Below are 144179 nucleotides of genomic sequence, written 5' to 3' on the forward strand. Positions count from 1 at the left end.
TTAATCAGTGTCTTCTGAAGCGATCCAGTCAGTTTTGGGTGAAAACAGACCAAAATGTAATTACTTATTTCACTCTAAATCTTGACAGCAGTCTCCTTGGTTATCATGATTTCAAGCTCGATTACACTTCCTATAGCACCATCTAGCACTCTGCGCATGCATGCGCAAGCACTAGGAAGTGTAAACGAGCTTGAAATCATGATTGTGCCTAGAGACTGCAATGGCAAAATGTACAGTGAAAAAGGAGTTATATTTTGGTCTGTTTTCACCCAAAACCAATCGGATCGCTTCAGAAGACATAGATTAAACTACTGGAGTCATATGGATTACTTATATGCTGCCTTCATGTGATATTTGGACCTTCAGAGTTCTGGCCACCATTCACTTGCATTGTATGGACCTACAGAGCTGAAATATTTTTCTAAAAATCTGCATTTGTGTTCTTCAGAAGAAAGTCATACACATCTGAGATGGCATGAGGGTGAGTAAATGATGAGAGAATTTTAATTGTTGGGTTAACTCTCCCATTAAAAGGTCATATGTGAACAATATGGTAAAACAGCTCTGGCACTTTCACGCAGTGATAAGTTGTAAGTACCATTACTGGAAAAGTTCAGTTTTGATGCTGTGTGTGAACAAAGCCATAAGATCAATGGGTTGAGCCCGTTCAAGGTCACATGTTGACGTAAAAATTCTGCTAGAAATTAAACTCTTTGTAAAATATAACAAAATACACAAAATGATGTAACATAAATACAATACCTTAAAAAATAGTTTGCATTGGTTTTAAAATTTCAGTCTGTTACTGCACCGTATAGGCTAGTCTACAGTACCTTTTCATGTCAGTGACATGTAAACAACTGCTAAAAGTATTCCAGAATGTCCAAATCTGTTAAAATTGCTAAACTCAAATATTAAACTAAATTACAATAAATAATAGTAACATCACAGGGCTCTACGCTAACAGTTTTGTTTAGGAGCACTCATGCCCCTAAGTGAAAACTTTTAGCGGCACAGTCAAAACTTAAAGGAATAGTTCACCCAAAAATGAAAATTCCCTCATCATTTACTCACCCTCAAGCCATCCCAGATGTGAATGACTTTCTTTCATCTGCTGAACACAAATTATGATTTTTAGAAGAATATTTCAGCTCTGTAGGTCCATACAATGCAAGTGAATGGTGGCCAATATTTTGAAGCTCCAAAATCCACATAAAGGGAGCATAAAATTAATAGGAGGGTAAATCATGAGAGAATTTTCATTTTTGGGTTAACTGACCTTTAAAGTGGCACAGTCAGAGTTCAGTTTTTTATGTGTAAGTGTTAATATATCACAACAGAGCATACATATACACAAGCAGGCATTAAAAATTACTACAGAATTCATAAAAGATTCTTGACACCTTCTCTGATAAATTATTATTTTTTTTTAATTCACCTTACAGGCAGCACCAAACATCATCAGTCTTGATGGATCGCGAGATATCCGTGGTCGTGAGAAATGCAAAACATAACGCAAAAGTATAATGACGGATAAAAATAATATGATGAATGTAATACACTGATATATTGAAACACACTTATTTAAATTTTTATAATGAAATTTTACATATACACTACCGGTCAAAAGTTTTGAAACACTTAACTGAAATGTTTCACACGATTTAAAAAAATGTTTGATCTGAAGGCGTATGCTTAAATGTTTGAAATTTGTTTTGTAGACAAAAATATAATTGTGCCACCATATTAATTTATTTCATTATAAAACTAAAATTTAATTGAAAAAAAAAGTTTTTGAAATTGATGTCTTAGACAAATAATAAAAAAAGCAGCCAATAAGTGCCCAACATAGAATAATACTGTTTAAAAAGCATGCCAGGGTGATACCTCAAGAAGTTGGTTGAGAAAATGTCAAGAGTACATGTCTGCAAATTCTAGGCAAAGGGTGACTACTTTGAAGATGCTAAAATATAACACAGTTTTGATTTATTTTGGATTTTGTTTAGTCACAACATAATTCCCATAGTTCCATTTATGTTATTCCATAGTTTTGATGACTTTACTATTATTCTAAATGTGAAAAAATTATAATAAAGAATGAGTTTCAAAACTTTTGAGCGGTAGTGTATATTTATATTGTCATTATTCAAAAAACTGTCTGTCATTTTGACAGAGAAAAACAAGCAAGAAACTCCCCTTAAACCATCTTTACATGGTATATCTTCACTCTTTCTAGGCCTACAGTATGTGTGCGCATAAAAGAGAGAGAGAGGAGAGCACTTGCAGCCATGTGTGAGAGTGAGAAAAAAAGCGCCTTTAATGCAAAAGTAATTAAAATGCCACTTTGTTATTGAGGCAAGATGCATAAGGAAGTTATTATTCTGATGGTAGGCCGCAATAATAAGTTCCTAACTTTGGGTGTTAGATCAGCTGTCACTCGCACCGGTGCGGCCAAATAATTGTTCACATTCGCACATAGTAATTTTCACTCGCAAATCGCTCGCACTGCAGAGCCCAGCATTATAAAGAATTAAAAAATTAAATATAGCTGCAAGCAGCAATTATAGGGTCAAGCACAACCAGACTGATCTCACAATGAAATTGGAAACAGTAGGTTGACTTTCTTTTTACTTAAATCGATCTGTGCTTACCGAAATTCGAAACACTGACCCCAGTGGCCAAAGTGTAGTTGGGCGTGTGTGCAAGTGTGAGCTCCATTTTCCTTTTTTAATGTCCATGGAAAGGTGCTAAAAGCGAGTCATGAAGCGAGTTGTTTTTAGCTTTATAGGCTGTAATACAGTGAAGAGGAACCATCCCAACACTCAAACCTAAACCTAACCATCACTGGGTAGTGCAAATAAAATGTTAGGGGGAAAAATGCAACCTCTGAATCATGCTTGTCACTAATTATTTGAACACAATTACTTACTGGATTCAACACGGGATCTGTGTCGATGAGGCTCCATTCACATCAGGTATACCTCATCATCCGAGGCTCATAAAGTTGCGCCTCTCCTCTCTCCAGCCCACTCCAGTTGTGAGTCTGGCTGAAGGATGGCCCTCAGAGGCTGGGCGACGATAATGAGAGGGAGGGGTGGATCGTTCCGCCACAATGTTTGTTAAATTAAACTGAAACAGGAGCGCTTTGCGGTCACTTACAAAATCCTTGTTTATGTGTTTGGGTAGTTTGGTGCAAACCTTCGCAGACAGCACATGCATTACATTCACAGTGCCTAAGAAGCAGTTAACCTTCACATGCTGTTCAGGAGCTGCTCCAACTGAGGAGCGGCTTACCGTACGTTTCCACTGGCGTGGAAAAACTCAGCTGAGTACAGCTCACTACACTAGACAGCTACCGCTAAGGGGCATGTTTGTAATATGCAAAGCCAGTGTGTATTGTCTATCATTGTTTTCAGTACATGAGCAATAATATAATTTTATATTACACAATTACAGTGGGAAAGATGCAAGCTTCATTTCCAAATGCCCACAATGTACAAACAGTGTTGAATTATTACACATTTGCTAACCCAGCCTCAGTATTGCCACAACGAATGCGTGCAGTCATCATTTGAATGTCTGTTAGAAGTCCGAATTAAACATAAAGATGTGATTTTAGCAGTGAATACAGCAGAAATTCCAGCATTTTCATAGATTTTGAAGCACTTCTGACAGACGCCACTGCTTTCAGCTCACGGTGATTGGCTCGCGCCCTGCGTTTTCCGCTTCTCATTTGCATGAAGCTGAAAATTCGGAACTTTTTCGATACCCTCGACCACCATCAACACTTTCTCCTATCCACTGTCAATCCCACAATCAACCTCGAGAGTGTGGCGCTCGCCTCCATAGGAATGAATTGAAAACACTCACCTTCGCTCACAACACGCCACTTGTAACGTACGGTGACCCAGGCTTAAAGCCCCATTGACTACCTGCCTGCTCTAAATATTGGATTGTTTAATACATGTGCTATGTGCACATTTATTTTACATTAAAAATGAATAATAATAACAATAAAAATGTGAGTGAGAAGCAAATTACAACTATTGTACACACCACACAAATCAAATTCAAAGGTCTTTCTTCAGTGTTCTGTGCAAATAAAGATTTCAGAGTTTAACCGGATGCCATGAAAAGCCACAAGAAAGTTAAGAAATTATGACAGAAATATATTACAATTGTATTCTAAGAATAGAAATAACCTGATGATGTCAGTAGATTAAAAATTTATTGTGATCAATCTTATTGTTTCTAGTTAGTACAACTAATCTACCATGACTGAATGTTGAATTCTGAATGTTGAATATTCCCTCTAAATACAGTATTTTTATATACAAATGTAATACATTCAGTTTTACTGCGTTACTTTTATCTTTTAATATATAAAACAAAATATAATATGTAATTATATAATATTTAATAATATTGATACCAAAGATCAATAAAATAAGTTTTACTGAACACAGACACCTGTACTCATGCTGCTTATTAGTTTTAATAGCATTAAACGTGTTTAATTAATTTTCTAAGTTAATATGTAGAGCTAATTTTACATTAAATATAGCCCTAATAATAATTATAATCAATAATTTATTTTTAAAGTGGGCTGGGTTTCACAAACAACACACAGTGTGAATGCAAAATGGACTGAGACCCCATAACAGGTCAAGTGGACCAAAAAGAGATCTGAGCCTACATTCAAGGTCACAGAATGGGTTTATTTATTTATTTACACTTGGGTCCTTTTTAAAAGAACCAAACTCAGACCACTTTAAGTGGACCAATAAGTGGACAGAGTGGAAAAAGGACCCAGTTCTCTTTGCGTTCACACTGTCTGTGACCTTGAAAGTGGGCTCAGATCTCTTTTTGGTCCACTTGACCCGTTACGGTGTCTCAGTCCATTTTGTATTCACACTGTGTTGTTTTTATGGAAACCAGGCCACTTTTTAAAAGACAAAATTGATGATGATGATTATTAAAATGGTTATATTAAATATTAACAGTATAATTACCTCTACATTTTAACTTGTGAGATTATTAAATGTGTTTAATACCCTTAAAATGAATAATCAGCGTGAGTACAGGTGTCTTTGTTCAGTAAAACATTTTATTGATTTTCTGCATCAAAAGATAACTATTAAATAGTATAAATGTATAACATCTTGTTTTTATGCTTTAAGAAGGAAGAGCAATGCATTAAACCGAATGCATTTTATTTTTAAATAAATAATACTGTATTTAGAGGCAACATTCAATAAATTAATTCATGGTAGATAGTCGTATTACCAACAAAAAAATACGATCAATCATGGTTTTATCAATTGACAGCCCTGGGTTACTTCCATTCATTGAAAAATTGTAATATATTCCTAATCTCTTCACACATCATGCACCATTCCAATGCACTCTGGTCAAACCCTCAAGTCTTCATTTGCACAGAACACTGAAGAAAGATTTTTGAGTTTGTTTTGTGAGGAGTTTAAATAGTTTTCATCAGCAACTCTCAGTATTCTTTTTCATCTCCATAGAAAAAGAATACGCGTCTCATCGCGTCTCTTCTCTGCACATCATCATTACTGGTGTACGGTAGCCTGTCAGGGCCAAACATGTTTGGTATTACGCAAATAGGAAATTCAAGTGAGCCAGGAGCGCTTTGTGTTCACAATGCACGTTATTAGCGAAGCGAACCACAGGCTGCAAGCAAACCGTACTCAGACCACCTCCTGAGATGGTCTCAGTTCGGTATGCTTTAAAGGGGTCTGAGATCATTTGGAGTGTTCATATATGGGCCAAAAATCCCACGAACTGTGCTCAGTCCCCTGAAATGCACCAAGTGTGAAAACGCCCTGAGTCCGCTTTTTGGTGCAGCTCTGTAGGTCCTCACAATGCAAGTGAATGGTGACCAGAACTCAGATGGTCCAACAAGCACATAAAGGCATCATAAAAGTAATCCATATGGCTCCTCCATTGGTTAAATCCATGTCTTCAGAAGCAATATGATAGGTGAGAAACGGATCAATATTTAAGTCCCTGAAGCTAGTGGCTGTTGGGCAACTTTTGACGCAACTAGTATCACAGTTTCTTTGCCTTCCCATATCTTGAACAACACTTCATGTAGCAAGCTGACGGGGGCAATGCATATTTATGTTTTGCAGGCAATCTGCTATGCAACAAAAACAAAAATCACCTGTGGGAGCTGTGCAGTGATACAAAAATAGTAGCTAAATGAAAAGGTCATAGCTGTGCTTTATAATGACTAAAGAATAGCTTCTGACCAATCGGCATCCAGGATCAGAACTATCTGTTTTATAAGAACTATTAAAAGAGCATTTATAAATAGATGCTGGGCCACTTTTCTTTTCTTTCATTTTATATTTATTATTTTTTAAATGAATTTTGACAATTTTATATTTTTATTGTAGACTTGAAGGAACTGAAAGAAGAAAGTGAAGTGGGGGAGAAACATCAGTATCAGAAACCTCATAATTTCACAGCTGGAGAAAAATCCATTGGCCTCTCACAGACTGCAAATAATTTTTCACAAGAAACAGGAGCCAAAAATTCTTTCACTTGCCCTCAGTGTGGAAAGAGTTTCAGCAAGAAAGGCAACCTTGATAGGCACATGAGAATTCACACTGGAGAGAAGCCTTTTACATGCCCTCAGTGTGGAAAGAGTTTCAGGAGTAAAGGAACCCTTAATCTACACATTAGAATTCACACCGGAGAGAAGCCTTTTACGTGCCATCAGTGTGGAAAGAGTTTCAGCAGTAAAGGAATTGTTGAAGTGCACATGAGAATTCACACTGGAGAGAAGCCTTTTACATGCCATCAGTGTGGAAAAAGTTTCCGCTTTAGGGAAAACCTTCGTAAGCACATCAAAATTCACACTGGAGAGAAGCCTTTCATGTGCCATCAATGTGGGAAGAGATTCAGATCTCAAGGAATGCTTGGTGTGCACATGAGAATTCACACTGGAGAGAAGCCTTTCACATGCCCTCAGTGTGAAAGGAGTTTCCGCTTTAGAGAAAACCTTCATAAGCACATCAGAATTCACACTGGAGAGAAGCCTTTTATGTGCCTTCAGTGTGGGAAGAAATTCAGATCTCAAGGAGAACTTGAAATGCACATGAGAATTCACACTGGAGACAAGCCTTTTACATGCTCTCAATGTGGAAAGAGTTTCTGCAGTAAAGGTAGCCTTGGTAAGCACATGATAATTCACACTGGAGAGAAGCCTTTCACCTGCTCTCAGTGTGGAAAGAGTTTCAGATCTAAAGAAAACCATGATGGGCACATGAAAATTCACACTGGAGAGAGACCTTTTACATGCATGCAGTGTGGGAAGGGTTACTCACGTATTGGAGACCTTAATAGGCACATGAAAGTTCACGCTGCAGCAAACCCTTTCACCTGCCCTCAGTGTGGAAAAAGTTTTACAGAGAAAACAACTTTTACAAGTCACATGAGAATTCACACTGGAGAGAAGCCTTTTACATGCGATTGGTGTGGGACGAGTTTCAGACGTAAAGGAGAACTTCGCTTGCACATCAGAATTCACACTGGAGAGAAACCTTATGCATGCCATCATTGTGGAAAGAGTTTCATAACTAAATGGCAACTTAAAACTCACATTAGAATTCACAGTGGAGAGAAGCCTTTTACATGCCTCCAGTGTGGAAAGAGTTTTAGATATAAAGAAACCTTTAATATGCACATGAAAATTCACACTGGAGAGAACCTTTTTACATGCCTCCAGTGTGGGAAATGTTTCGCACGTAAAAGCAACTTTAATACTCACCTGAGAATTCACGCTGGAAAGAAGCCTTTCTCATGCCATCAGTGTGGGAAGATCTTCAGACATGCAAGCAGTATCAAAACTCATCCTTGTTCTCACTCTGAAGAAAAGTCAATTAACAGTGATCAGAGTGGTACAAATTTTACTTCTGCATCAGCCCTAAAGACACATCTGAAAATTCACGATAATGAGGAGCGTTCCTTGTGTTCTCATGAAGAAAAGAGTTTTAAAGAGCAGCAGAAAAAACATATTTCTGGGAGAGCTCATGTTTGCTTAGATTGCGGGAAGGCCTTTTCTAGAAAAACTAATTTGGAACGGCACAAAAGAATCCATACTGGTGAAAGACCATTCAAGTGTTTAATATGTGGAAAGAGTTTCACTCATTCAGAAAGGCTGAAAATACACAATAGCGTGCATACTGGAGTGAAGCTATACCACTGCACTTCATGTGGAAATGGTTTCAACCAATCATATACTTTAAAGATTCATAGAAAAAAACATTGCCCAAAGTTGCAAAGTAAGCAGACTGTAAATGTAAATGATGTGTCATTAATATGAAATTAGAGGGAAAAAAACAGCATTTTATCTAAAGAGCAATAATCTAAGAGGGTAATTTGCTACACTGCATTACCTGTAGTGATCAAGGAGTCATCAATGTGACATTTCTAGTCATTAAACCAAATTAATAGTAAACAAAGGATTGAATTTGAGTTTTAAAAAGCAACCTCTGTGTCCGTGACTTTAATATAGCAAATAGAGTTTTACTTTGTTTTGTTTTTTGTTTGTTTGTTTCATATTTTCTTGATGTTTACTCATTTTGCTATATTTTTAAATAATTTTTACTTATACATTTTCATAATATATTCTTTTGGGCAGTTCCAGCATTTTGAACGTGACATTTGCAGTGAAAACCTGAAATTACATTAATATATAAAGTACTCATTGCCAGTATATCAAATCATTTCTATGTATGATCATAGACCCCTGCAGATAGAGTCCAGACATGATAAAAGTTTCAGTTTGGACAAATCTTTATTTATTTATTTTTTATTTTTATCAGGAAATGAACTTGCCTTACAGACGTGATATATTTTTAGAGACTTTATAAAAACTCTGAATAGAATAAGACTGTGAATAGAAATGCACAATCCAGAAATAATTATGTTTATCATTTAACAATTAAAATCGCAAAGTTTGTCAACAAGATCCCTTCCCAAATATTGGTAAAAGATGCAGAAAGCTTGAAATATGTAACAGAGGAAAGCAATAGTCAGCTATCTCAGTATCATCATGATAAAAAACACAAAAAAAACAAGCGGGTGGATGTTTGATTCTCTCATTGATTTTCATTTGATTTGACATGAAGTGCCCATAACTGTCACGTCTGTAACACATTATTATGAGGGTTTAAAGTAAAGAAGGGATACCATTTGTTCATCATACTTAACATTAACAAAAGTAAGCTGTACAGAAAGTATCCACTGATTTTAATCAAAATAGTTTGAGTGATATAACCTTACCTCTAAAACATTACGGACGTGACAACATAAATGTGGTGCTTATAATTTTGAAAAGAAGCACGGTGCATTAGTAGTAGAGCTGGGAATTGTCACAGACCTCCCGATTTGATATTCCAATGACATTTCCAAGTCGATTTGATATGTATCACGATATTGCGATTCTGTAAGTATTGTGATTTGATGTTTTGATATAAAAACTTAATAAAAAGAAACTTTAACTCCTTTTTCTCAGAAAGAAATGTCTATTGAAGAACAGTAGTAGCTGAAATGACAATTGTTTCACTCTGCAATACACAGGGTTGGGAGGGTTACTTTTGAAATGTATTCCACTACAGACTACAGAATACATGCTGTAAAATGTAATTTGTAACGTATTCCGTTAGATTACTCAAGGTCAGTAATGTATTCTAAATACTTTGGATTACTTCTTCAGCACTGGTAGATTTTTTCACTTGTTTTGACAATAAAAACTCTGCCAGTACAGTAAGACAAAATACACATGTTAAAAATACATTCTCTGAAGAACCTAAATATCTTATGCAGTGTTGTTTCTAAAACAAGATCAAATTGATCTTGTTTTAAGGAATTTTAGATATTTTTACAGGAATACAATACAAAAATTATCAAGAATACAGTTTTTCCCCTAATATCAAAGGTCTTACTAGAAAAAAGAAATTATGATCCAACGTGAATTTTCTTGATAAAAAAAATATGATCGTGCCTGGTAACGTGCATGTAAAATGGCTAGAAATAGCATTTTAGCTTAGTGTAAAGCTGACAATTTACACAAGGTTTATTTCTATTTCTTCTGCTCTAAACTTACTTCAGACTTACTTACTGTCTGCTCGTATGAATGTAACACATCATAAGAAAGTGTTTCACTGCTGTTCAAATGCACTTTGGATCGCATCATTTATATGTATAAATGTTTTCCATCTGAAAGGACTAAATATTAAATGAAACAAATGACAATAAAATGCAAAGTAATCTCTTCAGTAATCAGAATACTTTTTGAATGTAACTGTATCCTAATTACTAATGATTTAAATTGTAACTGTAGTGGAAAATATGTAATCCCATTACATGTATTCCGTTACTCCCCAACCTTGGCAATATATAATTTGCAGGTAAAAGGTAGGGATGTGCAAAACTATCAATTTAAAACTACCAATGGACCAGTCAGTGTGTTGTCTGAGCTAAGCGACTAGTTAGTGCAAAGGAACCCATGTATAAGGCTGCATTATGTCCATTTGTATTCAACAAATAAATATATACAATATATCATTTTAACTTATCAAACTAATTTTGTTATTTTAGAATATAAAATATAACATTAATTACCACAGGCTAATACTGTTATCATAATGATAACTTTGGAGTAATTCATGGAGGCTAAAGAGTAAACTTGTTCAAGAACCATTTCTGGAGCTGCAGTGAATTATGACACACATGACACCTGTAGTCACAATGTCGTTGCATGTTATTTGCATATGCATCCGGAGATAGACTGAGCTCCTGTGCAGCATTCTCATAGACAACACTATTCTAAAAAACTGCTCCCAGATGACTGACAGAGGGAAATAAAGTCACCAATGGCACTTGTTCCGGTGCGCGCGTGGGCGCCAAAGCGCAAATGAACTTCTGAACAAATAAGCAAGTCAGACATGCATTTCTTTCGTCTGTTCTTCAAAATATAATCACGTGTGTTTCTTCAAGCACACGTCTTTGTGTCTAGCGGCATTTCTTGTAGACAGTGGCGGGTAAATGTGAGAAATTACCCGCCACTGCGCATGAATACCCTGGCTTTATTATAAAGATTGCAGCGGCGCGACATGTAGTTTACTGCATCCAACAGTTTGACATCTGCACAATGACTCCTGACAAATACTCTCCACAATACCTCTCAAATAAACTTTTGGATTATGCATAATAACAGCAACATTGATCACAACAGAGGATTTTGTCATCCGACAGTAAACAAACGGCACTTTGATGGCTGTAGCAGCGGTGCATTAAAGGACTAAACGTAAAGAATTAGAGATAAGAATTATCATAGAGAAAACCTTGTTAATGTGGAACTCTGCACATATAGCTTCCTATATTTATCTATTAATCATTGTAGCATTAAGATAAACATGTTTTTTTATTATTACATAAAATAAAGGAATTTCATCAGGGAGACGATTTTAAAATCGTTTGGCTCAAGAACCGCGATTTGTAACAGAATCGATAACCCCCCCACCCCCCAATTAGTAGACAAATAATACTAATACTTAAAAAAAAATAAAAAATACACAGTAGATAACATATGGTCTCCTGTCGAAAACAAGTCATTTGGATGGAAGTATTCTGGATATAGAAGAAAGACAAGAAGAAAGATATGTTTATCACTGTAAACATAATTATGTAATTTCAATCATATTAATAATATGCAATGAAAGCACTTGTGCTGATTATAGACTCTTAATAACGTGTTTTTAAGCTTCAAAAGATTGCGACCCTCGCCCTTTGCCTCACAATGGTTTGACCCCATCCCCCAGGGTCTGTCCTTGGTGGTTGACCTCCAGTAAGTAGTTCAAACAAAGGATATGTCAGACATTTCTTTACTTCAACCACGCAATACAATGAAACACATTTATAAACGTCACCTGTTTTAATTTTCACTGCATTGAATTACAGGTCACAGTTACAGTTAGCTGACGTTTGCTAGCTAGCTACAGTAACATCAACCAGTGTTTGCAGCTGTTTGAATTTGATTCAATGAGAGAAGCTAGCAATGCAATGTAGTGTTCCTTAGCTGGCAAGGTAACAGAGTGTTTGTGTCTACCGTCTGAAAGGCACTCAATGCACGTAGCTAACGTGAGGTTAAGACAATCAATCGCACCATAGCGATTTTGTTTTATGTTGGCAGGGTTCACACACACAATAGCTGAATTTGCAGAGCTAGTGAGCAAACCGATGGAGCAAACTAAAGCAAACATTAGCTAGCTAGCACCTATTCCATTTATGTGGCATCATCAAAGATGGAATCTTTGCTATCGTCAGTTTATTCCAAGACCAGCATGCAGCTGTAGTGCTTCGATGTCCCTGTGATAATGTTAGCAATAAACTTAACTCCAAACTGAACAAAACTACACCTTCTACCAATGTCTTAAATATATTTAATAGTCTTGTTGCAAAAGCTAAATTGTCGCTGGGGGATTTTGAAGCACCTGTGTGCCGATCTTGGAGTAAACTGATGATAGCAAAGATTATAGCAAACACCACAGAAACGGAATTGGTGCTCACTAGCTCTGCAAATTCAGCTATTGTGGGAAGCCAGCCAATATAAAACGAAAACATAAACTATGTTAATATTACAAAAGGTTGCAGCTTACGTTGTGTGAATGGTGAAATCATACAGCTGTCAACCCTTGTCACTGCAATCCGTCTCACATTTGCTAGCTGACTAGCTAGCTACCTGGTAGTGCGAAGCCGATAATAGATGATTGGACAATGCCATGGATGCCACTCTCAACTTAAACTGGTGATGGACCCCTGTTTGAGAACCCATGGTGTATAGTATGATATTTGATCTTTTGTTTAGTAGTTTTTAGTACATGACAGTACACTTACTAATTACTAGTTATTTTATTTAAAATTGCATACTTTGTGTGACATACTTGTCTATAGCTCTTGTTTGAAGAGTTGAGACACTGACTGATCAATAAGTATTTTTGAAGGATATTTTTGTTGATTTATTTGGGTGTAGTTCTTTTGCTTTTAGAACTGTACGTATTTTGAGCTTTTTGTTCTTGTAAAGCTATTGTAGTTGACTCAGGCCAGTGGCACATATTTAATGACTATGTAAATGTATCAGAAAAGTAAAATTAAAAAGGTCAATTCAATACTGAGACCAACTTTGTGATGGTTCTCAAAGGAGATTCTTTTAGATGAGATCGCACCATGCTCATTGTATTTACGAAAACTGCACCCATACACAGTGTACAGTACCATTGCCATCTACTGGCCTTTCTTGGTATTGCTGATTGTAAATACAAATTCCTGCAAACAAACTGAACTGATAAGGAACACTGCTATAACTATTATTAGTAGTAGTATTATAATGATTTATACATTTGAACCAGTTGGGACAACCCTTCAGTTAACTACCTATCAATTATCCAGTAGTAGTAATTATGGTTCCTCAATATACATTTAACATATTACAACATAGGCTGTGTGTTACAGCACTACTTTTGGTGTCCCCCTCAGGAATTGCTCTTGAGAAAATGTCATGTTATTGTCCCCTCCAAAGCTGATAGCAAATTTTCGCCATTGCAGACAGACAAAACCCATTTGACTCATGTCATTAACAAAGAATGCCAGTATGATTCCAAATACTCTGGAAATACAATGACAAAAGATGTCACTGGTTACCTCATTCAACAAGCCATCCAATGACTGATTTTTTTAATTATTATGTTTTTTTTTTTTTTTTTTATACAGTTAAAGTACTTTATTGTTGTGGATGTCCCAATGTGGATACAGTATTTACACTTCAGAGAGCATAATAACATTTTCAAATTATTTACCTTATGCACCATTACAGGTCAGCTCACCCTAAAGCTCTATCCAATGTACCCTCTCATATTGTCCAGTGCCCTTGCTGCTGCTGGAGGACTGCTGTAATCATATACCGTATCTCTTCCATTCTAGTTACTTCTGTAACTACCATTGCTTTCCTCTGCTTTCTGGAGGCAGCTGACCACAGTTTGGGAGGTTCTTCCAACAATCTCTTGATACTTCAGATTTGAAACTGCCTGGTTTACAACCTCCTCTGCCTTCCAAGAGTGGACTTTTCAGACCTGGGCATGACCACCTCTCACAGTCAATTCCCATAGCTCTAAGACTAGCCTGGACTTCTCCTGCTTGAAGCCCAGGATGATGGACTTTAGTGGCAGCTGTAAGGCATTACTTTCAAACAGTGCGACATCTGTAAGACAATACGGCAAACCCAGACACTTCCTGATGTAACTGTTAGCCTTGCTATCCATCTTTGCCACTTACGTTGCAGTGATCTCACACATTTTTAGCAGCCACATCAGGTGATGGTAAAGTGTAAACTGGTAACACCAGACCTTAAATTTGCCTGGGAGATGACAATGATCTATCTTATCCAGGCCCTTTTTCAGCTGTTTCAGGACAAACCCTCCCATGTGTTTGTCTGAAAGATCTGCAGGGTATTCACTCCCTAAATGTTGAAAAGGCTGCTCTACCAGCACCAGAATTCTTTCCCCATCCACCTCAAACGATATCTGGTAATTTCTTAATTCCCTTAAGAATAGAAAAGCTATGCGATTTTGCCAGCTTAATCTTCATCTTCATCTTGGCCAATTCCAGCAGCTCTTCCAGGCTTTTCAAGTGTCGGTTTGTACATGCAGCTGTCTCAAGGATGCTTGTGATGTCATCCATATAGCTGCGCAGAGTTGGCAATCTCACCCCAGACTGCACGGATTCCTCTGGCCATCTGTTTTGCCCCAAACAGGGTAACCCCAAATATGTCTGAATAGGTTGGGAGAGATATAACATCCCATCCCTATTCCTTTTTTCAGCTGCTGCCAACCAGTTTAAGAATCCTACGTTGTATTACATATCTTTAGGTCCCTGTAGTAACTGTCTACCAAACTCTTAATACTCCCTAGTACATGGAAAAACTCCAGTGCATGGCTGACAAGCTGGTGTGTAACCAATTCATATTCATTTGCCAGGTCCAGCCACACTGTGTGGAAGTATTTTTTGTCTCTCTTGGCAGACTGGATCTACTCCCAAATTATTAACACACAGAAAATACTTCACACACCCAGGGTCCCTGGAGCACCTGCCTTCTGGCAGCATGTGTCTATGGATCCATTCTTTAGGAGGTAATCAGACATCCTCCTAGCTACCACTGATAAAAGATCTTTCCCTCCACATTCAGTAGAGCAAAACACCTAACCTGACTAATATTGGTTGATTCCTGTTCCTTGGGTATAAAGATGGCCACTGCCCTTTGCTACTCCAAGGGTATGCACTGCTTCTTCCAGGCAACTCTCAGAAGTCTCCACAACAGTAATGTGTGGCACATTTTATACTGCCAATAAAATATCCCATTAGGTCCTGGGGCTCAAGTTGCCCTGGCTCATTCTACCACCTGCCTGATCTCACTCACTCAGGCAGAGCTAAATAAAATTCCACTACTGGCCCCGCTGGCCGTGGGACATATCCGGAGAAGCCAATCGATCTGTGTTTATGGGGATCACCAAGTTGCTGTTTCATGTGGTCCTTTAGTTCCTCCTCCACCATCACCAGCTTTGCACTCCTGTTCTCCTCCAGGAGGTTTCTGGCAGACCTTGATGAACTTTGCCTTCTCATGCGCCTTCCTTTTCCGCTGTCGAATTCTCTCTGCCCTCCTCAATACCGCTAACCTAGCCCTTATGCCATCCCACAACACCTTCAAGCCCTTCTGCTCATACTCCTCTCTCCTCCATGCCCTGTGAAGTTGCCTCTGCTCTTTAATCAGCTGGAATATCTCCTCCTCTCTCCTACCCATTACCCTGTGACCACTTTTCCGCACTAATACTTCATAAAATCTACCTATACATTCTTGTCACTAAACATTTTAAGTTTGGCCTCCAACCTTCCACTAAGTGAGGCAGTGCCAGCAAAACCTAATAAGCAAGAGAACAGGCTGCATGGGGCCACACGACCAACAGGAGGCCCCCTACCACTGGGTCAGTGCAGCCAAATAATTATTTGCATTAATTGTCCATTGCACTGGCCACACAGCCTGGCTATATGCACACCAATAGTCCAATGGAACCGGTCAAAAGGTCAAGGTCAATTTATTTTCTAAAGCACATTTAAAAAACAACGAGAGTATACCAAAGTGCTGTACAAGTACAATTAAAAGTCTGGGGCCAATTACAGAGAGTACACAATCTCCTTTGGACCATGAGCATGGTATATGCAGGAGAAGTTTATCCAAAGATCTGAGAGTCCTGAAGGAATGATGACGGATAAGGAGGTCTGATAGGTAAGGTGGGGCTAAGCCATTTATGGATTTAAAAACAAATAATAAGACCTCTTCCTAGTGCCAGTCAGTAACCTTGCGGCTGCATTTTGGACTAACTGCAGGTGATGTAGAGTAGCATGATTAAGACCAGTGTTAAGGGCATTACAATAATCGAGCCAAGATGAGATGAAAGCATGAATAACTACTGTATCTCCAAGACTTTAAAAGAAAAAAAGCTATGTTTTACCACAGCACTTATTTGTTTTTCAGAATTTAGGGCAGAGTCAAAGATCACCCCAAGGTGTTTGGCAGTGGGGTGTACATTTGACGATAGAGATGCCAAATTGCTTGTGGTGTCAGAGACAGCACTTGGGGTGTCGAAAACTACTATTTCTGTCTTGCTCCCAGCTGAGCTGCTAAGCTGGAGAACGTTTCTTGCCATCCAGCATTTAATGTCCTCTAGGCAATTTATAATGGAAGAAAAATAATTTACATCAGAAGGAAATACAACTGTGTATCATCAGCGTAACAATGATATCAAATGTTGTACTTCTTAAAAACAGAACCCAAAGGAAGTATGTATAGAGAGAATAAGACTGGGCCCAGAATAATACCTTGTGGTACCCCACATTTGAAATGTGCAGAAGGAGAGGAAGTGTTCCCAATCCTAACACTCAGTCCTAAACAACTAAAAAAATATAATATAATCATTAAAGAAAAGGCATAAAGACATAAGTATGTAAATTTGACGAGTACACGTCTAAGAATTGGTGTGGCGACATTGGTATGGCAGTGGGGGAGATCCAAGTTCGAGTTCTTATTTTACCAGTTTTATTCTTCTCCCCATATCCATCACATGTAAGCAAAGACAGACAGTGGCTGAGTGAGTTATTTATTTTAAATAAAAATGAAAAAAGGTGTAAATAAAATGTCTAAAGGGAGTGTGATATAACTACAATTAAACTCAATGTCCTTGCGATGATCTGAGGGCTCTGTGAAGGTTGGGCAGCACAGAGAAGGGTTTGGTTTAGATGGGGAGTGGCAGCATGGGGAGGTAGGGGAGGTCGGCCGCTTGCGTGCCTTTCCTGGTCTGGACACTTAGATGGTGGCTATCTTCAGCAGCTCGGCATCTCATGGGCTGTCAGAGAGTGAGGGTCGTAATGTGCACACGGGGAAGAGGTATGGACTCTCTACAGCCGCGCTCGACAATTAAAGACAGGAGTGATGCGACACCATTATGCGACAAATCAGGTGCATTTTTTCCCGCTGCCAGATATGTATTTAAAAGGTTAGTTCACCCAAAAATGAAAATTCTCTCATTATTTACTCACCCTCATGCCATCCCAGATGTGTATGACTTTCTTCCTCAGCAGAACACAAATGAAGATTTTTAGAAGAATATCTCAGCTCAGTAGGTACATACAATGCAAGTGGATGATGAACAGCACTTTAAAGCCCCAAAAAGCACAGACAGTCATAGTAAAAGTAATCCATTTGACTCCAGTGGTTAAATTAATGTCTTCCAATGCGATATGATTGCTTTGAGTGAGAAACAGATCTTTTTCTGATTCTACACGGAATGAAATATGGCACACACGTTATAAAAAAGCTGATATTGTCAGTCAAAGAAATTTATATTTTTTTTAGTATATTTTTTTGAAAAGGGACTCAAATGGACTTGGGGATAAGTCCGAGTCCACACTTGTTTGAGTCCAAGTCAATACCAACTCCAAATGCTCACGAGTCCATTAAAAGACCAAGGCCATGAAAATATGGTCTTGGACTCTGAGTCCGGTCTCGAGTACTACAACACAAGTCATGATAGTACAGCTGAAGTCATTAAACCTCATTTTTGAACCACTCCACAGATTTCATATTAGCAAACTAAAGTTTTGGCAAGTCGATTAGGACAATTTTTCCAACAATTGTTTACAGGCAGATTGTTTCACTTTTAATTCACAATATCACAATTCCAGTGGGTCAGAAGTTTACATACACACTAAGTTAACTGTGCCTTTAAGCAGCTTGGAAAATTCCAAAAAATTATGTCAAGCCTTTAGGCAATTAGCCAATTAGCTTCTGATAGGAGGCGTACTGAATTGGAGGTGTACCTATGGATGTATTTTAAAGCCTACTTTCAAACTCAGTGCCTCTTTGCTTGACATCATGGGAAAATCAAAATAAATCAGCCAAGACCTCAGAAAAAAAAATTGTGGACCTCCACAAGTCTGGTTCATCCTTGGGAGCAACTTCCAAATGCCTGAAGGTACCACGTTCATCTGTACAAACAATAGTACGCAAGTATAAACACCATGGGACCACGCAGCCATCATACCACTCAGGAAGGAGATGCATTCTGTCTCCTAGAGCTGAACGTAGTTTGGAGCGGAAAGTGAAAACAATCCCAGAACAACAGCAAAGGACCTTGTGAAGATGCTGGAGGAAACAGGTAGACAAGTATCTATATCCACAGTAAAACGAGTCCTATATCGAAATAACCTGAAAGGCTGCTCTGCAAGGAAGAAGCCACTGCTCCAAAACCACCATAAAAAGACAGACTACAGAATGCAAGTGCACATGGGGGCAAAGATCTTACTTTTGGAGAAATGTCCTCTGGTCTAATAAAACAAAAAATGATCTGTTTTGCCATTATGACCATCATTATGTTTGGAGGAAAAAGGGTGAGGCTTGCAAGCCAAAGAACACCATCCCAACCGTGAAGCATGGGGGTGGCAGCATCATGTCGTGGTGGTGCTTTGCTGCAGGAGGGACTGGTGCACTTCACAAAATTGATGGCATCATGAGGATGGAAATTTATGTGGATATATTGAAGCAATATCCCAAGACATCAGCCAGGAAGTTAAAGCTTGGTCGCAAATGGGTCTTCCAAATGGACAATAACCCCAAACATACCTCCAAAGTTGTGGCAAAATGGTTTAATGGACTTATGAGCTTGACGCAAGTCTTCCTCAAGAAAACACTGGGGAAGCATGATCTGCTCCACCCTATTCCAGTCCTTGTCGCTGGACACTCCAGAGGTCATGACTTACACATCAACAACACTCCATCATGCCGATAAACCCCCTCTGCTACACCTGAACCTTCTGTCCAAAAATCTGCTGTTTCCCTAAGAGATGCCAACCCAGGATCCTGTTTCTGGGCCTCGATAACAGCATCCCGGCTAAACTGCTTACAGCCCCGCTCACCAAATAGGTGAGAAAACAAGGTATCACCTAACTGCAAGGCACCAATAGTGAGCAGACTACAGTCAACACAATAGTCCACTCGCGCTACTCATTTCAAAGTTAATGCACACTGCACTGTCCTGTCTGTAATTTGTTCTGTGCCCCACAACTCCATCTCGTGCACATCTGAGTTACATACATATGTGCTCCGAGTTCGGGTTCCGTCTGCTAAGCGTGCACTGAGCATGTCATTTTTAAAGTATTTCAGATTCACTTTAATTTCACTATTGCATAATTCCAGATATATGCTTGGCTGCAACAAGTTAGTAAACAAATACAAACAATAAACCCCATGGCACCGGGAATTTTTGGACAGAGGATTTGATGAGGAGCACACATTATTCAGCTGTTGTGAATTCAGCTACACACAAACTCTTCATGCAGATGTCACCAAAATAAAGACTTGATGGTTTATAACTAGTTTTAAGTGGATCGCATAGCAATGCCCCGTGAAAGCTAAGAATTTACTACAGAAATGTATTACTACTGTATACTAAGAAGAATGATAATGATAATATTAATCAATATATTATAATAATATTACAAATTATAATAATACAATAATATACTATTCAAGTTTTCTGGGTTCCTAAAAATAATGATGATAAATAGTGGGCTGAGATCTTAATTTATCTTTGTTCACTGATTTTTTTTTATTTATTTTTTTTATGTGTTTGTTTGTGGCTGAAGTGAAAAAGGTCTCAGTTTGGTTCTTTTAAAAAGGACTCAAGTATGAACCCTTTAAGAGTGGCCTCCAAGAAAAGTCTGAGAACTGGGCAAAACTTTAAAAAAAATTAACAAAAAAACATTTTTTGTTTATCAAATCACTGTAACAGTTCAGGAAAGGAGGATGTGGAAACCAGAGTAACAAACAACAAAACTTTAATCAAACAGAGCATCAAACTGAAAACACAGCAACATAAACACACACACAGAGTGTCTCTTTCTCTCACTGGTGTCTGGCATGCTCTTAAATCCATCTCCAACTCTCACTGCAATGACAAACAGCTGTTAGAGACAATCATTGCCAGGTGATGATCCTTACCATTCTCATCTCGCTCTTCATCACAAGACGGCGCTCAACCATGCCCCCACCACCTCAAACGTGTTCATGTAAACAAAACAAGCAAATAAAACAAGAAACACAATATACTTTCTATAAACAGCAATGGAGCCCAACTCTTATAAAAAAAAAAAAAAATCTAGAGTTCTGGCAAACTAGCCTTGCCTCAGATTTGCCATTCATTATTTTCACATGCAAATGAGCTTCTGATTGTGACTGCAAATGTTTGCCAGATGTTTGCAGCTCTTCACCGGTAGTGGTGAACCTGCAGCTAACCTTTGGCAACAATGGACAATTTTCCACAAAGCTCATTTGCATGTGAAAATGACCAGTGGGGAATTTGGCAGCAAATTTGCCATGAACCCTCAATTTTTGTAAGGGAAGTCACAATATAGAGTGATCATGTGGATCAGCAGAAGTGTAATTCACCAGACAGTCCAAACAGAATGAGTGCAAGTGGATAGATAAAATGTCCAAACAAGAGGTCCCTGCTGGACTGATGAAACAAACCGCTACTACCTGCAGCTCTCATGGCACAGCACACAGATAAACAGCACAACACCAAGCGCGAGCACAAGGCGGTGTTCAACCTGCAGAGAGCTTGCGAGTTGCAGCTGTCTGGTCACAGTCCAGTGAGCAATAACATTCAAAAATTTATTTGGATTAACCTGGAAGGCTAATTCACCATGGTTTCCCTCTGGAATTACCAATGGGATTTTATAATGTTAGTTTTGGATTCATGAGAAAAATAAGGTCTGTGTTAAACAGGGTTTGAAATTAACACCTGCCAACCTGACAAATGTGGGTAAAAATCATCAGTTGTCAATCAGTGAAATTGACCCTGTATTCAGATGGTCCCTTACCACATCCTTCAAAGTTTTAGCAATAAATGCTTTTTGAGTTATTAATAATAAAAAGTGTATATCCTTTCTTATCCACCTTTTTCCTGACTTCTCCATGGGCGGCGCCATTACGGCGAGCTACATCCTCTTGGATGCTCTGCACTTCAGCTTAGTTATTGTTATTGTACGCTAGAGCTAGACAAACGTTACTGGTGTTGCCGATCATCGGAGGCTCTTGAGGAATATGTGCTGTTAGAGGATGTTATAACAACTACAGGTGGCTTAAAAAATTACTGGACCTTAAAAAGCATCTGGTCTGATTCAGATTCCCAGATTTGTCCATTTTCATATTGAAGTGCTTTCTATAATCATCATCATCATACATTGTGTGTGCAACAAGAAACCCAGTGAAATCTAGCGCATTTTTAAATGTGAATTATCCCTCTGCATGCTGAATGTCTGTCTCTCTCTCTCTCTCTTTTACATGCACACACACATACAGGGCATGTGCAGAAAGCGTAAGAGCCCAGTGTAGTAACTTTACCATGTAAATGTGTGTGATAGTGTACTTATTTATTCAGCGATTTGTGTCGAAAGCGTCCATACACAGATTTTAGTGAGAAAGGGATTTACGTTAAGTAAACAGGGAGTGTTCCATCGTTTTTGACTGTCGTTAGTGATTATTTCAATGCTTGATTATGTGAATAAGTTGCGAACCGGAAGTCTGTAGCATCTGCGTTGGGAGTACACGCTAAGCATAATGGGTAATTTCGCCGACTATGAAAATCATGGATATGCTGGGAACTTTTCTGACCCATGACTTATAAAAAAAATATTTTCTTTGATTATTTATCTTATTTATGTGTACATCTGTATTGGTTTGTATGTATGTATGTATGTGTATATATATATATATATATATATATATATATATATATATATATATATATATATATATATATATTGTTTTTTTGTTTTTTTCCTTCACCTGTACTTCTTGTCTTTATAACTCAGTGATTGTATTCATACATTGTTGGATCTGTGTAATTTTGTACATCTTATTGAATATTTATATTGAACCTGTTTTTCAAAAAAAAAAAAAAAAGCAGCACAATATGTGGACTTTTCAGATGGTCCCTTGCCCACTGTATACAATTCTTTCCAATTTATTTAATTGTTAAATTAATTATCTGGAACGATTTTGTGACACCATCTGACCAGCTTACGGGACAAATCGCGTCCCATATTGATTAGATACGGGACGCATCATTTCATATTTAAATAAGGGATGATCCAGTATGAGCGAAGTGTGGATGCAGAAAATCGTGAGTTCATCGGGAGAAATTGTAAATCGTGTGTACAGCGGGAGGAGGGGTGGAAAATCGGGAGTGTTGGCAGGCATGGTGGCCACTGGCCAGTGAGCTAAAAAGTTCAATTCAAACCCTGGTTGTAAACATTTAAGATACTTGGATGTTATTTTCTATTGTGATTTTTTGTTCTCTGTGAATTTTGAAGCCGGCGTGTTTTTTTTTTTTTTTTTTAAGTATTTTGCTTTAATGTAACTTCAAAATTCATGTTTAAGATATGACTGTGTCTAATTTTTATAGTAGAACAAAACGTCCACGTGTCTTCACGTAATGTTTACCACAGACCTTATTTTACTTATAAATCCAAAACTGCAATTATAAAACCCATAGGAAAATCAAAAGGGAACCAGTGGCAACGCCTACAAACTGACGTCACACATACATGGCGGCCGGGGAGATACACAGTTAGCCTTATAGTAAACGTTAACCTTTAAACAAATAAAAACAGAAAGTAGTCGAGATTCATACATTACAGATAATTTCTAGTATTGCTCTTCTGTTTCTGTATACGTCATCTACCGAGGCTCGAGCAACATAACCCTTTGTCGCAATCAGGACATATAAAGCAGGAACATCAGACAATGGAAATCAGCTTTACAAGACAATCTAACAACGCGGTACCTATATTTACTGTATAGTAGATGTGTGCGAGTGTCAGATCTATAAATGCCGATTATATTCTCACCCTCGTAAACGCTCCATCCGTCAGAAACCTCACAGAAGAGGAAGAGGAAAAATCCTCCTAAACGTGACGAAGACGCGCTTCCAAACAAGCAGGAATAACTCCATGTGTAGCAGATGAAATCCGTGTTACGCAGTATTGACAAGATGTTTATTAAAGGGTTCATTCAAGTTTATAAAGATTTTATTAAATGGGAAAGTAAAGACATGGGTTGTGCAAATGCACGCAGCATTAAAATTGAAGATACAGCAGAACAAGGAGGTTGGTATCTATTTTTTTATTCTTTTTTTTTATTGACTGTTCATGAGGAATTCTAGGAAACAAAGTTTCAGGAAGTTCACTAGATTTGGTGGCTGAAGAAATGAAACAACAGAAGCTGTGAAATAACCATGTCCTCCAGTAAATAATGAAGATATATACAGCTCTGGAAAAAATTAAGAGACCACTGCAAAATTATCAGTTTCTCTGGATTTACTATTTATAGGTATGTGTTTGAGTATAAGTAACATTTTTGTTTTTTTCCTTAAAGTACTGACAACATTTCTCCCAAATTCCAAATAAAAATATTGTAATTTTGAGCATTTATTTGCAGAGAATAACAACTGGTCAAAAAAACAAATAAAAAAAATAAAATAAAAGATGCAGTGTTTTCAGACCTTGAATAATGCAAAGAAAACAAGTTCATATTCATTTTTAAACAACACAATACTAATGTTTTAACTTAGGAAGAGTTCAGAAATCAATATTTGGTGGAATAACCCTGATTTTCAATCACAGCTTTTGTGCGTCTTGGCATGCTATCTGTCAGTCTTTCACATTGCTGTTGGGTGACTTTCTGCCACTGCTGGCACAAAAATGCAAGCAGCTCGGATTTGTTTGATGGCTTATGGCCATCCATCTTCCTCTTGATCACATTCCAGAGGTTTTCAATGGGTTTCATGTCTGGAGATTGGGCTGGCCATGACAGGGTCTATCCGGTGGTCCTCCATCCACACCTTGGTTGACCTGGCTGTGTGGCATGGAGCATTGTCCTGCTGGTAAAACCAATCCTCAGAGTTGGGGAACATTGTTAGAGCAGAAGGAATCAAGTCTTCTTCCAGGATGTCCTTGTACGTGGCTTGATTAATGCGTCCTTCACAAAGATGAATCTGCCCGATTTCAGCCTTGCTGAAGCACCCCCAAATCATCACCGATCCTCCACCTGGTCGTCTAATCGTTAGACAGAGACCTGGAGAGGCCTTCAAACCACAGTGTCTTGCACCCACTGTGAAATTTGGTGGAGGATCGGAGATGATCTGGGGGTGCTTCAGCAAGGCTGGAATCGGGCAGATTCGTCTTTGTGAAGGACACATGAATCAAGCCACGTACAAGGATATCCTGGAGGAAAACTTGCTTCCTTATGCTCTGACAATGTTCCCCAACTCTGAAGATTGGTTTTTCCACCAGGACAATGCTCCATACCACACAGCCAGGTCAATCAAGGTGTGGATGGAGGATCACCAGATCAAGACCCTGTCATGGCCAGCCCAATCTCCAGACCTGAACCCCATTGAAAACCTCTGGAATGTGATCAAGAGGAAGATGGATGGCCACAAGCCATCAAACAAAGCCGAGCTCTTGAATTTTTGTGCCAGGAGTGGCATAAAGTCACCCAAGAGCAATGTGAAACACTGGTAGAGACACATGAAAGCTGTGATTGAAAATCCGGGTTATTCCACCAATATTGATTTCTGAACTCTTCTAATTTAAAACTTTAGTATTGTGTTGTTTAAAAAAGGAATATGAACTTGTTTTCTTTGCATTATTCAAGGTCTAAAAACATGGCATCTTTTTTGTTATTTTGACCAGTTGTTATTTTCTGCTCAAAATTACAATATTTTTATTTGGAATTTGGGAGAAATGTTGTCAGTACTTTATAGAATAAAATAAAAATGATAATTTTACTCAAACACATACTTATAAATAGTAAATCTAGAGAAACTGATAATTTTGCAGTGGTCTCTTAATTTTTTCCAGAGCTGTATGTTAATGTCAACAAATTGGGGGTTATTCAGAAAGCTGTTTTAAAAACAATTCCGTTCGGTGGCGCCAGTGGTGCAGAAATTACTCTTCAGCTTTAAATAATTACATGCGACTTGTGGCTTTCTGAAGACATACATTATGGTTTGGTGAGAAACATAATCTAGCTTGTGCTTGGGGTTAAGAGGTTGTATTTAACATGCTTAGTGAAAAAAAGAGGAAAGTATCTTTTAAAAATACCTTTTAAATGACCTTCACTGAATTACATGAAAAAATACTTGAGAGATTTGCAAGTTTAATTAAGCAAAAATTACTGCAAAAAAATGAAATACTTATCGAGTGTTTGTGTCTTGTTTTCCATTTAAATATCTAAAACAATTAATAAAACAATATGCATTTAACTAAAAGGAACATAATGTAAAAGATATTTAGACTTGTTTTCAGAGAATTATTTTTGAATGTATATGTATACAGGTGCATCTCAATAAATTAGAATGTCGTGGAAAAGTTCATTTATTTCAGTAATTCAACTCAAATTGTGAAACTCGTGTATTAAATAAATTCAGTGCACACAGACTGAAGTAGTTTAAGTCTTTGGTTCTTTTAATTGTGATGATTTTGGCTCACATTTAACAAAAACCCACCAATTCACTATCTCAAAAAATTAGAATATGGTGACATGCCAATCAGCTAATCAACTCAAAACACCTGCAAAGGTTTCCTGAGCCTTCAAAATGGTCTCTCAGTTTGGTTCACTAGGCTGCACAATCATGGGGAAGACTGCTGATCTGACAGTTGTCCAGAAGACAATCATTGACACCCTTCACAAGAAGGGTAAGCCACAAACATTCATTGCCAGAGAAGCTGGCTGTTCACAGAGTGCTGTATCCAAGCATGTTAACAGAAAGTTGAGTGGAAGGAAAAAGTGTGGAAGAAAAAGATGCACAACCAACCAGCCTTATGATTGTCAAGCAAAGTCGATTCAAGAATTTGGGTGAACTTCACAAGGAATGGACTGAGGCTGGGGTCAAGGCATCAAGAGCCACCACACACAGACGTGTCAAGGAATTTGGCTACAGTTGTCGTATTCCTCTTGTTAAGCCACTCCTGAACCACAGACAATGTCAGAGGCGTCTTACCTGGGCTAAGGAGAAGAAGAACTGGACTGTTGCCCAGTGGTCCAAAGTCCTCTTTTCAGATGAGAGCAAGTTTCGTATTTCATTTGGAAACCAAGGTCCTAGAGTCTGGAGGAAGGGTGGAGAAGCTCATAGCCCAAGTTGCTTGAAGTCCAGTGTTAAGTTTCCACAGTCTGTGATGATTTGGGGTGCAATGTCATCTGTTGGTGTTGGTCCATTGTGTTTTTTGAAAACCAAAGTCACTGCACCTGTTTACCAAGAAATTTTGGAGCACTTCATGCTTCCTTCTGCTGACCAGCTTTTTAAAGATGCTGATTTCATTTTCCAGCAGGATTTGGCACTTGCCCACACTGCCAAAAGCACCAAAAGTTGGTTAAATGACCATGGTGTTGGTGTGCTTGACTGGCCAGCAAACTCACCAGACCTGAACCCCATAGAGAATCTATGGGGTATTGTCAAGAGGAAAATGAGAAACAAGAGACCAAAAAATGCAGATGAGCTGAAGGCCACTGTCAAAGAAACCTGGGCTTCCATACCATCTCAGCAGTGCCACAAACTGATCACCACCATGCCATGCCGAATTGAGGCAGTAATTAAAGCAAAAGGAGCCCCTACCAAGTATTGAGTACATATACAGTAAATGAACATACTTTCCAGAAGGCCAATAATTCACTAAAAATGTTTTTTTTATTGGTCTTATGATGTATTCTAATTTTTTGAGATAGTGAATTGCTGGGTTTTTGTTAAATGTGAGCCAAAATCATCACAATTAAAAGAACCAAAGACTTAAACTACTTCAGTCTGTGTGCATTGAATTTATTTAATACACGAGTTTCACAATTTGAGTTGAATTACTTAAATAAATGAACTTTTCCACGACATTCTAATTTATTGAGATGCACCTGTATAGTTATGCGTTTGTGTATTTTTTTCACTTTAACTTGTTTATGCTTCTGCTAGTGCAGCAAGACAAAATACACTTACATATATCTAATATTATTTTCAACATTCTCTGAAAACAAATTTTAATATATGTTATTCGACAACAAAAATTGAAATTTTTTATTGTTGACATTGTCCATCATGTCGACTAATCGTTTCAGTCCTACACGAGAGCAGCAGTTCCCGCAGACCACACTCATGAGATGGGGCGTATAAACGATAATTTGCATTGCTGTTTCTATAACTGGTACACCCCAGCAAGTGGAGTGGTGGTGGTGAAGTGGACTAATGCACTGAACTGGTAAGCAGAAGGTTGTTGGTTCAATCCCCACAGCCGCCACCATTTTGACCTTGAGCAAGGCACTTAACTCCAGGTTGCTCCTGGGGGATTGTCCCTGTAATAAGGGCACTGTACGTCGCCTTGGATAAAAGCGTCTGCCAAATGCATAAATGTAAATGTAGAACACAGCTGCACACACACCAATAAACCAAACTCACAAAACATGCTGTGTTGTGTTCTCTGTTGTGAATATCTCTGTGGTGTTCCAGTTGTAGCAACAACAAAGTGAGTTTTTGCTTGACCATCCCATCTTGCCAGCAGGCAATGAAGGCTTTCACTAATAACAAAGTAGATTTTTTTTTCTCAACGAACCTTTTCGTATGCCTTCAGAACAAGCCAGGAATTCAACCGACACTGGAATGGAATGTCTGTCATACATATAGAGATGCTGATTTAAGAAACATTTGGAGTAGTCTCTTAATTTTTTCCAGAGCTGTATGTATATATATATATATATATATATATATATATATATATATATATATATATATTAGGGCTGTCAAATTATTAAAATATTTAATTGCATAATTTTTTTTTATTTTTTTTGTAAATCGTGATTAATCGCAATATATTTATAAACATGAGTGGACAAAATATACTTCATCCAGATGTATTTTTCAGTCATCCACACAAAACCTACCCCACCAACAGAGTTGAACAAAAGAAAATTAACACAAATCAATTCCAATTATGTACAAAATATGGTAGTTGTAAGTGTATTATGATAGGATTTAATCGCTTCTTTTTATGGAGTTTTGAAGGCCATAATCTTTCCAGGAGCACAGGGTAATTAAATAGCCCTGGTCACGTGACTATTTGCACCACTCATGCAAAAATGCTGCACTGTCATTTACAATTGACATTTACAATTGAAAACTCCTTTTAGACCCCGGTCATAATTGTAACAGGTGGGATTAAATGGGTTAATGACAGTGTAGATTACCTGCAGGGTTCCAGCAATGTCTCCAACTTCTGCATTGACTGGTGCACTATCAAGCAGAGACACTGTGATAGAACCTTGGAGAACTGAGACTGCAGCAGGGTTTCTGTTGGCCAGTAATCAGTTCCGGTGCTCCCTGTATGCATATTAAGCAGTCTACGTAGGGCACTTACTCCCTAGGGGGGCACCAGAAACTCCACCGGCTGCCTTTACTGGCACGTTTTTCAAAGACCTGGTAGCAGTAGCGGAGCACAGATGATCGCCTCGCACTCATACTTTCACTTCGCGCTTCGCAACTTTCGCCTCGTGCTCGCACTGCGCCTCGCAGCTTTTGCCTTGTGTGTGAATTGACTCGCTTCTCATGAACTGCGGTTTATTCAAAGGGTCATATTACGCGTTAATGGCATTAAAAAAAATTTGTGCCGTTAAACGAAATTTTTATAACTTCGACAGCACATAGATAGATAGATAGATAGATAGATAGATAGATAGATAGATTTTTCGGTTGATGAATATTTCTTCATGCTGTGTTGGTGCAATGAAACAAGCGCGCATCCCATCTACTGTATCAACTACACTGGTGAGCCCCGTGATGGCCGTGAATGTCGTCTTTTTTCTCTGAAGTGAGCGCGCATCCACAATAAAATATACATTATGAATTGTCGGACGATGTGCGGTCAGGAGATGGAATATGATGGATGATTCTGCTAACAGATAGGGCTGGGCAATATGTCTTAAAAAATAATGTCTCAATATTTTTCAGCCTATTGACGATATTCGATATACAGTATATCTCGATAATTATGTACTGTATTTGCTTTAAAATGGCTCAGAAGTTGTTGTTTTTTTATCAGAGGAACCATAATTTCGTCCAAACAGCCAAAAGACATTAAATAAAAATCTAATAATTAGTTTTTCATTAAACACAAGGGAGAATGAAATTCAATCATTTTCATTGATATGCACTTTATATTTATATTTCATACACAGTGATACATAGTAGCTTAATAAAAAGCATTATTTACCTTCAAATGTTTTTACTAATACATTTTTGTGAATGAACAATGTGTGCAAAGCTACTTCACTGATTTATTTTTGAAACCCCAGTTGAACATTGCATAATACTAAATTATTACTGTGGGACAAGTCAGGATGATTATTATAATATAATGGTGAATTATCATTATACTGATTATTAGATTTGCGTTATACAAAAGTAATATATTTCTGTCCTGTTTACTTCATCTTCACCTGGGGGCTTTTATTTTGACACCGAAATTGCTGTCGTATTTACTTGAACTTCACAAGTTGTTTTTATTTCAACACAGAAAAGATTTCCTGAAATGCTGTAATCTCCTTTTCTGTTATTCTGTGCCGCATTTGTAGATTTGTATAATAACTTGTAACTGTTACTAATGTTTGGAATTGCGCATTATTTTGATTTCACAGTGCACGTGAACTGATCTGACAGCACCGCAATGCGTGCACACAGATCAGCGCGTCAACCAGTTTGTTCTGAATCACACATAGACCATGTTTATCTGTCTTTAAATCACAGCCTTTTGTGGATTAATAATCACATATGACCAACTTGCCATTTTGATGTTATTTTGTTTAATTGTGCAGCCCTGAAGGATCGTGAAATTAGTATACTGATGCGCTCTTTCTGAAACTTAATGGCCAAATGAAAGCACATTAAAATCATTGTGATATTTACGATATTGGTCAATTTTACTTTGTCAGCAAAATTATCTAGATTATATCGTTAATATTCTATATTCTACACCGATATGCGCCAATATGAAAACTTTTTTTCAGAACAAATAATGCAGAAAACAATGCTTTTGAATTGGTGTCATTACGTAGTTTGTCCAGCAGAGTGTGCTCCGACTCCATTGTTTACAGAGCTGAGCTGACGGTGGCTCTGCAGACATGGCGGAGTTCAGCGGTGTCATCACGTTAATTTGTTAACTAGTCTGTAAAATACATACTGGAAACTTAATAAACAATGACCCCATCATTTTCCCTTTTCAATATAACTAATATAACGTTAACCTTGTCCCTGACAACCATGTCACTCATGTCTGTTTGTTGTTAGCCAGCTATAGTTTGTCAGTGTAGTCTGTAATGTAGCAGACTGAAAGGTAAACATCAGAGCATCTTTTTGCAGCTCAGCAGACAATGGTGCGGTGGTGGATTTTGTCTGTTGAGTGTCGATTTCATGCTATGTTATTACCTAATTGGTGAGACACAGTGCTGGAAAGTAAAATAAACAACATCCGTCTTTTACTCTCCGTGACAACGAGCTTATAGCTAACTAGCTAATCACGTAGCTACTTTCATTGTTTTCAGCTGAGTGGAAGCTAATGAGTAAACATGTATTCAACAAACTGTTTTGTATAGGATTCACAGTTTGGTACCCCCTTCAACTGAAGAATTCCAGTCGTGTCATTTATAAAATGTAATATTTAAAAGTCTGGTTTTCCACTGTTGAAAGTTTCCCCTGAACTTGTATAGCAGAATACAGTGTAACACCACTGCCGCTGTTTATCTTGACTCGGCAGTATTAATATAGTCAGCATTTGACTGATACTAAACAGTAATACTGATGTTTATTTAGCTGTTTATTTTATTTTTATTTATTCTTTATTTTAATGGTCAGCATTTGACTGATACTAAACATACAGTACTGATGTTTATTTAGCTATTTATTTTATTCTTTATTTTAATGGTCAGCATTTGACTGATACTAAACTGTAATACTGATGTTTATTTAACCATTTGTTTTATTTATTCTTCATTTTAATGGTCAGCATTTGACTGATACTAAACAGTAATACTGATGTTTATTTAACCATTTGTTTTATTTATTCTTTATTTTTATGGTCAGCATTTGACTGATACTAAACATACAGTACTGATGTTTATTAAGCTATTTATTGTATCGCATTTTTATTTATTCTTTATTTTCTCAGTGTTCATTTCTAGAATTTGTTGACAGTGTATAATAATAATGTAAAATATTCTTTGATAAAATATTTAAGAAAGCAGCCTTCTGACTACCTTTGCATAGTCATATCAGGGCAAAATCGGTGAAAAACCACATAGAAAAGGTCTGTTTTCATTCCAGCTCAAAAATTTCATATATCAGCCACCATATTGGTAATCGGTGAATTTTCCCTCTCTAAAATTGGTATCGGTCTCAAAAATCCCATATCGGTCAGGCTCTACTACTGACAGTTGACAGAAATTTCCAATTCATCCGAGTTTCACTTTGCCTGTGGCCAGAGAGCGCAAAGTTGTCACACTGCAATTCAGATGATACCTTTATAATATTATTATATTTATAATATAATATTATATTTATAATGTTATATTTAGTGGTCGGCCGATATATCACCGAGGCCGATAAATCGGCCAATATTTAGACTTTTTTAATTATCACATCAGCTGATAAATATTCCCGTTTGGCCGTTTTTTTTCTTGAGGGTGCAGAAAATTGCCTGCTTGCAAGTGAAGCGACTGAGATTTGTAAACGACCAGTCATGGTCGTTTTGTTGTTATGTGCCATTGTGTTACTACAGTTGAAGTCAGAAGTTTACATACATCATAGCCAAATACATTTAAACTCAGTTTTTCATAATTCCTGACATTTAATTGTAGAAAACTTTTCCTGTCTTAGGTCAGTTAGGATCACTATTTTAAGAATGTGAAATGTCAGAATAATAGTAGAGATAATGATTTATTTCAGCTTTTATTTCTTTCATCACATTCCCAGTGGGTAAGAAGTTCACATACACTTTGTTAGTATTTGGTAGCATTGCCTTTAAATTGTTTAACTTGGGTCAAACCTTTTGCGTAGCCTTACACAAGCTTCTCACAATAAGTTGCTGGAATTTTGGCCCATTCCTCCAGACAAAACTGGTGTAACTGAGTCAGGTTTACAGGCCCCCTTGCTCGCACACGCTTATTCAGTTCTGCCCACAAATGTTCTATCGGACTGAGGTCAGGGCTTTGTGATGGCCACTCCCATACCTTGACTTTGTTGTCCTTAAACCATTTTGCTACAACTTTGGAGGTATGCTTGGGGTTATTGTCCATTTGGAAGACCCATTTGCGACTGAGCTTTAACTTCCTGGATGATGTCATGGGATGTTGCTTCAATATATCCACATAATTTTCCATCCTCATGATGCCATCTATTTTGTGAAGTGCACCAGTCCCTCCTGCAGCAAAGCACCACCACGACATGATGCTGCCACACCCATGCTTCACGGTTGGGATGGTGTTCTTCGGCTTGCAAGCCTCACCCTTTTTCCTCCAAACATAAAGATGGTCATAATGGCAAAACGGATAAATTTTTGTTTTATTAGACCAGAGGACATTTCTCCAAAAGTAATGCCCCCATGTGCACTTGCAAACTGTAGTCTGGCTTTATTATGGCAGTTTTGGAGCAGTGGCATCTTCCTTGCTGAGCAGCCTTTCAGGTTATTTCGATATAGGACTCGTTTTACTGTGGATATAGATACTTGTCTACCTGTTTCCTCCAGCATCTTCACAAGGTCCTTTGCTGTTGTTCTGGGATTGATTTGCACTTTTCGCACCAAACTATGTTCAGCTCTAGGAGACAGAATACATCTCCTTCCTATGATGGCTGCGTGGTCCCATGGTGTTTATACTTGCGTACTATTGTTTGTACAGATGAACGTCAGGATGAACCAGACTTGTGGAGGTCCACAATTTTTTTTCTGAAGTCTTGGCTGATTTCTTTTGATTTTCCCATGATGTCAATCAAAGAGGCACTGAGTTTGAAGGTAGGCCTTAAAATACATCCATAGGTACACCTCCAATTCAGTACGCCTCCTATCAGAAGCTAATTGCCTAAAGGCTAGACATAATTTTTTGGAATTTTCCAAGCTGCTTAAAGGCACAGTTAACTTAGTGTGTATGTAAACTTCTGACCCACTGGAATTGTGATATTGTGAATTAAAAGTGAAACAATCTGCCTGTAAACAATTGTTGGAAAAATTACTTGTGTCATGCACAAAGTAGATGTCCTAAACGACTTGCCAAAACTATAGTTTGCTTAAATGAAATCTGTGGAGTGGTTAAAAAATGAGGTTTAATGACTTCAACCTAAGTGTATGTAAACTTCTGACTTCAACTGTACAATAATAGATTAGGGATGGGCAGATCGATACTAAAGTATCGATACTTCCGATACTGATGTGGTATCAAGAATATCGATCCTCACATAACAATATTGATTCTGAATTATTTTTTTTAACAAGTGATCTTATTATTTAGAATACATGAATATTAATGCATCTCATAAGCTGCGAAGTGAAAAAAAATAAAATATATTAGTGAATTGTTGCATGGCACCGGAACTATTTTTTTCTTCCACTCATCTTGAAGCACAGAAATGCTAAAATACACTAGCAGTTAGACAGCACTCACCCTTTCAGTCATAGCGCTTGTTCGAAGAGAGAGCAGTGCTTTCCTGAGGTGATGACAGAAAAACAGCATCTGGAGTTATTCACACTAAGTAATGACAAACCTAGACGTGACATGTATTATAATGGGCTTGTGTGACCATTTTTACAGGTTTATTTAAATTCAGAGTTGTTAAAACTTTAATAATGATCTGTAATCCTCGTTAATAAATGGTACCCTTATGAAAACTTACCATGGATTTACTGTAGTAATATTGTGTTAACCATAACTGTAGTAACCACGACTGTAGTAACCATAGTTTTACTACAGCATTACTGTAATATCCATATGGTAACTTGGTTTTAGTAATAGTAACCATATAATAATATCTATGGTTAATTTTAAGGTTTTATATGTGGCTTATTCAAACTCATTTTAAAGGGTAAACAAAGCAGCCTAACAATTTTCTGTTTAGGCCCATAAATATATACATTTCTTTTAAGTAATAATAAAGTTACTCATTTTATCCCAAAAATTCGTAAAAATTCAATTCAGCAGAGGTATCGTATTGAGTGATGATTATGAATTTGAGCTAATAATGTTAAAGTGCTCACCTGTTTCAGTCTCCCTCTCTCTCCTCAACAGTTCCCTATAACTTTTAACTGTCTTGTCTAATGATAAAAAGGCAAATATCAATAAAACTAATATCATATACCGTCTGCAAATATGTGCATATCTCGTTTAAACAGATGTAATTCACAAAACTTCAGCAGATCCAGCATCCTGTGGAGTGCTCATTTATTTACCTCTAAAGCACGTGTTCTAACAGTCACTCCTCTACAGTTCCCTGTCACCTCTAACTATCTTTTCTAATGATTTTGACAAATATCAATAAACTTGTATTTTATACCGTTTGCAAATATGCAGATATCTCATTTAAACAAAACATTTACAAACCTCATGAAAATCCAGCGTTTTCTTCCCGTCGAGCGTTCATCTAATATCTTCCTTCCTCAGGAGGACTTCTAAGATGTCTTGGGTTTAGGAGCTACATTTAGCATTAAAATGCTTCATGAATTACTCTTAGATGGAGATTTTACGAGTCCTAAGTTAGGAGTGACACGCTCTTAATTTTTAAGAGTTGCTCCTAAATTTCCATGTTAGGAACTACTTTTTGCCATAAGATTTTTTGTGAATATGGGCCCGGAATTATACTTTTGCGTCTTTTTAAATCTTCAAGAGAATTTGTGTCAATACCCAGCATTAAAGGTATAGTTCACCCAAAAATGAAAATTATCTTATTTACTCACCCTCATGCCATCCCAGAGGTATATGACTTTCATTCTTCAGCAGAACACAAAGATTTTTAGAAGAAAATCTCAGCCCTGTAGGTCCATACAATGCAAGTGAATGGTGATCAGACCTTTGTAACTCCAAACATCACATAAAGGAAACATACAAGTAATCCATAAAACTCCACTGGTTAAATCCATATCTTCAGAAGCGATATAATAGGTGTGGGTGAGAAACAGATCAAAATTTAACTCTGAATCTCCACTTTAACTTTTATATCTGAAAACCACATGTGGTTCCTGTTTAGTTTCACTTTTACATCTGAAAGTGAAAGTGGCAATTTAGAGTAAAAAATTATATAAATATTGTTCTGTTTCTCACCCACACCTATTATATTGCTTCTGAAGATATGAATTTAAACACTGGAGTCATATGGATTACTTGTATGTTTCCTTTATTTGATTTTTGGAGCTACAAAGGTCTGATCACCATTCACTAACATTGTATGGACCAACAGAGCTGAGATATTTTTCTAAAAATCTTCTTTTGTGTTCTGCTGAAGAAAGTCATACACATCTGGGATGGCATGAGGGTGAGTACATGATAAGATAATTGTCATTTTTGAGATATGAAAGGATTGTCAGAAAATTCTAATTTTCTTGACAATAAACCGTTTTTAGTACCATTAAACAAAATATAAAACGAAATTGAAAAAATCATATTTCATACACTAGGCTTTAAAGATAATTATCCTTCTGAGGCCCAGCAATTCATTTTTGTATAAGCCATTTGTTATTTAAGTTTTTCTTAGCCCATGCCTGCTACAGAGGTAAATCTTGGGGTATTATCAGAAATACCAAATGTTTGAGAGTTTGGCCATGACAACTTCGTATCCTTGGTCTATAAATATGGATTGAAATGTTTCACAGTTCAATTCAACACATCAAATACAATATGAATAATAATAAAAAAACAAACAAACAATTTTTATTATATGTATTTTATGCACCAAACACTATAGGGAAATTGTAAAACTTTTTTCCCTGTGTCTCAAGAACTTGTGGTACGATGACATCATCATAGCTTGTAATCAAAAGTAATGAGATCTTTATAATGGCAGAACAGGCTGCATATATGAAAATACACCGAAATATAAGTTCACACTTTAAATATATCTTATAAAAAGTATATGTCCGAATTTTCAAAGCTCTACGTTGTTTTGTTTGTTTTTTGTGGTGGGCATGAATGGAATGTAATGGTGATTGAGCGATACCTCAAAAGACTGTTGTATCATATTTGATTAATCTAATTTCAACATGTTTTTTCAATAAAATAATATACAAAATTTTAACCAAGCATAAGTTGCTTATATTCAGCAAATACTTAAAATATCAGTAACAATATAATCATTAAAGTCACTTTTACTTTCTTAAAATAAGCTGTCATTTATCCTAACGTAAGAGTAATTTTTGCATAAGTTTTTCACCATTTTAACAAGATCGATATAAACATTGAAACCACTTACTTAACAAATAACTACAAGATGGTGCCATTAACGTGAAACTTAACATACGTTTTTTGCTTTTCATCTCGAACAGAGAGTGAGACAGGAGCCATCAAACGTTGTGTATCATATTTAATGCATACAGCATTATAGGGTTAATAGGGATGTCAGTAGATCAAAATAATTAACCACAATTAAACTCATGATTTTTGAATTAATTTAGAATATGTCACAAAGGTTAGCTACAAAATTTATTATATTGCTTGAGTTACTTTCCCTACCGGTTGGTGTTAACTTTAAGGCCACCTGCTGAGACAAAGTGAGATTGGGCTAGAAACACCATAGCTAAATGGTTGAAATGTCTGGCTCCTACCGGTTTCTACTGAGAGAAAAGATAAATGTGAAGATTATGCAGATTTTTGCCCTTCGGATGGACTGGTTTTGATTTTACTGAATAAATTGTTTTGTTCCCACTAATTTGGTCTGTTTTAGTCACATGTTTCATGGCTCATATGGCCCGGTTTTGTTTTTGTCGTTGAATAAACATCATAACAGTCAATATTGTCTTTTCATTTTGAACATCAGGGATATTTAAAAATTAATTGTTTGGTATTAAACTAAATGATCGTAACCTTGAATTGCAAGCATCTAAAAGATTTGATAGCATTTACATGAGCAAGACATATTTGTGAACCACAAGAAAATATAATTTACAAATAGATAGTGGGTCACGTTAATTTCCTTTCATGTTTCTTTATTTCTTTTTCTTTTTAATGAATTTTGACTTATATTTTTATTTCAGATGTGATGGAATTGAAAGAGGAAAGTAAAGAACTGAATGAAGTGGAGGAGAAAAATAATTATCGGGATCCACATTTTACAACTAGAGATTTTTCTTTTAGCTGCTCACAGACAGAAATGTATTCCTCGCAAAATACAACAGGAGCCAGAAATTATTTCACCTGCCCTCAGTGTGATAAGATTTTCAAGAGGAAAGTAAACCTCAAGGTGCACATTAGAATTCACACTGGAGACAAGTCTTTTACGTGCTCTCAATGTGGAAAGAGTTTCTGCAGTAAAGGAAGCCTGGGTAAGCACATGATAATTCACACTGGAGAGAAGCCATTCACCTGCTCTCACTGTGGGAAGAAATTCAGATATCAAGGAGAACTTGGAATGCACATGAGAATTCACACTGGAGACAAGCCTTTTAAATGCTCTCAATGTGGAAAGAGTTTCTGCAGTAAAGGAAGCCTGGGTAAGCACATGATAATTCACACTGGAGAGAAGCCTTTCACCTGCTGTCAGTGTGGAAAGACTTTCAATACTAAAGGCAGCCATGATGTGCACATGAAAATTCACACTGGAGAGAAACGTTTTACATGCATGCAGTGTAGGAGGAGTTTCCCATATCAAGCATACCTTAAAAGGCACATGAGAACTCACACTGGAGAGAAGCCTTTCACCTGCCCTCAGTGTAGAAAATGTTTTACAGAGAAAACAACCTTTACAAATCACATGCGAATTCACACTGGAGAGAAGCCGTTTAGATGCAATCTGTGTTGGACGAGTTTCAGATGTAAACAGGGACTTACCATGCACATGAGAACTCACACTGGAGAGAAGCCTTTTACATGCTCTCAATGTGGAAAGAGTTTCTGCAGGAAAGGAAGCCTTGGTAAGCACATGATAATTCATACTGGAGAGAAGCCTTTCACCTGCTCTCAGTGTGGAAAGAGTTTCAATACTAAAGGCAGCCATGATGTGCACATGAAAATTCACACTGGAGAGAGACCTTTTACATGCATGGAGTGCGGGAAGAGTTTCCCTTATCAAGCACCCCTTAAAAGGCACATGAGAACTCACACTGGAGAGAAGCCTTTCACCTGCCCTGACTGTAGAAAAAGTTTTACAGAGAAAACAACCTTAACAAGTCACATGCGAATTCACACTGGAGAGAAGCCATTTAGATGCAGTCGGTGTTGGATGAGTTTCAGACGTAAACATGGACTTACCATGCACATGAGAACTCACACTGGAGAGAAGCCTTATGTATGCAATCAGTGTGAAAAGAGTTTCATAACTAAATATCATCTTGAAAATCACATGAGAGTTCACACTGGAGAGAAACCATTTACATGCATCCAGTGTGGAAAGAGTTTCAAAACTAAATGGCATCTTTGTATTCACATTAGAATTCACACTGGAGAGAAGCCTTACACATGCCTCCAGTGTGGGAACAGTTTTGCACGTAAAAACAGCTTTAAGACTCACATGAGATTTCACACTGGAGAAAACCTTTTCAGGTGTCATCAGTGTGACACACATTTTACTTCTGCAACAGCCCTAAAAATGCACCTGAAAATTCATGAAAATGAGAGGCAGTACTTGAGTTCTCCTGCAGGAAAGCATTTTAAAAAGAAGCAGAAAAAACATGCTGCTGTGAGAGCTCACGTTTGCTTAGACTGTGGAAAGGCCTTTTCTAGAAAAACTAATTTGGAACAGCACCAAAGGATCCATACAGGTGAAAGAACATTCAGTGCAAGTGCTTAATATGTGGAAAGAGTTTCACATGTTCCGGAATCCTGAAAGTACACGAGCGTGGATACTGGAGTGAGGCCATGCACTTCATGTGGAAAGAGTTTCAACCAATCCTATACTCTAAAGATTCATAGAAAGGATTATTATTATTATAGTTTTCATTGATATGAAATTCAGAAGAAAAAAAGATGGCATTTTTCACTAAAAAGCAGTAATAATCTAAGAGGGTAATTTGCTATATTGCATTACCTGTAGTAATCAATGAGCTTTAATTGAGCATGTTTACATGGAGGTTCTTACACCGATTATGCTTAATAAGAAGACAACATGTGTGATCATGTAAACGCATGTAAAACGACTTTATCAGGGTAAGGTCATGAACGGTTTAAGAATAAACCAATCGACATGGGTAGATTTTTGCCTATTATCCTGATGTTGCATTGCATATAAACTCCTTAACTGGCATGAGAACAACGTGATTATTTCAAATCTCATGTAATCTGATTTTGGGGAATAACTAATACCTTATTGGTGCACATGTAAACAAGCTCGGTGTAAGGGTTTGTAGGACGTTTGTAGTGGTTTAATCAAACGTGTTAAACAAAGGATCTAATTTGAGTTTTTAAAAGCAAGCTGTGTGTCTGCGACTTAGAGGGAGCAGATACACATATGTTTTACTTCATTTTTTTATTACTTTCATATTTTATTAATGTTAACTAAAATCCATTAATTTTTACTTAATACTTATCATATTAAATTCTTTTACTACTACTGTTTAATCTTATGTTGTATGCTGCATTGTCTTCATAAATTAGAGATATGGAAATGTGTTCATTTCAAGTTCTTTAATGTCACCGGATGATGTTGAAATACAGTAATTTTTCATTGTCTTTCCTTGGTATAATAACATTTGTTGAATTTGTGCCAGTCAGACAAAGTCACCATTGAAAAAGACACAACTAAGATTATTCAATAAACTGCACATTTTACCACTACTTTGTCTCCTGCCTATTCCCCCGATTCTTCTTGCCTTTCATTTGGTGTAGAGTTAAAACAACAAGGTTTTGACTGTTTTGGTATGTTGTTGCTTTGAAAAGCATTTTATTTTTGTAGGAATTCTTTTACGGTTGGGAGTAACAATACAAAGTGATGTTGTCACCAACTATTGTTTATTTTTATCTGTTATTCTCACAAGTTTATTTTCATCTATGTCTTTTCTGTTCAGTGTCCATGATAAAGTTTCATGGTGCTAACAATATCATGTATTCTCAAGTGTATCCATTCTAACTCGTTTTTTTTTTTTTTTTTTTTTTTAAATATCCCCTTTTTCTTCCCAATTTGGAATGCCTAGTTCCCACTACTTAGTAGGTCCTCGTGTTGGCGCGTTTACTCACCTCAATACAGGTGGCGGAGGACAAGTCCCAGTTGCCTCCGCTTCTGAGACCGTCAATCCGCGCATCTTATCTTGTGGCTCATTGTACGACACCACGGAGACTCCCAGCATGTGGAGGCTCATGCTACTCTCCCAAGATCCACACACAACTTACCACATGCCCCATTGAGAGCGAGAACCACTAATCACAACCATGAGGATGTTACTCCACGTGACTCTACCCTCCCTAGCAACCGGGCCAATTTGGTTACTTAGGAGACCTGGCTGGAGTCACTCAGCACACCCTGGATTCGAAATCACGACTCCAAGGGTGGGAGTCAGCATCAATACTCGCTGAGCTACCCAGGCCCCTTGAACTCCTTTTCATAAAAAAAAAAAAAAAAAAAAAAGGCATTATAGAGGTAAATAAACCACTTATTAGCACAAAAGATTGAACATCATAAGGTCACACTCACTATGCTACATAAGTGATAAATGCAATAAAAAGTGGTGGGGGTAGGGAAGAAGCATGATATATACTGTAATTGTTGGCAATCATGGCTCAGAAAAGACCTCATAACAATTAACATATGTCTTACATTTTTGGTTATTAATTACTCTAAATGCATTTATCAAATTATCTATTTCTCATGGGACTTCTGCAAGGTGAGTCTACAATTGCAGTGGCAGATGCTTTGGTAACTTTTAGACAAAAAAAAAATAATAATAATAATATATATATATATATACATTATTCACAATTTCTATAGAACGCCGTATATGTTTTAAACACCATTATCTGTAACTTGTATGAGTAGACATGACAATATAATTAATATTTTCAAAAATGTTACTTTAGTGAGAGAGAGAGAGAGTAAAGCACCTGAATCTAACAAGGGTATGTTATTGCTTTGAAATGCTGTTTATTTGTATGCTTTTCTTTTATGGATGGGACATTAGAATAGCAATAAGTGTTGTTGTGCTGTCTGTCTGAGTAAAAGCACCATGATACTGTTTTACAGTGCTCACGTGTTATAGTGTGATGTGCAGGGCTGGGGAGTAAGGGAATACATGTAACGGGAATACGTATTTAAAATACAAAATATAAGTAACTGTATTCCACTACAGTTACAATTTAAATCATTGGTAATTAGAATACAGTTACATTCAAAAAGTATTTTGATTACTGAAGAGATTACTTTGCATTTTATTGTCATTTGTTTCATTTAATATTTAGTCCTTTCAGATGGAAAACATTTATACATATAAATGATGCGATCCAAAGTGCATTTGAACAGCGGTGAAACACTTTCTTATGATGTGTTACATTCATACAAGCAGACAGAGAAGTAAGTTTGAAGTAAGTTTGGAGCAGAAGAAATAGAAATAAACTTGTGTAAATTGTCAGCTTTACGCTAAGCTAAAATGCTATTTCTAGCCATTTTACATGCACGTTACCAGACACGATCATATTTTTTTATCAAGAAAATTCACGCTGGATCATAATTTCTTTTTTTCTAGTAAGACCTTTGATATTAGGGCAAAAATCATATTCTGGATAATATTTTTTTTATTGTTTTCCTGTAAAAATATCTAAAAATCCTTAAAACAAGATCAATTTGATTTATCTTGTTTAGAAACAACACTGCATAAGATATTTATGTTTTTCAGAGAATGTATTTTTAACATGTGTATTTTGTCTTACTGTACTGGCAGAGTTTTTATAGTCAAAACAAGTGAAAAAATCTACCAGTGCTGAAGAAGTAATCCAAAGTATTTAGAATACGTTACTGACACACACATGTTCAAGCCAAATTTACGCCCTTGTGCAGACTACAAACTTGTCATGAACCTTTCTTTGCACCTCTGCATCAGAAATCTGATAGGATTTATTGGTATTTATCTGGTATTATTATGAATTATAATGAGTAGTCAACTAGCCAGTGACGCTTGTAAGATTTGAGTGAATGCAGACAATATTCATTAAATGCAAATGAACAAAATTTTAATCTGAATAGCTATACACTATGACAGGGGTACTCAAAGGTCCGGTCTCTACATTTTCTTCCCAGCAAAGGTCCGGATAACAATATGTAGCTTACATGGTGTCAGTAGTTATATGGCTAGGAAATTATGTATCTTTTTTATTTATTTATTTATTTATTATAGTTTTTATAACTTGCCACGTTGGCAGAAATATTACTTTGTAAAAAAAAAAAAAAAAAAACATTATTTATATATATATATATATATATATATATATATATATATATATATATATATATATATATATATATATATATATATATATATATTCCTAAACAGTCAAGATAGTCTCTTCAAAACTGGGCAGGGATGAGGACATTGGGGGCCAGAGACAGCCAAAGTAGTGGGGTCTGAGAGATCTTTTCTAGCAAAATATTAAACTATTTCATCAAGAGTTCATCAGTCAAGGGCACTTGGATATGAATATTAAAAGATAAGGTCAACAGATCGTTTTGAAGCTGAATGACAGCAGTACAGTTTTTGTGTTTAAATACACAAGAGGCCTTTTGACAGATAAAAAAACATTGTATGGGGGTTCAGGGATATCCCCTGAGAGAACTTTATAAAAATGTAAAAGTCTGAATGGACCATTTTTATATTTTCCTTAAAGTGAGAATCTATTAATAACAAACAGACAATATACATAACAACAGTGATGCATTAAAATACTGTTTGCATAGTAAGTGTAAATAGGCTTTCCAAGCCATCCATGATGAAATCTAATTTTCACAAAATTAGAACAAAAATCTGTTTGTTTATTATGAAAGGCTTGTAACATGCTGATTAATAAAGCTAAATTTAGACGTAAACACACACACACAAAACGTTATAGTCTAAAGGTACCACGTTAACGTATTTGATGTTAAAATAACCACACTTGCAACTCGTACGTACAGTAAATTAGCTTTATGCGGCGCCTTATGTCTATACCGGGGAGAGAGACAACGCACGCATAGCGGGAATAATGCAGTACAGATTCCCACTAAAGCAGCGCTGAAAGCGCTTTATTCCCACTCTGCGCGCATACACATATGCTTATACAATCACTTAGCCAGGTGTCAGATAACTAGCACAAAGATTTAGAGCTCGGTCCGGACTGAAATGTCCTTCAGTCGCCTATTGAGTACCCCTGCACTATGAGATAACAATGTTAAATGTCAATTAAAGTTACTTATAACTTAAATAAAAGTGTGTGGAAAACACCACAGTGGTCAGAGTGCTGCTGTAGTACCTGTGGTTTATTGGAGTGAATCATTTGTGTGAGTGAGTAATTTTCTGACATTCACTTATATTATTTACTAATTACCTATTTAAAATGCCAATTAAAGTCTGCTGGAGACAAACACATGTTTATTTATGTGCTTCCACATCTCTAATCATTTTGTCACTGAATTAACAGTTTTCTTTTAGTTTCTTTTCTTCAGTTGACTGGTGAAAAACAGGTCTGAACGTTTTGCTTAATTTGTAGCACAAAGAACAGACTCAAATTCTTTGCTAAAAAGAAAAGAAAAGAAATTTCAGTGGGAGATTTCTGTTTATTTCCCCTGCTCTGGAAATGAATGGGTCACTATGGTAACTGGGATTTGTTTTCCACAGGTTAAACCAACATTATGTGTTGCCGAATATGTATGAAGTCACATAAACATGGCAGCACCGGGGAGAAGATAAACAGCACGGTACCCATTTTTAGCATGTGGTAAATGTATGCGAGTTTCAGTTTGGTAAATGTCGGTTATATTCACATCCTCATAAACCCTCCATCCTTCAGTAACCTCACAGAAGAGGATGAGGAATAATCCTAAACGTAATGAAGACATGCTTCCAAACAAGCAGGAATAACTTCATGTGTAGCTACTGAAATCTGTGAATATACAAGTCGTTTAAGGGTGAAGAAACACCGACTGGATTATGACCTTTACAGTGCATCATGAGAGTGGGTGGTCACTCTGAGGCACGTTCCGCAGGCTTTGTTGCCCGCGGTTCTCTGATTGGTGAAGCTTTCTTTGCTGGATCATGGGTAATGTAGTTGTTTACCATGAATTTCACTATTAAACACTATTTTAAACAACAAAGTTGTAATAACGCAGACTGATGGCTTCAATGGAAGCATATACCATCATTGAAGTATTTTGCTGCAATGCAGCTTCAAAATTCATGTTTAAGATATGACTGTGTGTAATTTATATAGTAGAAAAAAACGTCCACGTGTCTTCACGTAATGTTTACCACAGACCTTATTTTACTCATAAATCCAAAACTGCAATTATAAAACCCATAGGAAAGTCCAAAGGGAACCAATGGCAACGCCTACAAACTGACGTCACGGCTTATCCCTTTTGTGTGACGTCACACATACATGGCGGCTCCTGGGGAGATACACAGTTAGCCTAATGGTAAACGTTAACTTTTAAACAAATAAAAGCAGAAAGTAGTCGAGATTCATACATTACAGATAATTTCTAGTATTGCTCTTCTGTTTCTGTATACGTCATCTACCGAGGCTCGAGCAACATAACCCTTTGTCGCAATCAGGACATATAAAGCAGGAACATCAGACAATGGAAATCAGCTTTACAAGACAATCTAACAACGCGGTACCTATATTTACTGTATAGTAGATGTGTGCGAGTGTCAGATCTATAAATGCCGATTATATTCTCATCCTCGTAAACGCTCCATCCGTCAGAAACCTCACAGAAGAGGAAGAGGAAAAATCCTCCTAAACGTGACGAAGACGCGCTTCCAAACAAGCAGGAATAACTCCATGTGTAGCAGATGAAATCCGTGTTACGCAGTATTGACAAGATGTTTATTAAAGGGTTCATTCAAGTTTATAAAGATTTTATTAAATGGGAAAGTAAAGACATGGGTTGTGCAAAAGCACGCAGCAATAAAATTGAAGATACAGCAGAACAAGGAGGTTGGTATCTATTTTTTTATTCTTTATTTATTGACTGTTCATGAGGAATTCTAGGAAACAAAGTTTCAGGAAGTTCACTAGATTTGTTGCTGCGCCAGTGGTGCAGAAGTTACTCTTCAGCTTTAAATAAATAAATGCGACTTGTGCCTTTCTGAAGGCATACATTATGATTTGGTGAGAAACAGCAAAATCTAATTTATTATTTAGTGAAAGTTTTGACCGGCTGTTGCTCTCATGTGCACGTTCATGAGAGTGCACGAGAGTCTGCAACTAATTAAACTATTTAAAACTATTTTGATAATCCACGAATCCTACAGTTATTAGAATGATTAATCGACTATTTGGCCGATTATTGCAGTGATAAATCATGAACTTTTTATCGACAATTCAGGTTATGCCTGGAGTTAAGAGGCTGTATTTAACGTAGTAGTAACGTAGTAGTAAAATTTTATTTCAGTGGAGTTTTCTAAAAAAACGTGGGCATTTTTAACAAGTTACTGAACATAAAAAAAAAAAAAAAAACATACATCTCTGTAAGATACAATATATTTATATATGCAATATGAAAATACAGAATACAATCTAAAATACTTGATAGTGTTCAAGTTTAATTCAGTGAAAACAAATCATTGCAAAAAATAACATTATTATCGAGTGTTTGTGTCTTGTTTTCCATTTAGTAAACAAACAGCAGAAAAAAGCTGAAAAAACATCAGCACCAAATACTGAAAAAAACTTCTATATCCAAGTAGCTTTGGTGCGTAAACTCAAAAAATTTAATATAATCCAAGGAGAGAGAAGGCTGTGTCAATGTCCATATAAAAAATATTCAGGAATTTATTAAGAGGCCACAAAGTGCAAAAAGTGTTCAGTGCAGATATTTTTCTATTTAAAAATATCTAAAACAATTAATAAAACAATATGCATTTAACTAAAAGGAACATACTGTAAAATATATTTAGACTTGTTTTCAGAGAAAATATCATGAAAATGTATATATTTACGTGTGTTTGTGTATTTTAGGGCCCAAGCACTGAAAGTGCGGAGGCCCTATTGTTCTTCTAAAGATTCTTCTTCTTTTCAAGGTTTTCGGTACTTAATATGTGTGAAGACTCTTGAAAGTTTGCACACACATCAGAGTCGTCAGCCATAAGGGCTAGGCAAAGTTGCAGGGTGGGCGTGCAGGGGGGGCTCTGTAGCACCACCTAGAAGATGGGCATGTTCGTGGGGCTCTGTAGCACATACCTTTTGAGCTACAGTCACCAAACTTTGTACACATATAGATCTCATCAAGCCGGACAACTTTTGTGCTGACAGTCATAAGTTCTGCCCAACAGGAAGTTGGCCATTTCGGATTGTTTGAAAAATGCATGCTCTGGAATTTGAAATACTTCTCCTAGGGATTTCATGTTACAGGTACCAAATGTGGGAGACATCATGCCAAGACATTACTGATGCTAAATTTATTTTTTATATATCGGACGGTGTTGCCATGGCAACATGACAAATTAACATAAAAAAATGGGACACAGGACGTGTCTCCTATCTTCATGTGTGCATCGTGTGATTTACATCAAAATTGAGCTATATGTTTGGCCTTGCGGGCTGATCACTTTGATGTGACTATTGTGGGTCACGGTCGTAGCGCCATCAACTGGGGGAAGAAAGTGTGGCACATTAAACAGACCTTGAAATATCCCTCTTATGTTTACCTTAATTGCTAAATTTATTTTTAGAATAATGTCAAGACAGTGCAGATTTAAAATTCTGAAATGATTCTTGATATCTTAAATAGTGTTGCCATGGCAACTCATTAAACGTCATTATTCCTTTTTATGTATATTCACATGTTTTTGAGGTATTTGGCATGCTTGAATTTTCATGATATTTTGCACACACATCAGAGTTGTCAGCCATTAGGCTTCGGCAAAAGTTAATTTACGGGCGTGGCTGGGGAGCTCTGTAGCGCCACCTTTTGACAAAAGTGGTGGGGTCCGTTTCTTCTACAGTCACCAAACTTGCTACATATATTGTCCTCATCAACAACTTTCAAAATTAGTCATTAGCTCTGCCCAACAGGAAGTTGGCCATTTTCGATTGAATGTGCATTTTTTGAAAATTGCAGGCCCTGACATTTTTAATACTCCATCTAGGGGATTCATGTGAATGTCACCAAATTTAGGCAATATTATGCCAAGACATTGAAGATACTAAATTGGATTTTTAAACGGATTTTTGATATATCGAACGGTGTCACCATGGCAAGGCAATAAATTAAGGGCAAAAATGTGAAACGGGAAGTTCCTTATAACTTCTGTGTGCATTGTATGATTATGATGAAAAGTCAGCTCTATATATGGTAATGGGGGCTGATCACATTTATGCGGCAATTATGGGCCACGGCCATAGCGCCACCAACTGGCAGCAAGAAGTAAGGCAATTTTAACAGACATTGAAATAGCCCTCTTATGTTTACATGAATTGCTCTGTAAGGGGGAGGCCACCCAAAGGCCCAAGGACGGCATCCAATGGCGTGGCTGAAGGTCTCCTGCGCATTCTGTCTTATCGTGTGCATTAAGTTTGTTATTTCGTTCCGATTGATTTCGGTCCTGTTTATTTTATCTGACTCCAATTATAAAAGTTTCCAAGGATATATTAATGTTCCAATCTTAATTATTATCATTAAATTTGGTTTAACATTTGATCATCGTATTTAACTCTTTATTTTATGTTGTACTCATTCATTCGGATTCCTATGTCGCTTAGAAAGTCTCGCGCCGGCCGTGTACACGGATCTCACGATCACAAAGACGCCAGTCTTGGCCATTAGACAGAGGTAATTGACTAAATACTATTTAGATGGCTGCTCATGCTTGCTCTTATCTAAAAGTATTTTGTTTAGTCCAATTAGTAGACACTTACAGTAACATTATTTCTACTCAGAGGTCATGACTGCTAAAATGTACAAAGATAGACCAACAATACCTAAGTTAAAATAGCTATATATAATCATGCCATAGTTTCCTATGTACACTTAGGTAGAAAAATATTACAATAACCAGAGGTTTAGAGTTCACCCTATTTAGGTTGGTCGATCAACTTCATGTTGTCCTAAACGGAAATTCCATATCAAGCCTGTACTCTCTAAGTACACTTGAACTAATGCCAGTTTGTTAGTCTGAGCTCTAATGTACCCCATGCTCCACTCAGAACTGAGCTTTAGTCTGCTACTAACCTGATCGTAGATTTGCGGAAACATGGATTTAACGTAATCTACTAAAGACAATAATTTCAGAGTAAATCTGAATAAACTCAAATGTAACAATTTATTTACCAGGTAAAATAATACATTCATCAATTCCAATTAGACAATAATAAGTCAAATTCAAACATTTATCAAAACATAAGAGATAAGAATTGCATACCTGGTAGAGAAAACTACACACAGCAATTGTGCGGGAGATCTTACTACAGATTCCCTGTCTCCTTTGCCATTTCTCCTTAAGTACCAAACAATTCTATTGTTATTTCAGATGTGTTTGTTTGATGTTATTCAGGATTTGGTTTACAATTTAGGGGGTTGTAAGTAGACCTTTGAAACTTGTAATTGAGTAGGTCGTTTGATGTTTACAAAGAATACACCTAATCTGCATAAAGCATATGGTTCCTGTGAGAGACCTGGAGGGGCATGCCCCAGATAGAATACAGTATTTTACTAAGTTCTTAAATCTTGTGATTTGACCTTGCTGAAAGGGAATGAGACCATTTTACCAGTTGCACTGAGACCTCTTGAATGATACCAAACATGTTTGATCAGAAAACTTTTTATATTACACAACAGGATAAGCCATAACTTAGTTTTTGGTGACTCTAAAGTGTCCTGAGGTGTGAGGTATGGAAGAGAGGAAGTAGATGTGAGTGAGATTTGTGTTTTATGGTCCTTACTCAGTAGGGTGTGTTGTCTCAGGTGGAGCTGCTCTTCTGTGTGAGAGTTTTATGACATTGGCTCTCGCAGAGTTATTTGACATTTACCGGAAATGGTGCCTTTTGGGTGTAGACATCCTGGTGCCAGCCTTACAGCTCCAAAATTCTTTACAATAATGTTGACACTGCTGATGTAAAATTGTAAAGGGATATTTGATATCTTAAATACTGTTGCCATTGCAGTGCAAGTGAAATTGTGAAAGTGAAAGCAGTTTTTAAAGTGAAATAAAAAAAGCTTTAGAAGTTTAAGTTTATTGAAATGAAAATGTACTGCACAAACGTTTTATTTTTTATATAAATAAAATGTAATAAAAATATCAACTGGAATGTAAAAATACTAGAAAATCAAAGCCAGTTCTGTTCTAAATTTTAGGACGAGTGGCACTGTGCTCAGACACAGTACCAGAAATGTCCAATAGGGGACAGCCAAGCTCCATTGGTGAATGATTCCCAAAAGACCAACTCAGCAGGAATTGGCCTTAAACACAATATGAATTTGAGAACAATAAAACAAAAAGATCATTTATACGAAAGCTTGTTCTAAGGACAGGACAAGTCTTTTTCATATAATGCCATAAAGGTGGGACAGTAGATATAAATTTAGGGATCTAAACAAAACTAATGTTAGAAAGACTTCTCAAGCCACATGTGAAGTGACAATATTTTATTGCACAACCTTATATAAGACATTTACAAGATTAGAAATATTATAATAACTTCTAAAATAACTGGTTACAATGTAGGGCTAGGTGGTATATTGACTTTTTAAGGTATATCGATATATTTTCAAACGAGATATAGGATGAGACAATACCGTTTGTATTGATATAGTTTGATGCTGCATTACACAACCCGTTTCTTCCGTAAAGCCGTCCCAGTGTTTGCATCCCTCCAATCTCAAATTCTCTGTGCAACTCTCCCTTTATATCTGTCGTTAGCTGCTTTTGCATTATTTTTATATTGAAAAGTGCCTGTTCTCATAGACATGGAGCTCTCTCTCTCCCATGCACGCACACAAACACACAGAATGAGTGATGCCACGTACAGTCATAAAGTTGCTAACGCCTGTCTGTGGCAGTGGGGGCGTGGTCAAGCATCTCTCCGGAGAGAGAGAAAGTGATAAGGGTGCTTACACCTGAGCTAGATTATGTCTAACACCTGTCTCTAATTTCAGTGAGCACGGGGAGAGCGGCATAAAAGAGCCACACCGCCAGCAGACAGGAGAGAGAGACTGGCACAAGGAAGGCCACGGTGCTACAAGCTATTGTGATGATTATGTAATGAAGTTAAAGTGTTTAAGTAAATATTTGCCTGTGAAGCTATTGAGTTTGTGAAACTGTAAGCATCAGGGTGGATAAATTAAACACCTACCTGAACCGGGAAACCTCGCTTCTCGCCTCCTCCTTTCCACTGAAAAGTGTTACACTGTCCTACTGTGTTTGTTTTGCCGCTATATCCAAAAGAAAGAAGCGATTGTACTATTTACCGCAGGAATTATGAAATAACTGCTATTTTAAAATGTACAATTATGTCTAATATATAGTCGCCAAAAGGCTTTATCCACGTTTTGATTATGAATTACAGTGACGTTCTGACCTATAAATTTCTTCTCCGCAGATCCATGAAGTATTCTCATGGTTTTTATAGGGATATTATTTGGTTCGTTGGTCCATTGGGTCGGTTTGCATTCTCATCACAAGCGAACTGCTCCAGAGTTAGTTTGCAATCGGTCTGAGACAACCTCGTTCAGGAGGTCTCGGACAGATTGTTTTGGTGTGGATCTGAGTGCTAATGCCGTGTTCATATATGCCTAAATGAACCGAGGTAGAAAACGCGCCGGGGCCGGATTCATGAAACGTTCTTAAGAAGAAATTTCTTAATTACTATTTTCTTCTTAATTTGTAACTTAAGAAAAAAGTTAAGAATATTTTGTATTCCTGAATAAACTTCTTAAGAAAGTTCTTATCTTTGTACTTAAGATTGTTCTTAAGAAAAAACTTAAGAGGTCACGTGACGCCATGCGAGGTTCGGACGTGTGAACGGCGAGCTCTGCGCACTTTGCTAGTTTTAATACTTTTCATGTCATAAACCGGTGAGATTTGATACATCCTGATCCTTAACTGTTCTATGAAGACAATATGTCAAAGAATTCAAAATCCTCAGGCTCTGGAGACATTAAAAGACACTTACGTGCTCAAGCTGAAGCCCCTGAGCGGCAAGCCGTAAGCCCGGGACTCAATTTGGCCAGTGAGGTGAAAGAGATTTAGCGTCAACTGTTGAACATGTCGGTGATGCTGATGAAGGTCATTGCTGACTTGGAGGATCTTGCTGTAATACGTTGATCGATCACTGCAATGGAGACGAAATTCACTGATATGGTTACATTTCTGGATGGGTTCTTTCTGAGTCTGCTCCACATAACAGGCCATAAGCTGGAAATCGAGCAAGCTCAAAGGGTCCCGGCTTGGTGAGCCGCTGAGGAAGACAGGCCCTGATCAATTCTGGCCAAATTTCTGAGATCATCCGATAAAGATCTCGTGGTAGGCGAGGAGTTAAGTGATGCTTTCTTGGAAGAACCACAGCATTTTCTTGTTCCCAGATGTTGCGAATTCGACAAGAGGTAAATGTGATTGATTCAAGGAATGCAAGAAACTCTTACATCAACGGAAGGTTGCTTTTGCTCTGATGTTCCTGGCCAAATTGAGAATAGATACTAAGGATGGCCACAAAATGTTTACATGCCCACAGCAAGCAATGTACTTCATAAAGTCAATGACTAAGTTATTTGTGGTTCTCATGTTGCAGCCGAGTGGGCCTGACTCACTGAACATTCACTTGACTGTTCGAGGAACTGGGCGCCTTTTTTGTTTCTTTTTGTGCTGGTTCCGTCTAGTGACTGGAGTTTGTTTGGTGGAATAACAATTTGTGGATGAATCTGCACATTTTTTGTGCTTATGCATCCTACTGGCTGGAGTTAGTTTTGTGGAATATTCCTTGCACGACATTGGAGTGATTAGGTCAGTTGTTGCACTCATGTAACAGCCGAGTGGGCGTGACTCATTAAACATTCACTTGACTATCCGAGGAAGCTGAGCACCTTTTTTTTGTTTCTTTTTGTGCTGGTTCCACCTAGTGGCTGGAGTTTGTTTCATGGAATAACACATCTTCGGGACAGTGTTATTCCAGGTTATTCCGTGGGCCAGACGGCTTTGCTGCTGAATTTTTTAGATTTATGCTACAGAACTGGCTCCACTTTTGTTAGAAGTTCATACAGAATCATTAAAGAATGGAAAGCTTTCGCCAACCATGACACAAACCCAGATCAGTCTGATTCTTAAAAAGGACAAAGATCCAAGTGAGTGTAAGAGTTATTCTCCAATTTCCCTGATCCAGCTAGGCGTTAAAATATTGTCAAAAATTTTGGCTAACCGATTAAGTTATGACATCTCTTATACATATAGATCAGGTGGGGTTTATTCGGGGCCGTAACTCTTCTGATAACAATAGGCGTTTCATCAATATCATGTGATCAGTGGCGAATGATCAGACTCCGGTCGTTGCCATCTCACTTGACGCCGAAAGAGCATTTGATATGGTAGAATGGGATTATCTTTTTAAGATTTTGGAAATGTACGGGTTGGATTGAGTTACTTTATAGACACACAGTGGAGGCGGTACAAACTAATGGATTAATATCAGATTATTTTACTTTGGATAGGGGCACCCGGCAGGGTTGCCCTCTTTCCCCATTATTGTTCTGTCTTGCCCTGGAACCATTAGCAGCCACGATAAGCAAGGAAGATGATTTTCCAGGGGTGATGGCGGGAGGAATGGCGCAAAAGCTTTGCTCTATGCAGATGATATTTTATTATTCGTCTCCGACCCCATTAGATCTATGCCTTGCCTCCACAGAATTATTAATTCCTTTTCTAAGTTCTCAGGATAAAGGGTTAATTGGTCTAAATCCGAAGCTTTGGCTAACAGCGTACAGCCCTGTAACGGCTTTTTAACCAGGCGCCTTCAGTGGCCCAAACAAGTATTTGGGCATTTTATTTCCAGCAAATTGATTTAGTTAAGAGTTAATTTTGACCCTTTAATACAAAGGTTTGAGTGATGTGGACAGGTGGGCTTCACAACATTAATCTATGACTGGGAAGGTTCATGTTATAAAAATGAATTATATTCCAAAATTCAACTACCTACGGTTCTCTCCCTGTTGAAGTTCCCCTCTTTTATTTTAAACAATTTGATGGTATAGCTTAGTCTTTATTTGGAATGGTAAACACCCTTGGTTGCATTCCAGTAAGTTACATAGGCCAATTGTCAAAGTGGGTTAGGTCTCCCCAAGATTTTGTTTTACTATTATGCTTTTGTCTCAGACATTTGGCACATTGGTCGCTTCCACCTGAGAGTGCCCTTGTTAACCTCCCTGGCTCTTTATTTATTGAACAGGAGGTATTTGCCCCTATCTTGCCATTGCAAAGTCTTTCTACCAAGCTGCCCAGAGAAGTAAAGACACATCCCGTTATCGTGCATTTAGTGTGGACAAAAGTACATAAGTTGATTCCGTGTATTCTTGTGCTGTTTGTTTAAATATGTGTATGGAATCAAGAAAAAATTGTTAATAAAAAACATTAAAAAAATAAATAAAAAAAAGCGTAAGCATTCAAATTCTGAATTTTTTTTTTTTCTTAAATATCATCGTAAATAACATCTTAAAAGTTAGGATAACCTCACAGTTGTCTTAAATTCTAAAAGGTAAGATGTTTAATGAATTTACTGGGTTTTTCATATTGAGTCTGAAGTTGCAGTGGGCTGTTTACGTAGAAAGGTTATTTTAGACCAAAAAAAGTTTTTGACTGTTTTGTTTAATTATATTTTTATTTTCAGCTTGTAAACCATGTTAATGTTATCACCAAATTCAAACAATAAATGTTGTTTTGAAGCTTAATGTGGTGACCAATCATGCTAATTGAAACGGATGCACTACATATAGCGCGCTCTCTCCACGATCTTTAGAGTTCATAGAAACATAATAATTATAACATTAGAAACCTGAGACTTTCTTTTTCACCCCCCATCCACATCCCTATCGGAGTTGGGCACAGCGGAGACAGCCTCCACCACCTTTTCCCATTTACCTGTCTCGTACTTTCCAACGTGATATTATTATCAAGCTTCCCAAGGAGAAAATTTTCCTTGCAGTAATTTCCTCAACAAGAACATCCAGCTCTTGTCTACTGAAGTTTTTGTGTCTTTTCCTCCATGTCAAATTATCAAATGGTTAGCAGCAAGTAAATTCTCATTTGACGGTTAATGTTGTTAAACTAACATATCTCACACACTTTACATTCAAAAAAATTATTGCGAGGTGCTTGCTACTTAAAAAAAAAAAAAAAAAGGTTAATTGATAAATAAATTGAAGTATATTTGTTGTAGGCTATTAGACAAGGCAACTCCATTAGCAGGCTGATCAGACAACATCAAAGCCTGTCTTTTTATTCTTAAGAAAAAAATTCAGATGCTCTTCAGAAAATATTTGAGAACTTAAGAATTTTTCTAGAATTGCACTTAGGAACATTCTTACGAACTTCTTATAATTTATCCTAAGAACTTTCGTAATTTTTATCTTAAGAACATTTTTGTGAATCCGGCCCCAGGTTCCGAAACAAATGCTCCAAACGAGCCAGGTGTGAAAATGCCTCACATGTACGTGTGTTCCGAGAATGCTCACACCTAAACGGTTAAATACATTTAAAAAATCTGCCAAAATGCCTGTGTTTAAAAATAAAAACTGCATGCGTCTTAACGGAAGAACAGTGGTTTGATGATGTAAGTTGTGCTTCGGCTCTGCTCCTCTATGCGTATGAATGTGGTTCAAGGCACCAGTGTACACTGGATACAGGACATCTTATCAGAGCGAATGGACAAATAAATAACAAAAGAAAGGAAAAGACAGTTATCTGAAAACATGCAATATCTTATGCTGTTGTTTTGACTTACTGGAAACATTGATGTTTTGAAATAAGTGATGTTACAGAAGTTAGGAAACGTTTGTTAACATTAGACTTAATAAGTTTGATAAGGTCAAACGTTGTAAAGTTTTTATAACTGCAGGATATTCTGGCCAAATAGACCACGATAGTAACTAATTTATTGATTGTCATTGTTACCAACCAGTGGTCAACATCAGTTTAAGACTCACATGTCCTTGGCAAGCCTTGGACAATTATTTATATCAATTGTTGCTGTTATAAAGAAAAATACACACGTGTGCTAGCAAGTGAAAAGTTCTGCACTGATTACAGTATAATTATTGTATTTCACAACACAAACACAGACATGTGTGTGTGATTACACATCTATACATAAACCATATCAATAAAATATCTTACCTGTTGAGTAAGAAAAAAAGACATCTCTGGGTCACTTTTACCTCCTTTCAGATCTCAAGAGTTGTCGCCACCTCTGAAAAGCCAAGTTGATTCGGGTTTTATTATGGACTCTGTCACTTTCCCTTTTCACTTGTACACTCTGCTTTGTTTGGGGTTTCTTGGTTTTAAAACCGGTGATTCCCCGGTGGTTTGTCATTTTGAATGATCCATGGTAAATGTTTATCGTTAGTTGTGACAACAAACTTTCAGATTCACGCTACTGCCACACACGCATTACAGTAGCTGGAGCTTATTTTCTCTGTATACGGATATGACGTCAACACGCACGGGCAAATTACCTATGTATGCAATTTCCCGTAAAATCTGTCCCGACAGCTCTAAAATATAAATAACTATTATAGGTTTATCAAAGAGTATTTGGGTAAAAACATGGTTTGGAAGATGGATTTTTGTTGCACACTCTAATTAATAACATTTTGTTATTTTTTAACAAAAAAGTTACATAGTGTAGCTTTAATATTAATCAAACAACAATAACAAGAAAACAACAAAACCACTCACTGCTCTTGTCTGGATAACTTGACTAGTATAACTATAGTATAAAAGTATTAAAGTATTATTCATACAGGGAAGATCATTAGTGATTTTATGTCAAGATCATTCTGAATGTTTAATTTAAAACTTGATACTGTTAATGTTTTCTTAATTTGTATTTTTGTTTGGTTTATAGTGGGGTTTTTTTTTTTATTCATTGTTTTTGTTTTATTTTATTACTGACTGTTTACTATTAAATAATAACTTGAGAACTTAATTATTTTATAACTAAGTTAATTATTGTTAGGCAATTGTTTGTTGTGGTATTGAAGCTGATATAGAATATCATCACATTTCAATAAAGACTACTAAAATTTTGGTATTTTGATAAATATATATATTCTGTATGGTATCTTGCTGCAGTAACATGATGGAAAAGTAGATCTCATTCCTTAGAAGTGTGAGCACCCCTGCTGTAAATGATGGTGATGGAGACTTTCCTTTATTTGACTACTGTGCGTACATGTAACATAAAATAACCTCTACCCAGAGCAGTTTACATTTCTGTCCCAGATAATCTAGTTGATCGTAATTTTAGAAAACATGCAACAGAAACTCTGACATGTTACTTGAGCATGAAACCAATACATGTACTTTTTTTTTTTCTCTCTGGACAAGTAACTTTTTACTCGGACAAGTGAAAGACCAATATACTTGTCCGAAGGACAAGCACATCACAATGCTTAATGTCGAGCCCTGCATATCATCTGTAGGGAATGCCATAAACCGGTTGCATCCAAAAATGGAAGCACTTCAGATCTCTTCCACCATTTACAAAAGCGCCATAAACTGCAGTACGAAGAGTGTGTTAAACTTTGTGCTGCTGCAACCCGAAAAGTCACAACTGAAACATTTAGCTCACTTTGTAGAAAATACCGAGATATATATCATGCATCGCCATTCAGCCTAAAAATACAGAGATATGAATTTTGGTCCATATCGCCCAGCCCTTTTACAGTGTAAGTGCTGTTAGCAGTTGGAACCAGTAACCATTTTCAACAAAAATACTATATTTTTTCTGCCATAAATTATACAAGATAATTCCTCTGGATCGCTCAAAAGAAACTGAGAAAGGCCAGCCCATGTAACTATGGAAACCTCACACTGTTGCCTACATGACCTGCCAGTCAAACCACTACTAGAGATTTATTGGCTGGATTGATCTAGGTAAAAAGCCAATGTGCATTTGGTAATGCCACAGTGTGTCTGATCTGTGTTGAATGAGAGCTCTGGCTGTGAATCACAGATCAAGGTGTGGGTGAGCTCAAAATACTCGGAAGAGTCCACAGAATAGGGGAGATGCCTATTTTGATAGCAAAAAAATTAATTAGTATCAATATTTTATTGAAATTAGACATTTTTGAATACATGATAACATAAAAATAGAGGATCAGTTGTGTTTTCCCCAGTTACCCCATATTTTCGATGTTTTAGAGTCCATTTTCATCAGTGGACACTCGCGTTAGGCTCGTTTGAGATGTCAAATGCCTCGCCTCGAAAGTAGATGAGAGCAGGTTGGTGCAGGAGATCACTGGGATTGAGATTACTTTGGAAGTTAAGAATGTTTTATGATAAACCTTTGGAAAAGAGAATCTTATGTCCTTGACCTATTTATTGTGTTAAGGAAATACTATATCCATAAATGTAAATGGTAAAAGAAGATACCACATTTTGGAAATTTTACTTTGAGCTCTATCAGTAACTTTATACGTTGGGGGGTATAAGGAATGCAAAAGCAACAAAGACTGGACTGCTGTAGAGCTTTGAACTTTTACCCATCTTAGACACCCCTTGCATCTACGGCTCTTGAATATTCTAATATCCCTTTGTTCTTAGTTATTTATATGTTCTTTTTTTCCCCTTCTGTCATGTGAAATGTTATAATAAAGCATTAAAAAAAAGGGAGAGCAGGCTGGTGCAGTCAGGGGAGGAGTGAAATAAGAGCTGTCAAGTCAGACAGTTCTTACTTCTCATAGTGGATTAGCCGCTATGAGATCAAAGGCAGATATTGCATGATTAACAAGTGCTTTGTTGTTAATAAAGTGGATGCAATTTAAATTGTTACTTTTAAATGAAAATAAATATGATGAACAAAACACTCAATGTACCTGTTATTTAATTCCCCCATAAGACTTTATTATAAAGACTTTAATTTGATACCAAGTTTGTGAACATGGAAGTTTTTGATATAAAACCAAGCATTTGTTTTATAGCCACACTCAAATGGCCCACCTGTTGGCCAGTGACAGTTTAAAAGGGGCATATAAGACAGCCTCTGTAGCACCCACATTTTCACCTACAGTCACCAGTAATGGTACATGTATAGCGCTCATCAAGCCGGACAACTTTCATAATTATAGTTATTAGCTCCTACAGCCATTTTTTGAATATTGCAGTCTCTGAACTTTTTAATGCTCCTAGGAGATTCATGACACTGTCACCACATTATGCAAAGATATTGAAGATGTTAAATTGTGAACAGAATTTTGATATATTGAATGGTGTTGCCATGGTGAGGCATTAAATTAATGGCGAAAAAGGAAGTGTCTCATATCTTCTGTGTGCAATGTGTGATTTAGATCAAAATTTAGATGTATGTTTAGTCTTGGGGGCTAATCACATGGATGTGAATATTTTGGGTCATGGTCATAGCACCACCACCTGGCAGAAGGAAGTGTGGCTCTTACAACGGACTTTAAAATAGTCCTCTTATATTTACCCAAATTACTTCAAAATTATTTAGAATAATGTCAAATGCCAAATGCATGTGTCCACCTTGCATTGTTTTCCGAAAGCAACCGAGTGGAAATGGACCGAAAAATTTATGTTTTTTTATTCTTGACAATGTCCTTAATGTCAACTAAACATTTAAGTCCTACACGAGAGCAGCAGTTCCCACTTACCACACTCATGAAATGGGGCGTATAAGCAATAATTTGCATTGCTGCTTCTATAACCGGAACACCACAGCGATATTCACAACAGAGATCACAGCTGCACACACACCAGGATTTCTGAGTACTCTGTTTCATAAAAAATAAGGCTGAGCATAGAAATGCTTCTCCTTTTTGACTTCAAACTCTTCAGACATGTTTTGTGAGTTTGGTTAACTGGTTTGTGTGCAGCTGTGTTGTGTTCTCTGTTGTGAATATCGCTGTGGTGTTCCAGTTGTAGCAACAACAGAGTTTTTTGCTTGAACATCCCATCTTGCGAGTGGGGGCTGCATGAACTGCTTATCTCGTGCGCTCTCATGAACGCGCACAGGAGATCAGCAGTCAATGAAGGTTTTTACTAAATAATAAATTAGATTTTTTCTCATCAAACCTTATCATATACCGTCAGAACAAGGCATGAGTCGCATGTAATTATTTATTAGACTTCTGAATTATACTTCTGCGTCCTCTTGAGTTTAATTGTGATTTATTATTTTTTTTCAATTGGTATCCCTATTAAAGGGATAGTTCACCCAAAAATGAAAATTATCTTATTTACTCACCCTCATTCCATCCCAGATATATATGGCTTTCTTTCTTCAGCAGAACACAAAGTATATCAGTTCTGTAGATCCATACAATGCAAGTGAATGGTGATCAGACCTTTGTAGCTTCAAAAATCACATAAGGAAACATAGAAGTATTCCATAAGACTCCAGTGGTTAAATCCATATCTTAAGAAGCGATCAAATAGGTGTGGGTGAAAAACAGAACTACATTTAAGTCCTTTTTTACTCTAAATCTCCACTTTAACTTTCACTTTCAGATGTGAAAGTGAATCTAAACAGGCACGCATGTGACTTTCAGATGTAAAATTGAAAGTGGAGATTTAGAGTTAAAAAGGACTTAAATTTTGATCTGTTTCTCACCCACACCTATTATATTCCCTACTGAAGATGTGGATTTAAACACTGGAGTCATATGGATTACTTGTATGTGTCCTTTATGTGATTTTTGGAGCTACAAAGGTCTGATCACCATTCAGTTGCATTGTATGGATCTACAGAGCTGAGATTTTCTTTTAAAAATCATTGTTTGTGTTCTGCAAAAGAAAGAAAGTCATACACATATGGAATGGCATGAGGGTGTGAAAATGAGAGAATTTTCATTTTTGGGTGAACTATGCCTTTAATAGGGATATCAATAGATCAAAATAATCACAATAAAAAAATTATTTTGCCTTTTTTTTTTTATTGTTACAAAGCTATATAATTTTTTTTACATTGCTCGTTTTCGCCTGAGTTACTTTCCCTACCAGTTGGTGTTAACTTTAAAGCCACCTGCTGAGACAAAGTAAGAATGCGCAAGAAACACCAAACGCAGAGAGAAAAGATGAATGTGAAGATTATGCAGATTTTTGCCCTTCGGCTGGACTGGTTTTGATTTTATTGAATAAATTGTTTTGTTCCCACTAATTTGGTCTATTTTAGTCACAAGTTTCATGGCTCATATTGCACGGTTTTGTTTTTGTCATTGTTGAATAAATGTTAGAACAGACAATGTTGTCTTTTCATTTTAAACATCAGGGATATTTTTTTTTATAAATTATAGCAATAAATTATATCTATAGTCTTTGGTACAAATCTTTAGTTTTGTGTCAATGGGTTGGGCAACACTAAACTAAATGATCATAACCTTGAATTGCAAGCATCTGAAAGATTTGATAGCATTTACATGAGCAAGACATATTTTGTGAACTGTAAGAAAATGTCATTTAAAAATAGATACGAGGTCATGTTTATTTCCTTTCATGTTTGTCTTTTTTTATTTTTATAAATTTAGACTTTCATATTTTTATTTCAGACATGATGGAATTGAAAGAGGAAAGTAAAGAACTGAATGAAGTGGAGGAGAAAAATGATTATCGGGATCCACATTTTACAACTAGAGATTTTTCTTTTAGCTGCTCACAGATGGAAAAGTATTCCTCGCAAAATACAACAGGAGCCAGAAATTATTTTACCTGCCCTCAGTGTGAAAAGAGTTTCAAGAGTAAAGTTAACCTTAGAATGCACATTAGAATTCACACTGGAGACAAGTCTTTTACGTGCTCTCAATGTGGAAAGAGTTTCTGCAGTAAAGGAAGCCTTAGTAACCACATGATAATTCACACTGGAGAGAAGCCATTCACCTGCTCTCACTGTGGGAAGAGTTTCAATACTAAAGGCAACCATGATGTTCACATGAAAATTCACACTGGAGAGAAACATTTTACATGCATGGAGTGTGGGAAGAGTTTCCCTTATCAAGCACATTTTAAAAGGCACATGATGATTCACACTGGAGAGAAGCCTTTCACCTGCTCTCAGTGTGGAAAGTGTTTCAATACTAAAGGCAGCCATGATGTGCACATGAAAATTCACACTGGAGAGAAACGTTTTACATGCATGGAGTGTGGGAAGAGTTTCCCTTATCAAGCACACCTTAAAAGGCACATGAGAACTCACACTGGAGAGAAGCCTTTCACCTGCCCTCAGTGTAGAAAATGTTTTACAGAGAAAACAACCTTAGCAAGTCACATGCGAATTCACACTGGAGAGAAGCCGTTTAGATGCAATCTGTGTTGGACGAGTTTCAGATGTAAACAGGGACTTACCATGCACATGAAAACTCACAATGGAGAGAAGCCTTTTACATGCTCTCAATGTGGAAAGAGTTTCTGCAGGAAAGGAAGCCTTGGTAAGCACATGATAATTCATACTGGAGAGAAGCCTTTCACCTGCTCTCACTGTGGGAAGAGTTTCAATACTAAAGGCAACCATGATGTGCACATGAAAATTCACACTGGCGAGAAATGTTTTATATGCGTGGAGTGTGGGAAGAGTTTCCCTTATCAAGCACACCTTAAAAGGCACATGAGAACTCACACTGGAGAGAAGCCTTTCACCTGCCCTCAGTGTAGAAAAAGTTTTACAGAGAAGACCACCTTTACGAGTCACATGCGAATTCACACTGGAGAGAAGCCGTTTAGATGCAGTCGGTGTTGGATGAGTTTCAGACGTAAAAATGGACTTACCATGCACATGAGAACTCACACTGGAGAGAAGCCTTATGTATGCAATCAGTGTGAAAAGAGTTTCATAACTAAATATCAACTTGATACTCACATTAGGGTTCATACTGGAGAGAAACCATTTACATGCATCCAGTGTGGAAAGAGTTTCAAAACTAAATGGCATCTTTGTATTCACATTAGAATTCACACTGGAGAGAAGCCTTACACATGCCTCCAGTGTGGGAACAGTTTTGCACGTAAAAACAGCTTTAAGACTCACATGAGATTTCACACTGGAGAAAACCTTTTCAGGTGTCATCAGTGTGACACACATTTTACTTCTGCAACAGCCCTAAAAATGCACCTGAAAATTCATGAAAATGAGAGGCCGTACTTGAGTTCTCCTGTAGGAAAGCATTTTGAAAAGAAGCAGAAAAAACATGCTGCTGTGAGGGCTCATGTTTGCTTTGGTTGTGGAAAGGCCTTTTCTAGAAAAACTAATTTGGAATTGCACCAAAGGATCCATACGGGTGAAAGAACATTCAGTGCAAGTGCTTAATATGTGGAAAGAGTTTCAATTGTTCCGAAATCCTGAAAGTACACAAGCGTGGATACTGGAGCGAGGCCATGCACTTAGAATTTCAATCAATCATATACTCTAAAGATTCATAGAAAAGATTATTATTATTATAGTTTTCATTTATATGAAATTTCAGGAAAAAAAATAAGATGGCATTTAATTGAGCATATTTAAATGCAGGTTCTTACACCGATTATGCTTAATAAGATGACAACATGTGTGGACATGTAAACGCATGTGAAACGATTTCCTTTAACAGGGTAAGGTCATGAACAGTTTAAGTATAAACCAATCAACACAGGTAGATTTTTGCCCATTACTCCAATTTTGCATTGCATATAAACTCATTAACCAGCATGAGAACAACGTGATTATTTCAAATCTCATTGAATCTGATTTTTTAAATAAGCTGATTTTGGGGAGTAATCAGCGTATTGTGTGCATGTAAACTTTAAAAGCAAACTGTGTCTGTGACTTAGAGGGAGCAAATATACATCTGTTTTACTTCATTTTTTTCACTTTCATATTATTTTCTTAATATTAGCTAATATCTGTTCATTTTATATTTTTTTGCTACTACTGTTTAATCTTATGTTGTATGCTGCATTGTCTTCATAAGTTAGAGATATGGAAATGTGTTCATTTCAAGTTCTTTAATGTCACCGGATGATGTTGAAATACAGTAATTTTTCATTGTCTTTCCTTGGTATAATAACATTTGTTGAATTTGTGCCAGTCAGACAAAGTCGCCATTGAAAAAGACACAACTAAGATTATTCAATAAACTGCACATTTTTCCACTACTTTGTCTCCTGCCTATTCCCCCGATTCTGCCTGCCTTTTATTTAGTGTAGAGTTAAAACAAGGTGTTGACTGTTTTGGTATGTTGTTGCTTTGAAAAGCATTTTATTTTTGTAGGAGTTCTTTAGAGTTGGGAGTAATAATACAAAGTGATGTTGTCACCAATTATTGTTTATTTTTATCCGTTATTTTTATCCGTAAGTTTATTCTCATCTATGTCCTTTCTGTTCAGTGTCCATCATACTGTTTCATGGTGCACATAGTCTATAGTCTATTCTGTCTAACAATATCATGTATTCCCAAGTGCATCCATTTGAACTCCTTTTTTTAATAAAATGCATTATTCCGTACAATAGAGGTAAATAAACTGCTTATTAGCACAAAAGTTTGAACATCATAAGGTCATGCTCACTATGTTACATAGACGATGAATGCAAGAAAAAGTGGTGGTGGGGAAGAATCACAGTATACTGTAATTATTGGTATTCATAACTCAGGAAAGACAATAATAATTAAGACATTTTTGTTTATTAATTACTCTAAATGCATTTATCAAATTATCTATTTCTCATGGGACTTCTGCAAGGTGAGTATTCAATTGCTGTGGAAGATGATTTGGTCAAGGGTATGTTATTGCTTTGAAATGCCATTTATTTTGTATGCTTTTCTTTTATGGATGGGACATTAGAATAGCAATAAGTGTTGTTGTTCTGTCTGAGCAAAAGCACCATGATACTGTTTTACAGTGCTCACATGTTATAGTGTGATGATGTATAATAAATACATCATAAATTGCAGAATAAATCTTCCTTCCTGCGGACTACAATCTTGACTCCTGCGGTGTACACTTGGTGTGCAGATGTAACAACATTAAAGAAGATGTGCTGCACTCTTTATCAACTGTATGCCTTTCTACTCAGTGTGGGAGTTCTCGTTTATTCTGGTGAGTTTACATCCAGCCACAAGCATGCATGAACGCAGCTCTGCAACAGCTGGCTGATCAGATCACAGACACGGAGCAACAACACTCAGACTCACTTATTGTTATTCTCAGTGATTTTAACAAAGCCAGCCTCACCCGTAAACTGCCAAAATACAGACAGCACATTACATGCCCCACCAGGAACATAAATATACTGGATCACTGCTACACAACATTAAAGGATGCATATCGCTCTGTCCCTAGAGCAGGCATTGGGACTTTCTGATCACTGTCTGGTTCATCTTCTTCCAACCTACAGGCAGAAACTAAAATCAGCTAAGCCTGTAGTAAATACTGTAAAAAGATGGACCAGTGAAGCAGAGCTGGAACTACAAGCCTGCTTTGACTGCACTGATTGGAGTGTTTTTGAAGCTGCATACACCAATCTGGATGAGCTCACAGATACCATGACATCATATATTAGTTTCTGTGAGGCATATGTGCATTCCTACTATGACTTATTTAACGTTCAACAAAGACAAACCATGGTTTAGAGGAAAATTCAGACAGCTTCATCATGCCAAAGAGGATACTTACAGCAGAGGGATATAATCTTGTATATTCAGGCCAAAAACACACTGACTAAGGAAATTAAAGTGGCTAAAAGAAGCTACTCTGAGAAGCTGAAAAACAAGTTTTCAGCTAATGACCATGCATAAGTGTGGAGAGGCCTGAAAGACATTACTAACTTCAAGACACCATCCCCCAACACTGTTGGGTCTCACACCCGCTCTGACCATCACTTTACACAAACACCAACACCTCCTGCAAACACCCTCCTTACAGACCCATCGTTCTGACGTCTGTGGTCATGAAGTCATTTGAGAAACTGGTGTTGACCCACCTGAAGTACATCACTGGACCCTTTCTGGATCCCTTTCAATTTGCTTATAGAGCAAACAGGTCTTTGGATGATGCAGTCAACATGGGATTGCATCATATCCTGCAACATCTGGACAGACCAGGGACATATGCAAGGATCCTTTTTGTGCACTTCAGTTTGGCTTTCAACACCATCGTCCCAGCTCTCCTATGGAATAAATTAACCCAGCTCTCTGTACCCATGTCTGTCTGTCAGTGGATCACCAGCTTTCTGACAAACAGGCAGCAGCTAATGAGACAGGGGGAATTCACTTCCAGCACATGTACAATCAGCACTGGTGCCCCCCAGGGATGTGTGCTCTCCCCACTACTCTTCCCCCTGTATACCAATGACTGCACCACCAAGGACCCCTCTGTCAAGCTCCTGAAGTTTGCAGACGATACCACTGTCATCGGCCTCATCCAAGATGATGATGAGTCTGCATTCAGAAGGGAGGTTGAACGGCTGGCTCACTGGTGCAGTCATAACAACCTGGAGCTCAACACGCTCAAAACAGTGGAGATGATTGTGGACTTTAGGAGGAACACCCCAACATTGACCCCCTCACCATTCTAAACAGCACTGTGGCAGCAGTGGAGTCATTCAGGTTCCTAGGCACTACCATCTCACAGGACCTGAAGTGGGAGACCCACATAGACTCCATTGTGAAAAAGGCCCAGCAGAGGTTATACTTCCTTCGCCAGCTGAGGAAGTTCAACTTGCCACAGGCGCTGCTAATCCAGTTCTACTCAGCAGTCATTGAGTCTGTCCTCTGCACTTCAGTTACTGTCTGGTTTGGTTCAGCTATGAAATCAGACATCAGAAGACTACAAAGGACAGTTTGGACTGCTGAGCAGATTATTGGTTGCCCCTTGCCATCCCTTCAAGAACTGTATACTTCCAGAGTGAGGAAAAGGCCTGGAAAAATCACTCTGGACCCCACTCATCCAGCCCACTAACTTTTTGATCTGTTGCCTTCTGGCCGGCATTACAGAGCACTGAGCACCAGAACCATCAGCACAAGAACAGTTTTTCCCTCATGCTATTCATTTCATGAACAGTTTAAACTGCCCCATTGAGCAATAATTATGTGCAATACACAGCCTAGTCAATTATATTTATTTAACATATCCTTCCTCTTCTGCATTACATTCCCTTGCACTGTATATAACAGATTTGTATTTGTATATACGTATATACTGTATATATTTTTGTCTTATTGTGTATTTCTATAAATATTTATATTTTCTATTTGCTTTTTATTTTTATTCTATTTTTTTATCTCTGTCTTGTTGAATTGTTTGTGCGCTGGAAGTCTCTGTCACCAAGAAAAATTTGCATACTTGGCAATAAAGCTCATTCTGATTCTGACAAACTTGTCATGAACCTTTCTCTGCACCTCTGCATCCGAAATCTGATAGGATTTATTGGTATTTATCTGGTATTATTATGAATTATAATGAGCAGTCAACTAGCCAGTGATGCTTGTAAGATTTGAGTGGATGCAGACAATATTCATTAAATGCAAATGAACAAAATTTTAATCTGAATGGCTATACACTATGAGATAACAATGTTAAATGTCAATTAAAGTTACTTATAACTTAAGTAAAGGTGTGTGTTTGTGTGGAAAACACCACAGTGGTCAGAGTGCTGCTGTAGTACCTGTGTTTTCTGCTAGTTTATTGGAGTGAAAGTCATTTTCTGACATTTACTTACATTATTTACTAATTACCTATTTAAAATGCCAATTTACTGCAGACAGACACATTTATTTGTGCTTCCACATACATCTCTAATCATTTTGTCACTGAATTAACAGTTTTCTTTTAGTTTCTTTTCTTCAGTTGACTGGTGAAAAACAGGTCTGAACGTTTTGCTTAATTTGAAGCACAAAGAACAGACTCAAATTCTTTGCTAAAAAGAAAAGAAATTTCAGTGGGAGATTTCTGTTTATTTTCCCCTGCTTTGGAAATGAATGGGTCACTATGGTAACTGGGATTTGTTTTCCCCAAATTAAACCAACATTACACATTGGCGAATATGTATGAAGTCACATAAACATGGCGGCACCCGGGGAGAAGATAAACAGCACGGTACCCATTTTTAGCATGTGGTAAATGTATGCGAGTTTCAGTTTGGTAAATGTCGGTTATATTCACATCCTCATAAACACTCCATCCTTCAGTAACCTCACAGAAGAGGATGAGGAATAATCCTAAACGTAATGAAGACATGCTTCCAAACAAGCAGGAATAACTTCATGTGTAGCTACTGAAATCTGTGAATATACAAGTCGTTTAAGGGTGAAGAAACACCGACTGGATTATGACCTTTACAGTGCATCATGAGAGTGGGTGGTCACTCTGAGGCACGTTCCGCAGGCTTTGTTGCCCGTAATGTAGTTGTTTACCATGAATTTCACTATTAAACACTATTTTAAACAACAAAGTTGTAATAACGCAGACTGATGGCTTCAACGGAAGCATATACCATCGACCATTGAAGTATTTAGCTGCAATGCAGTTTCAAAATATAAGTATAAGATATGGCTGTGTGTAATTAATGTAGTAGAACAAAATGTCCACGTTTCTGCATATAATGTTTACCACAGACCTTATTTTACTCATAAATCCAAAACTGCAATTATAAAACCCATAGGAAAATCCAGAGGGAACCAGTAGCAACACCTACAAACTGACATCATGGCTGATCCGTTTTGTGTGACATCACACATACATGGCAGCTCCCGGGGAGATACACAGTTAGCCTAATGGTAAACGTTAACCTTTAAACAAGGGTCTTCGTGTGCGATCGTGAGCATGAGCTGCAGGGAAATCCACACGCATTCAGTGTGTGTGTTCAGATCAGACCAGAAATCCCTGACACAGGACGAGCTGAGAGACAAGTCGCCATGAGCTTCGGCAATGTTTTTCAGATGTTAAAATAGAAAATAACTTGCATGAGGAGCCGCTGGTGTGGTCGAAGTCACGAGAGCTGCCCGCGAGGCTTGGAATGGCAGCACTGGTTTGTGTCTGGAGCATTGATGATGGGAAGTGACGCAGAATTGGGAAGTGAGCAGGAAATGGAGGATGAATGTTGTGGCGGGGGAAAAAGAGGGAATAGTGGTAATAGTAAATGGACTGTAGTAGAAAGCCAAAAAAGACAGAAGTCTTCAGGATCAGATAGTAAAAAGGAAAAGCAACAGGAGAAAAAGAAAAAGGAGGAATTCAGGGTAATGATAAAATTCTTGGCAGAGAGCACAAATGTATTGAACCCATTGAAAGTGACCAAAGCGTTGAAGGATGCGATAGGGAAAATTGAAAGTGCAAACATTTTAAGAAATAGAAATTTGTTGCTCTTTTGTAAGGACGACAGACAACAAAAAGCGGTGTTAGGTTTAAAGTCATTACTAGGACAGAAGATCGAGTGTACTATGTTGGATGAAAAGATATGGGTGAAAGGAGTTATTACAGGGGTTACAACGGATGTGACAGAAGAAATAAATAATCAAGAGAAATTTAACTGGGGCAAAAGTGAAAGATGTAAAGTGATTAAAGTGTGTCAGAAATAGGGAAAGAATGGACAGCCTTTCTGTAATGGTGCACTTTGATGAAGAAAATATGCCTGAAAGAGTGTTTCTAGACTTTGTTAGTTATGTGGTTTGACCATATGTTCCTCCTCCGCTTAGGTGCTTTAAATGCCAAAAGTATGGACATGTGGCGGCTGTATGTAAGGGGAAGAATTGATGTGCAAGGTGCGGTGGAGATCATGAGTATGGGAAATGTGGACATGATGTAAAACCCAAGTGTTGTAACTGCGGAGAGGAGCATAGTGCTAGTTATGGAGGATGTCAGGTGAGGAAAGAAGCAGTGAAAATTCAGAATATCAAGGTGGCAGAGGGTTTGACATATGCAGAAGCAATAAAGAGGGTTAAGAATACAGATCAACTAAAAAGTGTGCAAAGTTAGCGATCAGAAATAAATAAATGTAACAATCTCAGAAAATGAATGAAAACACAATGCTAGTTGATAAAGTATCATTTGTTGCTTTTATGGTGGAGGTAATAAATTGCTCTGCTCAAACGGAAAGAATCAAGATCATAGTAAGGGCAGCTGAAAGACACTTGAAAGTAGAAGGTTTAACAATGGAAATAATAAATGAAAAAATCAAGATGCAGAATTCCCAGGCAGAATGTGGTGGAGTATAATGGTTTTAATAATCATACAATGGAATGCAAGAAGCTTAATTTCAAATGGACAAGAGTTTAAGAAATATGTAGATAATTTTGATAATAAACCACATATTTTGTGTATACAGGAAACTTGGTTCAAACCATATTTGAATTTTGTAATACAGGGATATACTACAATACAAAGGGATAGGTGCGTTGGTAATGGTGGTGGGGTCGCCACTTTTGTAAAACAAGGTGTAGGTTATAGAATAGTAGATGTAAATAAGGAATAGGAATCACTGGTGGTAGAAGTATGGGAAGGGACACAAAGTATCAGAATAGTCAATTTTTATAATCCATGTGAAAGGTTAAACAGTGAAGTATTAGAGAAAGTAGGAGGAATGGGAAATCATAAAGTGGTGTGGTGTGGTGATTTTAATGCTAACAGTACATTATGGGGTTGTAATTACACTGATCAAAATGGAAATGCTGTAGAAGAAATGTTGGAATCGAAGGAATTAGTATGCTTAAATGATGGTAGAAACACAAGAGTGGATGTAGCTCAGGGACATAAGTCTGCAATTGATCTGACAAATACATCCCAGAGTTTGGCTAGGAAATGTGTATGGAATGTGATGGAGGAGAGCACAGTAGGTAGTGACCATTTCCCTATAAGTTGTAAAATGGCGGTAGAATTAACTCAAGTTGAAATAGAGGAAACCCCAAGATGGAAACTTAAAATGACGGACTGGAAGAAATTTCAAGAAATAAGTGAGGCGAGAATAATACATATAAATTACTCTACAGATGATGTAGAGGAATTAAATAGTAAGATAAGTGGAACTATTCATGATACATCAAGTAATGTAATTGGAAAGAGTAAGGGAATTAGGAGGAAGTAAGCTGTTCCATGGTGGACAGAGGACTGCAGAAAAGCTATTCAACAAAGAAATAGAGCACTGCGAAAAGTAAGAAAGACATATTCATTTGATGATTTTATTGAGTATAACAGAACTCAAGCAGTAGTCAGGAAAATAATCCAGATATCAAAAAGGAAGCATTGGAGGGAATTCTGTGACAATATCGGAAAGGAAGTAGACATTAATGAAATGTGGGGAATGATAAGGAAAATGGGAGGGACACAGACTTACAGAAGTATACCTGTTTTAATTAGTGGAGAAAGACAAATCATTAAAAATCCTGAAAAAGCAGAAATACTGGCAGAAACTTTTGTAAAGGTATTTAGTAATCAAAATATATCCGAAGGAATTAGGTTAAGGAGAGAAAAGAGTATAAGAGGAACTCATTGGATGTAGTTTTTTCACTATATGAATTGAAGCAGGCCATTGCAGGGGTGAGGAATACATCTCCAGGAAAAGATGAAGTATGCTATGAAATGATAAAACATCTTTCAGATCCATCATTGAATATGATACTTCAACTTTTTAATAAAGTGTGGGAACTAGGAAAGCTCCCTTCTACATGGAAGCACTGAATAATTTTTCCAGTTGCAAAGCCAGGAAAAGATCATTCACAACCAACAAGTTAAAGACCAATTGCATTAACATCAAACCTGATGTTAAGACTGATATATGTTTTAGGATCAAGGGGTCTTTTAAGACAACATCAGAGTGGATTTAGAAGAGGAAGAAACACAATGGACGCAGTATTAAGTTTAGAAGCCGATATCAGAATCAGAATCAGAATCAGAATGAGCTTTATTGCCAAGTATGCTTACACATACAAGGAATTTGTCTTGGTGACAGGAGCTTCCAGTGTACAACAATACAAAAACAATACAAAAACAGCAGCAAGACATAGATAATAATAAAAAATAAAAAATAAAACGAATTATACACATACGTACAGACACACACATACATACATTCACATGGGTAGTGCAAATCTGATATAATCTGTTATGTACAGTGCAAATGTTTGTTTTTTTTTGTTTTGTTTTTTCAGAGGAATGAAATGGCAGAAGAGGTTGGATGTGTTGGATAAATATAAGAAAGACTAAACTGTGTATTGCACATAGTTATTGCTCAATGGGGCAATTTAACTGTTCATAAGATGGATAGCCTGAGGGAAGAAACTGTTCCTGTGACTGACGGTTCTGGTGCTCAGAGCTCTGAAGCGTCAGCCAGAAGGCAACAATTCAAAAGTTAGTGGGCAGGGTGAGTGGGGTCCAGAGTGATTTTTCCAGCCTTTTTCCTCACTCTGGAAGTGTATAGTTCTTGAAGGGGGTGCAGGGGGCAACCAATAATCCTCTCAGCAGTCCAAACTGTCCTTTGTAGTCTTCTGACGTCTGATTCCGTAGCTGAACCAAACCAGACAGTTACTGAAGTGCAGAGGACAGATTCAATGACTGCTGAGTAAATCTGTCTCAGCAGCGCCTGTGGCAAGTTGAATTTCCTCAGCTGGCAAAGGAAGTACAACCTGTACTGGGCCTTTTTCACAATGGAGTCAATGTGGGTCTCCCACTTCAGGTCCTGTGAGATGGTAGTGCCCAGGATCCTGAATGACTCCACTGCTGCCACAGTGCTGTTTAGAATGGTGAGGGGGGTCAGTGTTGGGGTGTTTCTACTAAAGTCCACAATGATCTCCACTGTTTTGAGCATGTTCAGCTCAAGGTTGTTTTGACTGCACCAGACAGCCAGCTGTTCAACCTCCCTTCTGTATGCAGACTCATCGTCATCTCTGGATGAGGCCGATGACAGTGGTGTCGTCTGCAAACTTCAGGAGCTTGACAGAGGGGTCCTTGGCGATGCAGTCATTGGTGTAGAGGGAGAAGAGTAGTGGGGAGAGCACACATCCCTGGGGGGCACCAGTGCTGATTGTACAGGTGCTAGAAGTGAGTTTCCCCTGTCTTACAAGCTGCTGCCTGTCTGTCAGAAAGCTGGTAATCCACTGACAGATAGACATGGGAACAGAGAGTTGGTGCAGTTTATTCTGGAGTATAGCTTGGATGATGGTGTTGAAAGCTGAACTGAAGTCCACAAAAAGGATCCTTGCATATGTCCCTGGTCTGTCCAGATGTTGCAGGATATGATGCATATTAAGCTCAGACTAATGAAGATGTACTGGTGGGAGTGTTTTTAGATGTAGAGAAGGCATTATGACATGATGTGGTAGGATGGACTTTTAATTAAACTAGATCGAATGGGTATTAATGGGAAAATGTACAATTGGATAATGGATTTTTTAGCTAATCAAGCTTTTCAAGTAAGAGTGGGGTTCTCCTTTTCTAAGATATACAATATTTACAATAGAACTCCTCAAGGTAGTGTTTGCAGTCCCATTTTTTTCAGTATAATGATAAATGATATATTTGCCAAAGTTGATCTAGGAATAGGAAAATCATTATATGCTGATGACAGAGTACGAAATATAACACATGTGGTGAAAAGGATGCAGACAGCAATTAAAGAAGTAGAGGACTGGGAAAATAATTGGAGTTTTATGCTGTCAGTGGAAAAGACCAAAGTGGTGTGTTTCTCAAAAAAGAAGAAAACTCCCTCTGTTAAATTGAAGCTGTATGATCAAGAGTTAGAGCAAACATCAGTTATCAGATTTCTAGGGATTTGGATGGATTCTAAATCAACATTTGCCACACACACACCAAAGAATAACAGACAAAAGCAAGAAAGGTATAAATGTGTTAAAATGTTTGGCAGGGATAGACTGGGGTGCAGATCAGCAGTCTCTAAAAAGAGAATATTGTGCAATAATAAGGTCTACAATAGATTATGGAAGTATGGTGTATGGCTCAGCATGCAAATCATTGATTAATAAGGTAAATGTTATACAATCCCAAGCATTGAGAATTTGCTGTGGTGCATTTAAAACATCCCCAATATCAGCAATACAAGTGGAAATGGGTGAGATGCCATTGGAAATTCGAAGAATCAAGCTGGAAATGGCATAATGGATTTCTATATAAGGACAGTTAGAATCACATCCAGTCAAAAGAGTTCTTGAGAACTGTTGGGAATATGAGTATATGAACCTGAATAGCTTTGGATGGAAAGCAAATAAGGAGGCTGAACAAATAGGAATAAGTTATATCAAAGTTAGCCCAACTGTTGTCATGTCAGTAACACTTCCATGGCTTTTCCTAATGCCAACAATTGACTTTCAGGTGTTAGACAGAACAAATGACAAAAACAGACAAGTTTCAAAAGATACAATAGTGCGTCAATATTTGGACCAGAAAGTTTTCTCAACAATTCAAATATATACAGATGGATCTAAAGATCTTGATTCAGGCAACACAGCTGCAGCAGTGTACCATATTACAAGTACAAAATAGCAAAAAGGACATCAAATCATCTATCAGTTTACACTACGGAAAAGCTTTCTATCATAATGGCTCTTCATTGGGTTGAAGAGGTCCATCCAGCTGAAGTAGTGGTATGTTCTGACTCATACTGGTGTGGTGTGTTGAACACCCTGTTGTGTTACGCAAGTGTTACAACTATGGCAGCTGAGAAGGCCATTCTTTGCATTCTTTTCGAAGAATTTTTGGAGCCTCATGAAACTGGTTTAAATATGTGTATAATACTACAAAATATGCTCAACGTTACAGTCACTGCCCTTGCCATCCAGAATAGCAGAGAACATCCCAGTCGAGTGAAGGGATATGTGGAAACTGTGGTTCCTAATTATGGTGATCCAACATTTGCCTCGCATTTCAGGATGACAAGACAAACATTTCTTCTAATGTCTTCAATTGTTGCATACACCAAGCTGCAATGGACACATTTGTAAAGGACTTTAGTTGGATCCATTATGCCCACTGCCTTTTTAATACGGCAGGGTTTATATACACATCGCTGCTGATTGGGTAACACCTCTGACACACCCACCAAATGAGAGAAAACGTACCTCAAAGCCCATTGCACACCGTTTCACACTGTTTCGAGGAAACATGTCGTTCAACCCAGAAACCGTAGCAAAACGGTACACACCGTTTTGAGACTGAACGTGCCCCAGTTAAGAACAGTCATTTCCTTTTTATGGGTACCTGCTCACGTGGGGGTAGAAGGAAATGAGGAAGTTGATCAGATAGCTAAACAAGCTGTAAGACATCTTGATATAGACTTTAGTGTATCATTGAGTAAAATGGAAGTAAAAGGAATAATCAAAACAGCTGTAATAAGGATGTGGCAAGGTCAGTGGGATGGAGAGATAAAGGGGCATCATTTATATAATATCCAAAGAGCTGTTGGAGTTGAGAGGAATAGTTATGGAAACAGCAGAGAAGATACCATAATATCTCGACTCAGAATTGGGCATTCCTCATTAAATCAATCACTTTTCAGTACTGGCAAACATGAATCCAGTCGTTGCGTACGATGTGGTCTTCCTGAAACAGTTGAACATGTCCTAATAAAATGTTTGTCATATAAGAATGAAAGATCACAGCTTTTAGAAGTAATGAAATCTATAGATATTACTCAGCTTTCACTGAAAAGCCTAAATAAGGATGGAAGAGTATATACATTTTTACTAATATATTTGAAGGTCACAAATTTGAAAAACAGGATTTAAGAATAGGTTTTTTTTATTATTATTTTTTTTACCATAACATCAATGCTCCTCACTCCGTACCAGTAGGTGGCGGAAAATGCAGCAATTGCTGGTTTGCCAACCGCCATAAACAGTAAAGAAGAAGAATAAGAAGAACCTTTAAACAAATAAAAGCAGAAAGTATTCGAGATTCATACATTACAGATAATTCCTAGTATTGCTCTTCTGTTTCTGTATACGTCATCTACCGAGGCTCGAGCAACATAACCCTTTGTCGCAATCAGGACATATAAAGCAGGAATATCGGACAATGGAAATCAGCTTTACAAGACAATCTAACAACGCGGTACCTATATTTACTGTATAGTAGATGTGTGCGAGTGTCAGATCTATAAATGCCGATTATATTCTCACCCTCGTAAACGCTCCATCCGTCAGAAACCTCACAGAAGAGGAAGAGGAAAAATCCTCCTAAACGTGACGAAGACGCGCTTCCAAACAAGCAGGAATAACTCCATGTGTAGCAGATGAAATCCGTGTTACGCAGTATTGACAAGATGTTTATTAAAGGGTTCATTCAAGTTTATAAAGATTTTATTAAATGGGAAAGTAAAGACATGGGTTGTGCAAAAGCACGCAGCAATAAAATTGAAGATACAGCAGAACAAGGAGGTTGGTATCTATTTTTTTATTCTTTATTTATTGACTGTTCATGAGGAATTCTAGGAAACAAAGTTTCAGGAAGTTCACTAGATTTGTTGCTGCGCCAGTGGTGCAGAAGTTACTCTTCAGCTTTAAATAAATAAATGCGACTTGTGCCTTTCTGAAGGCATACATTATGATTTGGTGAGAAACAGCAAAATCTAATTTATTATTTAGTGAAAGTTTTGACCGGCTGTTGCTCTCATGTGCACGTTCATGAGAGTGCACGAGAGTCTGCAACTAATTAAACTATTTAAAACTATTTTGATAATCCACGAATCCTACAGTTATTAGAATGATTAATCGACTATTTGGCCGATTATTGCAGTGATAAATCATGAACTCTTAATCGACAATTCAGGTTATGCCTGGAGTTAAGAGGCTGTATTTAAAGTAGTAGTAACTTTATTTATCCCCATGGGGAAATTTTATTTCAGTGGAGTTTTCTAAAAAAACGTGGGCATTTTTAACAAGTTACTGAACATAAAAAAAACAAACAAAAAATACATCTCTGTAAGATACAATATATTTATATATGCAATATGAAAATACAGAATACAATCTAAAATACTTGATAGTGTTCAAGTTTAATTCAGTGAAAACAAATCATTGCAAAAAATAACATTATTATCGAGTGTTTGTGTCTTGTTTTCCATTTAGTAAACAAACAGCAGAAAAAAGCTGAAAAAACATCAGCACCAAATACTGAAAAAAACTTCTATATCCAAGTAGCTTTGGTGCGTAAACTCAAAAAATGTAATATAATCCAAGGAGAGAGAAGGCTGTGTCAATGTCCATATAAAAAATATTCAGGAATTTATTAAGAGGCCACAAAGTGCAAAAAGTGTTCAGTGCAGATATTTTTCTATTTAAAAATATCTAAAACAATTAATAAAACAATATGCATTTACAGTTGTGCTCAAAAGTTTGCATACCCTGGCAGAAATTGTGAAATTTTAGCATTGATTTTGAAAATATGACTGATCATGCAAAAAAAACTGTCTTTTATTTAAGGATAGTGATCATATGAAGCCATTTATTATCATATAGTTGTTTGGCTCCTTTTTAAATCATAATGATAACAGAAATCACCCAAATGGCCCTGATCAAAAGTTTACATACCCTTGAATGTTTGGCCTTGTTACAGACACAAGGTGACACACACACACAGGTTTAAATGGCAATTAAAGGTTAATTTCCCACACCTGTGGCTTTTTAAATTGCAATTAGTGTCTATGTATAAATAGTCAATGAGTTTGTTAGCTCTCATGTGGATGCACTGAGCAGGCTAGATACTGAGCCATGGGGAGCAGAAAAGAACTGTCAAAAGACCTGCGTAACAAGGTAATGGAACTTTATAAAGATGGAAAAGGATATAAAAAGATATCCAAAGCCTTGAAAATGCCAGTCAGTACTGTTCAATCACTTATTCAGAAGTGGGAAAATTCAGGGATCTCTTGATACCAAGCCAAGGTCAGATAGACCAAGAAAGATTTCAGCCACAACTGCCAGAAGAATTGTTCAAAGGTTACAAAGAAAAACCCACAGGTAACCTCAGGAGAAATACAGGCTGCTCTGGAAAAAGACTGTGTGGTTGTTTCAAGGAGCACAATACTTGTTGACCCCTCTCCAAACAGCGCTTATGGTTGTGACCATAAAGCTCTATTTTGGTCTCGTCACTCCAAATTACAGTGTGCCAGAAGCTGTGAGGCATGTCAAGGTGTTGTCGGGCATATTGTAACTGGGCTTTTTTGTGGCATTGGCGCAGTAAAGGCTTCTTTCTGGCAACTCGACCATGCAGCTCATTTTTGTTCAAGTACTGTCATATTGTGCTCCTTGAAACAACCACACCGTCTTTTTCCAGAGCAGCCTGTATTTCTCCTGAGGTTACCTGTGGGTTTTTCTTTGTAGCCTGAACAATTCTTCTGGCAGTTGTGGCTGAAATCTTTCTTGGTCTACCTGACCTTGGCTTGGTATCAAGAGATCCCCGAATTTTCCACTTCTGAATAAGTGATTGAACAGTACTGACTAGCATTTTCAAGACTTTAGATATCTTTTTATATCCTTTTCCATCTTTATAAAGTTCCATTACCTTGTTACGCAGATCTTTTTACAGTTCTTTTCTGTTCCCCATGGCTCAGTATCTAGCCTGCTCAGTGCATCCACGTGAAAGCTAACAAACTCATTGACTATTTGTACACAGACACTAATTGCAATTTAAAAAGCCACAGGTGTGGGAAATTAACCTTTAATTACCATTTAAACCTATGTGTGTCACCTTGTGTGTCTGTAACAAGACCAAACATTCCAGGGTATGTAAACATTTGATCAGGGCCATTTGGGTGATTTCTGTTATCATTATGATTTAAAAAGGAGCCAAACAACTATGTGATAATAAATGGCTTCATATGATCTCTATCCTTAAATAAAAGACAGGTTTTTTTTTTTTTTTTGCATGATCAGTCATATTTTCAAAATCAATGCCAAAATTTCACAATTTCTGCCAGGGTATGCAAACGTTTGAGCACAACTGTACTAAAAGGAACATACTGTAACATATATTTAGAAAATATCTTGAATGTAAATGTACACTGCTGTTCAAACGTTTGGGGACACTTGACTGAAAAGTTTCTTATGATCTTAAAAACCTTTTGATCTGAAGGCGTATGCTTAAATGTTTGAAATTAGTTTTGTAGACAAAAATATAATTTTGCCACCATATTAATTTATTTAATTACAAAATATATTTTTTTTAATTGATGACTTGGACCAAATAATAAAGAAAAGCAGCCAATAAGTGCCCAACATAGATGGGAACTCCTTCAATGCTGTTTAAAAAGCATCCCAGGGTGATACCTCAAGAAGTTGGTTGAGAAAATGTCAAGAGTATGTTTCTGCAAAACCTAGGCAAAGTGTGACTACTTTGAAGATGCATATAACACAGTTTTGATTTATTTTGGAATTTCTTTAGTCACAACACAATTCCTATAGTTCCGATGACTTTTATCCTAAAAATGTGAATAATAATAAAGAATGAGTAAGTGACCCTCAACTTTTGACCGGTAGTGTATATATTTAAGTTTTTGTTTATTTATTTTCACTTGTTTTTCACTTGTTTATACTTCTACTAGTGCAGCAAGACAAAATACATATATATATACACACTTATACTATATATTTCTTTTATTGCTGACCTTGTCCATGTCGACTAATCGTTTCAGTCCTACACGGTTCCTGCAGACCATGCTCATGAGATGGGGCATATAAGCTGGAACACCACAGCAATATTCACAACAGAGATCACAGCTGCACACACACCAGGATTTCTGAGTACTCTGTTTCATAAAATTAAGGCTAAGCATAGAAATGCTTCTCCTTTTTGACTTCAAACTCTTCAGACATGTTTTGTGAGTTTGGTTAACTGGTTTGTGTGCAGCTGTGTTGTGTTCTCTGTTGCGAATATCGCTGTGGTGTTCCAGTTGTAGCAACAACAAAGTGAGTTTTTTGCATGAACAACCCGTCTTGTGAGTGGGGGCTGCGTGAACAGTTCAGTTGAGGTTTTTACTAAATATTAAATTAGATGACATTTTTTTTTTTTCTCATAAAACCTTATCGTATGCCTTCGGAACAAGCCATGAGTCACATGTAATTATTTATTAAACTTCTGAATAATACTTTTGCATCCTTTTGGATCTTGAAGCAGTTCCGCATTTAGGCATGGGCGACATCTTGCAGGGTGACACAAACCCCACCCCCGCGAACAATGGCGCATGGCGCATTGCCGGGGGGCAAAACAGACACCACCAAAGTGTGCTGAAGGGGGGGTTCACCCAGGACACTATACAAGCTAGAACTGCCACTGTCTTGAAGATAATTTTTATCAATACCTAGCTTGCAAAATGAATTGCAAAATCATGAGTTTAATTGTGATTATTTTGATCTATTGATATCCCTATCAAAGGAATAGTTCACCCAAAAATGAAAATTCTCTCATCATTTACTCACCCTCATGCCATCCCAGATGTGTATGACTTTCTTTCTTCCGCAGAAGAATATCTCAGCTCTGTTGGTCCATACACTGCAAGTGAATGGTGATCAGACTTTTGTAGCCCGAAAAATCACGAAGGAAATATAATTCATAAGACTCCAGTGGTTAAACCCATATCTTCAGAAGTGATGTAATAGGTTTGTGTGTAAAACATCAAAATTTAAATCCTTTTTTTACTCTAAATCTCCACTTTAACTTTTATATCTGACAGTCTCATTTGGTGCCTATTTAGTTTCACTTTCACTTCTAAAAGTTAAAGTGGAGATTTAGAGTAAAAATTGGACTTAAATATTGTTCTGTTTCTCACCCACACTTATTATATCACTTCTGAACATATGGATTTAACCACTGGAGACTTATGGATTACTTCTGTGTTTCCTTATGTGATTTTTGGAGATACAAAGGTCTGATCATGTTTCACTTGCATTGTATGGACCAACAGAGCTGAGATATTCTTCTAAAAATCTTTATTTGTGTTCTGCTGAAGAAAGTCAGATACATCTGTGATGGCATGAGGGTGAGTAAATAAGATAATTTTAATTTTTGGGTGAACCATCCCTTTAATAGGGATTTCAATAGAAAAATAGTCACAATTAAACAAAATTTTGCAATTAATTTAGCATATGTTACAAAGCTACATCATTTTTTACTTTGTTACTTTGCCTACCGGTTGGTGTTAACTTTAAGGCCACCTGCTGAGGTAAAGTGAGATAAGAAACATTTGCAAAGAAACACCATAGCTAATGGCTGAAACGTCTGGCTCGTACTGCTTTCTACCGAGAGAGAAGATGAATGTGAAGAGGATATGCAGATTTTTGATTTTATAGAATAAACTGTTTTGTTCCCAATTTTTTGTTTTGTGTCAATGGGTTGGGCAACACTAAACTAAATGATCATAACTTTGAATTGCAAGCATCTGAAAGATTTGATAGCATTTACATGAGCAAGACATATTTTGTGAACTGTAAGAAAATGTCATTTAAAAATAGATACGAGGTCATGTTTATTTCCTTTCATGTTTGTCTTTTTTTAATTAATTTTGATTTACATTTGTATTTCAGACATGATGGAATTGAAAGAGGAAAGTAAAGAACTGAATGAAGTGGAGGAGAAAAATCATTATCGGGATCCACATTTTACAACTAGAGATTTTTCTTTTAGCTGCTCACAGATGGAAAAGTATTCCTCGCAAAATACAACAGGAGCCAGAAATTATTTTACCTGCCCTCAGTGTGAAAAGAGTTTCAAGAGTAAAGTTAACCTTAGAATGCACATTAGAATTCACACTGGAGACAAGTCTTTTACGTGCTCTCAATGTGGAAAGAGTTTCTGCAGTAAAGGAAGCCTTAGTAACCACATGATAATTCACACTGGAGAGAAGCCATTCACCTGCTCTCACTGTGGGAAGAGTTTCAATACTAAAGGCAACCATGATGTTCACATGAAAATTCACACTGGAGAGAAACATTTTACATGCATGGAGTGTGGGAAGAGTTTCCCTTATCAAGCACACCTTAAAAGGCACATGAGAACTCACACTGGAGAGAAGCCTTTCACCTGCCCTCAGTGTAGAAAAAGTTTTACAGAGAAAACAACCTTTACGAGTCACATGCGAATTCACACTGGAGAGAAGCCGTTTAGATGCAGTCGGTGTTGGATGAGTTTCAGACGTAAACATGGACTTACCATGCACATGAGAACTCACACTGGAGAGAAGCCTTATGTATGCAATCAGTGTGAAAAGAGTTTCATAACTAAATATCAACTTGATACTCACATTAGGGTTCATACTGGAGAGAAACCATTTACATGCATCCAGTGTGGAAAGAGTTTCAAAACTAAATGGCATCTTTGTATTCACATTAGAATTCACACTGGAGAGAAGCCTTACACATGCCTCCAGTGTGGGAACAGTTTTGCACGTAAAAACAGCTTTAAGACTCACATGAGATTTCACACTGGAGAAAACCTTTTCAGGTGTCATCAGTGTGACACACATTTTACTTCTGCAACAGCCCTAAAAATGCACCTGAAAATTCATGAAAATGAGAGGCCGTACTTGAGTTCTCCTGCAGGAAAGCATTTTAAAAAGAAGCAGAAAAAACATGCTGCTGTGAGAGCTCACGTTTGCTTAGACTGTGGAAAGGCCTTTTCTAGAAAAACTAATTTGGAACAGCACCAAAGGATCCATACGGGTGAAAGAACATTCAATGCAAGTGCTTAATATGTGGAAAGAGTTTCAATTGTTCCGAAATCCTGAAAGTACACGAGCGTGGATACTGGAGTGAGGCCATGCACTTCATGTGGAAAGAGTTTCAACCAATCATATACTCTAAAGATTCATAGAAAGGATTATTATTATTATAGTTTTCATTGATATGAAATTCAGAAAAAAAAAATAAGATGACATTTTTCCCTTAAGCTCTAATCTAAGAGGGTGATTTGCTACATTTAATTACCTGTAGTGATCAATGAGCTATAATTCAACCGGCATGAGAAAAACATGATTATTTCAAATTTCATGTAATCTGATTTTCTTTTTTAAATAAGCTGATTTTGGGGAGTAATCAACATATTGGTGTGCATGTAAACTTTAAAAGCAAACTGTGTCTGCAACTTAGAGGGAGCAAATATACATCTGTTTTACTTCATTTTTTTATCACTTTCATATTATTTTCTTAATATTAACAAGTTTCCATTCATTTTTACTTGATACTTTTCATTTTAAATTCTTTTACTACTACTGTTTAATCTTATGTTGTATGCTGCATTGTCTTCATAAGTTAGAGATATGGAAATGTGTTCATTTCAAGTTCTTTAATGTCACCGGATGATGTTGAAATACAGTAATTTTTCATTGTCTTTCCTTGGTATAATAACATTTGTTGAATTTGTGCCAGTCAGACAAAGTCACCATTGAAAAAGACACAACTAAGATTATTCAATAAACTGCACATTTTACCACTACTTTGTCTCCTGCCTATTCCCCCGATTCTTCTTGCCTTTCATTTGGTGTAGAGTTAAAACAACAAGGTGTTGACTGTTAGGGTATGTATGTTGTTGCTTTGAAAAGCATCTTTTACGGTTGGGAGTAACAATACAAAGTGATGTTGTCACCAATTATTGTTTATTTTTATCTGTTATTCTCATTTTATTCTCATCTATGTCCTTTCTGTTCAGTGTCCATCATACTGCTTCATGGTGCACATAGTCTATAGTCTATTCTGTCTAACAATATCATGTATTCCCAAGTGCATCCATTTGAACTCCTTTTTAACGAAAAGCATTATTCCGTACAATAGAGTTAAATAAACTGCTTATTAGCACAAAAGTTTGAACATCATAAGGTCATGCTCACTATGTTACATAGACGATGAATGCAAGAAAAAGTGGTGGTGGGGAAGAATCACAGTATACTGTAATTATTGGTATTCATAACTCAGGAAAGACAATAACAATTAAGACATTTTTGTTTATTAATTACTCTAAATACATTTATCAAATTATCTATTTCTCATGGGACTTCTGCAAGTTGAGTATTCAATTGCTGTGGAAGATGCTTTGGTCAAGGGTATGTTATTGCTTTGAAATGCCATTTATTTTGTATGCTTTTCTTTTATGGATGGGACATTAGAATAGCAATAAGTGTTATTGTTCTGTCTGAGCAAAAGCACCATGATACTGTTTTACAGTGCTCACATGTTATAGTGTGATGATGTATAATAAATACATCATAAATTGCAGAATAAATTTTCCTTCCTGCGGACTACAATCTTGACTCCTGCAGTGTACACTTGGTGTGCAGATGTAACAACATTAAAGAAGATGTGCTGCACTCTTTATCAACTGTATGCCTTTCTACTCAGTGTGGGAGTTCTCGTTTATTCTGGTGAGTTTACATCCAGCCACAAGCATGCATGATCGCAGCTCTGCAACAGCTAGCTGATCAGATCACAGACACGGAGCAACAACACTCGGACTCATTATTATTCTCAGTGATTTTAACAAAGCCAACCTCACCCGTGAACTGCCAAAAACAGACAGCACATTACATGCCCCACCAGGGACAGAAATATACTGGATCTTATGGAATATTTTAATTTAATCATTCAGTTAATCCATTTTTGATAACAGAAATAATATGTATGCAGTATGCAATGACAATGTGTAATCAATGTTCTAGGAATAATTGCATTATGAATGTTATTCAATATGTTAGATATTTAATCATTCATTTATTGATTTAATTATCATTTACTCAGTTTAATAATCAAAGTGCAGATCAATGGAAAAATGCAGCTTGGCTTCTCTAAGGAGAATTACAGCCTCTTTCTGTTAAACTCTGTATGACTCTAAAGGAGATGTGTATGTGGAGACTAAAAGGATGATTTATTGTCAGAGACAGGAACTGCCTGGTGTCCAAAAAAGGCAGATGATATATGTGCTTTAATTAGTGCTAGAAATGAGATGAAACACGTTTGTGGGTAGACATACAACTTTCCATTTTATAAGAATGTGCGTAACCAACGACTAATAAGGGAAATCATTTTATATACGAATCAAATGAATGCAGAAAGTAAAGATAGTTAGTCAATATAAAATATGTAACCATATGAAGTGAATACAGTGTGTTTTATGCATATAAAATTAAATTGTCATGCTTTTGCCACCATTGAAGCAAGTCGGGGTCAAGGGTGACCAGCTAGAAGGGAGATGGCGAAGATGAAACTAGGAAGGTATAAGATGATTTCATTGGATGAAGAGGCCATCACTCAAAGAGATAAAGGGGAACAGAAACTATAAAAAAGGCATGATTATGAAGTGTAATTTTAGATGCTCAATGGACCACCTTGGCTTTGTTACTCTGTAATAAAAGTCTATTTTGGGAATCAGAACTTTGCGCCTCCGAGAAATCTTTGACTCGACTGAGCTTCGATGGCTGTTTTGGGAAATCTGCCATGACAATCACTGCTACACAACATTAAATGATACATATCGCTCTGTCCCTAGAGCAGCTTTTGGACTCTCTGATCAATGTCTGGTTCATCTTCTTCCAACCTACAGGCAGACACTAAAATCAGCTAAGCCTGTAGTAAAGACTGTAAAAAGATGGACCAATGAAGCAGAGCTGAAACTACAAGCCTGCTTTGACTGCACTGATAGGAGTCCAATCTGGATGAGCTCACAGATATTGTGACATCATATATTAGTTTCTGTGAGGCATTTGTGCATTCCTACTAGGACCTATTTAACGGTCAACAATGACAAACCATAGTTTAGAGGAAAACTCAGACAGCTTCATCATGCCAAAGAGGATACTTACAGCAGCGGGGATAAAATCTTGTATAATCAGGCCAAAAACACACTAAGGAAATTAAAGTGGCAAAAAGAAGCTACTCTGAGAAGCTGAAAAACAAGTTTTCAGTTAACGACCCTGCATAAGTGTAGAGAGGCCTGAAAGACATTACTAACTTCAAGACACCATCCCCCAACACTGTAGGGAACCAACAACTGGCTGACAACTTGAATGTGTTTTACTGTAGATTTGAAAAGCCCAGTCTCACACCCGCTTTGACCTTCACTTCACACAAACACCAACACCTCCTGCAACCACCCTCCCTGCTACTCAACCTGCACTTAAGATCTGTGAAGAGGAGCTGTGCCTGGTACGGAAACAAAAGACAAGGAAAGCACACGGATTGCTGAGGGGATTATTGATTTCCCCTTCCGTCCCTTCAAGAACTGTACACTTCCAGAGTGAGGAAAAGGCCTGGAAAAATCACTCTGGACCCCACTCATCCTGCCCACTACCTTTTTGATCTGCTGCCTTCTGGCCGGCGCTACAGAGCACTGAGCACCAGAACCGTCAGGCACAAGAATAGTTTTTTCCCTCAGGCTCTCCATCTCATGAACTGTTTAAACTGCCCCATTGAGCAATAATTATGTGCAATACACAGCCTAGTCAATTATATTTATTTAACATATCCTACCTCTTCTGCATTTACATTCCCTATATAATAGATATATATATTTTTAGTCTTATTGTGTATTTCTATATATATATACTTATATTTTCTATTTGCCTTTTATTTTTATTCTATTTTTTCTTTCTTTATCTCTGTCTTGTTGTTGTATTGTGTGTGCACTGGAAGCTTCTTTCACCAAGAAAAATTCCTTGTATGTGGAAGCATACTTGGCAATAAAGCTCATTCTGTTTCTGATTCTGACAAACTTATCATGAACCGTTATCTGCACCTCTGCATCCGAAATCTGATAGGATTTATTGGTATTTATCTGGTATTATTATGAATTATAATGAGTAGTCAACTAGCCAGTGATGCTTGTAAGATTTGAGTGGATGCAGACAATATGCATCAAATGCAAATGAACAAAATTTTAATCTGAATGGCTATACACTATGAGATAACTAAATGTTAAATGTCCATTAAAGTTACTTATAACTTAAGTTATGAGTGTTGAACGGCCCTTTTTGGGGACAAGTCAACTACCCAAAAGATAGAGACAGGCTTAACCCAGTCGTGGCCTCTTTTCCCCTTCTTTTTTTCCACTCCCTAAAAAAGAAGGGGGATTATCCGACTGGGCCGCCAGGTCTAGTCGGGGGGTGTCCCTCCCAAGGGGAAGACACAGCGGAAACCACACCTCACCCAAAGAGAGGGGGGGATATTTAAGTGGAAGAATATGTCACATGGTCTTTCCAACCATGTGGAGAGTCTTCAAGGTAGATCCTTCCCAATGGGGGAGGAGTTACTACAAACATGGAGACTGGGGCAGAGGGGCTCTGCCCAAGGAAGATGCAGTTTGCCAACAGGGAAACGAACTAGCGGAAGATATATATCGCATGGGATTAGCCTTACAGGACTCTTAATTAGCACGTGTACTGGGCCGGCAGCTAGTCTCTCCGAAAACTCGACTGCCACAGGGCTCGGAGGAAGTCAACCAGGGAACAAAGTTTGTGAACACTACTGGGAATTAATGGCACACGTCTTCAGCTCCAAGGGAGGTGGAAGGAGCTATGTGCATGTGATACACCCAGCCAGCTATCCCGGGCTTATCCGCTTGTGTTGCTTGCCACTACCTGGGGTGAAACTGGTTCCACCCAGAGGTTGTAGAACCTTGCAAAGGTGTTGGGTGTTGCCCAGCCCGCTGCTCTGCAAATGTCTGTTAGAGAGGCGCCTCTGGCCAGGGCCCAGGAAGCCGCTACATCTCTGGTAGAATGGGCTCGTAGCCCTACCGGGGGCGGCATGTTCTGGGCAAGATATGCCATAGTTATGGCATCAATGAGCCAGTGGGCGATCCTCTGCTTGGAGACAGCACTTCCTTTCCGCTGTGCACTAAAGCAGACAAAGAGCTGCTCAGGGATTCTAAAGCTCTGCGTGCGATCCAAATAGATGCGTAAAGCACACACCGGACACAGCAATGACAGGGCTGGGTCTGCCTCCTCCTGGGGCAGCGCTTGCAGGTTCACCACCTGGTCCCTAAAAGGGGTGGTGGGAACCTTGGGCACATAGCCCAGTCGGTGTCTCAGGATCACGTGAGAGTAACCCGGACCGAACTCCAGGCACGTTTCGCTGACAGAGAACGCTTGCAGGTCACCTACCCTCTTGATGGAAGTGAGCGCAGTCAGGAGGGCAGTCTTCAAAGAGAGTGCCTTAAGTTCGGCTGACTGCAAAGGCTCAAAGGGGGCTCTCTGTAGACCCTGAAGAACTACTGAGAGATCCCATGAGGGAACGAGGCACGGTCTGGAGGGTTTCAGCCTCCTGGCACCTCTTAGGAACCTGATGATCAGGTCGTGCTTCCCTAAGGACTTACCGTCGACTGTGTCGTGGTGTGCTGCTATGGCAGCAGCGTGCACCTTCAAGGTGGAAGGGGACAGCCTCCCTTCCAGCATCTCCTGCAGGAAGGAAAGCACTGATCCGACTGCGCATCTCTGGGGGTCTTCGCATCGGGAAGAACACCACTTAGCAAACAGACGCCACTTAAAGGCATACAGGTGCCTTGTAGAGGGGGCCCTAGCCTGAGTGATCATGTCTACCACCGCATCCAGGGGTCAGACATGGAGATTCCAGAGGTCTGGGTGCGGGTGCCAGAGGGTGCCCCATCCCTGAGAAAGAAGGTCCTTACTCAGGGGAATTCGCCAGGGGGGAGCTGTCGCGAGGAGCGTGAGGTCCAAGAACCACGTCTGGGTGGGCCAGTAGGGTGCTACCAGGACGACCTGCTCCTCATCCTCCTTGACCTTGCACAGGGTCTGTGCAAGCAGGCTCACTGGGGGAAACACATATTTGCGTAGGCCAGGGGGCCAGCTGTGTGCCAGTGTGTCTATGCCGAGGGGAGCCTCGGTGAGGGCGTACCAGAGCGGGCAGTGGGAGGATTCTTGGGAGGCAAACAGGTCCACCTGTGCCCATCAGAATCCACTCCAAATCAGCTGGACCACCTGTGGGTGGAGTCTCCACTCTCCCCTGAGTGTAACCTGTCTTGACAGCGTGTCCGCTGTAGTGTTGAGGTTGCCCGGGATGTGAGTGGCTCGCAGCGACTTGAAGTGCTGCTGACTCCAGAGGAGGAGACGGCGGGCGAGTTGTGACATACAACGAGAGCACAGACCACCTTGGCGGTTGACATATGCTACCGCTGCCGTGCTGTCTGTCTGAACTAACACGTGCTTGCCCTGGATCAATGGCCGGAACCTCCGCAGGGTGAGCAGAATTGTCAACAACTGAAGGCAGTTGATGTGCCAATGCAGTCGCAGCCCCGTCCAGAGGCCGGCGGTTGCGTGCCCATTGCAAACAGCGCCCCAGCCCATTTTGGAGGTGTCTGTCGTGACCACGACGCGCCTGGAGAAAAGTTCTAGAGGAACACCTGCTCGTAGAAACGAGAGGTCGGTCCAAGGGCTGAAAAGACGGTGACAGACCGACGTGATGGCCACGCGATGTATCCCGTGGCGCCATGCCCATCTCAGGATTCGAGTCTGCAGCCAGTGCTGAAGCGGCCTCATATGCATCAACCCAAGTGGGGTGGCCACTGCCGAGGACGCCATATGCCCCAGGAGCCTCTGAAAAAGTTTCAGTGGAACCGCTGTTTTCTGTTTGAATGCCTTCAAACAGGCCAGCACCAACTGGGTGCGCTCGCTCGTAAGAGTCCAACTCCAATCTGAGAAAAGAGATGCTCTGAACCGGGAGGAGCTTGCTCTTTTCCCAGTTGACCCGAAGCCCTAGTCTGCTGAGGTGTGAGAGCACCAGGTCCCTGTGTGCGCACAACGTATCTTGAGAGTGAGCTAGGATTAGCCAGTCGTCAAGATAGTTGAGAATGCGAATGCCCACCTCCCTTAACGGGGCAAGGGCAGCCTCTGCGAACTTCGTAAAGACGCGAGGAGATGGACAGGCCGAAAGGGAGGAGTTTGTACTGATACGCCTGACCCTCGAACAAGAACCGCAGGAAGGGTCTGTGTCGAGGAAGGATCGAGATGTGGAAGTACACATCCTTCAGGTCTACCACCACGAACCAATCTTGAATGCGTTTTTGCGTCAGCATCTTGAACGGGAGTCTGTATAAAGCCCGGTTCAGTACTCACAGGTCCAAGATTGGCCACAACCCACCGCCTTTTTCAGGTACGATGAAGTAGGCAGTCACCACAGGGGGACGCCCTTGGCGATGAGCAGACAGGGTGTGGGATCTTGAGCCGTGCCGGGGCAGGATGTGCCGGATTGCCTCTGTCTGCGGCTTCACCGTCGAGAACTGCTGGGGAAAGTCCTCGACGGTGTCGCCGAATAGACCCGCCTGGGAAATGGGGGCAGCAAGGAACTGTGTCTTGTCGGCCTCACCCATCTCAACCAGGTTGAGCCAAAGGTGGTGCTCCTGGACCACTAGTGTGGCCTTCGTCCGACCGCGCCGTGACATTCGTCGCCAGGAGAGCGAGGTCGGTCGGCAAGCGCAGTTCCTGCATCAAATCTGGGGCGGAACTATCCTCGTGCAGTTCTTTCAGCGCCTTGGCTTGGTGGACCTGCAGGAGAGCCATGGCGTGCAGGGCAGAGGCGGCTTGTCCAGCAGCACTGTAGGCTTTAGCCGTCAGGGATGACATGAGCCTACAGGGCTTGGACAGGAACTTAGGGCGTCCACGCAAGGTGGCGGCGCTCTGCGGGCATAGGTGCACCGCGAGCGCCTTATCCACCGGGGGAATCGCCGTATAGCCCTTGGCCGCCCCGCCATCGAGGGTAGTGAAAGAGGGGGAACTGCAGAGTCGGGGCCAGGCAGTAAAAGGTGCCTCCCACAACTTCTGCACTCGAAAGCTCATCATCTTCACGGGCTCCGAACAAGAAGCCAGACTCACCGTGAGACGAGCCGGCGAACTCATCCAGAAGCCCGATTGGGGCAGACGAGTGTGCTAGGGAATGGGAGGTCTGCGGGGGGATACCTGGTAGGGACTATCCCATTGGGGTCCCCAAATCGGCCCCAGTGCTAGCCGCACTGGCCTCATACCCGTAGGTAGAAGGACCGAGGCGACCGCAATGTTGCCATGGTCATGTTCTCGCAGTGAGAACATGAACTGTTCACAAACGCTGCCTCCGTGTGGGTCGCGCCAAGACATGAAAGACAGCAATCGTGACCATCCGAAGTTGAGAGATAACGACCGCAACCAGGAATAACACACAATCAGAAAGGCATCTTTAAAAAGACGCGTCTTTAAAAAGACGTTCCATGTGTGTGCTCTTATAGAGAAATATATTCTCTTTTAGAGGGGAAAAACTCTTTCAGAAAATATACTCTCTAGTTTCTTTCTGCCGAAGCGCCCAGGGGCGTTCTCTGCAGTGCACCAGTGCAGAGGAGGGAGAAGCCGCTGAAATGCGCCGTCAGATCCAGCAGAGGTGAATGAACAGTAGTATTCAGCTCAAAGAGCATGACCGTTCGGCTCCGAAGAGAAAATCTGAATGAGTGGTTGCATACCAGCTCCTTTTATACCCGTATATCCGGGGGAGTGGCATGCAAATACCACTCGCCAAATTTCATTCTTCAATGAAGAATGCTCTTCGGTCTGTCGGGAGCACGGTGTCTGGATCCTGACTTCCTGTCTGGTTCGGTTTCGTCTGTATCGGGATCTGGACACTCATGCTCCATGTCTGTCTGTTATTGTCTGTCTTGTTATTTTGTTTCTGTATCGCCACGTGTCTCTCTGTCTTATGTCATACCCTGCCTCCTTGTTTGCCCATTATTAGTTTATTAGTCACACCTGCACTGTCATGTTAACCTGTTGATTTCTCTCCCTATTTTAGTCTCCTTGTGTTTGCTGTCCGGTGCCATTTCGTCTTGTTTCCAGTCTTGTGTGCTAGTGTTTCCAGACGGTCTTGCTTGTGTGTTCAGTCTTCCCTGTTGGTCCTGTTTCCCTACCTGGTTCCTGTTTCGGTCCGGTTGGTTCTGTTTCCCCCTGCCCCAGCCTGGATTACCCTTTTTATAGGTAGTTTTTGTTTATTTTTCCCCCTCGTGGGAGTTTTATGTTCAATTTTTGTGTTTTATTTTTGTATTTAATAAACCTTTATTTTTCACTCTGCGTTTGGGTCCTGAGCCTCTCAATCCATGACAATAAAAAAATGTAAAAAAAAAAAATAATAATTAAGGGGTCTGAATACTTTATGAATGCACTGTATATACATATATTACTTGTCTTTAGGCCCTCAGAGAGCAAGCCAAAGGCCCCGGTGGCAACGGAACACAAAACTCCATAAGATGCAGTTAATGGAAAGAAATAAATTATTATAAAAATAAGACTGTGGAAGTGCACGTAGATGCAGTGTAATGCATGTGTAATACATGTCAAGGTTTAAATTTGTAAACTGAGTAGATGTTGGTGACCAATGTTTAAACTAAAAGATTTTATATGAACTGTAAGATTAATGACAATGTCTTGGGAGTCCATCCCGAATTGACTGTGGAAGTGCACATAGATGCAGTGTCCTTTGTTATTTGGCTGATGAAGGCTTTAGTTGGCAATTAATTTATTGTCTATGTATTCCATTTTAAAAGAGAGTGTAGTCCATCCTATGACCAAGATGCAGGCAGAGGTCAGTGAGGGGTATCGCGGTCTGGCAGGCAGCTTATGGCAGTTCACTTACAGTGAAGTCCATCCTAAATCCAAGGTTCAGGCAGTGGCAAGTGAAGTATTCTATGTTTTACAGTTGGAGTTGGCAGCAGTTTAGACTCTGTGAAGTTTGTTGTAGTAGACTGAAGTGAGGTATGGTTGGCATAGCCTGCATTTAGTAGTCATCAATCAGCAACATGTAGGGGTGGGTAGGACATCGGTCAGGACCAGAGCAGAATCTGGCAGGCTCTGGTAACCTCGGGATCTGTATCCCGAGGTTGAGACAGGAAAACAAATTGTATAATATTAGTGTAAATGCCATTTACTTTATAGTAGAGTTATTAAAAATGAGAAGTGTTTCTGGTTTCGGCAGGCCTAACTAATGCAGCATAACTATGAGTTGAGGGATAAATTGGGTGTGTGCCTGGCTAAAGAGATAAGTCTTTAGTCTAGACTGAAACTGATAGAGTGTCTCAGAGTCCCTTACACTGCTTGGAAGGCCATAGTTTAGGAGATAAATAGAAAAAGGATATTCCTCCTTTTGTGGATTTTGTTATTCTAGGTATTATTTACAGGCTGGAATTGTGTCTTAGTGAACATGAGGATTATAGAGTGAAAGAAGGTCACTTATGTACAGAGGAGCTAGACCATTCAGAGCTTTGTATGTAATTAACAGATTTTTAAAATAACTACAAAACTTAACAAGTAGCCAATGAAGCAACGATAAAATAGGACTGATAAGATCATATTTATTGGTTTTTGTCAGCACTCTAGTTGATGCATTTTGAAGCAATTGAAGATTATTTAGTGAACCTGCAGGACATTCTCACAGTAATGCAAGACAATAATCTAGTCTTGAGGTCATGAATCCATTGATTAGTTTTTCAGCATCAGAAACAGAGAGCATGTGTCGTAACTTAGCAGTTTTTCTGAGGTGGAAGAATGCTGTTCTACAAACATTGGAAATGTGATTTTCAACGGACAGATTGCTATGAAATATAACACCCAAGTTCTTCACTGTAGAAGACGACATAACAGTTCATCCACGGAGAGTCAAATGATATTTTAGCAGCTTATCTTTAGAGGTTTTTGGGCCAATAATTATTACCTCTGTTTTGTCAGAATTGAGTAGAAAAAAATTTCAAGCCATCCAGTCTTTCATGTCATTGATACACACTGCTAACTTAGAGAATTGGGAAATTTTGTCAGGTTTCATGGAAATATAAAGTTGGGTATCATCGGTGTAACAGTAAAAACAAATTCCACGGTTTCTGATACTCTATTCTTCCATCTACCGCGAAATACCTCTAGTTTTGTACTCTTCCACTTGCACTCCATTTTTCGAGCTGCTCTCTTGAGAACATAAGTGTAATCATTGTACCGTGGTGCGGGCTTTTCTTTTTAACTTTCTTTATTTGAAGGGAGGCGAAACTATCTAGAGTGCTAGAGAAAACTGTATCCATATTTTTTTGTTATTACATCAAGTTCTGAACTTTTTGGCATACTGAGTACTTGAGACAGATCGATTAATAGTGGCGCTATTTGTAGTGGACGAAAGAATAGTTTTACCAGATCGATAGCGTGGCGTAGATTGAGTGACCTTAGCTAAGCTCAGCATACAAAAGATGAGGTAATGATCTTAGATGTCATCGCTCTGCGGCAGAATTGCTATATTATCAACATTGACTACATATGACAGAATTAAGTCTAGAATATGTTTATGGTGCTGAGTTGGTCCTGTCACTTTTTTCTGACCACAACAGAGTTGAGAATATAGATAAATGCTAATGTAACATTTTTATCATCTATGTGAATGTTGAAGTCACCAACAATTAAAACTCTATCCACAGTAAATACTAGATTTAACAAAAAAAAAATGTCTAATTCTTTAAGGATGTCAGCTAATATAGGGTGTATAGCTATACAGGGTGGTATATAGGGTGGTCTATATACTGTAGCAAGAGCAAAAGGTGTTATATATATATATCAATCAGACGATGCCATAATAAGCATTATCACTTCAAAAGAATTAAACTTGTATCCTGACCTCTGAGTAACACCAAACAAATCACTATAAATTGTAGCAACACCTCCTCCTGGTGAGGCTCAAGTTTATAACAATAACCTGTGGGAGCAGACTCATTTAAACTAAGATATTCACCTGGTTTAAGCCAGGTTTCAGTCAAACAGAAAGAATCTAAATGATGTTCTGTAATAATTTTAATTTACAATATGTGCTTTGGATGAAAGCGATCTAATGTTTAGTAGCCCTACCTTTTATAAGATGTTCATCTTCAGTTTTCTTGTTATTTTCTAGTTTGACATCAATACATTTTTTCTAAAAAGATTTAATGAGGGTTTTGTGTTTGGTAGTTCAGGGAAAAGACACAGTTTCTATATGTTGTAGTTTATGTGACGTCTCAAGGCAGGTAGCAGGTAGATGGTTAAGCCAGTCTGTCTGCTTCCTGACCTGGCCCCCAGTGTGTCAGATACTATCAATATTAACACTTTAAGCCAAATTACTTGAGAGGATAGCGGCATCTTCCCTGGAGGGATGGAGTCCATCTCTCTTGAGCAGGTGAGGTCTACCCCAAAAACTTGTCCAATTGTCTAAAAATCCTTTGCTATTCTTCGGACACCACTCAGACATCCAGCCATTCAGTGACAATAATCTACTGTAAACCTCTTCACCGCAATGAGCAGGGAGGAAACCAGAGCTAATTAGAGTGTCTGACATCGTTTTTGCAAGTTCACACGCCTCTTTAACGTTATCTTTGGTGATCTCCAACTGACGAAGCCGGACATCGTTAGTGCCGACGTGAATAACAATCTTAGAAAATCTATATTTAGCATTAGCCAGCACTTGTAAATTTGATCTGATGTCAGATGTTCTTGCCCCAAGCAAGCATTTTACAATGGTGGCTGGAGTCTCTATTTCCACATTTCTTACAATAGAATCTCCTATTACCAGGGCACTTTCAACAGACTTCTCAGTGGGTGTCACTGAGTGGGGAGAACCTGTTGGAAACTCTAACAGGAATGTGAGAGTGGTGTTGCTTTGATGAGTAAGTATGCCTCTGAGATGTCACCCAATTTCCCTGCTGCGGGGGCTGTACTATTGGAGCCGAAGTGTGTGTTTCTCTCTGTACTGCCCGCATATAAAATGATATCTAGCAGCTTCTCTTTCTCACTAACCTCAACTAGCGTTCGGATGCATGCCTCTAACTCATTAATCTTTCCCGTCAGCTAATTCCTTACATTTATCACATGTAAATCCCTCACTGTTGACGGATGAATCTACAGTAGATAAACATGTGGCATGCTGTACAAGTAGCAATAACGTGTGCTGATGCCATGACTTACAACAGTTGCTTCTTGTAGAGCTGGGTGATTTTTACGATTAATTTGAATTTTCATTTTTTGATACAATTTAATTTTTTTTAAATTGTGGAATCGAGCTTTTGCATAAAATATTAGCAGATGCTGTAGTTGGATACACTGTCAATCCACCAATGGCTGCATATAAAAGAGAAAAACAAATGTTCACAGCACTAGGCTTGATGCTGCCCTCAGTCTGATAAGCTGAACATGTGTGGAAATATGCACGGCTGCGCGCTCCAACGTAACATAGATTAAAAACACAGAGACCGATATAAAAGCTGGTAATATTCCAGTACGACTTTACAGTGTGATTGTAGGTAGACTTCATCCATCATGCATGTTTACACTGGCTTAATCAAACAATAACTATGTTCTGTGTAAGTTGTGTAAGTCATGAAGCACTAAACTACATTTTCTGAGATGTCAACAGAAATGTATGTGTTTATAATAAAGCATTAGAACATACATGCAGTTATGGGTGCTTCATATCAAATCATATTATGGATAGGCTATAAATGGCAGAATCATTCACATCTCCTTTTACCATGATGAATCAGATAGATCGCTAATTATGGCTTTGTTCTGAGACATGTTTCAAATGTACTGCATTTATAGCCAGGGTTGGGGAGTAACAGGATTACGTATTTAAAATACAAAATATTTGTAACTGTATTCCATTACAGTTACAATTGAAATCATTAGTAATTAGAATACAGTTACATTCAAAAAGTATTTTGATTACTGAAGAGATTACTTTGCATTTTATTGTCATTTGTTTAATTTAATATTTAGTCCTTTCAGATGGAAAACATTTATACATATAAATGATGCGATCCAAAGTGCATTTGAACAGCGGTGAAACACTTTCTTATGATGTGTTACATTCATACGAGCAGACAGAGAAGTAAGTTTAAAGTAAGTTTGGAGCAGAAGAAATTGAAATAAACTTGTGTAAATTGTCAGCTTTACACTAAGCTAAAATGCACGTTACCAGGCATGATCATATTTTTTTTTATCAAGAAAATTAATGTTAGATCATAATTTATTTTTTCTAGTAAGACCTTTGATATTAGGGCAAAAATCATATTCTTGATAATAATTTTTGTATTGCTTTCCTGTAAAAATATCTAAAAATCCTTAAAACAAGATCAATTAGATTAATCTTGTTTTAGAAACAACACTGCATAAGATATTTAAGTTTTTCAGAGAATGTATTTTTAACATGTGTATTGTGTCTTACTGCACTGGCAGAGTTTTTATTGTCAAAACAAGTGAAAAAATCTACCAGTGCTGAAGAAGTAATCCAGAGTATTTAGAATACGTTACTGACCTTGAGTATTCTAACGGAATCTGTTACAAATTACATTTTACAGCATGTATTCTGTAATCTATAGTGGAATTCCTTTCAAAAGTAACCCTCCCAACCCTGTTTATAGCCAACATTTAGGAAGCGAAGCGATCATTTTAACCAGTGGAGATTTAGGCATGGGTGACATGGGCAGTTGCCCAGGGTCAACAACTTTGGGGGTGTGTTGAAGCAGGTTTCACCCAAGGCGCCATACAATCACAACTGTAAATTGTCCTTAAGTTAAGTCCTTAAATCATGATTTATAATTTTTTTTTTGCCATATCGCCCAGTGCTTTTTTCTTGTTGTGTTGGTGGTTCCTGAGTAGCAGCGGTTAGAGATTGATGCAATAATATATGAAAAACGCAGAGGAGTAAATGGATGCACGTGGTATAATAGCAGAGATTTAAATGCTAAAAACAGAAAAATAAACGATGCTAAGCAGGCTAACAGGCTACAAATACAAACTCAAGCTACATGCCAGCAGCAACAGGAACAGGAAGGGAATGAAAACAGCAGCCAGATTACAGTGAGGCACTGTACAGTGTACCAAGCCAAACGTGCATGTGTCCAGGTGCCAAAGGCTGGATGACCATTACAAAGGGCTACCCAGCCTGTACTGGACACATCCGTGGTCACAACTTTACTTTTGGTCACTTGGCCGAGTGCCACTCCAAATAGTGAGCACAGCTAGACAGCGCCACTTCACTAGAATAGGTCGACGACCTTGTCGCCATATATTATGAGGAGAGCCCACATGTGCAATAGAGGCACAAAGGGGCCCCTACTGCTTTTTCCACCTGGGGGATCTCAAAAGCAAAATTTCTTTACAATCTCAACAATTTTCCTTTTTGCACGGCATGGTCGAGCATTGTGAAGGCCCTCCACACCAGAAATGTGTGTATACACAGATTTAGGCACATGCCACATTTTGACTAACTGGTCATGCAGCTCTGTGAAAAATGGCACCGGACTCTGCGTCACGCCGGTTCAGTAGAAACCGCTCATCAAGTCAAGAACATTCCAGCTCACCAGGTGTGGGCCATTCAAACTGGAGTTTCTCGACAGCCCGGGAGAGAACATGATTCAGCTCAGCATCAGAGATCATTGTCTTGCATTACTCAACCAGAAATACAACCAGACTCATCAGCCGAGTGAGACCAGTCAAACGTTATTGTACCGTGTTCGCCGACCATAGGGCACAGGTCATCACGGGCATATTCAACAAGCGAAAATGCTGCACATGGAGACGCGGAGGCACTCATGGCTTGCGCTGCTGACAAATTCTCCTCCAAATCTCTGTGCTCTGCATCCCAGCCTTGACTAGGCGAACAATACAGTGGGATATTACATTCGCCGGACAGAAATCATTTGCAAAATGCCATCTTTGAAAAAGACGTTGTCAAGTAAAAAGCTCTTTTACGTGCTTGATGTACACAGTAAACACAGCACAACCAAAAATCAACAGCATATGAAACATGCAAGTGATGCAGGATACTCTTGTTCATCTGAGCACAACAGGGAGGTGAAAAGTAATGCACTCACTGTGAAGAGATGCATTATCGAAAGTGAAGCAGATTCAGGTGTACAGAATATGAGAGATGTTATAAGAGATGTATATTTATATAAAGATGTTATAATATCCTTTCTGTTATTTACAGTCAGTTGTAGATCAATGAAAAGAAACATTATTTCTAATTACACATTGCACGGATGCTGTAAAGAAACGAGCGGCTCCTCTCTCGTTAATGTGCGCTCAACCAAGGCACTTATGTGAGACGCTCACTGAATCTTAAAGAGACAGTACCACTTTAGCACTTTTTCTACATATCAATTTAAACTCACTGTAAATACTTGTAAATGGTACAAATATGCATATAAAACACTAACATGTAACAAAATGTGTAATAAATGTGTGAATATATGAATATTTCAAGGGGTAATCACACATTATAAAACACTGTACATATTGAGGAATCTAATAAATATGTTCCAACAGCATATATACAGCAGTTTGGTGAAACTTGCTCCTAAAACCTAATGTTTTTATTTTACATAGAACTTTAAACAGTGTGACACATATTAGATGTGGAATTTTATTTTAATTTTCATTTCCAACATTTTTTGTTAAAAATGTGTAGTAAACATGAAAAAAGTGACAGCTTGTATCACCATCATTTATGCAATTTCATGACATATTAATAGAATGTGGAATTCTTTACATTAAAAAAAATCTCCAAAAGCTGAAATGTGATTCATATTATGAAAAACTTTTCAAATAAAATACACACTTTCAAAGGTATTATAGCAGGGGAAGTCATATATTCATGTGAAGACACCCACCTGGTGTATGGCAATTAAAAACAAATATTTACAAACCAATGCCGATTCTTTCTTCAGTGTGTTCATAGAGGGTTGTTGGCTGTCTATAACATTTTTCTTTTCTTTAATCCTCATCCAGTAATAATAATCGGCTGTAATTGGCCTATCCTGAACTCTGCTGAGAAAAGGAACAGGTATGACATGACAGCACCATCTGTGTTCTGCTTCAGCAGTGGTCTGTACCTCTGAAAAATAATTAACAACTGAATAATGATGCTGAAATAACTTAATAACCATTAAATAAAAAATTCAACGCACTGGATGGTGTGGTCACCCTTGGTGCATGCAGATTTGCCCATATGATTAATGTGGTACTGTTTGGCCCTTTTGAAATGAATTTTGACAATTTTATATTTTATTTTAGACATGGTGGAACTGAAAGAGGAGAGTGAAGAACTGAATGAAGTAGAGGAGAAAAATGAGAATCAGAAAACTTGTTATTTCACTGGAGCCAAATTATTTTACCTGCCCTCAGTGTGGAAAGAGTTTCAACAAGAAATAAAACTTTAAAGCGTAAATCAAAATTCACACTGGAGAGAAGCTTTTCACATGCCATGAGTTTGGAAAGAGTTACTCATCTATAGAAGGATTTAATATGCACATCAGAAGTTATACTGGAGAGAAGCCTTCCACATGCCCACACTGCGGAAAGAGTTTCAGGAGTAAAGGAAATCTTAATGTGCACATTAAAATTCACACAGGAGAGAAGCCTTTCACATGCCCTCAATGTGGGAAATGTTACCAGTGGTAATCATACCTTAATAAGCACATGAGAATTCACAATGCAGAGAAGACTTTCACGTGCCCTCAGTGCGGAAAACGTTACTCATCTATGGAAAGATTCAATACACACATCAGGAGTCACACTGGAGAGAAGCATTTCACATGCCCTCAGTATGGAAAGAGTTACTCATCTATAGAAAGATTCAATGCACACATCAGAAGTCACATTGGAGAGAATCCTTTTACATGCCCTCAATGTGGGAACTGTTACCAGTGTAAATCAAACCTCAATAGGCACATGAGAATTCACAATGCAGAGAAGCCTTTCACCTGCCCTCAGTGTGGGGAAAAGTTACAGAGTAAAAGAAAGCTTTAACCGTCACATGCAAAGCCACAATGGAGAGAAGCCTTTCCTATGCCATCAATGTGGGAAGAGTTTCAAACAGGCAAGGAGTCTCAAAAAAGAATTCTCACTCTGAAGAGAGGGCTTCTAACTGCGATCAGTATGATACAGATTTTACTTCTGCATCAGAGAAAATTCATGATTATGAGAAGCATTTCTTGTGTTCTCTTGAAGAAAAGGTTTTAAAAAAGCAGAGGGAAAAAACATAATGCTGCAAGAGCTCATCTCTATTTAGATTGTGGGAAGGCCTTTTCTTATACCAAAGATTTAGAACGGCACCAAAGAATCCATACTGGTGAAAGACCATACAAGTGTTTTGTTTGTGGAAAGAGTTTCACTCTTTTAGGAAACCTGAAAGTACACAAGAGATTGCATATTGAAGAGAGGCCATACCACTGCATTTCATGTGGGAAGAGATTTAACTATATAAATTGTCTAAAGATTCATGGAAAAAAAGCATTGCCCAGAGTTGTCGAAGTCCACAAACTGCATGAAATTTGCAATGTAAATGATGTGTCGTTGATAAAAAAAAAAAACCTAAATATTGTTTTTGATGTTTTTTTTTTTTTTTTTATATAGTGAAATATAAGCATAAATCATTATTAAAGCCAAAATAATAAATGCTTTTGGTCAATATTAACTGAGTTATCCATTATTTTTAGATGGGGTAAAAATGATAATTTTCACCTATGATTTTGGAGCAAAACTACAGCAAAACAAAAAGTACCCTAGAAAGGTAGTAGGACCATTATTTTATTTTACACAGAGATAGGTAGGCCTATTTTAAAAATCAGTTCACTTTAGCACTGCTTGTTGCATTGGATTCCAATAGCAGAGTGCAAAAATGAAAACATTTTTCTTCCAAAGTTGGATTGCCTGTAACTCCTGAAGTGTTAAAGATATCTTTTTAGATTCTAGCTCTGAAACTTTCCTTTTGTATCTTAATTTTTAGGGCTCTTGATGGTTAAATCCCAGAGATAATGTGTTCTCAATGTGGCTCAATCTGAAATTATTTTAATTTGACCCATTTTCATTGGTCAAAAGCCAAATGTGTGTCACATGATATGAAGCTATCTTTTCCACAAAAAAACAAAAAAATTAAAAAACAACAACAACAAAGGTCTGAACTACAAATAATTGTAACGTTCATTACTTCATTAAAAGTACCTTCATTTATTCACAAAAACAATGGCAAAAATACACTATTATCGAGCATGTGATGTGGTACTTTCTGCGACTGCTGTTGGGTCCTTGAATAACAACTTGCGAGGAAGGGCAGCCGGTGGAGTTTCTGGTGTGCCGCTAGGGTAAGGTAGTGCCCCCCAAGGGCGTTATTGCCATTCGCAGACTGCATAATCTGCATATAGGAAGCGGTGGCCCTGATTCTAGAAATTTGTAGATGTTCCTTTCTGAAATCCAAAAACTAGATTAGCCAGAGGGGAACTGTAGTAGCTTTGCTCTAAAATCATCAGAAAATTGTCATTTTTACCCCCCTCTACAAAATAATGGATTACCCAGTAAACATTGATCCATGGCATTGACTATATTTGTTTTCATCATCATTTATGCTTATCTTAACAAAATCAAAAACTTCAGCTGTGCAAGTTTCAAAAATGTGGTTAATCTGACATGGAATATGCCAGAAAGCATTTTTTCCTGTAGAACAATTACATCTAGAGAGGTTGATATGCTACCATGCATCATCTGTCTAAGGATTGGTTGGAAAAATATAATTTAATTTAAACATTGTTGCTGTGAAATGCCAAAATTTATTTTATGACTTTTATGGTCGAGAGTAAGAGTACTAGTGATGATGATTTATTTTCATTAGTGTTCTCTCCGTGTCTGAGCAAAAGCACCATGATACTATTTCACAGAGCTTACACAGTTAAAAAAGATGTGTACTCTGGCTTACAGAATAAATCTTGATTCACGAGGACTGAAATCTTGTCGTGGAACTCTTTCTCTGCACCTCCATATATAAATAAAATGCATAGATAGAGCTCAGTCTGACATTTGTTATGAATTATTATGTGTTGTCAACTAGTCAGCAATAGTCAATTAGGAGATCTGAGTGGATGCAGACATTATGTATGAACTGCAAAAGAAAAACAAACTAAAAAAGCTTTTTTTTTTTTTTTTTTTTTTTTTTTAAATGCCAAAAAAGAAGACATACAATGTCAATTAAAGTTACAAATAATTCACCAACTTTTTGCCTTCATCATGAAAACATCCTTGTTGTTCTGGACTCACTTCAATTTGGATGATTCCTTCATAGGCTCGGTAATCTTTGGATTTATCGCATGCTTAACTACAGCACGTTTCATTATACTCATAAATATATTAATTTAGTTGCATTATGCTGTCATATTGATATTTTAGTTCCCCTAACCAGTGGTTATGATATTGATATTGTCTTAATTTAGCCATGATTCAAATTTGTATTAATTAGAAATGACAATTTGTAGCAAGCGTGAGTCTGGTAAAACAGGTATTCTTTTTATTATTTGCAGAGTTGGGGAATGTTACTTTTAAAAGTAATGTTCCATTATTTTGTTATTGATTACAAAAATACTTATATCATTATTCCTGTTGTATTTTTTCATTAAAGTGCTTTTTTTTTCTCACTGTCAATTCACACATTCGTATTGCCAAAGCAATGGGGAAAAAAGCAAAAGAACGTGCAAAACAGCATACATAAATTAAGTGAAATATGTGAATTTGTGGCTGTTGTGTTAGTGGTTTGTGTCAGATGTTAAGTACCCCACATGCCAAACCACAGAAATGTCATGTTATCTTTTTTGTGATTGTATGTTTTTAATTTAAAACAATTATAGGCAATTTTACAAACAATCTAGTAATGAAAGAAATACAGCACAGTAAAGGAAATAAATAAATTAATAAAATAAAATAGAAAAAATAAAAATGTATACCTTCAAGGAAGATTAAAAGGAACAAACAAACAAACCATGGCAGCAAATTATTGCAAATAATCACATAAGTTAACAAATCACCAATTTAAAATAATTATTTTAGAGCTTGGGCTATATCACTCCAATAGGGAACAGTATGTGTTTAAGCCCCATTGATTCTTGCAGTACTGCTTTCTAAACAGACTATGTTATAAAATGAGGACAACCAGAGTTGTTCCATGTTAATGTCTGGTGTAAACCATAGCAGTAGTATAGTTTTTTTTAGCAGCAGTGAATCCAGACATTAATAGTCTTCTCTGAACTAATATAAACTGGTAAGAGGAATCATCATTCAACAGCAGAAGGCAGGGATCTAGGTCAAACTGCAGCTCTGTGATGTTATTTAGTGCCCGGACCACATATTTCCAAAAATGCGTAATGACTGGACAATCCCAAAACAGAAGCAGAAAAGTTACATAGGTTGCAGTGGGGGTAATTAATAACCTCTATATTTGAAGTGAATGAGAATGTGCGTGGGTTTTTTAGAAGTAAGACTGTGATAGGGACCAGAGCGGTCATGAAGAGAATCACACTAAGCAGGAATGGCGTTCCAAAAAGATGTTTTAATACGTAGAGGTGCAAAATATCAAATAAATAAGTGTACATAAAAACAAGGTCACATTAAAAAAAAAAAAAAAAACATTCTGAAAGCTAGACCTGTGTTTTTTATTCACAGCACTTCACTTTTTCCACATTTTGTTATGTTACAGCCTTATTCCAAAATGGATTAAATTCATTATTTTCCTCATAATTCTACAAACAATACCCCATAATGACAATGTGAAAGAAGTTTGTTTGAAATCTTTGCAAATTTATAAAAAAAAAAAAAAAAAAAAACACATGTACATAAGTATTCACAGCCTTTGCCATGACACTCAAAATTGAGCTCAGGTGCATCCTGTTTCCACTGATCATCCTTGAGATGATTCTACAACTTGATTGGAGTCCACCTGTGGTAAATTCAGTTGATTGGACATGATTTGGAAAGGCACACACCTGTCTATATGAGGTCCCACAGTTAACAGTGCATGTCAGAGCATAAACTAAGCCATGAAGTCCAAGGTATTGTCTGTAAACCGCCGAGACAGGATTGTATTGAGGCACAGATCTGGGGAAGGGTACAGAAAAATGTCTGCAGCATTGAAGGTCCCAATGAGCACAGTAGCCTCCATCATCTGTAAATGGAAGAAGTTTGGAACCACCAGAACTCTTCCTAGAGCTGGCCGCCCGGCCAAACTGAGCGATCGGGGGAGAAGAGCCTTAGTCAGGGAGGTGACCAAGAACCCGATGGTCACTCTGACAGCGCTCCAGCGTTTCTCTGTGGAGAGAGGAGAACCTTCCAGAAGAACAACCATCTCTGCAGCACTCCATCAATCAGGCCTGTATGGTAGAGTGGCCAGACGAAAGCCACTCCTCAGTAAAAGGCACATGACAGCCCGCCTGGAGTTTGCCAAAAGGCACCTGAAGGACTCTTAGGCCATGAGAAACAAAATTCTGTGGTCTGATGAAACAAAGATTGAACTCTTTGGCCTGAATGGCAAGCATCATGTCTGGAGGAAACCAGGCACTGCTCATCACCTGGCCAATACCATCCCTACAGTGAAGCATGGTGGTGGCAGCATCATGCTGTGGGGATGTTTTTCAGCAGCAGGAACTGGGAGACTAGTCAGGATCGAGGGAAAGATGAATGCAGCAATGTACAGAGACATCCTTGATGAAAACCTGCTCCAGAGAGCTCTGGACCTCAGACTGGGGCGAAGGTTCATCTTCCAACAGGATAACGACCCTAAGCACACAGCCAAGATAACAAAGGAGTGGCTACAGGACAACTCTGTGAATGTCCTTGAGCGGCCCAGCCAGAGCCCAGACTTGAACCCGATTGAACATCTCTGGATAGATCTGAAAATGGCTGTGCACCGACGCTCCCCATCCAACCTGATGGAGCTTGAGAGGTCCTGCAAAGAAGAATGGGAGAAACTGCCCAAAAATAGGTGTTCCAAGCTTGTAGCATCATACTCAAAAAGACTTGAGGCTGTAATTGGTGCCAAAGGTGCTTCAACAAAGTATTGAGCAAAGGCTGTGAATACTTATGTACATGTGATTTATTTTTTTCTTTTTTTTTTTCGTTTTTTATTTAATAAATTTGCAAATATTTCAAACAAACTTCTTTCACGTTGTCATTATGGGGTATTTTTTGTAGAATTTTGAGGAAAATAAATGAATTTAATCCATTTTGGAATAAGGCTGTACATAACAAAATGTGGAAAAAGTGAAGTGCTGTGAATACTTTCCGGATGCACTGTAGGTACTAAAGCAATACCAACTCCCCTCCCTCAACAATGGAGGCTGGAGTAAATTGTCCTCAAGCAGTGTTAGCAACCTTGTCCATGTGCTCCAAACACTCATCGTCTATCTTGTTCTCTCCCCTAGTGGCTGCTGGTTTAAATACACAATTTCCCACCTTTGCTAATTGGAACAAACCATTATTTTAAATAAAATTAACCCTCACCTCTATTCTTAAATAAAATATAATTTAATAAATACATAAGAACAAAAGATACACGAGAGTTAAAAACACCAATAAATACAATAAATAGGATGGATAACATTTGCTCAATAAAAATAAAATAACAAAACCCCAATAAATATTGCAAAAATGTAACACGTTAAAATCCTGTGATGGAGACCGATTCTTTTAGAGGTTTGTATGAATACTCAAGTAACTGATTATACTGTAAATCAAAGAAACTGTGCCCTGAGAGCTTCCAGTGTGTTTTATCCATTTTAAAAGTGGGTGGTCATTTAAAACAGAGTCCCAGGGCACACCATACGCTTTCATCGTGGACCTTAACTTAAGATACATAAAAAAAAAAAAAATAGGTACCTGGCAGGGAATACTCTGCTTGAATATCCTGAAATGTACGTAGTCCATTACCACTGAATATAATGCCGAAAGAAAACACATCTTTTGAGGACCAGGGAGGATAAATGAAAGGCTGACCACTAGATAACAAACGAGTGTTATTCCAAAGAGAGGACTGATGCGAAATGAGCTTTGAATGACCTGTTATCTTCTCTGCGTTAAACCAAGTTTTTAGGGTTGTTGAAATAATTCTTCCAAATTTCTAATGAAGACTTCTTGATCCTACACCAGTAAAGGGCAGATCCTGAGGGAGAACACGATCAGATTCAATACTTCTCTAAAGTACTTTAGAATGCGTATCCACCCAGATGCAGGGCCCTGATCTGGAAAGTGTATAATACAACATTAAGTTGGGAAGAGCAAGACCGCCTTGTGATTTTGCATGCTGCAATACTGAAAAACTAACTCTAGGTTGTTTGCCACCCTAAATACATTTAGAAATTAAAGAGTTCATTTCTGTAAAGAATTTAGGAGGGGGAGCGTGAAAAATAAAAAAAGTTTACTCTGGGTAAAATGTTCATTTTAACCATGCTTATTCTGACTTGCATTGAGATTTTTAAATGATCCCATCTCTGTAGGTCCTGCATAATTTTCTGACCGATTTCATGAAAATTAGTCTGATTAGAGTGATACTTGACAGAGAATCAGTGATTTTATTGCCAAGGTATGTGCATGAATTGTTGAAGATAAGACCATTAGGTAGAGAAGTTGCTTTAGTAATACTGTTAAGTGGCATTAAGGAAGACTTTTGTTTTCATAGTGCTATAAATTGAGTAAGCTCCATCAATGAAAACAATAATTGACATTTCAAATTATTTAAAGCTACACTATGTAACCCTCTAGCAGTCAAATGCAGATGTAGTGTTAAAAGTATTGAACAGTTGTAAAACAGTAGGCAGAGAAGTGCTTAAATCTGAAAGATAAAGAATAATGTTGTAAGCATACAATGAGATATAATGATGAGAGTTATTAATTGTTATATGAGAAATTGTTTGACTTTGTCTAAGGGCTTGCGGGAGAGGTTCTAGTGAGAGTGCAAATAGAAGTGGGGATTAGGGGTAGCCTTGCCGGCAGCCCCTTTGGAGTGAGAAAGGTTGTGATTGACAGGTGCCTGTAATTATGGAAGCAGTAGAGCACTTATATAGCGTTTGTATAATATGTAGAAATTAAGGGCAAATCCAAATCATTCTAGAATGGTCCATAAATTGTCAAATTCGAGTCTATCAAATGCTTTAAGAGCATCCAAAGAAAAAATAGCACAAGTAATGGGAGTTGTGCAAGCACAGTCAATTATGTGTAACAACTGATGCATGTTGTCCGATGCTAATCAGACCCACATAAAACCAGACTGGTCGTAATGAATCAGGCTATCAATGTATTGTTCCATTTGTAAAACGTCATGGTTACTGGTGTAACCTCCGTTCCCTGATGGAGGGAACGAGACGTTGTGTCGATGTAGTGACACTAGGGGTCACACTTGGGAGCCTGAGACACCTCTGGTCTTTGATAAAAGGCCAATGAAAATTGGTGAGTGGTATTTGCATGCCACTCCCCCGGACATACGGGTATAAAAGGAGCTGGTATGCAACCACTCATTCGGGTTTTATGCTGAGGAGTCGATATAAGGTCCGGCCATTTCAGTGGGTAGTTCAGCGTTGTGGCAGGAGGGACACAAAGTCTCGTTCCCTCCATCAGGGAACGGAGGTTACACCAGTAACCATGACATTCCCTATCTGTCACTCACTCGACGTTGTGTCGATGTAGTGACACTAGGGGTCCCTATATGAAACGCCACAACTGGCTGAACTGTGTTACGTGAACTGGCGGTGTGTGGTGGGCAGACTGCTGTGTGCCTCATAGCCAGCACACCAGGTCGACATGTAACCTCCCCCAACATAGTTATGAGTGTTGAACGGCCCTTTTTGGGGACAAGTCGACTACACAAAGATAGAGACAGGCTTAACCCAGTCATGGCCTCTTTTCCCCTTCTCTTTTTCCACTCCCTAAAAAAGAAGGGGGATTATCCGACTGGGCCGCCAGGTCTAGTCGGGGGGTGTCCCTCCCAAGGGGAAGACACCGCGGAGACCACACCTCGTTCAAAGAGAGGGGGATATTTAAGTGGAAGAATACGTCACATGGTCTTTCCAACCATGTGGAGAGCCTTCAAGGTAGATCCTGCCCAATGGGGGAGGAGTTACTACAAACATGGAGACTGGGGCAGAGGGGTTCTGCCCAAGGAAGACGCAGTTTGCCAGCAGGGAAACAAACTAGCGGAAGATATATATCGCATGGGGTTAGTCTTACAGGGAACTGCCACATGCGGATCACCTACCCCAGAACAGGGCTCTTAGTTAGCACGTGTACTGGGCTGGCAGCGAGTCTCTCTGAAAACTCGGCTGCCACAGGGCTCGGAGGAAGTCAACCAGGGAACAAAGTTTGTGAACACTACTGGGAATTAATGGTGCACGTCTTCAGCCCAAAGGGAGGTGGAAGGCGCTATGTGCAAGCGATACACCCGGCCAGCTATTCCGGGCTTATCCGCTTGTGTTGCGTGCCACTACCTGGGATGAAACCGGTTCCACCCGGAGGTTGTAGAATCTTGCACAGGTGTTGGGTGTTGCCCAGCAATTGTCTGTTAGAGAGGCACCCCTGGCCAGGGCCCAGGGAGCCGCTACACCCCTGGTAGAATGGGCTGGTAGCCCTACCGGGGGCGGCATGTCCTAGGCGACATATGCCATAGTTATGGTGTCAATGAGCCAGTGGGCGATCCTCTGCTTGGAGACAGCGCTTCCTTTCCGCTGTGCACCAAAGCAGACAAAGAGCTGCTCAGAGATTCTAAAGCTCTGCGTGCGATCCAAATAGATGCGTAAAGCGCGCACCGGACGACAGGGCTGGGTCTGCCTCCTGCTGGGGCAGCGCTTGCAGGTTTACCACCTGGTCCCTAAAGGGGTGGTGGGAACCTTGGGCACATAGCCCGGTCAGGGTTTCAGGATCACGTGAGTGTAACCTGGACCAAACTCCAGGCACATTTTGCTGACAGTGAACGCTTGCAGGTCACCTACCCTCTTGATGGAAGTGAACGCAGTCAGGAGGGCAGTCTTCAAGGAGAGTGCCTTACGCTCGGCTGACTGCTAAGGCTCAAAGGGGGCTCTCTGTAGACCCTGAAGAACTACAGAGGACCGATGAGGGAACGAGGTGCAGTCTAGAGGGATTCAGCCTCCTGGTGCCTCTTAGGAACCTGATGATAAGGTCGTGCTTCCCTAAGGACTTACAGTCGACTGTGTCGTGGTGTGCTGCTCTGGCGGCAACGTACACCTTCAAGGTGGAAGGGGACAGCCTCCCTTCCAACCTCTCTTGCAGGAAGGAAAGCACTGATCCGACTGCACATCTCTGGGGGTCTTCCCAATGGGAAGAACACCACTTAGCGAACAGACGCCACTTAAAGGCATACAGGCGCCTCGTAGAGGGGGCCCTAGCTTGAGTGATCGTGTCTACCACCACAGGTGGTAGACCGCTTAGGTCTTCCACGTCCCGTCCAGGGGCCAGACATGGAGATTCCAGAGGTCTGAGCGTGGGTGTCAGATGGTGCCCCGTCCCTGAGAAAGAAGGTCCTTCCTCAGGGGAATTCGCCAGGGGGGAGCTGTTGCGAGGAGCGTGAGGTATGAGCACCACGTCTGGGTGGTCCAGTAGGGTGCTACCAGGACGACCTGCTCCTCGTTCTCCCTGACCTTGCACAGGATCTGTGCAAGCAGGCTCACTGGGGGAAACGCATATTTGCACATGTCAGGGGGCCAGCTGTGTGCCAGCGCGTCTATGCCGAGGGGGGCCTCGGTCAGGGCGTACCAGAGCAGGCAATGGGGAGGATTCTTGGGAGGCGAACAGGTGCACCTGTGCCTGTCGAATCGACTCCAAATCAGTTGGACCACCTGAGGGTGGAGTCTCCACTCTCCCCTGAGGGTAACCTGTCATGACGGCGCGTCTGCTGTAGTGTTGAGGTTGCCAGGGATGTGAGTGGCTTACAGTGACAAGAAGTGCTGCTGACTCCAGAGTAGGAGACAGCGGGTGAGTTGTGACATACAACGAGAGTGCAAACCGCCTTGGCAGTTGACATATGCTACTGTTGTTGTGTTGTCTGTCTAAACTAACACGTGCTAGCCCTGGATCAATGGCTGAAACCTCCGCAGGGCAAGCAGAATTGCCAACAACTCGAGGCAGTTGATGTGCCAATGCAGTTGCGGACCCATCCAGAGGCCGGTGGCTGTGTGCCCATTGCAAACAGTGCCCCAACCCATTTTGGGCTGTAAAGCGTCTGTCGTGACCACAACGTGCCTGGAGACCAGTTCTAGAGGAACACCTGCCCGTAGAAACGAGAAGTCGGTCCAAGGGCTGAAAAGACGGTCCCGTGGTGCCATGCCTATCTCGGGACTCGAGTCTGGAGCCATATGCATCAACCCGAGCGGGGTGGCCACCGCCGAGGATGCCATATACCCCAGGAGCCTCTGAAAAAGTTTCAGTGGCACCGCTGTTTTCTGTTTGAACGCCTTCAAACAGGCCAGCACTGACTGGGTGTGCTTGTTCGTAAGGCGCGCCGTCAAGGAGACTGAGTCCAACTCCAAACTGAGAAAAGAGATGCTCTGAACCGGGAGGAGCTTGCTCTTTTCCTAGTTGACCTGAAGCCCTAGTCGGCAGAGGTGTGAGAGCACCAGGTCCCTGTGTGCGCACAACATATCTCGAGAATGAGCTAGGACAAGCCAGTCATCCTCCCTTAACAGGGCAAGGGCAGCCAAGGCCAGGGTAGTTAGGGCGGGGAAGCTGAAAAGATTGGGACCAGGCAGTAAAAAGTGCCTCCCGCGACCTTGTCAGCTCTTCATGCACTTCCGGGAAGAAAGGAACGGGGGCGGGGCATGGCTTTGAGCGGTGCCGCAAGCCCAGGAACCAATCACCGAGCCACGAGGGTTCAGGGAAAAGCAGTGAGTTCCACTCTAGCTGACGCTCGCGGCTGCCCGGGAAAGCATGTCGTCATCTCCGCGTCAGCCTGTGACTGGGCAATTGACCCTGAAGGGAGGAGCCCAGCTGAGGCTTCCGACTGGACGAGCCCGCTCTCCGATGCTGCGCTTGAAAGCTCATCACTTCCGCGGGCTCCGAATAAGAGGTCGAACTCGCCATAAGACGAGCCGACGGACTCATCCGGAAGCCCGATCAGGGCAGACGAGCGTGCTGGGGAATGGGAGGTCCGCGGGGGGATACCCGGCAGAGGCGGTCCCACTGGGGTCCCCAAATCACCCCAGTGCTAGCCATGCTGGCCTCATACCCGTGGGTAAAAGGACCGAGGCGGGGAGCCTCTGGGGTGGCTTGCTTTCTTACGAAGGTGAGCCATGACCGCAACATTGCCATGGACATATTCTCGCAATGAGAACATGACCATCCATGAACGCTGTCTCCGCGTGAGCAGTGCCCAGACACGAAAGACAGTGATCGTGGCCGTCAGAAGGTGAGAGATAACGAGCGCAACCAGGAATAGCACACAATTGTAAAAGCATCTTTAAAAAGACGCGTCTTTAAAAAGACGTTCCGTGTGTGCTGCTCTTTTAGAGAAATATACTCTTTTATTTCTGCCGAAGCACAGGGGCATTCTCTGCAGTGCACCAGTGCAGAGGGGGGAGAAGCCGCTGAAATGCGGCGTCAGATCCAGAAGAGGTGAATGAACAGTAGTATTCAGCTCAGTGAGCATGACCGTTCAGCTCCGAAGAGAAAATCTGAATGAGTGGTTGCATACCAGCTCCTTTTATACCTGTATGTCCGGGGGAGTGGCATGCAAATACCACTCGCCAATTTTCATTGGCCTTTTATCAAAGACCAGAGGTGTCTCGGGCTCCCAAGAGTGACCCCTAGTGTCACTACATCGACACAACGTCGAGTGAGTGACAGATAGGGAACCAATGCTTCAGCTAGGATCTTAACATCACTTGAAATCAAAGATATTGTATGGCAACTGGAGCAACTTAAAGAGTTCTTGTCCTTTTTGAGCAACAAAGTGATGAGGGCTACATTTTAGTCTCTGTAAAGTGTGGCATGAATGATGCCATAATTCCTGGAGCTCAGAATTAAAGGTCCCATAATGTCCCAGATAGCTAGGTAGAGCTCTGAAGGAATTCCAGAAATGTCATGTTATCTAAAGAAACTTCTACCACACTCTCATGTTAATGTTAAAAAAATTAAATGTGACAAAACCATGCAACAGCTATCAGTTATCAGGGTGCTGAAAGGATCTATTTACACGCATGACTGTATAGCGTTGTGCAGACCACAAAACATGAGCATGCAAAAACAATTTTTTTTATCTATTTCTGTATTCTGGCAGTTTTGATTGGGTGGACTAGTCATCAATCTGGGTGGACCAGTGTCACCCTGGCCCTTACGGGGAGTCTGTTATAAACGGAGGTTGGAGCTACCTCCAAATGGGCAGGGCAGCACCAAGTGGGCTGCACATACTGATAAACACATCTGATTGGTTGAAGTAATTTATCCCCACACAGAAATGGTCCTATTTGATCTCGGGCCTTAGCAGCAGCAGCAGCAGCAGCAGCAGCAAACTGTCAATGTAAGGTAAACTTGCTTTATATTACACAAGTTAAACATTTGAGCTCTCGAAGGATCACATTTGTGGAAAAGCTCTTGGTTTTCCTTGTGCATGTGAGGTGTTAAAGCTACACTATGTAACTTTTTTTTTGTTAAAAAATAACAAAATGTTATTAATGAGAGAGTGCAACAAAAATCCATCTTCCAAACCATGTCTTTACTTTTCCCAAATACACTTCGATAAACCTACAATAATTATATTATATAATAAATATTTTAGAGCTGTCGGGACGGATTTTGTGGGAAATTGCATACATATGTCATTCGCCCATGCGTGTTGACATCATATCCATTCACAGAGAAAATAAGATCCGGCTACTGTAACGTGTGTTGGAGTAATGTGAACCTGAAAGTTTGTTGTCACAATGAACAAGAATTATTATTCTTTTTTTGGATTTTCCCCCTTTTTCTCCCAATTTGGAATTCTGTGAACCAGAAAATATTACGTGGCAGAATGACAGGTTAGGCACACATGAAACCCCCATCTGCCACACACGCACGCACACACACACACACACACCACACAACTGAATTTAACAAAATGAAATGATTAAACGAAAATCCAATCACAAGAAAACAAAAATACATAAAAAGAGAATAGGTGTTGTTCACTAAAACCAAAATTACACTCAATTGGCCACATGCATGTGGCCATCAGTAGTCTGACTGCGTGAACGATCCCGGTCAAGAACCTTATCAATAAAATGCACATAAATGTCCGCTTCTCCCAGAGCAGCAAACAATGAAACAATTCTTCTGACAAATGAAGTTCAGCTGTAGTAAAGGATCATGGAGCAAAACAGCAATGATCCTAATAATTATTTTGCTGGCAGCGGCATAGCAACGGAAGGGGATCCCATACGCCGTACAAATGAACCTAGAACAGATATATCCAGTTACCGATGCCGATAAAATCACCCACAAATGCCTCGACCCCAATAAAATACCAAGAGCACTTATCGGACAACGTAATCCTTCACTTGTAAATGTTCCCAGAATCTATCCACACCACTGATTCACTGATGTACTTGAGTACACACTACTGGGAGTATAAACAAATCACTATGCCCCCATAAATGAAAAAACCTACACCACAGGCCCAATATAAAGACAACATATAAACGTATCTGAGAGGTGAGCAGTCGCCGAAACGCACTGATGAAAATGCAAAGGGTTCCAAACTCTAACATAACAGAGCGAATCATTAATACTACAACAACAAAGTTCTTTTTAGCCAAACTGCTACTTGCTAATCACAACAACACATAACTTCCGCTACCATCGGAAACCAGGAAGTAGTGGGGGAAGTAGGACTTTACGCATCCCAAGCTACAGCCAACCGGCTCTAAATAGGTGGCAACCTCCGCTGATAGGAGATCACCGACATCACTCGATAATTTTGACCAATTACCTCGTTCTACCACACTAGCACACGTGTGTATTTTTCTTAATTATTGCAATAATTGAAATAAATAAATCCTTTAGTCCTAGGCTTGCCAAGGACATGCGAGTCTTGAAATGATATTGATCACTGGTTGGTAACAATGACAATCTATAAATTAGTTAACTTTTGTAACGTCATTTATTTCAAAACATTGTTTCCAATAAGTCAAAACAACAGCATAAGATATGGCACTTACCTGCTCAGATGACAAGTTTTCAGATATCCATCTTTTCCTTTCTTTCCTTATTTATTTATTTGTCCATTCGCTCTGATAAGATGTCCTGTATTCATGTGTACACCGGTGCCTTGAACCACATTCATCCTCGCAGAGGAGCAGAGCCGAACCACAACCAAAACATAGTGTAGCTTTAAATGATTTGAAATGTCAATTATTGTTTTCATTGATGGAGCTTACTCAATTTTTGGCACTATGAACATGGTCGGATTTCTGTAAATTCAAAAAGATTGCACTGTAATCCCACATATTTATGAACACAGTTCCTACTTGTATTTAAAAAAGTGTTTTACAGCTATAGTACTGCACTGTTACTACTAACATACAAGCCATATAACCTGATAAATGTTGCGCATATGTGTAAATATTTATTATTATTTATTATTCTGTTATATTATACCTGGTTAATGGTAAATTATTTTCTTGCTTATGTTTATTTTTAATATTTTAGTATCTACTGAACATTAGAAGGAGGTGTACTTCACTGAGGTGAGTGAACCTACTTTTTGAAAGTGTTTAAGATGAATTTTTTAAATATATGTAGCCAAGTGGAGAAATTTCATGTAATTTAACTCTAGTCATAATTTGGACGTGGCCCCTTTAAAACTGCAGTTTCACGCCTGCTTTCCGACACTCTCTTCTGTTAGAAATGTGAAAACACATTGTGCAAGAGAGCTCCCAGTTTTGTTCATCCATTGAATATTCTTTGGGTAAATATCAAATTGTACACAAAATGCTAATAAACTGCATTAAATATGTGTTCAGAAGAGTTGAATGTTAAAATTGAGTGTTTGTTATTGATCATTTTTAAAGGATGCATATGGATTGCATGTGTGGAGTTTGAACACGTTTTGGTGCACATGAGAGGACACTGGGTATGTACATTTAGAATTAATCATATCTCATTTAATGATTTATAGCCCAGAGTGTTTTCCAATTAAGTGAATATGTATAATGAGAATTTTATTGTTTTAAACTGTAATATATATATCCTTAAAACCTGGTTAAAAATAAGCAAAATACTGAGGGTGTTTAAGCATGTGTTAAATGCATAAAATGCTTTTAGTGATTTAAGAAGTACTTCAAAGTATAAAATGCTGTGAATGATATAAGCATGTGTTAATTATGTGTTGAGGCATGTGGGTAGGCTAATGTCATGTTTGTGTTTTCATTTAACATTAGCCTCTACCATATTTCAGTTTCTGTATTTTCTTTATTATTATTATTATATTTTTTTTCAATACAGCCCCATCAACTGCTGTTTTTATTTATTTATTTTTTATTTTTTTAACAGCCATCAGATTGTAACGTTGTTGCTGGCACTGGCAATGATGAAGACGATGAAGTAAAGAACCCGAGTGCAAATTTATTAACAAAAGTGAAATCAAAAAACCCTAACTACAAACGTAAACAAAAAAACATGAACTTGACTTTAACTTGACTTGACATAAACTTGAAAACAACCAAAGTTACATTCAACAAACAATACCTGACCATAGACAATGGCAAACATGAGGGTTAAATACTTGGACATGGGAGAACACATGACAAAGATAACCAATGACAAGACTGAACTAATAATAAGACAATGAAACATGAACCAATGACATAACAGAACTGATAACAAGATAACTAGACAATAAACCAATGAAAACAAGACATGGAGGGAAACATGAAATCACATGACCAGGGGACCACATGACATGAAACACATGAGCACATTAAACATTACACAGATTAAAAAAAAAAAACCCAGTTTTGTGTCCTGTGTGGTTGTCTGCAGCACACCGGGTACATTTTTTGGTACCAGGTGTAACGGAAACCCAGACTCGAAGATGGTGTTTGAACATGAAGGCAGGTATTTATTGAAAACACAAAATAGTGAAACAGGCGAGTATCAATCATAAGATATTGAGCAGAAGTGATGAGCAGAAACCTGATAACAGTTTGTATTGATGTAGGGAGTGATAATCCTTGAAGAGCCACACACACAAATTGAAGGAGACGTTGGAGAGGAAACTTGGAGGAATCGCTGAATGTCGCTGAAGAAGAACTTTGAAGACTAGCTGGAGAGCGGGTAAGTGGGAGGTAAGTGAGTCTGTATTCCATGGGAGACCAGACATCGATTGAGGAGTGAGTGAGGCTTATATTAGGGAACTGATTGGCGTGGTGATGGGAGGCAGGTGCAGGTGATTAGTATTCGGGAGAGAGGGAAGATTGTGTGTATGTGGCGAGAGAGTCTGGTGAATCCATGACATTACCCCCCCTCCACGGACCGCTCCAGAGGGCCGTACCTCCCGACGCTGTGGCCGACCCCGTCCACGAGGAGCTGGACGATTTGGGTGAGTGTTGTGGAAGTTGGTGAGTAGGGTCGGATCCAGGATGTCATCCCGAGGTATCCATGACCTTTCTTCGGGACCGTAGCCTTCCCAATCTACGAGGTACTCGAGACGACCCCTGTGGTGCCGGGAGTCCAAGATGTCTCTGACTGCATAGACCGGTCCATCTTCCAGGATTAGCAGCGGGGGGGGTTCGTCTACCGGACCAGATTCTGAGGATTGAGGGGAGAACGACGGGTGGTGAGGTTTCAAAAGGCAGATGTGGAATGAAGGATGAAGTGCGATATTGAGGTGGGAGTTGGAGTTGGTATGTGACTGGGTTTATTTGTTTTGTGATGGTGAAGGGACCAATATAATGGGGACTTAGTTTTTGCATGGGAGGCACAGCCTGATGACCCTCGTGGAGAGCCACACCTTCTGCCCGGGCTGGTAAACTGGAGTTGAAGACCTCTGGGCATCAGCATGGCTCTTCTGGTGGCGCACTGCCTGTTACAGGTGGTGGTGAGCCAAGTCCCAGACCCTCTCGCTCTCTCTAAACCAATGGTTGACTGATGGGATGTTGGATGGTTCTCTGGACCATGGAAAGAGAGGAGGTTGGTAGCCGAGTAAGCACTGGAATGGAGTGAGATTGGTGGAAGGCTGATGCAGGGAGTTCTGTGCGTACTCGGTCCAGGACAGGAAGCGACTCCAACGGTTCTGGCGGCTATGATAGAAGGTTCTGAGGAATCGGCCTATCTCCTGGATCTTCCTTTCCATCTGTCCATTACACTGCAGATGGTATCCAGAGGAGAGGCTGATGGTCACACCCATGATGGAGAAGAATGCCTTCCAGACTCTCGAAATGAACTGGGTACCTCTGTCGGAGAAGATGTCTTCGGGGATTCCATAATTACGGAATACATGGTTAAATAGCATTTCAGCTGTTTCCAAGGCAGTAGGAAGACCTTTGAGGGGAACCAGTTTACAGGCCTTGGAGAATCACTATTATGCAGGTGAATCCTTCAGAGGATGGTAAGTCAATTATAAAGTCCAATCCCAGGTGTGACCAAGGGCAACGCAGTATGGGTAGCAGAAGTAGTTTGCCAGCTGGTAGTTGTCATGGGGTCCTTAACATGGCACAATCCGGACATCCCTGGATAAACCTACTGACATCTCTGTCCATACGCAGCCACAAGAACCGGTCCTGGATGAGCAAGTGGGTCCTATTTGTCCCGGGGTGGCCAGTGCCCAAAGAGAATTGTACGGATTCAATGAGTGTCAGACATTGGGAAGTGGGTACATAAGTCCTGTTGGCGGGGCAGCCCGGCGGAGCAGGTTCAGTGGTGGTGGCTTACACAATGCTATCATCCAGGGACCACTGGATGGGGCTTACTATGACATGTGGAGGAAGTATGGTATCAGGTTCCTCTGTGTTTTCCTCTGGAGAGAAGAGATGGGACAGAGCATCCACTTTGAAGTTCTTGACTCCTGGACTATAGGAGATGGTGAAGTCAAAGCATGTGAAGAAGAGATCGTGCCTGGCAAGGATATTGTTTGATTAAAAGCTGCATTTAGATCTTTAATCCTCGCCTGCCTCATTACAGAATGTTGAAGTCACCAACAGTTAAACCTCTATCCACAGTAACTACTAGATCAGATAGAAAATGTGCAAATTCACCAAGGAAATCAGAATATGGCCTGGGTGATCTATAAACTGTAGCAAGGGCAAAAGATGACAGAGCATTTTTAATTGAACATGACGGTGTCACATTAAGCATTATAAGTTCAAAAGACTTAAACTTATATCCTGTCCTCTGAGTAAGACCAAAAACTTCACTGTAAATTGCAGCAACACCTCCTCTTCGACCCTTCAGACGGGCTCATTTTTACAACAATAACCTGTGGGAGTAGATTCATTTAAACTAATATATTCATCCGATTTTAGCCAGGTTTCAGTCAGACAGAGCACATCCAAACTATGATCTGTAATAATTTCATTTACAATTAGTGCTTTTTTTGGATGAACTATTCCTTTCAGCTTGAGTCATGACTGTCAGCTATTGCTTTCGTTCAACAGATTTTCAGTCAGAGGACAGTTGTGAGTCTTGAGTTTGCTCTGCTGGAGTTTAAGTCTGAGTTATGTTTGTGTGAGAAGAGAAGGTCGTGACTCCCATATCACACTGTGTCTGTCTATGGAAAGGTTGTTAGTCAGAGGAGCTGTCGAGTGAGTGAGTGTGTGTGTGAGTGTGCTTAAACACAGCAGCTCAGCTTGATGGACACACATTATCAAATGTCATCCCATCAGCTCACAGTATGGAGGAACAGCAGAGAAAGGCAGACACAGAGCACATAATGCAAACAGGCAAGACATGTAGGGAAAAAAGTAAAAGTCTTCTGTACTGTTTCTTAGAGTAGAAAATTAATGGTTTGCACCATCTCTCTTCACCTATTTTGATTCTCATTAGTGCCTCCTCGGGGACATGAAGTCATCTACTATGGAAAACTAAAGTATTTTTCAGACACAGTACTGACAAACTCCATGCTGTGACAGTCTGTGGGCTGATGAGTGATAAGTAGAGCAAAACTACATGTTCCCTATCTGTCACTCACTCGACGTTGTGTTGATGTAGTGACACTAGGGGTCACTCTTGGGAGCCCGAGACACCTCTGGTCTTTGATAAAAGGCCAATGAAAATTGGCGAGTGGTATTTGCATGCCACTCCCCCGGACATACGGGTATAAAAGTAGCTGGTATGCAACCACTCATTCAGATTTTCTCTGCGGAGCCGAACGGTCATGCTCACTGAGCTGAATTCTCATGACTGTTCATTCACCTCTGCTGGATTTGACGGCGCATATCAGCGGCTTCTTCCCCCTCTGCACTGGTACAATGCAGAGAATGCCCCTGGGCGCTTCGGCAGAAATAAGAGTATATTTCTCTAAAAGAGCGGCACACAGACGTGTCTTTTTAAAGATGCCTTTCCGATTGTGTGTTATTCCTGGTTGCGCTTGTTATCTCTCACCTTCTGACGGTCACGATCACTGTCTTTCGTGTCTGGGCACTGCTCACGTGGAGACAGCGTTCGTGGATGGTCATGTTCTCATTGAGAGGACATATCCATGGTAACGATGTGGTCATGGCTCGCCTTCGTAAGAAAGCAAGCCACCCCAGAGGCTCCCCGCCTCGGTCCTTTTACCCACGGGTATGAGGCCAGCGCGGCTAGCACTGGGGGCGATTTGGGGACCCCAATGGGACCGCCTCTGCCGGGTATCCCCCCACGGACCTCCCATTCCCCAGCACGCTCGTCTACCCCAATCGGGCTTCCGGATGAGTCCGCCGGCTCGTCTCATGGTGAGTTCGGCCTCTTATTCGGAGCCTGTGAAAGTGATGAGCTCTTGAGCACAGCATCAGAGAACAGGCTCATCCAGTCGGATGCAGAAGCCTCAGCTAGGCTCCTCCCTTCGGGGACGATTGCCCAGTCACAGGCTGACGCGGAGATGACGACATGCTTTCCCGGGCAGCTGCGAGCGTCGGCTAGAGTGGAACCCTCTGCTTTTCCCTGAACCCTCATGGCTCGATGATTGGTTCCTGGGCTCGCAGCGCTGCTCAAAGCCACGCCCCGCCCCCGTTCCTTTCTTCCCGGAAGTGCTTGAAGAGCTGACAAGGTCGTGGGAGGCACTTTCTACTGCCTGGTCCCGATCTTTTCAGCTTCCCCGCCCTCACTACCCTCGATGGTGGGGCGGCCAAGGGCTATTCGGCAATCCCCCGGGGAATAAAGGCGCTCGCGGTGCACCTATGCCCGCAGAGCGCCGCCACCTGGCACGGGTGCCCAAAGCCACCATCCAAGGCCTGTAGGTTTACGTCATCTCTGACAGCCAAGGCCTTCTGGCGAGCGTCTGGCATTAGATTGGTTCGCGGCGGTAGACCTGAAGGATGTGTACTTCCACGTCTCGATCCTTCCTCGACACAGACCCTTCCTGTGGTTTGCATTCGAGGGTCAGGCATATCAGTACAAGGTCCTCCCTTTCGGCCTGTCCCTGTCTCCTCGCATCTTCATGAAGGTCGCAGAGGCAGCCCTTGCCCCGCTAAGGGAGGTGGGCATTCACATTCTCAACTATCTTGATGACTGGCTAGTCTTAGCTCACTCTCGGGACATGTTGTGCACAGACAAGGTCTTGGTGCTCTCACACCTCAGCCGACTAGGGCTTCGGGTCAACCGGGAAAAGAGCAAGCTCCTTCCGGTTCAGAGCATCTCTTTTCTCGGTTTGGAGTTGGACTCAGTCTCTTTGACAGCGCGCCTCATGAACGAGCACACCCAGTCTGTGTTGGTCTGTTTGAAGGCGTTCAAACAGAAAACAGCGGTTCCACTGAAACTTTTCCAGAGGCTCCTGGGGCATATGGCATCCTCAGCGGTGGCCACCCCACTCAGTTTGATGCATATGAGACCGCTTCAGCACTGGCTCCAGACTCGAGTCCCGAGATGGGCATGGCACCGCGGGACACATCGCGTGGTCATCACACTGGTCTGTCACTGTCTTTTCAGCCCTTGGACCGACCTCTCATTTCTACGGGCAGGCGTTCCCCTAGAACTGGTCTCCAGGCGCGTCGTGGTCACGATGGGCACCTCCAAAATGGGCTGGGGTGCTGTTTGCAACAGGCACGCTTGTGCATGGCCCGCGACTGCATTGGCACATCAGCTGCCTCGAGTTGTTGGCAATTCTGCTCGCCCTGCGGAGGCTTTGGCCGTTGATCTAGGGCAAGCACGTGTTAGTTCAGACAGACAACACGGCAACAGTAGTATATGTCAACCTCCAAGGTGGTCTGCACTCTCATTGTATGTCACAACTCGCCCTCCATCTCCTCCTCTGGAGTCAGCAGCACTTCAAGTCGCTGCGAGCCATTCACATCCCGGGCAACCTCAACACTACAGCGGACGCGCTGTCACGACAGGTTAACCTCAGGGGAGAGTGGAGACTCCACCCTCAGGTGGTCCAGCTGATTTGGAGTCAATTCGGACAGGCACAGGTGCACCTGTTCGCCTTACAAGAATCCTCCCCACTGCCTGCACTGGTATGCCCTGACCGAGGTCCCCCTCGGCATAAACACACTGGCACACAGCGCAAATATGCGTTTTCCCCCAGTGAGCCTACCCTGTGCAAGGTCAGGGAGGACGAGGAGCAGGTCATCCTGGTAGCACCCTACTGGCCTGCCCAGGCAGGTTTCTCGAACCTCACGTTCCTCACGATCCCCCCCCCAGCCCTGTCGTTGCTGTGTCCGGTGCGCACTTTATGCATCTATTGGGATCGCACGCATAGCTTTAGGATCTCTGAGCAGCTCTTTGTCTGCTCTGGTGCACAGTGGAAAGGAAGCGCTGTCTCCAAGCAGAGGATCGCCCACTGGCTCATTGATGCCATAACTATGGCATATCACGCCCAGGACATGCCGCCCCCTGTAAGGCTACGAGCCCATTCTACCAGGGTTGTAGCGGCCTCCTGGGCCATGGCCAGGGGTGCCTCTCCAACAGACACTTGCAGAGCTGCAGGCTGGGCAACACCCAACACCTTTGCAAGGTTCTACAACCTCCGGGTGGAACCTGTTTCATCCCAGGTAGTGGCACACAATACAAGCGGATAAGCCGGGTGTATCGCTTGCACATAGTGCCTTCCACCTCCTTTTGAGCTGAAGACTTGCGCCATTAATTCCCAGTAGTGTTCACAAACTTTGTTCCCTGGTTTACTTCCTCCGAGCCCTGTGGCAGTCGAGATTTCTGAGAGACTCGCTGCTGGCCCAGTATACATGCTAACTAAGAGTCCTGTTCTGGGGTAGGTGCTCCGCATGTGGCGGTTCCCTGTAAGGCTAACCCCATGCGATATATATCTTCCGCTAGTTCGTTTCCCTGTTGGCAAACTGTGTCTTCCTTGGGCAGAGCCCCTCTGCCCCAGTCTCCATGTTTGTAGTAACTCCTCCCCCGTTGGGTAGGATCTACCTTGAAGACTCTCCACATGGTCAGAAAGACCATGTGACATATTTTTCCACTTAAATATCCCCCCTTCTCTTTGGGTGAGGTGTGGTCTCCGCGGTGTCTTCCCCTTGGGTTGGACACCCCCCAACTAGACCTGGCAGCCCAGTCGGATAATCCCCCTTCTTTTTTAGGGAGTGGAAAACGACTGGGTTAGCCTGTCTCTATCTTTTGTGTAGTCGACTTTGTCTGCTCTGGTGCACAGTGGAAAGGAAGCGCTGTCTCCAAGCAGAGGATCGCCCACTGGCTCATTGATGCCCATATAGGGCCGTTCGACACTCATAACTGTGTTGGAGAGGTTACGTGTCGACTTGGTGTGCTGGCTATGAGGCACACAGTAGTCTGCCCACCACACACCACCAGTTCACGTAACACAGTTCAGCCAATTGCATTTCGTATAGGGACCCCTAGTGTCACTACATCGACACAACGTCGAGTGAGTGACAGAAAGGGAACGTCATGGTTACTTGTGTAATCTCCGTTCCCTGATGGAGGGAACGAGACTTTGTGTCCCTCCTACCACAACGCTGAACTACCCGCTGAAATGGCCGGACCTTATATCGGCTCCTCAGCATAAAACCTGAATGAGTGGTTGCATACCAGCTCCTTTTATACCCATATGTCCGGGGGAGTGGCATGCAAATACCACTCACCAATTTTCATTGGCCTTTTATCAAAGACCAGAGGTGTCTCGGGCTCCCAAGAGTGACCCCTAGTGTCACTACATCGACACAACGTCTCGTTCCCTCCATCAGGGAATGGAGGTTACACAAGTAACCATGACGTTTTCATTGAAAATTGCACCCAAAAATGGAAATTATCTAATTATTTACTCACACTCATGTCGTTCCAACCCTGTATGAATTCTTCTGCAGAGCACAAAGGAGAAAGTATGTTGTAATCGCTGATTTCCATACTATAGCAGTAGATAGTGACTCACTTTAAAGCTTAAAAAGCACCCAAATGTCATAAAAGTAGTCAATGTGACTCAAGCGTCATTTAGACTTCTGAAGGCATACAATAACTTTGTATGATGAACAGACTGAAATTTAAGTCATTATTAACTCTAAAATTATATAAAATCATATAAAATCATTGATCAACTCATGTTTGTGTATGTCCAAATCACCTATGGCGTTTACCTTTAATTAAAATTCTCTCATCATTTCCCTGCCCTCATGTTCTTCCAACCCTGTGAAACTTTCTGTAATCTGTGGAACCCAAAAGATGTTCTCTGACAGTCTCAGTCACCATTCCCTTTCAAAATATGGAGGGGGAAATAAACATGCAGTGAAAGTAAATGATGATTAAGGCTAACATTCTGTCTAACATCTCCTTAAAGGAATAATTTCCCCAAAATTTTAAATTCTCGCATCATTTACTCATCCTAATTCCATCCCAGATGTGTGATTTTTTTTTTTTTTTTTTTTTCTGCTGAACACAAAGATTTTTAGAAGAATATCTCAACTCTGTTGGTTCATAGAATGCAAATGAATGGTGAATAAAACTTTGAAGCTCAGAAAGCACATAAAGGCAGCATTAAAGGAATTCAAATGACACTGGTTCAATCTATGTCTTCAGAAGGAATCTGATAAGTGTGGGTGAGAAACAGATCAATATTTAAATCCTTTTTTACTAATTAATCTCCACTTTCACATTCTTGTTTCTGGTGATTCAGTTTTTTGTGCATATCACCACCTACTGGGCAGGGAGGAGAATTAATTGTAAAAAAAAAAAAAAAGGACTTTATATATTATGAAGTTATAGACACCTATCATATTGCTTCTGAAAATCACTGGAGTCATATTAATTACATTTATGCTGCCTCTATATGCTTTTTGGAGCTTCAAAGTTCTTGTCACCATTCACTTGCATTGTATGGACCAACAGAGCAGAGATATTCTTTTGTGTTCTGCAGAAGAAAGAAAGTCATACACATCTGGGATGGCAAGAGGGTGGGAAAATGAGAGCATTTACAATTGTTTTTTTTTTTTTTTTTTTGGTGAACTTTCCCTTTAATTTGATGCATAGAAGAAAGAAGTCATGGGTTTGGAACAACATGGTGGTGAATTATGACAATCTCCATTATTTACAATAATATTAATAATAGTTTTATTAATAATAATAATAATAATAATAATAATAATAATCATTCTGTAATGCATGTTAAATCTGTATCATGTACTGGAATATAGGAGAGCAAACATCCATTATGTTATATGTGAAAGTAACTAGTTACTCACTACTTGAGTATTCTTTTTATTGGATACTTACTCAGTCAAGTAATTTTTAACATTATTACTTTTACTTCTACTTGAGTAATTATTATTTTTTAAGTAATTGTACTCTACCCACCTCTGTTGACGTGCAGCCATAAATGATTTGGGCACTGTATACATGAGTTGATCAGTGATTTGATTTGATTTGATTTGAATTGATTTGAGAGTGAATAACAACTTAAATTTAGGTCTGCTTATCATACAAAATGATCGAATATAACCAGTGTTGGGTGTGATCTCATTACAAAGCAATTTGTTACTGTAATCTAAAATTCATTACTTGGGTTACATGTATTTCTAAAATAATATTATTCAGGAAGAATACATTTAAAACAACAGTTATGTTAATATTTTTGTCTGCTTGCATTCTGTGACAGCTAAAAAATTTGCGCCCCCTTAAGGGAGAAACGGTGCTGAGTGTGCTGACTTGCGTGAAACAATGAACAAGGAATATACACTCACTGAGCACTTTATTAGGAACACCTGTACACCTACTTATTCATACGATTATCTAATCATCCAATCATGTGGCAGCAGTGCAATGCATAAAGTTATGCAGATACAGGTCAGGAGCTTCAGTTAATGTTCACATCAACTATCAGGTTAGGGAAAAATTTGATTTCCGTGATTTCGACCGTGGCATGATTGTTGGTGCCAGACGGGCTTGTTTGAGTATTCCTGCAACTGCTGATCTCCTGGGATTTTCACACACAACAGTCTCTAAAGATTTTTCAGAATGGCGCCAAAAACAAAAAACATCCAGTAAGCGGCAGTTCTGCAGACAGAAACACCTTGTTGATGAGAGAGGTAAACGGAGAATAACCAGACTGGTTGGGGCTGACAGAAAGGCTATGGTTACAGATATTTTTCTAAATATCTTAATTTGTGTTCTGCTGAAGAAAGACAATCATACATATTTGGAATGGCATCAGGGTAAGTGAATAATGAGAGAATTTTCATTTTTGGGTGAACTATTCCTTTAATTGCTTCAAAAGTATCTAGTAGATGCCATGTCTAAGTGTCCCCTCAGATAACCCCTCTGTACAATTGTAGTGAGCAGAATAGCATATCAGAATGCACAACACGTTGAACCTTGAGGCAGATGGATTACAACAGCAGAGGACCATGTCCGGCTGCAGTGGGTACAGGCTCACCAAAACTGGACTGTTGAAGACTGGAAAAACGTAGCCTGATCTGATGAATCTTGACTTCTGCTGAGACACACAGATGGTAGTGTCAGAATTTGGTGCCAACAGCATGAACCCATGGGCCCAGCCTGCCTTGTGTAAACAGTCCAGGCGGGTGTCGGTGGTGTAATGGTGTGGGAAATGTTTTCTTGCCACACTTTGGGCCTGTTAATACCAATCAATCATCGCCTTTGGGATGTGGTAGAACAGAACATTCACAGAATGAATATGCAGCTGACAAATCTGCTGAAATTGCATGATGCAATCATGTCAACATGGGGGGGCCTGGGTAGCTCAGTGGTAAAATACGCTGGCTACCACCCCTGGAGTTCGCTAGTTCTCTAGTTCGAATCCCAGGGCGTGCTGAGTGACTCCAGCCAGGTCTCCTAAGCAACCAAATTGGCCCGGTTGCTAGGGAGGGTAGAGTCACATGGGGTAAACCTCCTCGTGGTCGCTATAATGTGGTTTGTTCTCGGTGGGGCGCATGGTGAATTGAGCGTGGTTGCCGCGGTGGATGGCGTGAAGCCTCCACACGCGCTATGTCTCCGTGGCAACGCGCTCAACAAGCCACGTGATAAGATGCACGGGTTGATGGTCTCGGACACAGAGGCAACTGGAATTCGTCCTCTGCCACCCGGACTGAAGCGAATCACTATGCGACCACAAGGACTTAGAGCGCATTGGGAATTGGGCATTCCAAATTGGGAGAAAAAGGGGAAAAATCCCCGAAAAAAAAAAAAAAATAAAAATCATGTCAACATGGACCAGAATCTCAAAGGAATGTTTCCAACATCAATTCATGCTACAAAGAATTGAGGCAAAGTTTTGAGAGCAAAGTGAGGCCCTACCCAGAATTAGTATAGTGTTCCTCATAAAGTGCTCAGTGAGTGTATACAGTGCTGGGCTGATTACTTGTCAATTGTAATCTGGTACTGATTACAAATGACATTACAAAAATGCAATCAGTGATGTAATATCATAGATTACATTTTTAGGTATTCTAATCCAATTACTTTCTGATTACTTTCAACCTAATTCTATTTTAGTTTTTATTGCATGCATTTGAGTAGGATAATCAATTTAACATAAAAGTACAAAGAAAGAAGAAAATGTATTCCATTCTTTATTACTAACAAAAAGAGCCTCACAAAATGAGCTCCTTATGATATGTTTAAAAAGTGCATTAAACATTACATGAATTAAATAAACAATAAATCTAATAGCAATGACAGTGCATGGTCAAAGTTTATAATTCAAAACACTGAGACTGAGTAGATTTTAAGTGCATAAAACAATAGCTACATTAAGAACATTAATAACCTAGGTCAAAGCTTTCATCTAAAAACACTGAAAACCTTTTAACTCTTACTGCTTACTGATAGTCCATCATTTTTCCAAAGGTGAGGTGCAAGATATCATCTTTTGAACAGCAAGAATATTCTAAAAGAGCAGTATATTTTAAAACAGCAGAGTTCCACCGAGTCACACAGGGAACAAGGTTTATGTCAAGTTTCATGCAGTGGACTTAATAGCATCAGCAGCAACAGTAGAGTGATGTGCTTTGTTTCATATTGCTGCACATTTTGCAGTTGAACTATTGTGTACCCTGCGGGCAGGACACTTAGACATGGCATCTACTAGATACTTTTGAATCAATTAAAGGAATAGTTCACCCAAAAATTAAAATTCTCTCATTATTCACTTACCCTGATGCCATCCCAGATATGTATGATTGTCTTTCTTCAGCAGAACACAAATTAAGATATTTAGAAAAATGCTGAAGTTCTGTAAGTCCTTATAGTGTAAGTAAATGGGCGCCATCAGGCTGCTGGCTATTTGAAGGTCAAAAGGCATATTTAGGCAGCATAAAAGTAATCCACACGACTCCAGTCGATCAATTAATGTCTGCTGAAGCAAATCAATAGGTTGGTGTAAGACACAAATAGATAATTAAAACGTTTTTAACTTTAAATCATTGCTTCTGGCCAGTGCTGGGATGCTGTTTGAAATTAACTAACTCTCACGTGACGTTTGTTCCTCTGTTGTATACAAAGTGTGCGCTTCTGACATCTCACGTGAACACGCCATAGCACTTATACATCACTGATGTATCGACTGCTGACAGGAAGCTATTTTTTAAGTTAAAAACTTAATTAAAATGAAATTTCATTGGTGAAATTTCATTCTTAAAAATGAAATGATCACTATAGATCCAGTGGTTAAATGCTGAGGTAGACTGCTCCATCTTCACCTGGCTGGCTAGTAATGAGTATCAGTTCTTAGTGCAATACACACAACCCCCCACCCTTTCCGAAAACACTTGAAGACTTGTGCTGATTTAGAATGAATAATGTAAAAATATTGAAAAAAGTGAATGATTAGGATCAATAAATTATTAACAATTTACTGCCATTGCCTTGTTAATATGTAATCAGGTAATTTATAAAAAAGTAACTGTCATCTGATTAAGAGTATTTTGAAATCTAATTTAATTCAATTACAAGTACTTGATTTTTGTAATCTGATTACATAATACAGATGTAATCCGTTACTACCCAGCACTGAGTGTATAAATATAGACATTATTTCGAATGCATGAAGGGGAAAAAATAATGTTTTTAACAAAAAATAAACAACTGTACATAAATAAAACAAATAAAATAGTACAAGTGGAGAAACTATTTGCACAGAAAACAACTAACAGAAACAGACAACAGCACGTTTGGTCACGTCCAAATCAAAATTAACTTAAGATGACTTGAAACATGAAATGGTGTGCTAATGAGCCCATTGAGCGCTTGATCTTAAATGTATTTTTTTAAGCAATGTAAAAATAATAATTATAATACAATGCACACACTTGATGAGTCTTTGATTTGACTTGATTTAATAAACAGTGTTAATATGAACTTAAAAAACAATATAAGTATTTCATGATTATTAATAGTTAAAAGGTATTTCATATGCCTTCCCATACAGAAATCTGATCAATTTGTATGATAATAAACTATGACTTAAGGAAAATGTGTTTCGTGTAGGACAACAGGCATTTTTTTTTTGTTGGTTTTTTTATTTATTTTTTTTGTTATTTTGTTAATATGTTTTCATTAATATGCATTTTTGAGCAAATATGTCACTTTTTTACATTATATATTTTTATGTAGGCCTTCTTATGTAGGCCCTTTTTATATCATCTGTTGTGATAAATCCGACTTCCGATTTGTATTTGTTTAACCTGAAAGCTATGTAAATGTCAACTGGAACTGAAATAGGAATTTACATTGAAAAAAAAAAATAAATCCTGAGATGGCACTCTGCCTCTTCATTTCAAAAGTCCACCACACGCCACTGGTATATGGCCAAAGTATTTCATGTCTCAATGGCTTATGCAAGAGTTTTCTGTTCTATCCTTCTGCAATACAAACTGATTCTATGTGTTTAACTAAATATAAGAGAGCTGTAAATGAGCGAAAGCTACGTATTTCTCAATAACGCAAATCAACTAAAAGTATTGTTCAAAACAATTGATTCTGTTTTAAACCCAACTAGAAATGCTTTTCTGGACACCACCCAAGAGATCTGTGAAACATTTTTAAACTTCTTTACTCACAAAACTGAGCAGATTAAAGGTGCGATTGTACTTTCACAATTTGATCAACCACTAATTCCTTCCCTGTCCAGCTCCATGACTCACTTTGAACCAGTTACGTCAGCATGGTTATCAGATGTAGTCTCTAAGATGAAGTGTTCCAGATACAAGCTGGATATTCTTTCTCCACGCCTTCTTAAAGAAGTTTTCATAACTACCAGTTCCTGTGTAACAGCTATAATTAACAGCTCCTTAGCAAGTGGAGTTGTTCCAAGAAGTTTTAAACATGCAATTCTACATCCTTTATTAATATATATATATATATATATATATATATATATATATTTTTTTTTTTTTTTTTTTTTTTTGTGATCTGGCAATACACAACAATTACAGACCAATCTCCAAACTGCCTTTTATTTCCAAGATTTTGGAGAGAGTTGTTTATTCGCAGCTCTACTCCTATCTAAATACATTTAACATTACAGACCCTTGCACAGCACTGAATCTGCATTGTTGAAGGTCACTAATGATATTTTTCTTTCCATTGATTCAGGTTCACCTGTTGTCTTAGTTTTATTAGATCTCAGTTCTGCGTTCGACACTATCGACCATAATAGTCTTCTCAATCATCTAGAATGTATGGTTGGCATCCAGGGTATGGCCCTCCTGTGGTTTTCCTCCTATCTAAAAGAAAGGACATTCTCTGTTAATTTAGGTAATTTTTCTTCTACGTCGGCTCAATTACAGTGTGGTGTCCCCCAAGGGTCGATTTTAGGACCCTTGTTATTTTCCCTGTATATGCTTCCTCTGAGCTCTGTTTTTCAGAAGTACAGCATATCTTATCACTGTTATGCTGACAATTCACAATTTTATTTCCCAGTGAGTGTAGACAAGAATTGTTCATTTGAGAACAGCCTAAATTGCTTCAAAGATATTAAACATTGGCTGGCAAACGTTTTTTTACAATTAAATGAAAGGAAAACGTCCTGATTACTTGCGTAATCTCCGTTCCCTGATGGAGGGAACGAGACGTTGTGTCGATGTAGTGACACTAGGGGTCACTGTTGGGAGCCCGAAACACCTCTGGTCTTTGATAAAAGGCCAATGAAAATTGGCGAGTGGTATTTGCACTCATTCAGGTTTTATGCTGAGGAGCCGAGACAAGTCCGGCAATTTCAGCAGGTAGTTCAGCGTTGTGGCAGGAGGGACACAACGTCTTGTTCCCTCCATCAGGGAACGGAGGTTACGAAAGTAATCAGGACATTCCCTATCTGTCACTCACTTGATGTTGTGTCGATGTAGTGACACTAGGGGTCCCTATACAAAACGCCGCAACTGGCTGAACTGTGTTACGTGAACTGGCGGTGTGTGACGGGCAGACCACTGTGTGCCTCGTAGCCAGCGCACCAGGCCGACACGTAACCTCCCCCAACATAGTTATGAGTGTCGAACGGCCCTTTGGGGACAAGTCGACTACCAAAAAAAAATAGAGACAGGCTAACCCAGTCGTGGCCTCTTTTCCCCTTCTTTTTTCCACTGCCTAAAAAAGAAGGGGGATTATCCGACTGGGCCACCAAGTCTAGTCGGTAGGTGTCCCTCCTAAGGGGAGGACACCACGGAGACCACACCTTGCCCAAAGAGAGGGGGAATATTTAAGTGGAAAATACATCACATGGTCTTGCCGACCATGTGGAGAGTCTCATGGTTGATTCTACCCAACGGGGGAGGAGTTGCTACAAACATGGAGACTGTGGCAGAGGGGGCTTTGCCCAAGGTAGACGCAGTTTGCCAACAGCGAAACGAATTAGCGGAAGATATACATCGCATGGTGTTACCTTACAGGGAACTGCCACATACGGAGCACCTACCCCAGAACAGGACTCTTAGTTAGCACGTGTACTGGGCCGGCAGTGAGTCTCTCTGAAAACGCGACTACCACAGTGATCGGAGGAAGTCAACCAGGGAATATAGTTTGTGAACACTACTGGGAATTAATGGCGCACGTCTTCAGCTCAGAGGAGGTGAAAAGCACTATGTGTAAGCGATACACCCGGCTGGCTATCCCGGGCTTATCCGCTTGTATTGCATGCCACTACCTGGGACGAAACCGGTTCCACCCGGAGGTTGTAGAACCTTGCAAAGGTGTTGGGTGTTGCCCAGCCTGCTGCTCTGCAAATGTCTGTTAGAGATGCACCCCTGGCCAGGGCCCAGGAGGCCACTACACCCCTGGTAGAATGGGCTTGTAGCCCTACCGGGGGCGGCACCTCCTGGGCATGATATGCCATAGCAATGGCATCAATGAGCCAGTGGGCAATCCTCTGCTTGGACACAGTGCTTCCTTTCCGCTGTGCACTGAGGCAGACAAAGAGCTGCTCAGAGACCCTAAAGCTCTGTATGCGATCCAAATAGATGCGTAAAGCACGCTCCGGACACAGCAATGACAAGGCTGGGTCTGCCTCCTCCTGCGGCAGATGCTCGCAGGTTCACCATCTGGTCCCTAAAGGGGGTTGTGGGAACCTTGGGCACATAGCTCGGCCGGGGTCTCAGGATCATGTGAGAGTAGCCCGAACCAGAACGAGAGGTCGGTCCAAGGGCTGAAAAAATGGTGACAGACTGGCATGATGACCACGTGATGTGTCCCGCGGCACCATGCCCATCTCGGGACTCGAGTCTGAAGCCAATCCTGAAGCGATCTCATATGCATCAACCCGAGCGGGGTGGCCACCGCTGAGGATGCCATATGCCCCAGGAGCCTCTGAAAGAGTTTCAGTGGAACCGCTGTTTTCTGTTTGAATGCCTTCAAATAGGCCAGCACCGACTGTGCACACTCGTTCATGAGGCGCGCTTTCAAAGAGACTGAGTCAACTCCAAACCGAGGAAAGAGAAGCTCTGAACCGGGAGGAGCTTGCTCTTTTCCCAGTTGACCGAAGCCCTAATCAGCTGAGGTGCGAGAGCACCAAGTCCCTGTGTGCACACAACATGTCCTGAAAGTGAGCTAGGATTAGCCAATCGTCGAGATAGTTGAGAATGCGAATGCCCATTTCCCTTAACGGGGCAAGGGCTGCCTCTGCGACCTTTGTGAAGACGTGAGGGGACAAGGACAGGCCGAAAGGGAGGACCTTGTACTGATATGCCTGACCCTCGAATGCAAACTGCAGGAAGGGTCTGTGTCGAGGTAGAATCGAGACGTGAAAGTACGCGTCCTTCAGGTCTACTGCCGCGAACCAATCTTGATGGGGTCAGCATCTTGAACGGGAGTCTGTGTAAAGCCTGGTTCAGTACTCGCAGGTCCAAGATTGGCCGCAACCCACCGCCTTTTTTCGGTACGAAGAAGCAGGGGCTGTAAAACCCCTTCTTCATCTCGGCCGGAGGGACCGGTTCTATCGCACCCTTCCGTAGGAGGGTAGCGGTCTCTGTGCACTAGGTAGCAGTGTTTTCATCCTTCACCAAGGTGAAGTGGATACCACTGAACCTGGGCGGACACCTGGCAAACTGAATCACATAGCTGAGTCAGACGGTCCGGACCAGCCGTCGCAATGGATTGGAAAGCGCAAGCCACGCATCCAAGTTCCGTGCAAGGGGGACCAAAGGGACAACGTCGTTGGACGTACCGGCAGGTGGGGCCTCGCGGCGGGGCGGAGCTCGAGGTGCCACACCATGTCATGGCCAAGCTGAGTCTAGGGACATCGAAGCACTTACCTGGCTCCTTGTAACCACCCCCGGAACAGCCTGGGATGGGGGAGGAAGAGGCCTGTCCTCATAATTCGTGGAGACTGTCACATAGGGGGCGGATGTGTGCCACAGTTGGGCGCGCAGGGGTGGGGAGACCACCATTGGAGCACCAATCCTGCAAGAAAAAACCCGTGGACGGTGGTCATGATGACGACTGTGCACACTGGGTATGTGACCCAGGGAAGGAGGAAACTGCTCTTTTGCTGAACTGTTGGGTACCGCAGCCACTTGGGCATGTGGCGAAATCAAATAAAAAGGCAACAAAAGATTCTCCACCCGGCCCTCCACCGGGGGATGGAGTGGTCTTACTACCAGCTCCAATGCAGTGGTTTCGTCAACCATCTCAGGGGTGCTTTGACGACCTTCGTGGGTTCTTAGCGGCCGGCCATGAGACGGGTTGCGTCTGCTTCCTGCGGTGGGCTCCATGCCGTGGCCGGGCCGAAGTGGCGGGCTTCGGAAGAACCGGTGCAGTCACAGCAGGGGGATGCCACTGGTGATGAGCAGACGGGGTGCGGGATCTTGAGCCGCACCAGGGCAGGATATGCCGGATAGTATCCATCTGCTGCTTTACCGTCAAAAACTGCTGGACAAAGTCCTCGACAGTGTCGCAGAATAGGCCAGCCTGGGAGATGGAGGCAGCAAGGAACCGTGTCTTGTCGGCCTCACCCATCTCGACCAGGTTTAGCCAAAAGTGGCGCCCCTGGACCACTAATATGAACATCATCCACCCGAGAGACTGCGCCGTGACCTTCGTCACTCGGAGAGAGAGGTTGGTCGCCGAGCATAGTTCCTGCATCAAATCTGTGGTGGAACTACCCTCGTGCAGTTCTTTTAGCACCTTGGCTTGGTGGACCTGCAGGAGAGCCATGGCGTGCAGGGCAGAGGTGGCTTGTCCAGCAGCGCTGTAGGCTTTGGCCGTCAGGGACGACATGAATCTACAGGGCTTTGACGGGAGCTTTGGGTGTCCATGCCAGGTGGCAGCGCTCTGCAGGCATAGGTGCACTGTGTGCGCCTTATCCACCGGAGGAATCTCTGTATAGCCCCTGGCCGCCCCGCCATCGAGGGTAGTGAGGGCGGGGGAACTGAGAAATCGGGACCGGGCAGTAAAAGGTGCCTCCCATGATTTTGTCAGCTCCTCGTGCACTTCCGGGAAGAAAGGCACTGGAGCGGGGCATGGCTGCTTTGAGCGGCGCCGCGAGCCCAGGAACCAATCATCGAGCCACGAGGGTTCAGGGGAGAGTGCAGGGTTCCACTCTAGCCCGATGCTCGCGGCCGCCCGGGAAAGCCCAGCTGAGGCTTCTGCATCCGATTGGACAAGCCTACTCTCCGATGCTGCGCTCGAGAGCTCATCAGCTTCGCGGGCTCTGAACAAGAGGTCGAACTCGCCGTGAGACGAGCCGGCGGACTCATCCGGAAGCCTGATCAGGGCAGATGAGCGTGCTGGTGAATGGGAGGTCCGCAGGGGGATACCTGGTGGAGGCGATCCCATTGGAGTCCCCAAATTGCCACCAGTGCTAGCCGCGCTGGCCTCAAACCCGTAGGTAGAAGGACCGAGGCGGGGAGCCGCTGGGGCGTGACCGCAACGTTGCCATGGTCATGTTCTCGCAGTGTGAACATGAACCATCCATGAACGCTGCCTCCGTGTGGGTCGCGCCCAGACACAAAAGACAGCGATCGTGACCATCTGAAGTTGAGAGGTAACGACCGCAACTAGGAATAACACACAATCGGAAAGGCATCTTTAAAAAGATGCGTCTTTAAAAATACGTTCCGTGTGTGCCGCTCTTTTAGAGAAATATACTCTTTCAGAAAAATATACTCTCTTTTTTCTGCCGAAGCGCCCAGGGGCGTTCTCTGCAGTGCACCAGTGCAGAGGAGGGAGAAGCCGCTGAAATGTGCCGTCAGATCCAGCAGAGGTGAATGAACTGTCATGAGAATTCAGTTCAATGAGCATGACCGTTCGGCTCCGAAGAGAAAATCTGAATAAGTGGTTGCATACCAGCTCCTTTATACCCGTATGTCCGGGGGAGTGGCATGCAAATAACACTCGCCAATTTTCATTGGCCTTTTATCAAAGACCAGAGGTGTTTCGGGCTCCCAAGTTTGACCCCTAGAGTCACTATGTCAACACAACGTCAAGTGAGTGACAGATAGGGAACCGAAGTTCTGGTTTTAGGTTCCTCCATGTCCTCCTTATCTGGCCTTGTTGCCCAGTAAGGAGTCTTGGATTGATTTCTGTACACTGGCTTCCTGTGAAATTCAGGGTCGATTTTAAAATTAAATAGATCATTGAATAGTTTGAAATGGATAAATAAATGATGCTGTATTTAAATGTTTTTATTTATTGTATTATGTTTTATATTTGACTTTAAATCAATCTGTTTTTATATCACTCTATCATTATTTAATTATTTGTTTGATCTGTAAAGCACTTTGGTGTGTGTGTGTGTGTGTGTGTGTGTGTGTGTGTGTGTGTGTGTGTGTGTGTGTGTATGTGTGTGTGTGCGCGTGCACGTGTGTGATTTGTCTTAAGCATCAGTTCAATGGATTGATCCGGTTGCCAATTAGCACATTACAGCTAACAGATGGCCACAATCAAAAAGTAATTAAATTGTGTTTTATTGAAGTATGGTGTTAGCCAGTCAGTCACATTTATTTATAAAGCACATTTAAAAACAACAGTTGTTGACCAAAGTGCTGTACAAAATGAACAAATATAAAAATAAAACATGAAGAGGCTCAACAAGATACACAAAAGACAACATCATTCGGACACCAATACACAAAACAGAGTAGCACTGCAACACTCACATAGTTCCATAAGCTAATAAAGCTTTAAACTGGATTCTCTGTTGCAGTGAAGAGAGGGCATCACAGAAGAAATAATGTCTCTTTTTCTGGTTCCAGTCAGGAGCAATGTTTTGCACCAACTGAAGGCGAGACAAAGAAGACTGAGAGATTCCTATATATTGTGCATATAAGGTTGAAATAGCATCACCAGGATCCTCACCAGAGTTGAGTTCATCTAGATTTGTCTTGTTTGTTGACTTCTATAATTGATGCTAGTTAAGACCATCAATCATGGGGTAGTTGGGGTGTTAGATCATGCTCAGGCTCAGACTTTGAGATAGAGTGGGGTCTAAAAGTCTTAGTCCACATTGAAAATCTGGGAATTCAATATCTAATTTAAACTCAGAAATAAACAATATGTTTTAGGATTTTTGAAAAATGTAAAGTAGCAATTGACCCCAAAATGAAAATTATTTCATCATTTACCAAATCAAATCATTTATCAACTCCCTTATTCAGAACAAAAATCCAATATGGCGGCATGTCAGTAACATCAAACCTCATGTTGTCATAACGTTTGATCACAAGACACAAAAGAACCAGTGAGGTTTGATGTTATTGATCTGTCGCCACATTTGATATCTGCGCTGTATACAGGAGTTGATCAATTATTTGATTTGATTTGAGTGAGCTGGAAATCTCATTAAACACTGTGGATGGATTATTGACATTGTTCTTGAATAAAACACGCCGAGTGCACCAACCGGAGATGGTAAGATGGTAAGATATTCTAATGCCACTATGTCTAGATACAAAACTCTTAACTTAAAGATTGTCTATATCTGCAAGGAGCAGTTTCACTAAATATTGTCTGAAGAGAGATGGGGGTGAAATATGCCGCAAGGTTTCTTTGAGGCTGAGACAGCCAGAGGCAGAGGTTCACTTGTTATTTGGCAGTAGGTCAAAAAATAAAAGTAGTCTTTTCTCTCTTGTAACACTGCATTCCAGACTGCAGTGTGACAAGGGAAGAACGGTTGTGAAGGAAAGGTTGTGTTTATTTGTATACAGTTTCAAAAAAGTCCTCCACTCTTACCCTTCTACCAGCTTTCCAAATCTGATAACATGTTTTAATTTGCGGGGGGCGGGGGGGGTATTGGTTGCTATATATATATATATATATATATATATATATATATATATATATATATATATACTGTATATATATATATATATATATATATATATATATATATATATATAGATAGATAGATATACTGTATATATATATATATATATATATATATATATAATTTACTTTATGATTTAAAAAAAAAAAAAAAAAAAAATTTATGAGGACATCCCCTATTGTTTCCAAAGAGAGGTTTTGTCAGATTTAGCTTACTTTTAGTTACTGCATATAAGATCTTGCATCTTGCAATTTCTTGTTTGCAATTGCTCGCAGCTCAAGAACCCTGATAGTCAGAGGTCCAAAACACTAGCCCCATTGGCCTGGGTCATAATCCATTTTTGACAACACCTTAGTCACCCCTCCACAAACTGAGTGTGCAGTGGCAACAACATATTATTTAGATTTTATAACTATTGTTTTATAATTTGAAACATAACAAATTTATTTTTCCTTAAAATTGTGTTTGTGATAAAATGCAAACACATTAATGCATTAAGAGTTATTTATGTGTCCAAATACTCTTGAAGAACCACTGTATAAATGTGCATGTGTGTTTGAAAAATGTTATGTTTTTTAGATCAAGAAACCTTTCTTTTGCTTTTGCCTTTCCTCCTTCCTCTCTTTCCATTTTTTTTATACTCATTCTGACGCAGAGCAGAGGGAACAGAAAAATTAATATGAGGATACTGAGTTGAACTGAATGAGGAGAACAAGTTTGCAGAGTCATGAGGAATTTGTTGCTGATGTTTCTGTTCTTGAATTGAAAGTTAAATAAATGAAATCTCCAGCTTGTCACTTTTTCTATTACTTTCTCTCCCCAGACAAACATGAGCTTATCCTGTTTTTTAACTCTGTTTTCCAATATATGCAACTCATGCAATTATGCGACTGCAGCTGCTGGAATGATAAAGATAGACATCTTTCTGCTGGGCTTTAAATGTTATACCTTGTGCTTAAAAAGATACAATTTTGCTAAAAAGTATTAAAAAATACTGCACAATTTGCAAATGGCACTTTAAGAATTTGGAGTGAATTAAACTTCACCTCCCTATGCAGCCTTAAAAGGACTTTTTCCCTGGCTTCAGCTATCCCGGCACCAGCGGTACACCATTCATCCCCCTGCAGCAGCAATATAACCTAGCATCTGCAGCCAAATATTAGCAACTAACAAAATCAATTTAATCAGAATCTGCTCTGCTGTTCTGGTTTCATAGACAGGTGCATAGTGGATTGTGGCAAGTTTGTGTTGTTCTTAAAGTGTGACCCCTGGCTTTTTTTTATGTCACACCTTAGCAATTGCATGTTGCCTTAGGAGTGTATAGGGATACAAACTGTCAGAACTTAAGGAGCCCGATGTTGTAGATAATCTAATTCAATAGGAGGTGGAGAATAGTGGTGATATTAATTCATCTTGTCCAGATTTGTTCATTGACCAAAGCCATCTTTACACTGCAAAGAGAGACTACTTCATTAGGACACCTAAAATCGCATGTGAATTACTCCCCATGGGCGCACCTTCATGACCAGACTTCTCTAACTGTTTAAATCAGTTCTGATTTAAACAGAAACTACTGCAGCACCTAAGGTTCCCTCAGCCACCTTAAAATAAATGGGTCGCTAGTCTTCAGTAGCTTATGAGCGTTCATCAAGCCCAGTTGCGAAGACATATAAAAGCTCAAAAGCTCATGAGTTATGGACTCTGTCACTTATACAGTTTCTGAGGTGGTTGCTGGGGCATGCTGTCAGCCTGCGCTGTGCTAGTCTTGGTAAACCTGGCTCTCGGCAAGGCTTCTAGTGCACTTTATGATAATAGGGTCTTTCCCACTGGTGGTACTAAAGCCCGTTTTAGGTACTTTTCCCGGGTCTAGTGCTTTTCGTCGCTTTCGCACCTAAGGAACTATAGTTCCTCGAAGCTGTTTTAGGGGACATTTTTAGCTCCTACTGCAGGGTAAATACTTTTGGGGCATATAGGAACTGTGTGATTGTGGGAGGGGCTGCAGCCTGATAAGGCAGCTGACTACATTTTCCGATGCAGCCACAGTTTGTATAAAACAGCCCTAAACAAACAAAAGTGTAGCTCCGATTCCAGTGTCCTCCTTCTGTGTTGTTGATTTTGTTGTTGTTGCTATTGAAATGCCTGTGCAAATAACATCAGAAAAAATGGTTGATACTAGATGACGTCACTACGGTCATCCCGTCTCCTCGGGTGTTCTGTTCATCGTAAGTGTACTCATCTAGAAAGTTATTGAGGGAAAAGTACCAAGACTGTAGGTGGGAAAGGGCCTAATAGTAGTCTTCAGTTGCACACATAATTAGATAAGTCACTTAGTTTTAATCACTCGAACACTTAGTCATTCAGGTCACTACACTCTAAAAAATGCTGGGTTATTTTTTCAACCCAAACGCTGGGTTAGGCCTGTTGGGTCATTTTATTTGGTTTATTTTCTCCCTGTGGGTAGTTTTTGTGTAATCCAGCCACTACCCTCATTTTCACTGACAGTTGAATGCGACAAAACCAGTGGTTGCGTCAGAACAGCCCAGCTGATGAGTTACCTTTTTGGATCGTCTTCAGGAGTGAGCGGTTCTCAGCGTGGACAAATTGGTGAATTTATTCTGTGAAATAAGGTTTGTGTCATTGTTTTTATCTATAATATCATTACTGTACACCAGAAAATGCAAAGATACCGTTACATAATCAGAACTGGACTGCTCATATGACATCAGCTTTGGCTTTGCTTGCCTGTAATCCCCACTGTACGCTGAATAGGTTTATTTACTTCTACTTTTTTTAGTAATGAAAACGTCTCCTTTCTGCGAAATTTGCCGAGACTGAGTCCAACTCCAATCCGAGAAAAGAGATGCTCTGAACCGGGAGGAGCTTGCTCTTTACCCAGTTGACCCAAAGCCCTAGTCGGCTGAGGTGTGAGAGCACCAGGTCCCTGTGTGCACACAACATATCTTGAGAGTGAGCTAGGATTAGCCAGTCATCGAGTTAGTTGAGAACGCGAATGCCCACCTCCCTTAACGGGGCAAGGACAGCCTCTGCGATCTTCGTAAAGATGTGAGGAGACAGGGACAGGCCGAAAGGGAGGACTTTGTACTGATACGCCTGACCCTTGAATGCAAACCGCAGGAAGGGTCTGTGTCGAGGAAAGATCGAGACGTGGAATTACGCATCCTTCAGGTCTACCGCCGTGAACCAAACTTGATGCCGGACGCTCGCCAGAATGCGTTTTTGCATCAGCATCTTGAACGGGAGTCTCTGTAAAGCTCGGTTCAGTACTCGCAGGTCCAAGATTGGCCGCAACCCACCGCCTTTTTTCAGTACGATGAAGTAAGGGCTGTAAAACCCTTTCTTCATCTCGGCTGGAGGGACAGGTTCTATCGTGTCCTTCCGTAGGAGGGTAGCGATCTCCGCGCGCAGGATGGCAGCATTTTCGCCCTTGACCAAGGTGAAGTGAATACCGCTGAACCTGGGCGGGCGCATGGCGAACTGAATCTGGCGAACGCTGCCTCCGTGTGGGTCGCGCCCAGACACGAAAGACAGCGATCATGACCATCCGAAGTTGAGAGATAACGACCGCAACCAGGAATAACACACAATCGGAAAGGCATCTTTAAAAAGACGCGTCTTTAAAAAAACGTTCCGTGTGTGCCGCTCTTTTAGAGAAATATATACTCTTTTAGAGGGGAAGAGCTCTTTCAGAAAATATTCTCTCTAGTTTTTCTTGCGAAGTGCCCAGGGGTGTTCTCTGCAGTGCATCAGTGCAGAGGAGGGAGAAGCCGCTGAAATGCGCCGTCAGATCCAGCAGAGGTGAATGAACAGTAGTATTCAGCTCACTGAGCATGACCGTTCGGCTCCGAAGAGAAAATCTGAATGAGTGGTTGCATACCAGCTCCTTTTATACCCATATGTCCGGGGGAGTGGCATGCAAATACCACTCGCCAATTTTCATTGGCCTTTTATCAAAGACCAGAGGTGTCATCGACACAACGTCGAGTGAGTAACAGATAGGGAACCAAGATCAAGAGAAGAATGGCAGAAAATCCCCAAATCCAGGTGTGCAAAGCATGTCGCATCATACTCAAAAAGACTTGAGGCTATAATCGCCGCCAAAGTTGCTTCAGCTAAGTACTGAGTTAAAGGTCTGAATACTTATGTCAGTGTGATATTTCAGTTTTCTCTTTTTAATAAATTTGCAAAGTTATCAAAAATCTGTTTTTTGATTTGTCATTATGGGGTATGGAGTGTAGACTGATGTGAAAAAACAAATGTAAAGCACAAGGCTGCAACATAACAAAATGTGAAAAACATTAAGGGGTCTGAATACTTTCTGAATGCACTATACTTTTTGGAGCTTCAAAGTTCTGGCCACTATTCACTTGCATAGAATGGACCAAACAGAGCTGAGATATTCTGAAAAAAAAAAAAAAGGAATAATTTTAGAAGCAGCAGAAAGATGTACACATCTGGGATAAGGGTGAGTAAATGAGAGATTTTTCATTTTTGGGTGAACTATCCTTTTAATAATACAATGGGTCTAAGTCTTTTTAATGCCTAGTGTATTTAACACTAATTCTAAATGTTACTTTATTGTTCTATATGCTGTTTATTAAAACATTTGTAAAATAGTTTACATTTTCTTATTGCATATATTTATATTTATCCAATAATACAATTGTTACACATTTGTTTATGGTGTGTTTTTTAAAAAAATTTTTTTTAGTGTAGATAAACCCATCAGAAACACATAATCAACACACTTAGGGATACACAGCTAGCTATTTGCGACTGAAATCCACCTCACTGCAGCTCACATGTCTGGCGGTCAGATCTGCTTGGTTGTGGGGGAATTGCTTCTTCTTTTCTTTTGCTTGTATTGTCTCAACAGCAGAAACATATTGACAAGCAGCAGCATGTGTAAAGCAGATCTAGTCCACCAAGACCAAACCTACTCCACTGTCATTACCATAAATAAAAATCTTTAATCTATTTCCGAGAGTTGTCCTAACTGAACTACTGTATATTAATATTGTAGCAACCATGACTGCAATAACCTTGGTTAATTTTGTGGTTATGTTTTATTCTACAGTAACACCATGGTTATTTGTTGTAAGGGAATGCCACCCTAATTAAATATATAACTGTCAGGTGATATAATTAAATGCTAAATTTAATTTTGATTGCAGAATGTAATAATATAATATGATTATTATATATCTAAACATATTATCTTCTTTAAATAGTTTCAGTGTAGTTAGCTACTTTTTGTTAGTAACTTCAGGACTCAAGAGCAGGATAAAGTTACCTTCAAAAGAATATGCTATATTAAGCTGGATGTGTTAATTTTCAGGTAAATTTCTATACTTATATTAAATATTGCTCCGTCATGACAGTAGTTGACAGTTTATGCTAATGCATGTCACCACATCCCTAGTGGAAACATTAAGAATGCAACGCATACTTGAATTTTGTTATGAATTGCATTCTGAAATCATACTTATTTTGAATTGCTCTGTAAAGATGGATTACAGCCGCCATATTTAGTATTATGATTTTGATGTACATTTTTATAATGTACTGTATATGCATAGGGCTTATCTCACAATCAGCAGAAAGTGTTGTGCTTTGCAGGCAATGTGTTTGTCGCTCTGTGTATATGTGTGTGTCTATGTGTATATGTATATTTATATGTGTTTCCAGAGGGAGGCAAGTAGCAGAATCAGCTTTCACTCCAGACTCAAGCACTACATGTGCATTTCCAAACATCCACCTGTGCTATGTGCTCTGTTCTCACCAATAAATTGATTAATTTGCTGCAGTGCCACCTGACATTCTGTGACATTACCCCTAAATGCAT

At 39.6% G+C, this 144179-nt stretch overlaps 3 protein-coding genes across 7 annotated transcripts in view; all 3 read left to right on the forward strand.

The window, feature by feature from the left end:
- Positions 1-10366, forward strand: part of LOC127416951 (gastrula zinc finger protein XlCGF58.1-like) — an 11609-nt gene extending 1243 nt beyond the window's left edge. Inside the window, exon 2 of the mRNA XM_051656580.1 lies at positions 6423-10366. Coding sequence (XP_051512540.1) covers positions 6423-8353 — 1931 coding nt within the window. The 3' untranslated portion in view covers positions 8354-10366. The remainder of the gene's footprint in view (positions 1-6422) is intronic.
- An 8608-nt stretch (positions 10367-18974) lies between these two features.
- Positions 18975-40708, forward strand: LOC127416953 (gastrula zinc finger protein XlCGF57.1-like). Of its 2 annotated transcripts, none has more exons than XM_051656583.1 (2): positions 18975-19561; positions 37960-40708. In XM_051656583.1, exon 2 carries the CDS (start codon positions 37965-37967, stop codon positions 39708-39710), a length of 1746 nt encoding a protein of 581 aa, XP_051512543.1. In that variant the 5' UTR covers positions 18975-19561; positions 37960-37964; the 3' UTR covers positions 39711-40708. The 2 variants fall into 2 exon arrangements, with proteins under 2 accessions (XP_051512543.1, XP_051512542.1); XM_051656582.1 differs by lacking the exon at positions 18975-19561 and adding an exon at positions 23227-23808.
- Positions 40709-45466: 4758 nt separating this feature from the next.
- On the forward strand, positions 45467-83645 carry LOC127416959 (gastrula zinc finger protein XlCGF52.1-like). 4 transcript variants are annotated; one of them, XM_051656601.1, is made up of 3 exons: positions 45467-45710; positions 45803-46036; positions 81740-83645. In XM_051656601.1, exons 2-3 carry the CDS (start codon positions 45892-45894, stop codon positions 82900-82902), a joined length of 1308 nt encoding a protein of 435 aa, XP_051512561.1. In that variant the 5' UTR covers positions 45467-45710; positions 45803-45891; the 3' UTR covers positions 82903-83645. The 4 variants fall into 4 exon arrangements, 3 of the variants coding, with proteins under 3 accessions (XP_051512561.1, XP_051512558.1, XP_051512560.1); XR_007893209.1 differs by lacking the exon at positions 81740-83645 and adding an exon at positions 51195-59128 and having other exon boundaries at positions 45467-46036; XM_051656598.1 differs by having other exon boundaries at positions 45467-46036.
- The last annotated feature ends 60534 nt before the right edge of the window (positions 83646-144179 follow it).

Source organism: Myxocyprinus asiaticus, chromosome 26 (genome assembly GCF_019703515.2).
Source record: "Myxocyprinus asiaticus isolate MX2 ecotype Aquarium Trade chromosome 26, UBuf_Myxa_2, whole genome shotgun sequence".
Taxonomy (NCBI): Eukaryota; Metazoa; Chordata; class Actinopteri; order Cypriniformes; family Catostomidae; genus Myxocyprinus; species Myxocyprinus asiaticus.

Bases quoted from the DNA above. Each gene is read 5' to 3' on its own strand.
- LOC127416953 (XM_051656582.1), top strand. From the start codon at position 23,664: ATGAAATCCGTGTTACGCAGTATTGACAAGATGTTTATTAAAGGGTTC. The intron at 23,809-37,959 runs GTTGGTATCTAT...TTTTTATTTCAG, and splicing joins AGATACAGCAGAACAAGGAG to ATGTGATGGAATTGAAAGAG.
- LOC127416959 (XM_051656598.1), top strand. From the start codon at position 45,892: ATGAAATCCGTGTTACGCAGTATTGACAAGATGTTTATTAAAGGGTTC. The intron at 46,037-81,739 runs GTTGGTATCTAT...TTTGTATTTCAG, and splicing joins AGATACAGCAGAACAAGGAG to ACATGATGGAATTGAAAGAG.